The 121,974-nt window shown below is 37.0% G+C and overlaps 1 protein-coding gene across 1 annotated transcript; it reads right to left on the reverse strand.

Moving 5' to 3' along the window:
* Positions 1-19,118: 19,118 nt before the first annotated feature.
* LOC114700263 (meiosis-specific protein MEI4) lies at positions 19,119-120,357 on the reverse strand. The gene is given in 5 exon segments (XM_037201936.1): positions 19,119-19,413; positions 77,069-77,126; positions 77,128-77,198; positions 119,842-120,235; positions 120,237-120,357. Coding segments are annotated over 5 exon segments (870 nt in total). The 5' UTR covers positions 120,314-120,357; the 3' UTR covers positions 19,119-19,143.
* Positions 120,358-121,974: the final 1,617 nt, after the last annotated feature.

Here is a 121,974-nt window from a genome sequence, read left to right on the forward strand (position 1 = left end):
CAGTACTGAAATTCTTCCACTTAAATTCCACCTAAACTCTTCCCCAAAGTAATGTCCCAACATAGAAAAGTCCACACATCAGAGTGGATGTGACCTATTAAATGTATTTTAAAACCTCTCAAACATATCCTGTTTGGTGACTCTGCAAATGTTCCCTTTTCTGAAAATGACTTTCATCACATTTTCTTGTGATCTATTCTCATTAAGTATGTGATCAAATGACATCATTCCTTCCCATAGCCAACCTCTCACTGCCACTTTTCTACATTGATAGTTTCCTATATCTCTTTATCTAGGAGAGGGGCCATGCACAGGAGTCCGATTAGAGCTAACTGTGACCTTCAAGCATCCTCCTGAGGACTAGTGTGGTGGTATTGTGTTCCCCAAAATATTGTGTACCCTAATAAACTTATCTGGGGTCAGAGAACAGAAAAGCCACTAGATACTTAGGATAGGCATTGGTAGTAAGTACATGCCTTTAATCCTAGCATTCCAGAGGCAGAAATCCATCTGTTCAAGGATACAGCCAAGCATGGTGACTCATGCCTATAATACCAGAAAGCGAGCCTTTAATCCCAGGGAGTGGTGGTAGAAAGCAGAAAGGTATATAAGGCGTGAGGACCAGAAACTAGAAGCTTTTAGCTGGTTAAGCTTCAGGCTTTCGAGCAGCAGTTCAACTGAGAGCCATTGGGATGAGGACACAGAAGCTTCCAGTCTGAGGAAAGAAGACCAGCTGAGAAGTTGGCCAGGTGAGGTCAGCTGTGGCTTGTTCTGTCTCTCTGATCTTCCAGTGTTCACCCCAATACCTGGCTCAGGTTGATTTTATTAATAAGAACTTTTAAGATTCCTGCTACAGACTAGCTTCACAATACTCGACTGTGCATGCAAAAAGATAAAGAGGAGAAACAATCAATAGTCCTACCCAGTTATAGTGCCTACAAATTACAACATGACCAGTGTAGCATGACATCCCTAAAAGTGCAATAGTGGCACTTATATCTTGGAGGTAACCAACAGCTCTATAATTGGACTTAAAGTCTGCTCAAGAGGAGGGAAATCTTGCCTTGTACTGGAAACATAGTGGGCCTAGTGATCTCATGTATCTTAGAGAACTTAGTAATGCCACTTTACTAGACCAACCTAATTCCTAACTACAGTCTAAATACTTTCCCTCATACCTACAGATAAATATAGTTTTCACCCCTCATCAAATATGTTTCTCTCTGAAAAGACAGTGAGTTTTTATTTCCAAAATAAAAATTTAAATCATTTCTGATTCATATGTTTGTCCCCAAATGTTATGTGCCTTCTAAAATTCTCCCCTTATTAGGAAAAAGTTCATTGCAGATCATATTTTAATTATACTTAAGCTGCTATTTTAAAAACTTGTCAGAAACCCATACTGCAAATGACATTTTAAACCCTTCTCCTTATTTACCACAAATGCTGTTATTTCTCTGACTGATACCTAGCAGCTTTGAGAGAAAAAAAGTCTATTAATATCTCCAAATTTGCATTTTTATAGCAGTTTTCTCAATCCTTCTGCACAGTATAAGAGTACACATTCTGACAGGTCCCAGGCAACCTATGAGGAAGCTGTTATGAGAGGTAGGAAAGTATGAGTAGAACATTTGACTTCGCTTTAAAACATCATATTTGGGGCCTGACACAGTTACTATCTGCCCCAGACATGGTGCTCATTTAAAAAAAAAAAAAAAAAAAAAAAAAAAACTGGCCAATGATTTACTGTATAGAAACAAATGTCCAGGAAAAGTTAGTCATAAATTACTCTTTGAATGTGTTTTCATCATGTTCTCCTATATCACACCAGTGAATACACTTCAAATACATTTGAACCTGACATAACCTATATGAAAGTTCCTCCTCTCTACTTTTTAGCTCATGACTTGGTTTACTTTATTATGATTCTGTAATTTATTTTTGTTGAGATGTTATCTGACATATTAAATACTATAAATAATGCTCAAAGCAGTCTTATTTGGAGCATAGGTTTTAATATTTATTATTTACCAAAATTCTTTCAATATGTAAAGGTTAGAAAATTTACATGGATCAAGCTATAGACTATTTTATTATAAAAGTTGATTGCTTTAGGTGATAATGACAACTAACACACAGACAACACGCTAGTCAAGGTACACAGAGAAGGAGAGTGTGGAAGTCTTAGCCCTGATGTTATGTCCATATCACAATTTCTCCTTCCAAGGATAGGGATCATGGCAGAAGACTGTGAAAGACTGTAAGAAGCAGAGTTGGTGGAGGACTATAAGGAAATAGTGCTTTGGGTATGTAACAGAGAAGGTGAAATCAAAACAGTTGAGACAACATGAACAGGACCTGCATACACTCATGCCAGTCAAAATCTCAGCATGAATAGGGGAGATAGAAATGAAGTTCCTTCCCTAACTGAAGAGCTATTAGCAACCGATAGCTGCTGGTAGAGGAAAAGAGTCAGATTCTTGCTAGAGGTGGGTTTCCTACTAGATTGACCATGTTCCAATTGATGGCCACACATCCAGAAGTATATGGTCAGCTAAAATTAGACTCCATGGGTTTAAAATTAAAAAAAAATTGGCAAAGTTGGTTTTTTTAAGGAAGAGTATCTAGATCTGAGAGGAGCTGAAGGAAGGGTGAATAAGACTAAAACACATTGTAAAAAATTCTCTAAGAACTAATAATAAAACTACAAAGAAGTAATCTCTAATGTGGAGCAGAAACTTCTGTAATGATGGAGGTATTGTTTTCTCTATAGACATCTTGTGGAGGACGTACCGAATGAAACATCAAGCATCTAGCCTTTATGGCAATTAGTTACTAAAAAGCATAGTCATAGTATCATCTATGGTTTCGATATAGCTTATCCCTTAAAGATTCATAAAGTGGAACCACCCTGTGTTGCTTTATATTTGTGTTTAAAGTGTGATGATATTGAGACTTGATGGATCTCTTTAAAAGATGACCCTACTGTGGTGGTATTGTGTTCCCCAAAATATCGTGTACCTTAATAAACTTATCTGGGGTCAGAGAACAGAAAAGCCACTAGTTAGGCAGTGATAGCACACGCCTTTAATCCTAGCATTCCAGAGACAGAAATCCCTCTGGATCTCTGTGAGTTCAAGGCACATTGGAAACAGCCAAGCATGGTGACACACGCCTTTAATCCCAGAAAGCCAGCCTTTAATCCCAGAGAGTGGTGGTAGAAAGCAGAAAAGATATATAAGGCGTGAGGACCAGAAACTAGCAGCATTTGGCTGGTTAAGCATGTGGCTGGTTAAGTTTCAGGCTTTCGAGCAGCACAGTTCAGCTGAGATTCATTCTGGATGAGGACACAGAAGCTTCCAGTCTGAGGAAAAAAGACCAGCTGAGGATCTGGCCAGGTGAGGTTAGCTATGGCTTGTTCTGTCTCTCTGATCTAACAGCATTGACCCCAATAACTGGCCTCAGGTTTGATTTTATTAATAAGAACTTTGAAGATTCCTGCTACACCCTACTGTAAGGTCAGATCACAGGCACCATCTTCAAGATCCAGGTAATGTAGCCTCTCTGAGAATGGAGTTAGATTCCCAGAGAATGAATTGTTATAAAGTGAGCTTGGCTATCTTAACTCACCCTCTCACATGTTCTACTTCTGCATGTGGCTGGTTCCTCCTCTGCTTCTCCACCATGTCATGGCACAGCTATAGCATCCTTGTCAGGAAGCCACTGCCATTCTGTCTGGAGTTCACAGCTAACATAATTATGAAACCACAAACTTTCAGTTCATAAAGTCTCTAGTAACACTAAAGTAACTAAGACCGTATCTTCCAGGGTGGCACCTGTAGTGTGGTGTGACACCCCTGGTAGTTTAACTTTAGAATCATTTACCCCTGAACTTTTCCTAATTTATATAAATCTAAAGTTATACTTCTAAAAAACAAATTTGGAGAATTTAGGACTACAGGAAAGACTAATCCCAGTTGATGTGGCTTTACTCAAGAGCTTCCTTATCAAAAAAAAAAATGGTATTTACAAAAGTGTGTGATGTTTTAAATTCTTGGCTTACAGCAGTGTAAGAGAATCAGGATCTTATTATGTCAGTGTCAAAAGTACTCTTTGTGAGCCGGGCGGTGGTGGCGCACGCTTTTAATCCCAGCACTTGGGAGCAGAGGCAGGTGGATCTCTGTGAGTTCGAGGCCAGCCTGGGCTACCAAGTGAGTTCCAGGAAAGGCGCAAAGCTATGAAAAACCAAAAAAAAAAAAAAGTACTTTTTGTGGAAATAGCAGGTTTGGGATACCCAAGAATAAGACAGTCTGTCTGATGTTCTGAACTGCTGCATTCAACTTAGATTGAACATGAATCTTTGTCATAGCTCAGTAACAGCATGTTAAATGGAAAAGAATACAACCATACAACCAAAATGGGGACAATGAAGAAAAGACCAAACACTGAGGCTCACAGAGCGTTGCATCAGCAGAACAGTATGTCTTTCCAGGTTTGTTTCAGTTGAGACTGCCTTAATTCGATATTCCTAAGAGAAGCAAATATTCCTTTAGTCAATTCCTGTCATTCTTATGCTCATAGTTCTATAGCTAGAATCAGACAGATGATTTAATTGCTTGCTCAGTTAGTTTACTGAGACCTATAAATAAAGGAGGCAAAAAAAATACAATTTCAGCAAACTATGGAAATTATATTCATGGACTATTCTGATGACTCTAATCCCTATATCAATTTCCTGAGAGGTTTCAAAAGATTAGAATGCAACTATTTAAAAAAGCATTGGAAATCCAGAGTGTTGGTATTATTGAAAAGCATGATGGTAAAATTGCTTTCTTTTGAAATTAGTCATTTGAAGACTTTTAAATATTGCATTTGAAATGAGCTCCCTAAGTCCAATAGACTGAGTTCTTTTTTGTTTTTTCTTATAGATCGCTGGACACTGTACCATTGATAAAGAATGGGGATTACTGATGAGGAATGGAGAGTCCAGGAGCATAATTCCCATATCTAGTATGATTGTGTGTGCTGCATAGTCCCATGGTATATGGTAGAAGAATAAAAATGACAAGTGAGGGAAAGAAATGATCTTTAGAAATAGTTTATGGGTTTATATGAATTAGAAAAGGATGAGATCCATTCTCATGATAACTAAGCACATTTCAAAGAAAATAGTATTAGTCTATCTATGATGACTAATAACAGGTGTCTACTTGACCTTGATCTGTTATCAATTAAAACTCGAGTGACTGGGCACTCCAGTGAGGCACCTTTTTAATCATATTACTTAAAGTAGGGAGATCCAACTTTAACATAGGTGGTACCTTCTGATGGCAGACCAAAGACCATGTAAGAAAGAAACTGATTTTTCATTTTTTTGGCTTGTTTGTCTTCTTTCTCTATGTCAAATTCATCTATCCCATTGCTGCCGTATTCCTCAGCAGGTGTTGAAACCAGTTTCCTTGGGCTTCTCATGTTGAAATAGGATCAACAGTTCTCCAGGAACCCTCAAAGCTTATAGCACTATTTTGGGAAAGCTGAGACATCTAGCCTTGTAAACCGAGTAACCACCAAAGTCACAGACTCTCAAGTGTGAGACAGCGATTGTTGGACATTCTAGACATGTCACCTAGGATCTTAAGGGAGGTGAGAACAGAGGCAGCCTTGGAAAACTGAAAGGGGAACTAAGTAGAGAAAGGAGGGGGATCAGCTGCAATGAAGATGCTGTGACTAAATTCATTTCTTTGTATTTTAACAACAATTTAATACTAAAAAAATTATTCACTACAAGAAAAAGGGTGAGACTAGAGGGTTAGGCAAGCTAGTGAAAGCTCCTGGTTTTTAAGCCTGCTGACTGACTGGGCTCTAACCCTGGAAATGACATTTCCATTCTTGGTGCCCATAAAATGGTGAAGGGAGAGAAAAGACTCCTAAATGTTATCCTCTAACCTCACAGGAGCATCATGAGATGCACAGATCCTTTTAATACACATAATGAGAGCATGTGTGCATGGACACACACACACACACACACACACACACACAATCTGGGGAGGGGGTCTAATTAGGTTTAACACATTACCAATATCTTCCTATGTCTTGCAGTGCCAAGAAATGAAAAGAATCTTGATATAATATTTACCTAGATTACCAGTGCCTCAGATAGATAAGAGATTGTGATCAATTGTATAAACAAAATGATCAAATGACATTTCACCTTAGGTTGTTGCAAACAAAATAAAGCCCAAAGCAAACAAGCACAAAAGCAATGTGTTTCTCAGAACATGCTACAAATTCCAGTTGTAGGTAACTGCTGATCACATCAGTGTTTCCTTTAAGATAGTGTTACTCTTTCTTTTTTTAAAATGGTGTTCTTATCATCTGAAGTCACTACAGTAAAGCCATGTGCTGTCTGGATAAAGTGATCAAGTTAACAGAAGAAATGGAAAATACTCTTCTAAAGATATTAAGTAAAATTTGTTAAAAACAATTAAAGGCCCAAAAGTGCCTGAGAATTTCTATCTATATTTTTATGTATCAATATTTTCACATTTATTTGAACAAGAACAGAACTTTTATTGTTGGTACTCAAGGGATATATGTGAGTGTTTCACGAGAAATTTGAAGTTTATATAGAAAACATTAAAACATTTGCTGGCTTTCCAAACATTATCTCATTGCCTGTTAATATTTATTCTCAGTGAGATGTTATCTAATTAAAATGGAAGCTTTAAGAAAATAGAATTTGCTTATCAAACTTGTCATAGTTAGTTTCAAATATCAACTTGCCTTAACCTAGAATCCTAAGAGTCTCAACTGAGGAACTGTTTAGGCCAAGTTGACCCAGGGACATGATTGGGGGTGTGGTCTTGACTGTTAATTGGTGCTGGAAGGCTCAGTCCACTGTGGGTGGTGCATTTCTTGGGTTGGATTCGAACTATATAGGACAGGGGGAAAGCTGATGAGAGCAGCAGCAGCAGTAAGCAGGCAGCATGGGTGCATTCATTTTCTTTCTGCTCTTAACTGGGGTTACGACTAGATGCTTAAGTTCCTGCCTCAACCTCCACTCAGTGAACTATAATTGGAAGCAAAATAAACTTCATGCTGTGAGTTGCTTTGGTAAGAGTGTCTAATCACAGCAATAGAAATGTGACCAGAATTAAACTACTTCATAGTAAATTGCCCATGCATTCTATGTTAGCTTCAAACAAGTTTATTCCCAGTAAACTCCCACATGAGATTTTTTTCATGGGTTGCATTTATATCTGCCCCAAAGTCCAAACAAATCCTTTGATAAGTTCATGGAAATGTAGAATCAGCAAAGTATGGCTATCTCATAGTCCATCTTGAGGCCTCAAACTGTAGCTCAAGTGTCCGATATGCTTATTTCTGTGTTAGTTGTCAGATCAAGGTCACTGGAAGTTAGGACAAATAGGTTTAGTTGAATATGCAATTTGCATGTAAAGAGAATTGACCAGGGTCCTAACAGAAACAAGCTGTTATTTTTTCACCGTAGTTCTACTATTGCATTTGTATGTTAACCCTTGGATCATGTCATACAAACTCATGGTTGGCTCATTCATCATATTCTTTTCCTCTCCCACTGAAATCCTCTAATCCTTCCTCAACTATTCATGAATGAGAGACAAAGCCTAAGCATCATAGACACAATTTACATCTAATTACTTGTTTTATGTTTGCTAATCTATTCCTGTTCCTTCTATACTACCTCAAAGTCAACATCATTCTCGATTGTATAACATGTGCCAAAATTCTTATTTGAAGTATTGGATAATATTGATTTTTTTTGAATATTGAAGTTTGCTTGAATTTTAGATTTTATTTAGTAAAATGATTACTGTATTATAAGATACTCTTATTTTGCTATGAGTATTTTCCAGGTTTTGGTTGTTAAAATTTAGAAGTAAACTAAGATAAGGAAAGGAAAAAAAAAAAAAAAAAAAAGGAACAAGTTTTTTTCTCCCATGGCCTCTCAGCATGATCTAATTTTGGCTTGAAAATACCCAATAATATATAATGAATGCAGAAAGGTCACTTATAAATGGTCATGCTTATGCTTCAAGATCATTTTGTCATGATGCCCTCCATTTTCTGTACACCCTGGGAAGTAAATAATTTTAATTGTAAATAAAATGTCATGCTGACATAGTTATAATCCAATGTTTGTCAGAAATGCTATGCTCCAAAGACATGGATCAAAGTCACATTTGCCTGGAAATATTTTTAAAAGTTTACTTCATTATAAAGGAAAACTTTAAAAGAAAAATCTCCATAATTATAACTACATTACTTCTTTCCTTAGAAACATTTAACTATTTGGATTTTTCAGTATCCTCTACATTACAACATCCTCCATGCTTTTGTATTTTCTCTACTAGCTTGATAATTTTCACAATTGTTAGAATGCCAGTAATTTTATTTCTAAAAATGGAAGTCACATTATGTTGTGTCTTCCTGCAGGAGGGATGGGCCTAGTTCTTATGTGACTGCCTGTTCAGCAATGCACTCCACTTACAAATATGGACTCTTTGATGTATGCTTTTTGACATTCTAATGGATTTTCCATATTCCTTCTGAGGAGCAGCTTGGCTCCATCATAGTCTTTCAGACTATTAATACATTCCGGCATCATTCTGCCATAATTGATCAAATTTACCGTGATGGTTTCTTTGCCCCATTTTGAAGAGAAAAATATAGTGAAAATATAGTCACATCTAATATCTTGCGATGAAATACCTCCTGTACTTGTAAAAGAATTATCCACAGGCAGAAAGGTCTTATCTGTCTTTTGAATGGGGCAAAATTCGAAGAAGTCTCTGCATACAGAGACAATCAGAAGTGAAGCAAAACTAGAATGTTTCCTTTTTCATTCCCCTTATATTTGTATGTTGATGTTTTCCTGTTGGCGGAATTCATTTATTCATTCTCTTGAGTTGGCAATAGAGGTGTGGTCTTCTGTAGCTCTAACTCTAGAATGATGTAACAGTCAGTATGGTGCTGCACCACTATTGTGCAATACTGGCTGCTTGGCCTTTTCTTTTATATTCAACTGTGTCTTATAGAATATACATACGTAAACTGTTATTGCTCTACAGTCAATGAAAATCACCTCTACACAGCATGGAAATCCTGTGTCCACTGTTTCATTGTCTGAATAATGCCAGAATCTAAGTCCTGTCTTCAGAAAATGATGTTTCCTTTTTAGACACTAAAAGGAAGGGAAATAAATAGGACACTCCTGTCACTGATCTTTATGTAACTCTTGGTGCAGGGCTGTTCTTCAGTAACTTTATTAAAAATAGAACAAGTAAAGATGGAAAGGATTTGGAGTTCCCAACAACAGTTTGCTGAGACAGAAATGATCATTTGTAAAGAGAATAACTAGAAATTAGAATGTTTTAGCTAAACAAGCATTATATATATGATGTTTTTCCTGTGAACAAAAACTCAGCTTAATCCATAGTTAATCTGATATGCTTTTTACTGGTGCTTTATTTATAAGTATCCATAATTTGTAGCATATTTTCTTAAAAAACAAAAACAAAACAAAACAAAAAACACTTTTCAGTTTTCAGCTCAGTCTACCTAGGAACCAGCATCTACAGAGAAGAGAGAGAAAACACATCACCTGTGCATCCTTGCACATCTGTCTTTAGTCATCCACTTCACGAAGTAAAGGAGTTCCCTAGATCCTAATGGCAGTGGCTTTTTCAGATGTGCATTCGCCTACCACACTGTGTACAGCGCATTCACAGTTTAACAGTTCCATCCCATAAATGTTGGGGTATATTACCCTGAAGCATCCTCAGAGGAGTGAAGAAGTCACTAGTGTGCTTAAAAATCAACAAAGTTTGGGTCAGCTGTCCCTGTGTTTTCCCCACCATGATCTTGACCTCACTTGTTCCTGTGATCCCTCCTGTCTCTCTTCAACTGAAGTCTAGGAGCTCAGCCCAGTGCTTGGTTGTGGATCACTGCTTGCTCAGACTTCACACGGGGGAAGGAGGGGTCTTGGTTCTGCCTCAACTTAGTAAGACAGACTTTGTTGACTACCCATGGAGGCCTTACCTCTCTGCAGAGTGGATCAGGGTGGACTTGGGAGAGGCGGGAGAATGGGAGGAGGAGGAATTGGGATTGGTATGTAAAATGAAAAAAAAAAAACTTTAAAAAAAAAGTAAATACATTTTAAAAAATCAACAAAGCTATCTTATCTGCACTTATTGATCACTTACTATGTACCAGAAATGCCTGGTTCCAAGCTTTTCATGGACTGTTCTTGAATATTAGAATTTTAAGCACCAATTAAGAACCGGCTTTCATCATTTTAAAGGCATCATTATGTCAGTCATTCAACTGACAGGCTATTGTTAATAAAATATCCTTAATATTTCTTGTATGTTTGCCATCTATAAACAAACAAGTGCCGTAACAAGTTTCTTACAGTCAATCTTTTGGCATTTTCACAGCTATAACCGGGAATGTCTGACTGATTGATTAATGGGTCCAATGGTACATGTCTGACTTGCCTATGTTCACATGCTCCACATGAGATGCAAGGATAAGTGGTATTTCATCTGATGACTGTTGACAGAAAGATAGACTGTTTATGACCTTGAAATTAACAGTTAGTTACTACCTAACTCAAGGACAAACAGACCAGGTTAAGAGTTGGTTAGTTTCTGGTAGTTTGTGTTTCAACAAGCTCGTGGTGTTTATTCAAGGTGAATCACAATGTTATGGTTCAAAGATGTATTTTGGTTGATGTAGTTGTCAGCTTCTGGCTGTCATGTCATGGAAATTCTGGAAGAACTAGAGGAAGGAAAGAGTTGTTAGCTCTAACTGTGTTATAAGGGGTGTACATGGGACCAAACTGTTTAATGGGCATATTGTTTGGACACCAGTGGTCCTAAGAAAATGTCTCTCACTAGTGGGGCAAGAAAAGAGATATCATCAGTAAATAACATATAATAGTTCATATATTCAACACAAAAATTAGAGGATCAGGTTGACAAAAGGACAAAAAAACACTCTCCTCTAACGGAACAGTGTGGTTTAACAACCCTATGAGTCTAGCATCCCCATAATACATGAGCTGCAACCAGCTTTGCTAATCTTGCACAGAATTCAAATTTCAGAGAAACATTTATCAAGGTTTAAGTTGTATCATGTAATCACATCTCAACTGGGAAAATGCAGTATATCCATTTATTAGTCTGAAAGACTGCAGAAAGAGGAAGGGAATTCACAGAACTTAGAACATGTCTCCAAAAGAAAGCTAACGATTGTGTAATATTCTTGGGGAAAATTGAAGCTAGACTTCAGATCCAACAGGGATCCAGAATGGCAATGACCAGCCAAGGAAGGAAGTCTACCATGGGAGTAGTGCATAGAGGTCATCTCCATGGTGTGGGGATACCTGGAATCTATTCCACTGCACCCTGGATGGTAGAAAAGGGGCTTATTGATGCATCACTATCTTCAGAACTCACTGACTCTGGAGTTACAAAGGATGGTTCATCAGCATGATCAATGAAAATCAAGTACACTGTAAATTATGAAATCTGCAAAAAATATTGCAAATTGAAAGATAACTTATTAATTATCAAATTCATCATAGTCACTATTAAATAGAATTTAAAATCAAGTAGGAACTGGATTTCAGTATGGCTTAGATATGAGTCCATTTTAAGTGCAGGTAGAAGTCGTGGAGAAGAAAATCTGAATAAATAAAATGTAAAAGTCACCTTGATGTGGTGGCACATGCCTTTAATCCCAGCAATATGGAAGCAGAGGCAGGCAGATATCTGTGAGTCAAGGCCAGCCTGGTTTACAATGTGAGTTCTAGGACAGCTGGGGATACATAGCAAAACAAAACAAAACAAAACAAAACAAAACAAAACAAAAACAAAACAAAAAAGGAACAGTCTCTCTGCTCTGACTGTAGACAAGCCACTTAACTTCCCTGCTACTCAGCTATAAAGTGTGGCCAACTGACCTCATAATATTGCTTGGTATTTCAGAAAGGTTGAATGTGGTATACAAGTAGATGATTGGAACACTGGTCTGTAACAAATATTATATAAGGACGTGCTCCTCTTAGTGACATTTTCACTTTAGAGTTCTCAAAGGAATTTCTGCATGTCACTTCACATGAAAAAAAAAATCCTATGGTGAGATTTTACTTTTTAAAATATTAATTATGAACAGAAGAAACATTGCCAAATCCATTTTATGAGGCCACAATTACCCTGATACCCAAACCACATGAAGATTCAATGAAAATAGAGAATTACAGACCAATTTCCCTCATGAACATTGATGCAAAAATGTTTAATAGTGGCAAGCCAAATCAAAGACAACATTAAAAAGACCATCAAACATGATCAAGTAGGCTTCATCCCAGAGATGCACAGATGACTCAACATATGAAAATCTGTCAATATCAAACACCATATAAAAAAACTGAAAGAAAAAAAAACACAAATGGATGAGATCTACATGAGCAAACTGGGGTGATGGGGGTAATGGAACATCTCATTTGATGATGAAAAAGCCTTTGACAAACTCTAACACCCCTTCATGATAAAAGTCTTAGAGAGACTGGAGATACAAGGGACATATCTAACATAATAAAGGCAATTTACATCAAATTAAATGGAAAGAAACTCAAAGCAATTCCACTAAAATCAGGAACAAGACAAGGCTGTCCAGTCTTCCCATATCAATTCAATATAGTACTCAAAGTTCTAGGTAAAGCAACATAACAACTAAAGAAAAAAAGGAGATACAGACTGGAAAGGAAGAACTCAAAGTAATGTTATTTCCAGATGATATGATGTATGCATGAGAAAACCCCAAAAAATCTACTAGGAATTTCTACAACTAATAAACTCTTTCACTAAAGTGGTTGGATATAAGATTAACTATAAAAAAAAAAATCAGCAGCCCTGAAATCAGGGAAACAACACCCTTTACAAGAGCCATAAATAATATAAAATATATTGGGGTAACTCTAGCCAAGCAAGTGAAAGACTTGTATGATAAAATCTTCAAGTCTTTTAAGATGGAAATTGAAAAAGATATCAAAAAATGGAAAGATCTCCCATTCTCATGGATTGGTAGGACTGACATAGTAAACATGTCTATGCGGCTAAGAGCAATCAACAGATTCAATGCACTACCCATCAAAATTCTAACAAAATTCTTTACAGACCTTGAAAAAATAATACTTTTTACTTAATACTAAAAAAAAAACAAGAAAACCTAGGATAGTTAAAACAGTCCTGTACAATAAAGGAACTTCCAGAGCTATCACCAACCATAATTTCAAGTTGTACTACAAGCTATGGTGATAAAAACTGTATGGCACTGGAGTGAAAATAGACACTTTGATCAATGGAATCCAATTTAAGACACAGATGTAAATGCAAACACCCATGGACAACTGATTTTGATAAAGCAGCTAGAAATACACAACTGAAAAAAAGGCATCTTCAATAAATGGTGCTGGTCTAACGAGAGATCAGCATGCAGAAGAATGCAAATAGATCCCTATCTATCATCCTGCACAAAACTCAAGTCCAAGTGGATCAAAAGTTCAAAATAAAACAGAGATAAACTGAAAACAAAAACAAACAGAAAAAAATCCCAGATATACTGAACCAAATAGAAAAGAAAGTGGGGAAGAGGCTTGAACATATTGGCACAGGAGAAAATTTTTCTGAACAGAACACCAGTAGCACAGGTACTAAGATCAACAATTAATAAATGGGACCTCATGAAACTGAAAAGCTTCTGTAAGGCAAAGGACACCATCAATAGGGAAAATGGCAGCCCACAGAATGGGAAAATATTTTCACCAACTCCACATCTGACAGAGGGCTAGTATCCAAAATATATAAACAACTCAAGAAACTTGACACAACTAACTAAATAATCCAATTAAAAATGGGGTACAGATCTACACAGAGAATTTGCAACAGAGGAAACCAAAATGACTGAGAAGCACTTAAAGAAATGTTCAACATCCTTAGCCACCAGGGAAATGCAAATCTAAGGACTCTGAGATTCCATCTTATTCCTGTCAGAATGGCTAAGATAAAAAGCACAAATGACAGCTCATGCTGGCATGGGGAATAATTCTCCACTGCTGGTAGGAGTACAAACTTTTATAGACACTTTGGAAAGCAATATGGCAGTTTCTCAGAAAGTTGGGAATCAATCTATTTCAAGACCTAGCTGTACCCTTCTTGGGCATATACCCAAAGGATGCTCCATCCTATCACAAGGACACTTGCTCAACTATGTTCATAGCAGCTTTACTTATAATAGCCAGAAACAACCTAAATGTCCCTCAACTGAAGAATGGATAAAGAAAATGTGGTAAATTTACCCAATGGAGTATTACTCAGCTGTCAAATTAATGATATCATGAAATTTGCAGGGAAATGGATGGAACTAGAAAAAACTCATCCTGAATGAGGTAACCCAGACCCAGAAAGACAAACATTGTATATACTCATTTATAAGTGGGTATTAGCTTTTAAGAAAAGGATAATGATGCTACAATCCACAGACCCCGAGAGGCGAAATAACAAGGAAGGCTCTAGGGGGGACACAAGGATCTCCCTGGGAAGGAGAAATAGATTTCATGGGTGGACTGGTTGGGATGGGTTTGGTAACAGGAAGGATCATGTGTAGGGAGAGGGAGAAAACACAAGAAGAAATGACTGGAATTGTGGGAAATTTGGGGTGAGGTGGAAACCCAGTACAACGGAAATTCCATTTAGTCTATGAGAGTAACCCTAGAAAAGACTCCTAGTAATGGTCGACATGGAGTCTGAACCGGCCATCATCTGTAACCAGGCAAGGCCTCAAGTGGAGGGACTAGAACACTAACCCATCCACAAAACCTTCAACTTACAGTTTGTCCTGCCTGCAGAGTGTTCTGGGACTGGATCCTAGCCAAATGTTGTGGTGCTATTTTGTGTGTGATCTAACAAATAAAGCTGATCTTCAGATCAGAGGGCAAAGCCAGCCACTAGTTAGCCACAGAGACCAGGCAGTGGTGGCACACACTTTTAATCCCAGCACTTGGCATCTCATGCCTTTGTTTCCAGTAATCGGGTGGCATACAAGCTTTTAATCCCAGCACTAGGGAGGCTGAGATAGGAAGTGATATGGCTGAGAGGACTATAAGATGGGAAGAGACAGGAGCTCAGCTTTTTTTGGCTGTGGAGTTGGTGAAGTGAGAGGAGGTGGCTGTGGCTTGTTCCTTTGTCTCTCTGATCTATCAGCATTTATCCTGAAATCTGGCTCTGGGTTTTTATTAAGACCAATTAGGATTCCTGCAACAAATCATCATCAAAGAGACCAAAGAGATTTGATACAGTGACTGATGGGAGCAGACGCAGAGTCCCACAGCCTAACATTTGGCATAACTTTGGGAGCCTTTTGAAGGAGGGGGAGGAAGGGTCTAAGGGACTGGAGGTGTTAGGGACACCAAAGAGAACATGGACTACAGAATAAATTGACCAAGACTCATGGGGGCTTGGAGAGATCAAGGAGACTGGAAAGGTCTGACCTAGGTCCTCTGCAAGGAGACTGTAAAGGTTTGACCTAGGTCCTCTGCATATGTTATGGTTGAGTAGCTTGGTGTTCTTGTGGGACTCTTAACAGTGGGAGTAGGGGTGTCTCTGAGTCTTTTGCCTGTTTCTGGGACACTTTTCCTCCTCCTGGTTGCCTCATCGAGCCTTGACGAAATGTTATGTGCTTGGTCTTATTGTGGTTTGTTATGTCATGTTAGGTTGATATTCCTAGGAGACCTACTCTCTTCTGAGGGAAGATGGAGGAGGGGAAAGGGAAGATGCAGAGAGAGGAACTGGGGGAAGAGAGAGGAGAAACTGCAGTCAGGATGTAAAGTATGAGAGAAAAATAAAAAAGAAAAGAAAAATATAAAAAATACATTAATGATGAAGTGGGAAATTTATTTATATGATAGAGACAGGGTGATGTCCTCATTTTCAATTCCAAGTGCTATGTTCTTCCACTGAAAGGCTTCCATCAAGTCAGGGAAGATACAGAAGTTCCAATGCCCTCTGGTATTTAATAATAATGAGTAGTTAAATTCACAACGTGGCCTAATCATTTAGGCATGCATTCAAAAGAAACACATTTTCCTAACAGTAACAGATACTGCTTGTTCTGTACACTTTAAAGCCAGAGGACAGATGCCGTTAAGAGAACTATCACAGTATCACTTGTCCTGTGTTGTAAGATGACTTAGTGATGCCCTTGTCTTCTCTTGCCTTCGCTCACTTTTCATTTATACCTTTAACAATGCATTCCCCTTTGAACTCCACTGTTGCTTCAATATGTCAACAAAGGCCCCTTTCAAAAGGACATACATGTAGTGCCATTGACACACAGAGGGCAAGCAAAGGCCTTACATGCATTTTCTACATCCCAGGAAAAGGCGTGAACAAGAGCTGCCTAAAATAACACATCACTGACACATTTTAAATGAATTAATTCTGCCCATCTTTTTCTCCAAGAGGCAGCCTCAAAGACATTTTCTTACTTCAAAAAGTGGTTTAAAAATATCAAACATGGGACCGAGGAGATAGCACAGTTGGTAAAGTGCTTGCCTCCCAATCATGACAACCTGAGTTTGAGTCTCACATGAAAAAGCCATGGTGGGACGTGCCTGTAATGCAAACCCGGGAAAGGCAGAGATAGAAAGTCCCTTGAGCTTGATGACCAACTCATCTAGCCTAATCTGAGGTTTCTAGGCGCTAGTGAGAGGCCCTGACTCAAACTACACAAAGAAACAAAACCAAACCAGAAACAACTAAAGGACTGCTCCCAAGGAACAGCAATCATTGAACTTGGGCATCCACATTCATGCACATCCATGCATGCACACCTACATACACACATCCACATATATATCCACACATCATACTTGGATGATAGCATCACACTACGGAGTCTAGTCCTGAAATAGATATTTTTCCTCTGACAGAATAAAAAAAATGATTTCATTTTGAAGCCAGACCACACTATGCTCAAATGTATTACTTATTTCCATGTCTAAATCTTGGGAGTTAACTCTAATCCATATATGGGTATCTGATCTTGAGCTTTGCATGCTTAAGAACTTAACACATTTTATCCTCAGGAAATATTAGTCATACCGACTTACAAAACAATCAGATACTGGAGTAGAATTTATACCTATGCCACTTAGGTGAATAGCATCAATTGGATATCTCAACTAAACTTCATTTATTCTAGAAATAAATTAAGGAATCCTTAAGTAACCCAATTGTGCTTAGTAGCATATGAGATTCTGAGCCCAGTATTGTCTGCTATGTTTACACTTTATCAAGTAGCAAATTAAAATACCCCATCAGTTGTAGCCAGCTGTTGTTGGTAATGGACCACAGTAGGAGCAGACAGTAAGTCCTCTCAGGGGAGTGGCCTGGCTCTGGAGCTCATGTAGCACAAATGAACATCATAGTTGTCCCAGGGACTGGTCAGTGTCCTGCCTGAAGGTTTGAGGCAAGAAGCCACTGTCACCACCACTTAAAATCTAAGAAAGGAGTTTTTTTTTTAAAGTGTAATTAATTGAAGTATATATTTTAAAAATTGAAATATAATTAAATCACTCCCCACTCCCTTTTCTCCCACAATTCTCTCAGTTACCTTCCCATCAATTCCTCCCATGTGCCCCCTCATGTTGATAGGCTCATTTTCTTTATTATATTACATACATATATAGATACAGTTAAATATGTTCAAAAATATATAAATAGAGCTGCATCTGTTCATTTAGTGTGTGTATGTGTGTGTGTGTATGTGTGCATGCATCCGTGTGGTATGTGTGTGTGTGTGTGTATGTGTGCATGCATCCACGTGGTGTGTGTGTGTGGTTACAGGAATGAGCACTTTGCACTGGATAACAAATAAGGGGGCTCATCACTGTGGCAGGCTAATTCTCTTCTTCCAAACAGTCATTAGTTGTCTCCAGTTCTTTATCTAGGGGTGAGACCCCAGGAAATTTTCTCCCTTCCATGTTAATATGTCCATTGATATTGCCATTTTCTGGTCTTGTTTATGCAGCCATTTCATGCAGAGTTTTTTTTTTTATAACAGATTCTCCAGTAAATAATTCCAAAAATAATCCTAGAAGATGATATAATTTTATATACATTATAGAAGAAAATAGCAAAGTTTATTTTTTAGTACTAATGACATCTGGAAATGATAATTAACTTATAAAACAGAATTGTACATAATTAACAAAGGAAAGAAAATTACATTATATTTTCTTTAAATTGCACAATAGAAAAGTACAAAATGTATGCTCATTAAGCTTGTCTGTTATAATTTTAATAACTGAAATGAAGTAAAGAAAATTGGGTAATGGAAAAATTCAACCCAGTACTTTTAATAAGTATAAAGTGTATTTCTTGGAGGATATTAAAATTTATAAAAGCATCCCTAATGACTTAATAATATGCAACTTTACAACATTTTAACAATCATAGGGGCAATAATGTTTTTAATCAACAGAAAATTTGTTTTAAAAACAGACATTTTAAAGAACTAATTAATACTTCAAAAATACTTAACAAATATGTTGATTATGTGAAATTAAAAACCATTTGTTTCCCAAGCCTTTTCTCCTTTTGTAGAACTATTCTTCAAGAGGAAAATGACATGAGTACAACTGCAGAATAATTTTTATTTTTTATCATTTACTTAAATCTTGTATTTAAATGTGTTAAATGACAGAAGTTTAATCTGTATTTCTTTATAATTTGTACATTTATATCAGATGGGAATTTTCACAATTTACTACATATTACAAAATAGACAATTGTTGGTTCATTTTAGAGAACAGAGCTAGACTATTGAGTGAAGTAAAATACAATGCATGAGTATGAGGGCATTGTTAACTGAAATTGCCTGATTGTAATATAGAACAGCGATTCATCTTCTCCTCTGCAAAAGACTTATCACTAAATTTAGTTAATAATTAGGTTGGTCAATCAGTTTAAATTACTCATTTAAAAACATCTTTGAAAAATTTAAGCACACCATTTTCTGATATATGGTAGACTGCTAAGGAAATGACTCATTCTCAACAGTCTCCATCTCTTCTGAGTTCAAGAGAATGCCCAGTCTCCATAAGTAAAAAGTAAATAAAGGAAACGCATCTGAAAGTTGGAAGATGGTTTCATCATGCTTCTGAAGAAATGTCTGGATTTCTGGGCTGCTGTGATCAATGTGTAAAGTGGGATCTCCCTGGGTTTCTTGTTGAAGAAGTTGCTCCAGAATCCAGAACAGAGAGAAAATATTTTCATAGCGTGTCACATCATAATTGCCTTGAACCTACAAAGAAACAATAAAATCCATAAAACACTGGGTGGACCAGATCAGAAAATGGTCATATAGGATTATATTGTCAGACAAAAGAAAAGTTCCTGATTGGTTTAATGCCTTCTGTCTTCCTGTTCCTTGGTTGTTGGACTAGGGAGACAACTAGATTGGTGGAGTGGGGGAAAGCAACCAAATACTTAAATGACTTTACAACCATAGCAAAAGATTCCTTTCTTATTTATTAATTAAATTTATTCATTTATTTTACATCTTGAGTGTAATTTTCCCTCCTTCTACTTCACCCATCCCTTCCTCCACTTCCCTCCTGTCTCCCCCAAAACATTTCCTTCTATTTCTGTTCAGATTCCATGCATGTCAACCATAGTCTATCAAGTGGAGGTAGGACTAAACTCCTCACCTTGTATTAAGGCTGGGCAAGGCAACCCAGTATGAGGCATGTTCATGGAAGTCAGCCAAAGCCATAGATCCTTATCTAAAGAGCTCAACATAAATCCAGTTACACTGAACTTGACTCTTGGACACATACAACTTTAGTAGCATAGGCACTAAGATCTTGACCTCATGTCCTGTCCATTCCAAGATTTTTATCAACAAAGGAGGAACACTAGATTATTGGTGGGAGGCAGCACTTCAAATTGATCCTCTCGGAAAGAACAGTTACACTGAATGACAACTTCATGACAACTTCCTGAATAGAACACAAGTAGCATAGGCACTAAGATCTAAATGTGACCTCTAACTGAAAAGCTTCTGTCAATGCAGCCCATAAAATAAGATTTTTATCAATCCACATCTGACAAAGGACTTGATTCCAAAATTAAAGAACTGAAGAAACTAGTTGAAAAAGGAGACAGAGAATTGTCAACAAAAGAATATCAAATGGCTGAGATACACTTAAATAATTGTTCAACATCCTTAGCCATCAGGGAAATACAAATCAAAATGACTCTGAGATACCTTCCTACACCTGTCAAAATGGGACAAAAAACACAAATGACAGCTTATGTTGGAGAAGACGTGGAGCTCCTCCACTGCTGGTGGGTGTGCAAACTTGTACAGCCAAGCTGGAAATCAATATGGAGGTTTCTCAGAAAAATTGGGAATCACTCTACCTCAAAGATCCAGCTATACCACTCTTGGGCATATACCCAAAAGATATATACCACAAGGAGACTTGCTCAAGAATGTTCACAGTAGCATTATTCATAATAGCAAGAAACTGGAAATAACCTAGATGTCCATCAACCAAAGAATGATTTTTTTTTCTTGATGGCTTATAAAGCTTGACATCTTTTTCTACCATTGTTCTACACATTATCATTCCTAAAACTCCAATCCAAGCATCTAAAATCAAAAGTGTTTTGGATCAGAATATGATAGTGTAAATGGAAATTTCCATATGTGGTCTCATATAATGTATTATAGTATAATACCAGTAGTACATGTGTAAAATTATTACAGGCTGCATAATAAAAGTGTTCATGACCCATAAAGGAATTTCATGGTAAGAACTGTGTCCCATTTCCAAATGATCTTATCAGTTGCATGCAAAATCCTAAAGGTTTAAAATCTAAGTTACAAAATACTTCTGGCTCCAAGCATTTGAATTAGGAATATTGCTCTTCATTACTTATTTGCATGTAATTACTTACTTACAAGTAAACATCTCAAGTGCTCAGTAAACAGTTTAAACATAATAGTGTAAAGTGTTAAATTCAATCTTGTGTGTACAATTTCCAGTGTATGGCATTCTTTCCAAGAATCACAGAATGATTTTTTTTGTGGGTAGGATTTTAGGGACATGTATGGAGGTACAAATAGTAGACTGAAGATAGTAGGCAACTAGATATCTTCTCATCGTCTACAGAATTCAGAAACTAGTGCTTAATTGTATAGAATCATATACATGGACGGAAGTACAGATACGGCCTTGTAGGAATTCTTGGGCCTGGATGGCTATATATATGAGCAAGGAAAAGGGCCTAAGAAGTGCAATGGCAAACGTAAGAGAATAGAGGTATCAGTGTGGAAGCATAAGCTTGCTTCATTATTTCCTTATTAATTAAGAAGTAAGTCAGAAGTCCTAGGAGGCAAGCTGAATGCTTATCACCATTTTACAGGCAAGAAAAGAGCCACAGAAGTACACTAATTAGAACTCTAAGTCTACAGATCTTAACTAGGGACTTCTCTTACACAGTTTTGCTGAAGTTCATTAAAGAAAGTATTACAATTGGGTTAGGGAGAAAGAATGTGTTGGAAACATTTATCAGTGCAATGCACTGTGATGACACATAAATAGATAAACCTTCTTGCACAGTTAGAGGAATTTACTCTTCAAAAAGGTAGCCTGATAAACCCAATTATAGAGATACAGATTGCTGGAAATAAATAAACACTTCAAAAAGTGCCATGTAATGAGGCCCATCTGCCTCTCTTAGATGTGGCTGAATACCATCAGGCTTCAAGAAGCAGTCACTATTGTCACTCCTTTGCCAAACACAGGCATGCTGCATTCCCAAGCTGAGGCCATTAGAGAGCGCCCATACTCTCGACATGGGTTCTGTGGCTGTAACATATATTTCTACAGCTTACAATGGGCCACTGCCATACTGCAACAGTTTGCATTGGTCTTTAAGACCCTAGAGCCTCCATGTCTCGGTGTGCCTATGATCTGGGTCCTAGCTATTGTAACATGTTTGGGTTCCCTTGCTGTGCATAAGATTACCAATACAGCTGCATGCTATTACCAAAAAGTAGTCAATTATTGTCCAGACCCCAAAGACAGCCCACCCACATGTCCCTGTGCTTCAGGCATCTGCTCTGTAGGTGACTTAACATCTGACTGATGCTGCAAGCACTGTGAAATGTCCTAAAAGACAACCCTGATGCCAAAAGGGACCGTCTCAGACACAATTTCTCTCCCTGGTGAAAAGGGGAAAAGTGACTGGCTAAACCTGATTACCACACTCAACAAATTCACTGCCACAGCAGATTTTGAGAGCCTTGGCTGCTAAGGATCTCTGTAGCATTCTGCCGACCTCCTCTTACTCACTGACCTCTGACAGCAGTGTACAGAGGCTACATGGCTGTAGTTCCCCTACTGACTGCCTGCCCCATTGGGAAGAAGACTGTGAAGTTTTACCACATCAAAATTAGTTTGCAAAATGTAAGAGAAACAATTGCTCTATGGAACACATGGACATCAATGTAAATTATCAAGAATTTAACAAAATCAAGAGGCCTATCAAGACACAATAATCCTCCAGAATCTACACCAAAGATTGAAACACAAACTGTTTGATGAATAATTTAAAATATTTATTTATGGAAACTCAGAGATGTTTAAGAAAATAGAGAAGTCAATAAAATCAAGATATTAAAATTAGCAGACAAATTGAAATTATTAAAAAAATATTAAAGTAAGTGTAAAGTGAAAATTTTAGTTGGCAAATAAAATTAATGAAATAAAAAATCAACAGTAGCATTTATCAGAGTAGAAAAAAATCCATTTTCCAAATAATAAAGAGGGGAGAGGGAGAAAAATAATGAAAATGACTGAGAAAGTATAGATGATTTATAGGGAACCAATGAGGAACAGATGTTCTAATTTTACAAGCAAGAAAGGAAAAAGAGACAGATAATGGACAGAAAGAATATTTAAATCAATAATAGATGAAAATTTCTCAAATTTACAGATGAATTTACATGCCCAGGTATAGAAAGGACAAGCTAGCCAGTATCAATGTGAAGAAGACTGCACCACTACATATTATAATCAAATGGTCAAAAATAAAAGATGATAGAGATTATGAAAGTATCAAGAAAACACACATCATATATATGGGTTATCACTTGACTCAGTCGTAGATTTCGCAGTAGAATGTTCACAATCCATGAGATAGAGGATAATTTATTAAGACAGCAGAAGAGGAAGAAAAACACTCCCATGAAACACAGTTTATATGGCATAGAAGTCCAGAAGTGAGAAATAGATAAAGAATTCCCAGACAAGCAAATCTGAGCATTATTCACCCTTGAGCCCTCTCTTTTAAAAACCAATACATGATGGAGGGAAGCCTTCAAGCTTAAAGAGAAACACCAGGCTACTCAGTAATTTAGCAACATTAAAAACAGATGAAAGAATAAAACACAGTGGATACACACATACACACACACACACACACACACACACAGTTAAATTCAGATTACCCCTCTTTTCTTAAACATTGCATATAAATCAATTATGTATTTAGTATGAAGATTAAAAAATAGCTTCAAAATATTTTACTTGATGAACAAAAATAAAATGAAATAATTTTGACACCAAAAACATAAAATGGGGAAAGTGAATATTGTTTATGAGGTCTAATTTTTTTTTTTTTTTGTTTTTTGTTTTTTTTTTTTTCGAGACAGGGTTTCTCTGTGTAGCTTTGCTCCTTTCCTGGGACTCACTTGGTAGCCCAGGCTGGCCTCGAACTCACAGAGATCCGCCTGGCTCTGCCTGAGGTCTAAATTATTATCAGCTTAAATAGCCTCGTTTAATACAGAACTTCTTCTAACTACAAAATAAAAACATATAAAAGATATTAAAAACATAAAAAAAACATGTAATCAAATCACATCGCTAGATAAAAACATGGAATCATGTAAAAGGATAGCAAGAATGGAGCAGAAGATATATAAAACAACCAGAAAACATCACCTTGACAGTACTCAGTCAGTACCTATAAATGTTGGATATAAATGGGTTAAATTCAAAATACAGAGTGGTATCTCAGTACCAAATCATAACATTTCCAGCACAACTCTTGCATCTAAGACTCAGGGATCATTGCATAGAGGTGGAAAGATTCTAAGAGCCAGAGGAATAGGGAGTTCGTTGTGAGATTGTCTCTTCTAGGAAATGTTAGAGGCTACACCCATATATTTTCACCAACATGATTGTCTAAGCAAGGACTGCACATGGACAATCCCAATAAACACACTAACTCGGATGGGCGAGTGCTTATGAGGTCCTAACCCTACACAAAGACAAGTAAGGAATGCTGAGAGGAGAAATAGCTTCCCCAGAAAAGAAACTAAGAGGGTTTTAATTTGATTTCCACTTCTTCATCAGTAAAACCCTACATCTCCCCATGTATCAAAGGAACAATGAAACATTTCTATTCTCTCTATTCTTTAGCTTTCATTGCATGAATTCTGAGGTAAAAGCTGGCAGTGTAAGTAAGTGATGAAGCTGCTGGGAAAGGTGAGTGCAAACTAAATATCCTGGAAGACACTTTTGTCCTTCCCCTGTCATCACTGCTCCCATGGGACTATGGACACAGTCTTAGAGGTAACACTGTCATCTGTAAGCCACAGGACAATTGACACCATACAGAAAAGTGCCAGACTCTTTCAGGAACTGGGCAGCCAGGCCCATCCCACAGTCAGGGATATGCTAACTGTCGGCAGTAGGTTAGTTCCTCTTGTCCATTTCCATCTTTTAGAACTTGCTTTTACAGAGTTTAATTAGGTAGTGAAGCTTCCCAGTTTCCTTGGCCTTGAAAGTTACTGCTTTCTGCTATATCTTGTACAGAAAAGAGAGATAGCAAAGGGACAAGAAAAAAAAAAAAAAAAAAAGCCAGAATCTCTGGCAACAGAAACTGTAAAAAACAAAATAAAAGGAAAGGAAAGGGGAAAAAAAAGGTACTGTACACTTGAGGTTTAGTTTGTGGTTTGGAATTTTATATTTAACTGCAAAACATGAAAATGCTCCAGCTCATTAACAATGTGATAATTCAGGTGTGTACCATGGGGACACAGTGGTGCAGCCTGGCCTGCTGAGACACAAGCAGCCTGCCATAGACAGTGCTAAGACACACACCACATTCTTGTGTTGCCACAAAAGCAGGAGATGTGGGGGGAAATTAGCATGTTAGAGAGAAGAGGATTAAGTCAGACTATGGCCGTATAATCTAAATGTTAAATTCAATGTTCGCTGAATATAATATATCATTAGCTTGGTATTCTACGTGCCAGATTTTGTTGGACAGAAGAAAAAGCAAGATACCACTAAAATTAGTCTTCTCCCAAGAGAATGAATTCAAACAACACTTTAAGAAAAAGGTCAGTTGTCACCATGATAATTAAGTGGGAAAGTTGCCCCTGACCTTTAGTGAGTTATCCATTTTATTTAGGAGACAGCAAAGACAGCAAAGTAGACTTCATACAAAGATTCCTGGGGAAGGAGTTCATTCTCTGAGCAACTTGCTCGGCTGCTGGCAGCTTCCGAGGCACCAAAGCATACTCCTAGGCAGAACCGAAGCCCAGTGAAGACAGTGCCCGATCACAGGCTTCCAGCCATGCAAAAGCTCAGAGTGGATCCGCCCATCTACATAACCAATGGACAGACTGCAGTGAAGCCCACATGGAGCACACTGTGTCTCCTTTAGAGGTTGCACAATAGGCTTTCTCTCTCCCACACACCCTGTGTTTTGGGCCCATACCAAGGGCATATACAGCTCTAGTCAGAGCAGAGTGTAGTTAATTAAAAAAGATTTTCTACTGCTACATTTCGAGCTGTGGTAAAATATTGGTATAGACTCAGGCATCATCCTTTAATCAAAGGCCCTAGGAAGGAGACTACAAAACAGGCACAGTGGTAAAAATTCATTGCAGCTCCTTTATTTACCAGTACGCTTGCATGACTAAAACATGGATCCTAGAGATTACTTCTAAGAGGATTTTGTTTGTTTGTGGGCTAATTTAGGTGAAAATTTTTATATTATTAAAATTGTTATGTGGGATTTTGGTATTTTACCTCTTTTTCTGTGGCAAAGAGTTCAAGTATTCCAGGTTGTATTTGCATGACGGTATTTGTCAATGGAATATATGTAATAAAAATTAAAAATCTGTTTTTCATTGTGAGATTTACTTAAAATGATATTTACATTAACCAATATTATCTATTTTTCTTAAATCTGTTTCTAGAGGCTGAATTCACATGGTAGAAACAAAACCAGTAATTTTATTTAGAAGGCAATTTGTACAAAAATCCACAAAAATGGAGAATGACAAGTACTTGTCTGACAACAGTATGGATGAAGGCCCACGACAGGAACCCACGTGACAAGGCTCCTTGCTTGTAAAGGTATCTGAGATAAGAGAATGTTGCTAAGCAAGATATGTGTGAAATGAAATTGTCAATTTAACATAATTCATGCCTTATTAAACTCACTAGGAAATGATAACAGTCAGTTGTTAAAAGGATTAAAATATATTAAACATTTAAATAACATTAATGATGCACAAATTTTTAGATAAGCATTATCCATTATGAAATTTTCATAATTATCTTATAAAAAGTGAAAAGAAACAGAGTCAGAACACTAAGGATGTTTTTCACATAGAGAGAAGATGTAATTATTGAAGGATCATACTAATGCCAATCATTGGATGCTTTTCAAGCTTTTGTAAATTGTATGCCCGGAGAGTTGCAAAGCCTTATGACTATACTGTCACCTATTTCCTCTTGTCCAAGAATGTCTTTCTCACACTACAAGGGAACAATAATTCCTCCCTCTTTTCTGTGGAACATTGTAGTACCAAGGACTCTACATGTGAGACACCAGTAGAAGGCCCAAGGAAAGTGTAACTGCAGGATCAACAGTCTAATGGAGTATCAACACAATGTGAAAGGCCCTTTAATCTTCTTCCCTACCTCCAATCCCATAACTAGATATTATGCTTGAAAATCTAACTTCTTTTTAATTAAAAAAATTATTCTCTAGTCATCCAAGACAAAGTGTGGACACTCTAAATCTATTCTAGACCTTTGTCAGAAAAAATCAGGTGTTGGTTATATCACTCAATAACATAACAGATATATGCAAAGTACTTTAAGATTTTGTGTTTTCCTTTCCCCCTCAGAGAATATCTTGTGTGTTGAATTCCACTTAAAACTTTGCTGGTCAGTATATCAGGCAGGTTGGTAAACATGACAGACAGCTGACATCAATGATAATTCTCAGACTCCTTCACTAAAAACAGGAGAGATAGCTCCTGAGAGATGGAAATTACCTTTCTTTATTACCAGCCAACTTCATGTGGTTTAGCCTGTACTCTTACCACTTTCTCAGGATCTGAGATCTATTGGGGCTTTCAACCCTAGCCACAGAGACTTCCTTACCTTATTTACAGCAGATAATGGCTGAACATAGGTTTCAAATATGAGTCATTTTTTTTTTTTTTGCTTTGCATCACAAATCTTGACAGAATAATAAAAATCAAATTGTTGTAGAATATTAAAGATGTATTACATTCATTTATGCTGTGGAATATTTGTTTAATGATGCAAAGATACGTTGCATTCTTTATATTGCATTTGTTTAACTCTGTGAAGCTGTGTTACTTTGCCTGTCTAAAAACCCTGATTGGTCTATAACGGGATGAATGGCTAACAGCTAGGCAAGAGAGAGAAAAAAGCGGTGCTGGTGGAGAGAGAACAGATAGGAGAAATCTAGAAAAGAGGAGAGGAGGAGCGACAAAAGGAGGAGAGGAGGATGACAGGGGCCAGCCACTCAGCCACCCAGCCACCTAGCCACCCAGCCACACAGCCACCCAGCCAGCCACAGAGAAAGAAGGAAAGAAATATATAAGGAATAAAGAAAGGTAAAAAGCTCAGAGGCAAAATGTAGTTAAAGAGAAACAATATAATTTAAGTTAGAAAAAGCTCCCTAAAAACAAGCCAAGCTAAGGTTGGGCATTCATAAGTAGGAATAAGTCTCTGTGTATTTATTTAGGAGCTGGGTAGTGGGTCATCAAAGAGTTAAAAAAAAACAAAACCCAAAACTACACCAGGTGATTAAGCTGCCAGTCAAAAGGCCAGTGAGGAAGAACAGGGCAGAGGACTGGATCAAATGCAGTTAGACTCTCATGACTAATTTGAGTGGTGGTTGGTGCTTGGAACTTTAAAGTTTACATGTTTGGGAGCCTTGTTTTCTCTCCCTTTTATCCTATTGCAAGTACTTGCTAGGTACCCTAGTATTCTTATCCCAAGATGCTAGAGATGCAATGATAAACAGAAGAGGATCTCTGCCTAAGAGTATTTCTAGCATGGGTGGAATATTCCGAAGCTAGCATGTTTGGGACAAGGTGTACTTAAGATTTCAGCTTCTATTTTTCCAGAGTATATGTTTGTAGCATATACAACACTACTTCTAGGGGATGGGACCCAACTCTGAACATGAAATAAATGCTACATGAAGGTCTGGGATTAGTCTTACACTGTATTTTTATTGTTCCTTAAATTTCAGTGAAACCTGTGGATTCAGGTATGGAATTTTCCACTACTGCATCATGCTGGGACTGAGAAGGTTTCAGATTATGGAGGATGTTGGATATTAGTTTTAGAGACATTCATCATATAAATATCCAGGAAGGCAGTGAAGCTGCAAATAGCAGAGTACATGCTATGGGGGTATTTAGGAAATTTTAAGGAGAAAGACAGCATCTTCAACAAATGATGCTGGGAAATGGAACATCCATAGTCAGAAGAATGAAATTTGGCCTGTGTCTATTATCTAGCACAATGATTATATCCAAGTGGATCAAAGGCCTCAATTTGAAACCAAGAATGCTAAAACTGCTAGAAGAAAACAGGCAGAGACCTTCCTATGATAAGGTGCAAGAAAGAACTTTGTGAACAGGACTCTACTTGCCCCATAATTAAACCCAAAAATTAACAACTAGAACTTCATAAAACTAAAAACCCTCATTTCCTGGAATTGTTTGATGAAGATGCTGTTTTTCCTCCTTAGGTGTTCCTGTATAACTCCTATAGCATGCACTCTGATATTTATCAGCTTCACTGACTTCCTGGATATTTATATGATCAACATTTCTAAATCTAATATCTTCCATAATCTGAAAACTGAGTCCCAGCATGCTGTAGTGGAAAATTCCATACCTGGATCCACAGGTTGCAGTGAAAATTGAGACATAGTAAAAATGCAGTGTTAAATTAGTCCCATGGCCAAGGAGTGGGTGAGATTAGATGGGAATAATTCAATACAGGTGATATGAAGTGGGAAACTGAAAAGCAAGATGGAGACTAACTGGGGAGGAGGGGAAAAGATCAGTATAGAAGGAAAAGGAGAAATAAAGGACAAATACACCATGGTTGTTTCGTAAGGCGTCAAAAAATCATATTATTTTATATTTACCTAAAATTATACACATATAAATATATATACACACATATGAATAATTTGAAGATACATACACAAATACACAACACACAGACACTCAGACACACACACACACACACACACACACACACACACACACTCAAACAGTCCTACAGCTGCAATACCCCTGAACAAGGAGAATGACCAGCATGGGAAGACTCTACAAAGGTGCACACATGGCATTCACACATGTGTAATAACCAACAGTTGTCTAGCTTGATTTAACTCAACAGGAAGGAAATTATGCCTGCTACTGAAATTCTATTCAGCTTCCCAGGTCACTAAAGTCAGGGGCAATAGAAAGGAATTTACCTCTATCACTTTGCTAGGCCCACATGATTCCTGACTACCTTTCTCGTATGTGTATAACCAAGATAAGGGGCCCTACAACACATTATCAAAGAAGCCTTTCCTCAGAGCTGATGGAGAACATCACAGAAGCCACAAATGGACACAATGAAGAGATCAACAAATCATGGGGAGCCAGCCCTGATGGATACATCTAAAACACAGCTCCTGCATCTATGGCTCAGGAACATCACAGAAGGGAGGGTGGAAAGACTGTAAGGGTTTCCAGGACTCCAGGAAGTTTGTGGTGAAAGCGTCTTCAAGAATTCGCTGCAAAGAAGGCTAGAGCAATGGCAAGATCAGTAGACATGTTAATGTGAATGGTGGAAAACTTTGTGGGTTCACACTTCTAAACAAAGAATTTCAGGCAACCATTGCATACCAGGAGAAGAGAGAATTAGCCTCTCCCAGAGATGAGTGCCCATGCTGATGGTCCAATGCAGAGTGGCCAGGCTTGAAATCATATACTCTCTCTCTCTCTCTCTCTCTCTCTCTCTCTCTCACACACACACACACACACACACACACACACACACACACACATACACACACACACACACACACACAACCCACAACACTGACTCAGATAGTTGTAGTTACTGATGTGTGCATACACTTTTATACACATATAAGTATGTAACAAAAATAACCAAAGAAAAAGAGGCAGCATGGGAAGGGGTGAAGGGAGGAATGGGAGGGGGAAAGTAACATAATTCCATTTTACTTAACAACATACTAAAAAAAAAAAGAGAGAGAGAAATCAACAAAGAAATGGGCAAAGATTTGATCAAACACAAACTGAAATAATAAAAGAGTAGAGCTTCTGCATAAAAAGAATCTTTATACTTAAGCATGTGATAGCATTTAAAGGCATTTCATGTGCTTTATTATCTTTTATTTACACGATTCTTATTAAATATATGACATTTAGTAATCACATTTGGAACATAATTGCTTGTTTCTTATCTTTAGTCTCAAATTCCAGTAAATTTTACTTTTCTTAGAAACTAAAACATTTTGCTAACATTACAAGGTGACATAGTCTTTATTCAAATACACACCCAAATACAAGCCTGAATTTAATATAACAGTGACATTAAATAAATCAACAACAAAAACCCTTCAGATCCTCCAAGAAAGTTTTTTTTTTCAATGAGGTAAATATTAGTATTTTATCCCCAATCATTTTTCCCCTAGGCTAACTCATTATGTTTCATGTGTACAAAATGACATTGTTTGCTAAACAAACCACTTATTGAGAATAAAATGCTGCACATCTGGATATCTACCTTCCAAATGTTAAGTATCTAGGATCTGCAGATGCAGACAGTGCATGACCCCCAAAGACCATGTCTTGCCTCCTGTGGCTTGCTGCATAGATCTCGAGCTTCTCTCAACCATGTAAGGAACTCATTTTGAGGCAACGGAGTGGAAAAGTAAATGCTGCTCCAAAGAAATTAACAGAGTGAGAATGACAGCAAAGAAGAGGTGGAAGCATTGTAAAGCAGACATGCACATTTCTGGTATTTTAGAATGGAACAGATGTCAGTATACTGAATGTCTTCCACAGACATACATCTAACAGCACACGACTGAAAAACAGGTAGCAATCTAAGAAATGTGTAAACGGTGGAAACCAGTTCAGTCTCGTAGCTAATGAGTCAATCAATCATTACCTAATAAAAGAGCCATTAAAACTCTGACAGCTGAGCTCGCTGGAACTTCATGGTTGGTGAACAATCCATATACTAAGAGCTGAAGCAACAGGAGAAACCATGTAAACACTGCCCTGCACACTGCCAACAGTCACCTTGTGCATCTCTTAAACTGGCTGATTCTGTTATAAATTCTTGTAATACAAATAAAACAAAACAAATCAACCAACAACAAAGGAATGACTGAGCTAGAAGATACTGTGGGACTCCCTCACATTTACATCCATTTAGTCACAAAATGCAGTTCCCTGGAGACCCCAAAATTGCAAATTGCTTCTGGAATGAGAATAGTTTACTAGTATTAACTTTGACCTCTGCACTTATGCAAATTCCAGGTATTTAACATCAGCACTATGGTGAACTAAATGAATTTTATCCCACCTGCATGTTCTTGAAGCGAGATAAATTTTGGTCAATATGCAAATGACCTCATGAAGTCACAGGCTTTAAAATTCACAAAACCTTTCTGTTCATATTTCCTATTTTAATGGCCCTCCAGAATGCTATTTAATTAGGTTACCCCTTTCTGTTTAAAAGCTTTTCATTTCTGGCAGCTCAAAAATCTTCTAACTAGAGAAGTTGGTGTAGTAATTACAAAAAGTAGACACATGCAAGGAAGACAAACATGAGGTAGGAGGGCAGGAACACTGGTCGGGCCGTCAAAACTGCGTTGTGCATTCAGACCTCTGCAGAGGCAGGGCTGTCATCTGGAAAATGCAGCTCGCTATGCGACGGAATTCATAGTTCTTACAGTTTTGATCCAGGCAGTTACTAAGCTATTATGTGAGTCAGACAGAATCATCTAAAAGAAAAGTTCCACGTTCTTTTGCAATGATTTGATGTAATTTTTGAAAGTGCATTTTACTGTGTGTTTCAGTAAACATCAGACCTGGGCGGTTTATTCAGAAAAAGAGCTCTGTCTAAGGAAAGCAGAGAACAGGAAAAATTGAAAGTCTCCCTTGAAGACACATAATTCAACCTGAAACCTGGATCTGCTTTCAGCAAATGAGCGTAAGACATTTTGAACATAGAATGACATTGTGTTATTCATGGAAGAATCAGTATCCTGCAGAACACTTTACTAAGTCTAGTAAGTGATAAACATGATGAACACAAGATTTAAAAGACAATTCAATTGTTACTGTTAGAAAAAAATGTTAAATGTTTTTAACAAGACACATTTATTTGACATCACTAAACAAACATAAACATATACTAAAGAAATAATACAACATTATGGTGACTGCAGTTTTAATCTTAATTAAAATCCATATAAAATCTGTCTGACTTCCTACATATATAACCTAATAGATTTTTTGTTTCAGAACTCATGAACCACTAAATAAGGTGAGCACATTCTAAAGGAAAACGTTGTGCCTAGTTTCTGACATTGTTTTACTTAGAACTACCATGAGGAGGCTCTACCAGCACACTCCCTGTGTTGTTAGGAGATATTCTCATCCCTCCATAGGCTGCCTGCTTCTCGATCATGGAGGATGGGTGGTGTCTTCTTTCATAACTAGTGTCACTGAAGGGTCAAGGATATGCTGCTAAGCTCTTTACAGGAACTTGCAGGGTAAGCAAGAAAGTGACTTGTATGCTTAGCACAAGTCCGTGAAAAACAATGCATCCTCATTTATTCGCTGCCAAATTTTATAATTAAAACTATGCATAATTTTTATGTGCAATGGTACAAATATAAAGTCCCCTAAATGCTTTTGTTTTTAAAGATGCATACAATACAACTGACAGAGTTCTTGCCATCGCAGGCTCATGCTCTAGTAGTGTAAGCATGGAGTGAGCAGCTGTGTAAATAATTTATCTCTCCAATTGTGTGAAGTGGTACGACGGAGGAATCCGGCTTTAGAGAGTGCTCTGCTTCTGTTGCTTCATTGGCTTTTCTGATTTTCATCAATTATAATGTGTGTTCTCATTCTAAGGCACAGTTTCGTAACCAGAACAGCTTATTGGAATGGCTTCCTTATGCTGCCCTAACAGTCACTTTGGTGACAGCTAGCTCCTGGGAACTCAGGGAACAAATACAGGTTCCACAGATGAAAAGCAGAGCCCCTCACCCCACAGCCAGGAGGGGCAATGGCTATCTTACTAGCATATACTTCTCACAAAGATTCAAATGCTTTCCACTGTCAGTAAATGTCTATATGTGGTCATATGATCACATTCTCAAAAGCATAAATTTGAAAATGCACCTCTCCAGGATACAGGATAGTACTGTCCATTTGCCTCACATTGCAGATCCAAATTCAATCTCAAGCACTGAAAACAAAGCAAAACAAAACAAAAGATGCCCAGACCCAGACCTTTGGTAGATCATGTTAGGCATTATCAGATTTGAGTCAATAAAACAGTCATATAGTTCAAAGTTGTGTGTGTGTGTGTGTAAATAAAATTCACTTTAACTGGTCCATACACACACACACACAAAAAAAAGTAAAACAGAAAAAGAGAAAGAACAAAGTCCTGAAAATTACTTGTATAGCATTTAATATTAAAACACTGATCATAAAATAAAGTGGCTATTTATAATTTAGCTTTTAAAAACAGCTTTTAGCCCAGATTAGTAATGGCCAGCTATCAATTTTATGAAACTTTAAAAATAATTACTATTTATATTTTGAAATGTCTCCATAATTTCTGCTTATTTCTGAAATTTCATTAAGAAGTATAAGCTCACTCTTTAATTATAGTCCCTTTTAGTTAAACAAAGACTGAGCATCAAGTTGGTGAGACTTCAATTCTAGACAAAGAACCACAGGAACTGAGGAACACTGAGTCAGTGAAATAGTCTTCCTCAGAGAAGGTGCACCAGTTATTGAAAACCAAAGGGTAGCCCTGAAAACATACATACAGGTAACAGTACACAGACCAAGCAGGTGTTTTGTTGGTTTTTTTTTTTTTTATATTTAGGTGTGTGTGCGCGCGCGCGTGCGCGCGCACACACACGTAACAACAATTAATGAAAAAGAGGCCCTGAATTTGAATGAAAGCAGCAGAGTACATAGAACGGTTGCAGGAAGAAAAGGGAACCCAGGAAATGATATAATTATATTATGATGTCAAAACAATTTTAAATTATATATAAAATTTCAAATCATTTTCGTCAGGAAAACACTTATGACTAATTCATTGTTTAATTCTTCACATATGGGATACTGACAACCATAATATTTACTATATGTTTGCTTTATTTACCAGTTGAATGTAATAATGTCTTCAGATCACAAAAATAAAATTCTTTGAAATGCAGTCAGTGTGAAATCATTGCTAGATGCATTTATAAAATGTGCTGTGTCATTGTTAGACACTCGCCATTTATTTCTATCTTGTTCAATCTGTTACAGCTGGGCCATTTAGTTGTGATGTAGAGCAGTAAGTTTTTAGAATAGCTGTAATAGGAATGATCTCTCCCAAGCAACATTCTGGTTCCCTCGCAGATCTTGTATTGTGACCCCACAAAATAAACATCTTGAGAGGGAGTCATTCCCAAACCACCTAATGTTGTTTTTACAGCTCTCCTCTTGGTGAGTTCTACAGAACATGTTTGTGTTCTACAGCACAGTGTTTCTACCCTCTCCAAAGCCAAGCCCTGAGGGAAAGATGCTTCTACAAGTCATGGAATTAATGATTGTTAGTATTTGTTTTGAAAATTCTGGAGCTGACTTTTTTAAGGATCAATATTTAACATAGTCAATTGAGACTAATCACTAATCTGTTGTATATAAACCCCCAGGGATTGGCAAATGGCATGAAGAAAATTTCCACTTCTAGCAACCAGGAACTGAATAGCCCATGGAAAAGGGCCTGCTTTCACTGTCTTTGGAAAATTGGCAGTTTAACTATTGAAAGATTTTTTTCTGATATACTTGTCCATAAGATTTTGAGCTATTTCATCTGTTAGTGGGCTCAGATCAATAGAAATCGAAGGAATGTAAAGACTAAAAATGAAATTTGAAAACATGGACACTCACATTTGCAATAAGTGACCATAAAGTTGTATGATTGCATTCATTATTTTTTCTTTTGTTGAAAACAGATTGCTTTCTCATACATTATAACCTGATCATAGTTTCCCCTCCTTCTACTATTCCTAGCTCCTTCCACTTCTGCTATTGAGAATTCTGTTTAGATCTGTTCCCATTTTAATTGGATTATTATTATTTTTTTTGTCAGATGTGAGTTGGTGAAAATGTGTCCCATTCTGCAGGTGGCCACTTGATAGATGGTATCCTTTCCCTTAGAGAAGCATTTCGGTTTCATGAGTCCCACTTATTAATTGTTGATCTTTGTGTCTGCGCCTGCACTACAGGTGTTCTGCTCAAGAGCCCTCTGAATAGGTGAGACAGTTGATTGGCTTGATCTGTTTGGGAGGCATCTAGGCAGTGGTACGGGTCCTGTGCTCATTGCTTGAGTTGGATGTTTGAAACCTGGGGCTTATGCAGGGACGCTTGGCTCAGTCTGGGATGAGGGACTGGACCTGCCTGGACTGAGTCTACCAGGTCGATCTCAGTCTTGTGGGGAGGCTTTGCCCTGGAGGAGGTGGGAATAGGAGTGTGCTGGGGGAGGGGAGGGGGCAGGAGTGGGGAGAACAAGGAATCTGTGGCTGATATGTAGAACTGAATGGTATTGTAAAATAAAATAAAAGGAAAAAAAAATAATAAAATAAAAAAAGTTATCTCCTGTGTCAATGTGTTCAAGTTAGCCCCCACTTTCTCTTCTATCAGTTCAATGTATCTGGTTTTATGTTGAAGCCTTTGACTACTTGGACTTGAGTTTTGCATAGGATGATGGATATGGATCTATTTGCAATCATCTATATGCTGACATCCATTTAGACCAGCACATTTGCTGAAGATGCTTTCTTTTTTTCAATTGTATATTATGGCTTCTTTATCAAATATTAGGTGTCCATATGTTTTGGTCTATGTCTCAGTCTTCAAGTAGATTCCATTGATCAACATATCTGCTTTTATGCAATACCATGAAGTTTTTATTAATATAAATATGTAGTGCAACTTGAAATCAGAACTGATGATACTCCAGCAGTTCTTTTATTGTTCAGGATTATTTTAGCTGTCTGCGTTTTTTGTTTTTCCACATGAAGTTGAGAATTGTCCTTTCAAGGTCTGAAAAAAATTGGGATTTTGATCAGATTGCATTGAATCTGTAGATTGTTTTTGGTAGGTTAGCCATTATTACTATGTTAATGCCACTGATCAATTTGAACATGGGAAAGCTTCCATCTTCTGATACTTCTGCAGTTTCTTTCTTAAAGAGGTGAAGTTTTACCATACGAAACTTTCACTTGCTTCGGTAGAGCTACGCCAAGATATTTTATATTATTTGAAACTATAGTGAAGGTGTTGTTTCCCTGATTTCTTAGTCTGTTTGTCTTTTGTATATAGGAGGGCCACCGACTTTTGTGAGTTAATCTTATATCCTGATACTCACTAGAAGTGTTTATCAGCTACAGGAGTTCTCTGGTGGAATTTTTAGAGTCACTTATGTAGACTATCATCTATGAATAATAACACTTTGACTTCTTCTTTTTCAATGTTTATCCTCTTGATTTCTTTCATATGTCTTATTGTTCTAGTCAAAACTTCAAGTACTATATTGAATAGATATGGAGAGAGTGGACAACCTTGTTTTGTTCCTGATTTTAGTGAATTGCTTTGAGTTTTTCTCATTTAGTTTGATAGCAGCTATAGGCTTGCAGTAAATAGCCTTTATTATGTTTAAGTATGCCCTTTATCTCTGGATCACTCCAGAACTTTTATCATGGAGGGTGTTGGATTTTGTCAGAGACCTTTACTTCATCTAATGAGATGATCTTGTGGTTTGTGTCTTTCAGTTTGTTTATATTGTGGATTACATTTACTGATATTTGTATACTGAACCAACCCTGCATCTCTGGTATGAAGCTTACTTAATCATGGTGGATAATTTTTTGATGTGTTCTTGGAGTCTGTTTGCCAATATTTTATTGAATATTTTGTATCATTGTTCATGAGGAGATTGGTCTGTAGTTCTCTTTCTTTGTTGACTCCTTCTGTAGCTTGGGTATCTATCAGGATAACTGTGGCCTCATGAAATGTGTAATGTTCCTTCTGTTTATATTTTGTGGAATATTTGGAGGACTAATAATTGGCTTTAACTCTTCTTTGAAAAGCTGGTATAATTCTGAATTAAAACCATCTATCCTGAGCTTCTTTTGTTTGGGAGACTTTTAATGACTGCTTCTATTTTCACTAGAGTTATAGTCTATTTAAATATTTCATCTGATCTTGATTTCACTTTTGTAAATAGGAACTCTTGAGAAAATTATTCATTTCTTTTAGAATTTCCAATTTGGTGGATTAAGGTTTTAAAGTATGTCCATATGATTCTCTGGATTTCTTGGTGTCTGTTGTTATATCCACTTTTCATTTGTGATTTTGTAATTTGGATAGTCTGTCTGTGTCTTTTAGTTAGTTTGGATAAAGTTTTGTCTGTCATGTTGATATTCTCAAAGAACCAACTCTTTGCCTCATGATTCTGTGTATTGTTGTTTTTGTTTCTATTTTAATGATTTTGGCCTTCAGTTAGATTATTTCTTGCTGTCTTCTCCTTTTAGGTGTGATTACATTCTTTTGTTCTAGAGCTCTTGGGGTTTGCTGTTAAGTTGCTGGCATGAAATCTCCCATTTTTATTTCAAATTTAAAATGTTGACTTAGAATGTTTTCAGAGTAAAAAATATTCCTAAGAGATAAAACCACATTCACAATGGCATATGATTAAATTTAGTTTCAATTTAGTGAAATGTCATTTGCAAGGTAACACAAGCTCAACTTACAGTGTAATATGAAATTACTAATCAGAAGAAAAGAAAGAAAAAAAGATAGTAGTTGCCTCCCATCTTTGTTTTAAATATAGCACTAAGTGCTATGAACTTTCCTTTTAGCACTGCTTTCATTGTTCCTATAAGTTTGGGTATTCTCTATATTCATTTTCATTGAATTCTAGAAAGTCTTCAATTTCTTTATTTCTGTCCTGATCTATTTTTCATTCAGTAGAGAGCTGTTCAATTTCCATAAGTTTGTAAGCTTTCTGTTGTTGTTCATATTCAGCTTTAATCTGTGGAGTTCTGAAAGGATGCAGGAATTATTTCAATTTTGTTATATCTGTGAGACTTGCTTTGTATCTGAGTACATGGTTAATTTGGAGTGGTTCATGAGTACAGAGAAGATGTATTTGTGTGTGTGTGTGTGTGTGTGTGTGTGTGTGTGTTGTGTGTGTTTTGGTAAATATCTGTGTGTGTTTGGTAAATATCTGTTAGGTCGATTTGGTTAGAACACCTGTTAGCTCCAGTATTTCGGGGTTTAGTTTTTTATCTGGATGACCTGTCTATTGGTAAGAGTGGGGTACAGAAGTCTCCCACTAACAGTGTATGAGGATCAATATGTGATTTAAGCTGTAGGAGTATCTTTTTATGAACGTGAGTGCCATTTGTTTGGGGCATAAGAATTAAAATGTCATCTTGGTGATTTTTCCCTTTGATGAGTATGTAGTGTCCTTCCTTATCTCTTTTGATTAGTTTTGGGTTAAAGTCTATTTTGTTAGATATTAAAATGACTATGCCAGCTTGCTTCTTAGGTCCATTTGCTTGGATTATCTTTTTCTAGAGAGGAAAGTGGGAAATTAGTAGAGCTGGTGATGAGACTGGGGGGAGGGGAAGTAATCAGATTTCAGGAGCAGTAAAAGTGTGGGTCTGCCTTCAGACTACTTGTTACCCTGGATTTAGGGCACTTGTATTAGCAAGGCTGCCTACTGGAATTGGGTCTGAGATACAGTGAGTTGGGAGAGGAAATGGTCAGTGGATTCACAGGAGATATGGTGCAAGGAGGCAAGGCTGCAGCTGGTGTTATGTTGTAGCTCTAGGACTAGACTGCTGCAGATGGGATCTGGGGGAAAGAGAGACGAGAAGTCTGCTGCAGCCTACCTGGCTTTCTGATAGTGTCAATTACATTTATTTTTCAAATGACAATAAAGCTTATGTGTATATTAATATATATTTATGTAAAATACATAGTTAAACTGAAAATGGACATTTATGTAATTCTTTGGCATTTAATTTTAAAGCATAATTTTCTTAAATGATTAATACCTATTTTTGGACTTAAATTAGTGGCTCTTTCACAATAATTTACACAAGATAAATTAGGCCCTTATATCAATTGTTATTACCTTGATATTTCTAAATTCAGACCACAGATCTCCCTCTCCTAGATCTACTATTAGGTCTAGACATAAGTAACCTTATTACCATATTAGAAAAAAAATAAACTCACAGAAGAGATTTCAATGTAAATTTTTACTATGGACTGCCCTCAGTAATCAATCAGCTGTGTCTCCTGGTGAATTAGATAAAAGGAACAGGTGCTTTAAAGTTTGTTTATGTACAGATAGGAAAACTGTCTCACTTCTGTTCACTTACTTATCCTTCTCAGATATGATGGTGTTTGATGACCTGGGTACTAACAGATTTGTCAATTAACAGATCTCTCCCCAACCCCAAGGCTACAAGAACCTTGGTAGCATATCAGTAAGTTTCCAGTTAAAAGTACAGACAGGTGTGACTCATTCATACACTACATGGTACAGGATAAACTGTTTCAGATGTAGCTTCAGAGGTTCAGAGTTTTAACATTGATAAATACAGTTTTGATAAACTGGTAGAGCACTGACTACAAACAGTCTTGGGAGCCCTTAAATTTCTGTGGACTTTACTGTCCCCAGCTCTTAGAGACAGGTTAGCATTAGAGAGGTATGGAAGCCTCCCTCCTCCTCCTTCGCTCATTCAACCACTTCCATTCAGAATATTTCTCTAGTTATACATTTAAAGATGTGTTCATTGGGTCGAAACCAGGCCCTAGAAAATGTTCACACATTTTAACTCAAAGCCATAGTTTTTGCTATGAACCAAGATGTAAGTCTGTTCCAGTTGTTTTACAGACGCTTGCCGTTCCTGCACAGATCCACCCTCCTGCCAGACTTGTGCCAAGACCAAACCCTCAGGGCCTCCAGATATACCAACAGCATGAAGACTAGCAGGTGTGTCACTATATTACTATAGAATCCCTTGGAAGGATATGGGGCCCACAGAGGCTCCCTAGTAAGACCTTATTCAAGGTCAGAGAATCCGAGCTTGCTTTACCCAGGACTACATAATAGGATGATTTGCCATGGATATGGTTACCAGGTATTTGAATGGTCTACATTTGACAGTACTTTGTGCTTTGATCTTGAAAAGGGAGATCTTTTGCTTGCTCCTTGTATTGTATAAGCCCTTTGGAATAAACCTCAAGGTGACAAGGTATTGACCTAGAACCCTCCTGAAGCTTTCCTGTGTCTCTGTTTTCTTGTCATCTACTATATTTCTATCTTACACTTACTCATTCCTCTCTCCTCCCGCCAAGAACCCTTCAACAGGTCAGAGCTGGACTCCCACATATGGTGCTAGAATGTGGAACTTGGGTACAGAAGATAAAAGGGAAGAAACACTGCAAGTTAACTAGGCATGCTCAGATAATTAATTGGGTGCAGTGATTTTATTTTCTTTGGGAATCAAATTGTAAATACAGAACAGGGTAATAGTAGGCTGCAGCAAGAATCTCTCTCTCTCTACTAAGTTAGGTCCAAAGTTGCATATTAGTAGATCATAAAAGTTTTTGTGAGATTTGAGAAATGTAGGCTTAGGTATAATAGAAAGCAATTTAGGATAGATTGGATAGGTCTCCAGTGCAGGACCTAGGATGCAGATAGCAGCGTTAGGGGCTGGGTAGCCACTGCAGACTTAGCAGTCCAAGAAAGAGCAGCAGCTTCAGAAGCCCCCACCACAAGCAGCAGCAGCGGAGCAGCGGCTGACCTAGCATGGACATCACTCAGACTCCAGGGCACCATCGCTGGGCAGGCTGAATGGCAGCGGAGATGTGATGAAGCCAGGCCAGCCAGAGCTCCCAGCAACGGGGTGAAGTAGAGGCATGGGGCTGCCCTGAGATTGGCATTTGGCTGTGCAAGTAAGGTAGCACCCAGAGGACACAAAGCACTGGCAGAATAGGCAACAGGGCTCTCTGGGTGGTGAATGGAAACCTCATAGCGGTGGGGAGGTACCTTGAGTCCTTGTGACATAAAGCAACTGAGAGCCTCAGGCCCAGGACACTGTGGCCTCTAGGCTGGTGGGCAGAGACAGGAGGCACAGATGGACTGGACTATAAAAAAGCCAAAATGGGATGGAGCTAGCAGCCAAGGCTGCACAGCTTCTGTTTGCTGGCGCCAAACAAATGAGTGGCTCCTTTAAGAGACATTTTCCTGGTTCACGTGGGCTGCACAGAGCTTTGTCGAAGAGGTCTGCAGCAGCTCAGTTGCAGGTGATGCAACCTTTGCCCTCACAATCATTTCCCAGCAATGCATCCCTTTCCCACATCTCCCCAAATGCAAACTTGTATCTGTCTGTAGTCTGAAACAATTGTATGGCAAAAGTTGCTTTAAGAAGTCATTTTAATCATCTATTACCAGAGCGCAGTTCGGGAGGTGTATTCATAAGGAATTCAAAACACAAGCTTCTTTAGAAACCGCATTTGTGTGCTGTAAAGAACTAATAATGTGACTTCCTGCTTGAAGCCAGCATATCGCAGCTTCACCCAGCCATAATTACATCCATTTTTTGTCAACAGTTTGAATGGCATGTAATTATCTGTTCTCTTCTAATATTGTCCCTGTTCAAATGCCTTAAATAAAAAAGTCATTCTAGAATTAAGGGAAGTCAAATGAAAGACACAACCTTTAGCTTTACAGTTTGGACACAGAGCTTTGTAAATAAGTGGCACTTGTCAGGGGTATCGTCTGGCTTAAGCAAGCTGAACTGAGAGTGGTTGTGTGGAGAGTGGTTGTGTGCACTCTCTTTGGGATTCTCCATGTTAACAACACCAAAATGTTTCCCTTGAGGGACAAGCTCATCTGTGTCCTTCTGCATCTTAGCTCCCATCTGAGCTTGTTCTTCCTACTTAGGAATACACTGTAAACCTTAACCCCCTCCTCTCCCATTTTTGTTTGGACAGTTGGAGAAAAAAACAGTATCATGTCTCTGCTGGCCCTGTCCTCCAAAGCCATCCCAGAAGGAATTTCTGGATTTTGTGTGAGATTCCAAGCACATATTGTTTACTTCAATGTCCCCCAATTCATCACGAGAGTACTGAATATCCCCTTTACCATCCAATCAGCCACTTCATGTATTAACCAGATATTTATCCAAGTACACGGTGTCCTCAGTGCATCAAGACTTTGGTTTGCGCCCTTTCTCCATTATTTTCTCTTCAGACAATACCGGGCTCATTCCCTTATTTCAGGCAGACTAGCATTCAGATGGCACTTTTCAGAAGTCACTCTGACTGCATTGGTTTTGCAGGGATGCTGCGACGAGGTAACATGGCTTGGGTGACCCAAACGACAGATAGCTATGTTCTCACAGCTCCAATGGCTAAGTCCATGATCTAGGTGTCAGCAGCATCAGTTTGCTCTGAGGCCTCTCTCCTTGCTTTCACAGCCTGGGCTTCTTGGTACCTAATTTCCAGTACCTTATCACTGAACTGCTCATGTTGCACTTCATTTGGGCACAGCTACTTCTAGTCTTCTAGATGACAGCAGGAAGATGAGTAAGCATGGAGAATGCATTTACCCATCCCATCCCATGGGCCTAGGTTATCCAGTATCCAGTATCAGATTCATTCTCTGGAGTTTTCTCCACAGATTTGACTATCTTTTGACTGCAAGACTGGGGCAAGTTTAGAGTCTTGCTTTCATTTCCTTTTCATTATTCTCAGCATCTATAATTATTTGAATCCCAAATGCAGAAATCAAACAACATTTTTATGTGAAGAAAGAAGATGGACATATTAAGAACAAAGTTTAATGAACGGTGTTGTGAATTCTCTGTTATTAATGTTACTATTAATTTTTTTTTTTTTTTTTTTTTTGGTTTTTCGAGACAGGTTTCTCTGGGTAGCTTTGTGCCTTTCCTGGATCTCACTCTGTAGACCAGGCTGGCTCAAACTCACAGAGACCCGCCTGGCTCTGCCTCCAAGTGCTGGAATTAAAGGCGTGCATCACCAACGCCCAGCTGTTCCTATTAATTTACAAAGCAAATCTAAGGTATATTAGTTGTATATGTGTATTTCATGGAGGACATTTTTTATGAGTACATAATTAATGTATAATGGTTTAAGATACCCAAGTGTAGCCTTTCACTATTAAGGAGTTGCACTGCTGGTCAGCTTACAGGAGCCCTTAAGTCCAGTTGTCAAAATTACATAAATGCCGAACATGCATAACTAGGGAAAACAAATCAAACTAATATCTGCTCTATATGCTGAGTATTATCAGAATAACAAAGAAAGTGAAACTACAACATGTACCTGCATAAATTGTCCTTAGAACTAAAACTGAAATCAGTACGACAACCAGAAAACAGTTCCCTCTATATACCAAATGCCTTGTCTCATTGCTGCTAGCATCCACAGTGTCCACTGTTCTTGGCTTTTTATCTTCTCCTGTGTATCTACTTAGGTTTCTGATCCTTGCTAGCCATGAGCATGTCTCAGAGTGTTCTTTCCTAAACTGTTTTAGCTAAACTCTTTCTTTAGTTGAGGGATATGTAATAATGACAATCACTCTTATAATATTAACATACAAAAAATCATTGTTTCTACTAGCAAGAAAAAAAATGTAAGAGGTCATACAGTACCTACTATGTACCAGGCAATGGGGAAGTACTTCACACATGCTACATTGTTTTATCCTTATACCTACTGATAGTTCTGTAATAAAACACACTGGGCAAATGAAGAAGTTCAATCATAAAGAAGCTAACTAATTTACAAGTTATTAAGTGCTAAGGAATAATCCTCTTGTACACTGTAAAGATTTATCACTCAAATTGGCTTAATACAATGCTGATTGGCCAGTAGCCAGGCAGGAAGTTAGGTGGACAATCAAACTGAGGACTGGGATGAAGGAGTCAAGAGAGAAGTGAGTGAGCTGCCCAAGAAGCAAGATGCCAGAGAAGAGGTCAAGTCATGGACCATATGGCAATGCACAGATTAATATAAATGAGTCAATTTAAAGTAAGAGTTACTTAATAATAAGCCTGAGCTAATGGCTGAGCATTTTGTAGTTAATATAAGATTTGTGTGTTTATTTGGACCGGCGATCGGGACAGAAAAACTCCCTTTACAACTGAGCTGTCAAGTTCCTGCATAGCTTTTCACCCACAGCTGCTTGACTTCAGAAACTAAACTTAAGACTGCAAACAGCCTCTCAGAATACACCTACACTGATTTTAGAATGAGAAAGGACACGTAAGAATGTTAAAATGTTAAAATTTATAAGAGAAAAACCAGGACATTTTATGGCACAGAGGTTCCTAAAGTATCTATAGCTTCATTTTTCTAAGAAAAAACTTAATGGTGTTGATCTAAGATGTAGTTTGACTCTAAACTCTCATTTTAAAGACAGCAACAGCAACTGTTGAATGAGAATCTAGCCTTCAAAGCTGTATAGGTAAACTGTATGAAGGTTTAGGAGGTAGACAATTCACTTACCATATAAACCTTTGCTATCAAACAAAAGGGCAACTAATGGAGATTGTCTGAGAGAAAAAGCAGAAAATAACATGATCACTAATGGACAGGAAACATGACTCTAAATAAGGCCTATATGGGTAATGGGGTTGAGAGGAATTCCACATCAGAAAAGACTCCTGTGAGAGAAAGTGATGTTGTTATCTGTATAAAGACACTAGAGACCAGAATCAGCTAGGACATCCTGAGATTCAGGTAAACAGACTTCGAAGAACAACAGATTTGAGAAAATCCCTGAGGAGCATATGTAAGGAACATACTCAAGATTCTATCAGGGTTTTGATGCCATGCTCTGAAGCCTAAGAGTTCTTTCAGAAATACTGAGGTTTGGATGAGAAACCTGATTGTTAAATAAGACAATGTTCCTTAAACTAAATAAGGTAACTCTACAGCTTTTCAATGCAGTTTTATCACCCTTTCTAACATTCATCAGAGTGTGAACACAGGCTTTCTAATAAAACACCCTGTCCAGAATGCTTGCTGAATCTTTCTAAACAAGATTATGGCTCCATTTTCTGTGTAGTCATAAGCCAGGTAAATAACAGAATTAGTATACAGGCAAATGTAAGCAGTTCTTCCTCTGATTTCATTCAAATTTCATTCCACAGATTTTGCAGAACTGCTTGTAGGAAGGCATGCATTACATCAGAAAGGGGTGTAAAAACAGTCAGAAAGTGCAGGCAGAAATCCTTCTGACATTAATCAGGTCGGCTGATTCCCACTTAATTTCACCTGCACAGTAGGAATATCCAATGCCTGTTCTACCTGTTCCAACAATACTGCAAAACCAAATCAAGTTATGTGAACAAAATTCTGGAAAATGTAAGATTTAGTTACCTTGTGATTTATAATTCTTAAAAAATAAATGAGTTTAATGAGTCACTAAAATCAAATTGAAAAATCAATACTATTAGCTAGGAATGTGTGTAAGATTTTCATCTGGTGTTTGATCAATGGCAAACATTTGACATAATTCAATTGACATGGATCAAAAGCATATGGCTACCAACACCCAGGAAAGTCCACAGCCTTCATCCTCTTTGTATATGGACGTTGGATTCTTGAATCTGCTGTTCAAATGACTTTGCAAATAAAAGACCAACAGCTTAAAAAGTAATAAATAAAAAGACAGCATTTCCAATTATTTAACATGCATGGTATTCATAATAAAATTCTTTATTCATAATGTTCATTCATTTCCCACTTAGAGTGTTCAAAATGAAAAGAAAACTATATTAAAAGGAATTATAAGAAACTTAAAATTCATTTTTCTGAAATAGTGTAGAATCTCAATGCAAGTAACTTGTGGCCAGAAGTGGTGGCTCATGTCTCTATTCCCTAAGTTTGGAATTCCAGACTAGCCTGGTCTATATATAGTGAATTCCAGGCCAGCCTGGTCTATATATAGTGAATTCCAGGCCACCAGGACTACAAGGTGATATCCTGAATAACAAAACGAAAACAAAAAAATAAACATCACCCAACCCACAAAACCCAAACCCCAAACATAACAAAAACTCCTGCATGGAAATGTAAATAAAGATACGAAAAGGAATTAGCAATTAATGACTAAATTTTACTATCTGTAAGAATGTTGCTTCTTTCTGAGGCCCAGACTGAAGACTCATTCTTCCAAAGAGCAGCCTATATCTGCTTAAATTAATTTATTATTTTGAACAATACACTAGTCAATAAATGTTCATACTATGATTGAGAAATAGTATAATTAAATGAGTAAGAAATGAGTCTTAATTTAATATGTGTATAATTTATTAACTTAGAATAGCTTTAAAGTGGTTACACAATACTGAAGCAGTTAAAAATTATTTGACAAATAAGTTAATGCATCATAATTTTGGTGTAATTAACTTTTAAGAATTCTACTAAAATGCACTCTATCTAAAAGGTTCTCATCAATTTTATAAAACTGACCATTGATGGATTAATTGTGACTACATGTATTTTTTAAATGACACATTTACTCTCAATCTGCATGAGTGGCTATAAAAAATTCCAAATCTTCTTTAAAAAATGAGTGCTGGGCCAGAGAATGTAGTGCAGTCCATAGCGTGGAGGAAGCCTTGGCTTGGATTCTCGGCACTGCATAAACTGGGCACAATGGTGCAAAACCTGTCATTCTAGCAGTTGGGAGGGAGGTAAAGGGAGTATCAGAAATTCTACATCCTCCTCCACTACATAGCGAGGTCAAGGACAACCTGGGGTCCAGGAGAATAAAGCAGAATAAAGCAAAACAAAACAACAGTGTGTCAGTGAACGTTGGTCTCATACCATTTTCTTTATCCAAAGCACTTCTTTGCAGTTTTTAAGTAGATTGCTTTTTATTAGACGACTGAAGCAACCTTATAATTTTAGGTAGAAGCATTAAAGTATACTTGAATGAAACTCCTTTCACACTCTTTTGGGCATTATTTGTTAAGATGAAAATACAGCATGGGTGTTTCAAACCAATTAGTAAAGTGGTTGTGTTTCTTGTGTAACTTAGTTAGTAGCAGCTCTGAGGCAGATGACTTCTCAGCATCATGCCTGGAATGTCTGTCACTGTGTACAAAGCATTCTTTCACACAAAGTTGAAAACAATGGCTCTTCACAGGGAATTATGAATTTCAAGAGTGAACAAATATATCCAAGAACTTTATACGCTGAACGTTATTTGGGGAAAACACTTCATTTAGCAATAGACTTTTATTACTCAAGATTGAATGTACTTGCTGTTCAAAAGGACCTTTATATACCTCAGAAGACCTAACTTCGCAGCAGGCATATATATAATTAAAGTGGTCTGAGCGGCAAAAATTTCATGGAATTCATTGTGGGAAGTATTCCATCACAGCTCATACTGATAGTTTTTGGGTAAAAGACAAGTGAAAAAATTGCCACTTGAGATGCTGAAACTGTCATTTCTATGAAATCATCAGGGATATCTTCAAATTATGAGTTGTGTGATGAGAGAATTTGATTAAAGAAATACCAAATATTCACTGTGGTAAAAGATAATATTACACTGATTAATGATGTTCATTTTCCAACTAAAATTTAATTCTTACAATAATTTACTTAATAGCATGTTTAAATTAGTTGAGATGTATATTTTTAAACATACCATTTTATGTAAATCTTTTACAAAATACTTATGAGTAGTACCAACTATACACTAGAAATTATATGACTGTGAAATAAAACATTCTAGGCAAAGTGAAAATATACAGTCATTCAAAACCACTAAAAGTTAAAATGAAATTTCAACTTTTATGCTGTCTCTGAAATGTGTGGGGAGTACATACTTGAGAAAATGAAAACAAATGGATTCTCAAAAAAATGTGTGACTATGAAGATAACTTATATAACACACTTCTGCATATATTCATACACAGCCAGTCGCTGAAGCCAGTCCTGGTGAGCAAGAAGTTCAGAAGAATGGAGAATTTAATACAAATATGTAAAGTGATATAAAAAGTGACCCGGGCCATCAGGCTGTTCTTTGGCGTTAAGTCTCCAAGACAGATGTTCATTGGATGGAAAACAAAGATGTGAAAGCTGGGTCAAGAGGTCTTGCAGAAACTATATCTTTTGTCAAGCAAGTTTATTGAGAAGTACAGCAACTTATATATAATTTGTAGGAGAAAATGAGAGAAAGTCAGAAGGAAGCTATCATACAGTGATATGAAGTCAGTAGGGAACTAATCAAGTGATCATGCACAAAAAGAGACACGTGATATCTCAAGTGTGTCACAGACTGAACACACAGTGGCCATGGACTGTTAACCATAGTCCTTTGCAGAAGAGTTGAGCCTCAGGGTCAGAAGTTACAGCTCACTCAAGGCCCTGGCTCCAGGCTAGCTAATCCTGGCTTTACCATGCATGTTACTTGTATTCAACATGGAACTACATTCTCTCTCCATACATCAGGGTCTCAGGAAAAGCCTTGGATCATCTTGGCTCCCAATAAAGAATACTAAAATATGGAAAATAAATTTCAAGAGAGCACAGATGTGTGATGTGTTCAGGGAAAAGACAGGTACAAAATGTCAACGTTTTAGTTCTATTGTTATTTGAGGAAAATACTAATTAGTTATAGATATTGACTGAGAAATTATATACTTCAATATGAGTTTAAATAAAGTAAACCATTTTTAACTAATTTAAGATAAACAGACTCTACCAATAAAAGAGATGAGGAAGGGAAATTAAAACAATAGTGAATTATTATGATAATCAGTAGAAAAGATAAGAAGTATGGGATATAAGGCAAGGAAAAATACATTAGTGATTTTACTTAACTTGACTTCAACATATGACTCATTTCCTTCCATCATAAGGAATACAAAAAACCTGAAATTATTTTTCTATTCTTGGTAAGGTTCCCTCTCAGCTCATCCCCAAAGAATGAAAGTACCATGAGGGGTTTATTATTTTCTTATTCACTAGGATGTTTAGGAAGTTTATATAGTGTTATGTGCTGCTTACATCAGACACATATAAAATAATGAAACACAAATTATATGGATGGATCACAGAGTGGGAAAATGCTAACATAATCAAAGTAGCCTGGTGGATAGTAGACAACAACAGTATTCAAGATGAGAATTATTGAATAAGGTTGAGAAGGTTATTTCATGCTGAAAAAACTTATAAAGCACCAGAAATACATACAAGAATACAAATGATATAGCTGCAAACAACAAAGAAACAAATAATGTTCCACAACAGCATATTTTTATCCAAAATCATATTAATTTAATGTTTCTAAGACAAAAAAATTTATGAGGAAATAAAAAAGTAACTAAGCATCCATATAATAAGACAACGTAGTTGATGTACACAGAAACTGTTAACAGAGTTTTATTCTTTTAAAAAATCCTTGTTATATTTAAAAAGAAACAGAAAAAAAGTAGTCATGTGTTAGATCACAAAGAAAATTCAAACCATATGAGAAAGTATAATCATAAAGGCCATATTTGAGCATAATGTAATTAAATTGGACTTAAAGCAAAAAAAAAAGATAGCAATAATGCTCACAATAAAGTCAAGGCACTTGGACATAAATAGACATAAAATGCACCTTGAAGAAAAGACTTGACATTGCACAAATGCAAATTTTCCTTATGGCAAACCACAGACTCTCTGCCACCCAGGGAAAATTCTAATTGGATATTTTAATAGGATCCTAAGTTGACTGTAAAGTTGACTAGGAAGGGAAAATTAATCATCAATAAACAAGTAAAGTATTTCAATATAGGCTATTATTCATACACCAGAGATTATAAAGGCTCACAATGACCATCGGATACATTGCAAATGAATTGTACTCATAGATGCCCTAGTCACGTCTGAAGAGGCATCAAGTGATCACCTAAAACAGCAGCCACAGTGACCCACCAAGCAGTTGTTTAAGATCAGAATATTAAAATCAGATTTTTCCAATATTCTGATGATTAAAGTAATGAATATTACTTTATTGACTTATCATGATTTTTCAGATATCTTCTCCTTCAAGCTAAGGGCATTTAGTTCACATACTTGAGTTTAGTACTCACAAAACATAGGTGCATCAAATGTATCCTACTGCCCTAAATAGTGTTTTTATTGTTAAGATGAAACACTATAACCAAAAGCCCATTGGAGAGGAGAAGGCTTATTTGGCTTTAACTTCCACATCATAATCCATCATTGAAGGGAGTCAGGACAGGGACTCAAGTAGGGCTGGAACCTGGAACAGCAGCTGACATGGAGGCCATGGAGGGGTGCTGCTTACTGGCTTTCTCCTGTGATTTGCTTAATCTGCATTCTTATAGAACCCTGGATGACCAGTCTAGGGATGAGTCCACTCACAATGGGCTGGGCCCTTCTCCATCAATCAAAAATTAAGAAAATATCCTACAGGCTTACCTATACCCCAATCTTATGGAGACATTTTCTCAATTGTGCTTCCCTGATATAAAATTGGCCAGCACACATACTATATAAAGAAATAGCTCCAATCTCAGTTTGCCAAAATATACGCAGTTGCCAATAACTGGGCTAGGAATATATACTAGACCTTAGTCAAACTCTTGCATTCCCTACTCAGTAGTCCTGAGGCAGCCAACATATGGGGCCACTGACATAAAATTGGAGATTAAAGGATTTTCCTCAATTCAGACACTATAGACTCATGACACTACATGGCCAACATTTATCCATTTTCATTAATTATTTATCTATTAACTAATGGTGTTAATACTTTCATAAAGCTTTAGTTCTCGATGAATCTAGGGAACTTTCCATGAGTACAATGGTGTAAACAGGTAGGGGTCTCCTGGAAACAGGGGGTAGAAATAGCCAACAGAGTTTAGTGTTTAGATACAAATCTGAATGAGTTTGAGGGATGGAAGGAGTCAGAAAGGGAGAAGGTTTGCTGGGTGAGGGTGCAGCACTCTGGGCAGAAGATCAATGTGCCAGTTTGAAAAGAAAATGGCCCCCAAAGGGAGTGGCACTATTAGGAGGTGTGGTCTTTTGGAGGAAGTGTGTCACTGTGGGGGCGGGCGGGCTTTTTGGTCTCTTTTGCTCAAGCTTCCCTCAGTGTGACAGTCAGTTGACTTCCTATTGCCTGCAAGGTGTAGGACTCTCAGCTAATTTTTCCAGCACCACATCTGCCTGTATGCCCCCATGTTCCCTGCCATGGTGATAATGGACTGGGCCTCTGAACTGTAAGCAAGGCACTCCATTTAAATAATTTGCTTTATAGGAGTTGCAGCGGTCATGGTGTCTCTTCACAGCAATAAAACACTAAGACAATCAGTGAACAAGCAGAGACAGAATATAAAGTTGAGAATGCTATATATAAGGGTAGACCGTGGGAAATGAGGCTGCAGACAGGAGCATAATCACAGAGCTGATGCACTATGCTGGGAAACTTAGATTTTATACTGTAACTAATGAGGTGCAGGAAGAGATCCAAGTATGAGAGAAATCTATTTACTTTTCTACTCTTGGAATTTACTGTTTTAAAAAGGAAACTTTATTAACAAAAAAAAATCTTGCAAATAAAAAAATTAAATGTTTTCCTAGTTCTAACTCTTCTGTGAGATTTTTGGTTTTGTGTAGGGATTGAGGTACCTGCCCTCAGCCCCTACCCAGGGTCCTCCGAGAAATGCTTCCCAGGAGTGAGGAAAAGTGGATTTCTATAACTTCACACATCTGAGCCAATGTTCTTCATTCTATGTGCTCTTTAGTGTTGTGTTTTTTGTTTCTTACATCTTTATTGTTCTACATCTTTATTCTACTACATCTCTATTCTACTACTCATTACAAATTCCCAGGAGATATCTATCTATCTATCTATCTATCTATCTATCTATCTAAGCAACTTGTTAGTAAAAACTACAAAGTAAACTCTTAGGGACAAGTATTCTGATAAGAGTTATATTTGGCAAAGACTTGGTCAGCTTAATTGGTGAATGACAACGGCTGCAGATTTTAAAAAGTTCTGGCTCATCTCTTAACAGGATAGTTACAAGGGTACAATGAGAACTTTAAGGAAAAGGCAAAGAATATGTTTACTATTTTATATGATTAATAATATCCAGACATGGTTAATCAGTTAATCAGCCTTCTTCTGCTAATCACCTGAATCTCAAGACCTATACATAGTTAGTCTACTGAGCCTAAAATCTTGCATTAAAAACTGGTATAGAAACAAATACAAAATATTGTTTTTTTGAGTCAGAGTGGGAAGGCGCCAGTGGACAAAGCTTAGGACAACATAGGTGCTATTGACCTCTTGAAGGACTAGAATATAACAAGGCCAGACACCTGCACTATCACTACTAGTTTGCTATAATTCTTCTGAAGGGTTTTGATCCAACAAGGCCAGGTACCTGAAATTCTGCTCTGTGAAAGTTCCACAAGGACACTTTGTCAATTTTGCATTGTTAGTGGCTAAGGATAGAGAACAAGATCCCTAAGTGTCTACAGTCCACATGAAACAATAGACTTAATTATGAAGCATATTTTAGTATGTTTCTCTTCATCAAAATTGTACAGTTAAATAAGATACCATCTTCTTGATTATCCACAACTATGTGTGCCCATAAGATTGAGATGCAGTCATGAGATTACATGTACACATTACATGGAAATGCATAGTAAATGGGGAGATATCATAGCTGTTCTTCAGTAAGGAATGCAGTTCTTAGGGAAGAAATGAAATGGCACATGTGAGAAATACAGACAAGAATCAACTAGTCATTTATAGTTAGTAACCTCATGGCCTTGCCAGGTGTGGCTTCCCATCAGAGTCATTCATTTTGTGGGTTGACGTATGAATATCAGTTATTACCTGCTGTATACTCTCATGGCCCTTGATTGTTTTGGTGGTGGATAAATGCATAAAGTCATATCCAATACTAAAAGTATAAAATCCAATGTGAAGCTCCACAGCTCCATTCTAAATGCCTATTTTAACCGTATAGAAGCTCACTGAAATGTATACACTTTGAGTCTGGTTAACTTTGGTGTGTGATGTTACTTTTCTTTCCTATTCAACTTGACACATGGTTAACTACCAGGAGTCACATTGTTAAAATAACCAAAACCAAAACCAAACCAAAACAACCAATCCTAGCAGCTATCAAATGCCAATAGCTGCTCAGCTAGTGGTGTGATTTTTGTGCTCACTTTCTCCCCACTATATTAGGATCGTGTGTGCCTTGGGTCTTGTGCATGCTGTCACAATTACTGTTAGTTCATATGTGCAACTGCCTATGTGTCCAGAAACCATTGCTTCCTTTATATTATTATCTACCATTTCTAGCTCCTAAAATCTACTCCCCGCCTTGGAATATTCTGTCCTATATGTGGCTGAACAATCCACAGTTTCATTTTTTGGACAAATTACTAGAAGAAAACCACATTAGGATAAAAGAAAACAGTGACCTGTTCTATAAAAGCACTCTGCATATTTTTGAGTAGAAACTCACTATTATTACCTTGATTGAAGTTCTAATTAAGCTATCTAAATTACCACCTGTGATGGTTAATCTAGATTGTCAACTTGACAGAATTTCAAATTACTTAAAAGAAAAACCTCTGGGCATGTTAGTGTAGGAATTTAATTGGGTTTTAATTGAGGAGTAAAGACCCTGGCCTGAATAAAAAGGAGAAAGTGATATGGTCATCATATTCATTTTCCTGTGCTTTCTGACTGTGGGTGCAATGTGACCAGCTGCCTCATGCTCCAATGACCGCACCTTTCCAACCCAACCATGATGAATTATATCCTCAACCACGAGCCAAAACACACAAAAGTTGCTTCTTGTTAGGAATTTGTTCACAGAAAAAAGGCAAGCAACTAATAGGTCATTTTAACCTATGGTGGGGGGGCAAACTCACACACCTGCATTTTCTTCATAGTATAATTACTACCCATGGCTTCTGCTTCAGGACCTACTTCCAGGTTACCTTGAGTACCTGTCTTTGCCATCCTTGGATTTTAACCTGTGTGCCAAATCAACTCTTCTCCCCCAGTTGATTTTGGTCAGTGTTTTATGACAGCAACAGAGGTGCAAACCAGGACACTCAGCTTTCCCAAGAGAATCTCTGAAGTTATCTGTTAGTTGGTACTTTCTATGCCTCTAAAGTATCTTACTTTCTATTCTAGCAGAACCTAATTTATGACTCAATACAGAACTCTAAAACATACATGCAAAACTTCAGACCACGCTTTAACTCCTCTGAGAAAGACATTTTTTTTCAGAGAGAATAAGATTTCTCCAGAACTTGATCTATCACAGTTTCAAAGCACCTGGTTACTTATTTTCTCATAGGCTTTTCCACAGCCCTTCAGGTTATGTAAACTACATATTTGTTATCTTTGACTTATAACAGAGGAACTAAGAATTAGAAATATTAAATGTTCTTCTGTTCCCCTAAAACTATGGAGCCTTGATTAAATTGCCAAGACACAACAGCAGTCTTCATTTTACATTGTTAAATGCATTACCATGGACAATTCAGCGAATCTATGTAATTCATCTTTCATTGGTAAAATGAAATGATCATATACATTATCTTTATTTTCTATCAAGGCTCTCTGATACTATAATATACAAAAAATTTATCTAGGTCCTGAAATGGATGTTTTGCTAACATTAACCTGTCTCATTGGCCTTACTGATTATTTATTTTATTGCTATTTCTGAGAATGTGTGTCTTCTTAAAATTTACACATTGAAACAATGAGATGATGTTGGAAGCTGGGGCCTTTTGAAGGATTAGGGCTTGAGAGTGGAGGCATGGAAAATAGGGTTGGTATAAAATATGCCCAAGGAACTAAGCTACCCCTTCATTTTTGTGAGGATATTGCATGAAGATAGCTGTAAGAGCCAGGAAACAGATACTAATGTCTCAGAGTTGGGAATTCCCAGCTTCTAAAATTTTGATATATGTAGCATGACTCTTAGAAGGTCTTATTAATAAAATCAAACCTGAGTCAGGTATTGGGGTGAACACTGGAAGATCAGAGGGACAGAACAAGCCACAGCTAACCTCACCTGGCCACCTTCTCAGCTGGTCTTGTTTCCTCAGACTGGAAGCTTCTGTGTCCTCATCCCTGAAGCTTAACCAGCTAAAAGCTTAACCAGCCAAATGCTTCTAGTTTCTGGTCCTCGCGCCTTATATACCTTTCTGCTTTCTACTACCATTCCTGGGATTAAAGGTGTGTGTCACCATGCCTGGCCATTTCCAATGTGGCCTTGAACCCACAGAGATCCAGAGGGATTTCTACCTCTGGAGTGCTAGGATTAAAGGTGTGAGTGCCACCATTTTCTATCCTTTGTATCTAGTGGCTGTTCTGCCTCTGACCCCAGATAAGTTTATTAGGGTGCACAATATTTTGGGGAACACAATACTACCACAGATATATATTTTATTTTGAAATCTATCCTGTGGGATTTTGTAGCTTAAGTAGAGTAAGAAATATACAAATTCTCAAAATACAATTTTTAAAGTTTCATTGGTCCAATAACACTCAAAGAGAAGAATGTAATTTATAAATTGTCTTTTTGCAGTCATTTTACATAATCATAATGACTATCATTAAGGAATAGTAAAGTTGTGGTGCCTAAGCACCAAGTCAAAGCAATGTCACCAAACTATACAAGTGATCATTGTTTTCAGGTAGCAATACTATAAAGGGAATAGCAAACAAAAGAAGCATGAGCAAACAGCCATAAATAAGACATTTATGTCACAGCTCTTCCCTCAAGCTCAGTAGACACCACAGAAGAGGAGATGAAAAGGTTTTAAGAGCCAGACACTGGAGAGAAATGGAGCTAAATAGTGTCACCTGTGAATGCACAGCATCTGTGGTTCTCTGCACAAGACCTGCACAAGAACAAGCCAACCAACAACTGACCAAGGAGCTACTGATGGCTGACAGCTGCGGGGAAAGGCAGAGTCTGCTTTCTTTAGGACTGTGATTCTTGGTAGGTCAATTATGCTCTGGTGGATAGTCTTACACATATACATATATGGGCAACACAAGTAGGAGGATTATACAAAAATAAAAACAGGCCATTAAGTTGAGAAGGTGTAGGGGATGAGAGACGGATCTGGGGAAATTATGGGAGAAGTGGGAGGAGAATATGATCAATATATTAAATGTAAATATGAAATTCTCAAAAAATTAATAAAACACTATATTAAAATAAATAAAGAAGTGTTGGCTCAAAGAATGTCCTTGATGGATCAATAAGATCATCAATTTGGTTAAATATCAGTCCTTGAGTATAGAAATTTTGAACATTCTTTGTGACTAAACAGAAAGTCCACATAAAATACCTCTTATGTGTGCTGAAAGGTTAGGTTTTTCATCAGAAAAATGACAAGTGACTGAGTTTGCTGCTGAACTAACCAACAGAGCCAACAGACACCTATGAAAGAAGTGAGGATGTCATTTTAAAGAAAACCAATTACATTTGTTGTTGAAGATAAATCCATAATTTCAGGCAAATTAGAAATTGGATAACCTTGTTTCCATTTTAGTAATTTGATAGTTCCCTGATATTTAGAGGCTTTTCTGGTGAGATCAGGAGAAATACTTACAAAGGTAAAATTTTCAATATTGTGTAATGGAATGTATCAGCTGTTAGAAGTATGTGTCAGTTACCCAATATTTTCCAAATGAGCAGTACTGGAAACTTAAATATTAAGGCTGAAGATTAGCTGATCCCAAGGACAAGTTTATGTTCTTGCCATGTCTGTATGTCTCTCCTATTTGATCCATGTTTCCATATTCTATTCAGTGTGTGTATGTGTGTGTGTGTGTGTGTGTGTGTGTGTGTGTGTAATGTAATGCATATGAATGTGTGGGAGCACATGACTGTTTTCAGTCAGAGACCAGAAGAGGACATTCTGCATTGTCCTCTATCTTCTTTATTGCCTTAGGACATGGGCTCTTAGAGAACCAGAAGCTCAATGTTTTGGGTGAGACTTTACTGGCTAATTAGTTCTGGGGTCTCCCTCTAATACTCCAATAACCCCACATTGCTAAGCTTATAAGCAAGCACAGCAATGCCAGGGTTTTGTATGGATTCTGGGGATTTGAATTCAGGTCTTCGTGCTTGCTGAGTAAGCTCTTCTCCTTGGAATCATCTCCCTAGGCCCTCTGATGAACATCTAAGGCTTTCAGATGTCACACATTGGAGGTATTAAATACACACATATGTGCGCGCGCGCGCGCACACACACACACACACACACACACACACACATATACTGAATTATAAAATGAAGATGTTCTAAGCCAAACTTTTGAAATTTCAGCATACTGAAGACCTAAACAAAAAATTATTATTTATTTCTCATAAAGGATTCAGAGGTCTATGACAGGATAGAAATACTTCCAGCACTATATCTACCTGTAAACTTCCATGACAGCGTAACTCTTTGTGAACCTTTGTCGGCCTTATTTGAAATTTATTATCTCTATAATGTCAGTATTTCACAATTAGGGAACACTATAAAGCTGGTGAGCAGAATCTTAGTCTGTTCAGGCTTCTACAGGTAAATATCATAAACTGACTAGACAGAAACAGCAGAACTTATCTCTAGTTCCAGAGGATAGGAAATTCAAGATCAAAGCATGTCAGATTCTTTGACTATGAAGGCCTACTCTTTCTTGAGGGTGCCTGTGTCTTCCTTGGTTTAAAGGACAAACGAATTAACTGGGTTGTCTTCATAAAACAATTAACCTTATTTCTGAGGGATTCAACTACATGACTGGGTCATCATCCAAAGCCCCTGCTTATTAGTACTGCATTTAGTGTGGATCAGGTTTCTACAAGAAAGTTTGATTGACACAAAAATAGGTTGTAGCACACTGAAGAAAAGTCACATCTCTCACCATCTATAGTTTTTGTTTGTTCTTTTGTTTTGTTTTTTGAGACAGGGTTTCTCTGCGTAGTTTTGGTGCCTATCCTGGATCTCGCTCTGTAGACCAGGCTGGCCTTGAACTCACAGAGATCTGCCTAGCTCTGCCTCCCGAGTGCTAGGATTAAAGGCATGTGCCACCACCCAGCACTACCTATAGTTTAAACAGAACTGTTCTAAAATTAGTTAGTTGTCATCTGTCTCTAAAAGCCTTTGCATATATTTATAGCCCATATTAATTAAACAGTAATGGAAGCAAATATGCACACATATAAAAAGTGGTATATCTTATGAATAAGGTGGCTCACTGTATGATGTTTGTTCTTCTATGCATATATGAAAAATGGAAGGAATCTGCATAATTTATAAGCATCTCTGAAACATACTAAGATGATGCTTATTATAAATACAAACATCAGTAAACTTTTAGGCCCTTTGACCACAGAGAAAAGGAAATACTCTGATTTGAGAATCTTAAACATCTAATGAAGAACATTGTATGTAGAAAGCAATTAAAGCATGCTTGTTGGTTCAGAGATATACACTACTGAACACATTTACTCTTGTCTTTAAGCTGGACATAATCACATTAGCTTAATGTGGAAGGGTAAAACCACTTTGCTAGCTTTTCTGAAGTTGTACCTTAAAAGTTTCATCTTATAGTACAAACATGTTAAGTAATAAAGTTGTCCTTAGAGTAATAAAACTCAATATTTTTGTTTATTTTTGACGGGTTTTGTTTCAGTGTTTCACGATGCTAGAGAGTTTCTGAGAGGGCAGCTGACACAGTTTCTTGACAGAGAATCATTTAGGTTCATTTAGGTTGTAGAGCAAAACTATCATGCTCAGAAGGGATATTTTATTTCTACAGAAAAAAAATGTAACATTCAAGTTAAAGCAGATAATGTGACTGAAATCCAAATAAAAATTTAATGCATGCTTGAATCCTAACCCAGTATACTTAATGAATAGAAGGCTGATATGCAAATCAATTTAAAGTGATTTCTTAGAACCTTTTGTAAATGAGCTAAATCCGATTTGGTATGTGTGTCTAGGCCACTACAGGACTAACCAGAAACCCTGTAGTTAGGATGAAGTTCCCACATGCAGAAGCCATCCCGGCTTTACTTTTCAAATCTCTGCCATCAGCTTTCTGAGTATTTTTAAACAAACTATCTTCTACAGACGAAGTGAAATAGAATGCTTAATATATTCTCTCACATATTTAACCATTTTCTACATGTCTAAGATGAAAGTGTAGAAAAACTACTATCATTTTTTACCAAATCCTGCTGTTGCTTTTACACGTCAATATCACATGTGTTTATAACCAAGCACTTAAGCTCAGTGTGCCACAGGGAGTGAGCATTCATTGGAAACAATGCCTCAAACGTTAACATAGTATTGTATGAAACAGCAGTTCCACCCAAACCGGTCATATTTTTCAGGAACAAATATTCACTGACTGAGTTGAGGAGGTTTTATTGTAGTGCTACAGAGAATGGCATGAAATGATCACTTTGGCATTCCAAGCACCGCTCAACAGCTCCTGCAGCCTACAGTGCACGGCAGCTCTGTATTAACCATGGTTGTGGAAAGAAGGGGAGCTTTCTTCACAAGTCTCTTGAAGTTCTCACTTTTCCTTATTCATATTCTTTGTCTATCTAAGACCTCTGAAGAAAATATACCAAGAAAAAAAACTAATGTATACATAGGAGATAATAAAGCACAGGTTATATTAAAAACTGTAATCTCCAGGTGAGCATTAGCGAAAATACGGATAAAATCTTTCACAGTGAAGGAATGGAACATTCGACCTTCTCACATGGGCCAGAGTTGCTGGTTGTCATTCACTGAGCTGGCCTGAGGTGCCTTCTGTGCTCAGCTTCACTCTGAAAACTAAGTCCTTTCTTTTCAGTGATGCAACTGCAGAATACCAGCCGCCAGAAAACATACTTTTCTCCCTCCCACCAATGGCTCCTTCTAGTGTGAGGAGGGGGAAAGAGGAATCTGAATGGAGGGAGGATACTAGAACACAGGGAAAAGGAAGGGGAAAGGGAAAAAAAGGGGGTAGGTGCAGAGAGTAATGGGAGGGTAAAGTTGGGAGGGTGGGAACAAGAAGGTAATAATCTCCCAGATACCATAAACTGCCAAATAAAAGCCCGTTATGGTGATATTTTATTTGTACTGAAATGTGATTTTATTTGTATGTTAATAAATAAAGTTGCCTGGGGTCAGAGCTAATAGGAAGCCATAGCAGAAGCTGGGTGTGGTAGTGCATGCCTTTAATCCCAGCACTTGGGGAGGCAGAGCTAGGCAGATCTCTGTGTGTTCAAGGATACAGCCAGCATGGAGACACATGCCTTTAATCTTAATACCAACCATAGAAGACCTGGAGGTCTGTATAGATGCGCAGTGATGAGGGTCATGTGGTTGGATTTATAACCAATGAGAGGGCAGAATAGAAAGTCAATAAAAAGGACAAACACACAGGATGTAGGTCTCTTGCGGGGAGGACAGCAGCAACAGTGAAGAGTAAGGTTTTTAGCTCTTAGCTATATCTTGGGCTTTCATCTCTGCATTGGCTCTGTGTTTCTTATTTAACAAGACGGTTACATCTACACCCTGTGTCCAGTATGGGATACCTTCCCTCAAAGTTATTGAAGAAAAATCACCAAATAATACAAGCTAACACCACTGCCTTTGGCTGCTCATCAGAACTTGATGGCAAGACTGTACTACTGAGAATACCACACACAAGGGCCACCAGGCATGGAGCATTCAAGTTAGTACTGATGACTAAGTGTCCTCCCTTGAAAGCCTTCATATTATCCAATGGTACCATACAAGTGGCCGCTTAAGAACAGTGTCAGGAACAGGTTCTTACCACCACTAAGATCAATGGCCATAACCTTTATTGTTTGGGAGTTCTCTCGGAACCCCCTAATCAATCACATGGATGTATCCCATACTTAGCACTGGGCTGTGGATTCTGGGACCATCGTTACCACTCCTTGAAGAGTAACTTGATTATTTTCTGTTAAAATAACTGATGATGTATTTTCATAATTAAATCTCTCAAATTAAATTGCTAATCTCCCATGTATATATATATCTCAGAGAACCCAAAACATATTCAGGACACAGTAGCTCAAACACTATCATTAGATTAATAAGGTATAACAGTACAGTTTTAAAAGAAGTTGCAGTTCAGATTCAGAGTATCAGGGTTAAAAAGAGGGAACTCACATTCTAATAAACTAAGAGTCAATTAGAGAGATAGCCTCTTGCCTTCCTGGCCTCATGAAAGTAACCTCTTCAATTCCTCTGGCAACTCTAGTTTCCTTGAGAGAAGAGCTTGCATGAAGACCTGGTTATGAGGATGCATAGTAGATCTGGATGTGCCACGTCACAGGCACCAAGCCAGCCTTTCAGAGGTCTCAGGAGAAGTAAGTCCGTGGCCCATAGAAGGGCTTAATCATGCTTCCTATACTGCTCTTTCTGCTTTTTCACTCACTCATGAGATCCAAGGCAGCCTTCACTCCTAAGCACTGAATTACCTGGCACCTTTCTCTCAGGTTCCCCTCTCCTTCTGCTTCACATGCTGCTATCATCTTCAAGAATCCCCATGCCTGTGATGAACTGTCTAAACTCCAACCTCCACGAACAAATGAGTCCTGTTCTCTTTCTCCCCACAATTGATCTCAAATGTGTGATTCTGAGTCCAGGCTGGCCTTGAACTTGTGATCCACCTGCATCTACATTCTGGGTGCTGTTAGCAGGTGTCATGCGAATTGCAGCTGACTGGAACCAGAGAAAAGGTTCATTGGGTAGGTCTGGTAGTACATGCTGATGAACTTTTCATCTACTGTGCACTGACAACTGGAAGTGTTATGGTTCAAAGCTCTAAACTGCAGATGAAAACTCCACTCTCAGAATGCAACTTTCCTTCTTCCTGTTTCTTTCTTTCATTCATTGGACTTGCATGCCACACCCCAGGACCACTCAGAAACTCTCTCTAACAGCATATCTTTTAGTTGCTTTTGACTCCTTCAATAAATACATTTTAAAGCATCAAATATGTGGCCTGGATATATCCTATAGTCTACAAAAAGAAGAGACCCTCAAATTCAACTTTTATCTGAAATCCATCTTTTCAGGGATCAAAGGCTCTCTGCATAAAGTGAAAGGGAGACAGTAATCCCACTGTTTCTTTCTTGTTTCCTTTTTAATTTTGAATCACAGCTTAGAAAACAAGTGGTGGGAAGTTTTAAGTAAAAATTTATCATATAAATTTCTACTTTTTATTTAAGGTGAAATACTCTTATTAGTAATATCACTATTTTTGATAGGTGAGATATGAAACAAAGAACAAGATTTTTGCTAATCTCAGTGCATTCAAAGAAGCAAATGTAAACGATATTGGATTATAACTATATTTGTATTCAATAAAATGTGTTAATATGAGTGCTAAAAAGTGGGACTAAAAGGAGACAATTGTTCTTGGTAATAGTTGTTAGAGAAAAACGTCATAGAGAGCACTGATTTGGTTTTAATTTCATCAGAAAATTATTCAGAACAAACATTATTATTCACTACCAATAACAAGACACAAAGACAGAAAAAGGTAGGCTGAGATACATTAGAATTTCTTTCATTACCCTGACCCTGGTGATTCCTTTTTAATTAATGATAAAGCTCAACACAACAGCCTTTAAAACTGTGGAAATATATTCCCATATATGGAAAAGGAAAGAATTAATCACATTTAATTTGCATTATATTGCTAAGGTAGCCAAATACAGAGGAAATAATTAGCATTATTTTTTGTAGTTACTCAAAGCATCTCTTGAATTAATTATCTTCTAAAGCATAGAATTATTCAGACAGTGACTGTGCACCTGGTTTCCCCCAACCAGTGTTCTGTGCATAATGATTCATGCTCCACTTCAGAAAGTTAACAGCAAGCTTTCCTCATTATTTTATTTAAGTACATTTTCCATTTTTCATTAACTCACCAAAATAAATAATAAACTTATGTTCCCTTACTCTTTTCAATTCTTAACCAAGTTAAGACACCCTTATGGATGATAAGGAGTCTTCTTGAAAATGATTTCTGCAAAACTCAGTCCTCCAGTTTCTCACTGAAGAAGCAAAAAGGAAAAGCGAGCTCTATGCCAGTGGCTGATGAAGCTTGGTAGAGAACCACAATCCACAGCTTAAAAACTTTCCTGGATTCCACAAACAGTGAGGGTGGGGTCCTAGGTGCATGGATGCTGTATATACTGCAACATGTAGCAAAACTCTGGAAACTGCCAAGCTCATCCTATTAGTCTGAGTGTCTCAGGCATCCATTGAAACATTATAGTCTATGGTACAGGATTCCACATGGGTGTAAGTCAAAAAGGACTGAACATGGGAATAGAAAAGGCCTTTATCTAATACCTGAGTGCACAATCATTAGGGATAGGAACAACTCACATGACCATCCACTGGGAAAACCATAATTAGCTCCAACAGTGATGACCCTTAAGAGTGTAACTGAACAGAAAAAAGAAAGTAACTTAAACTTAAGTAAATAAATTAATAAGAACTGACTCTTTGAGAAACACCAAGTGGCTAAGGAAAGGAATAGTAACTTAAGTATTAGGCAGAAATACAAGACTGGAAATGACTTATTAAAGCTAAGCCATGGGGATCAACAGAGAAGAGAATCCAACCCACATGATCAGTGGCGCAAAAGAACATGGACCCATCAGAAAAAGTGATTAAAATGTAAAAAAACAAGCAGACATTGACTTGCAAAAAAGCATATGCATAATTAAAGAAAATTAGAATGTAGTGAAATGAGGAAATAATATACAAAATTCCAAGATGAAAATTCAAATGTACACCATCATTAGAAAATGCTAAGAATAAATGTTAAAGAAATTGAGTTAAGTAATGAAGAGATAACTTGAGACAGAACAAATAAAGTGGTGAGGAACTAGGACAAATATAAATAATGGTAACTATAAGCCATAAAGGCTTTTCAATTAAAAAAGATAAGAGTTGTAGGAATTATACTCTCCAATGTAAAAGTAAGTAAGAATGCTGAATTAAGAATTAGAGTCAAAAAATTCTCAATACAAAATGGTAATCTCTAAAATCATATACACACATAAACAACAAAGTCAGACCCAGCAGGATGTATTTATATTTGTATACCCACGCACCATACATATATATCAGTTAGGTAGTAGGGGGCGGGTGGAAGATGTTGGAGTTGGGGGCATGGAAGGAGTTGGAAAAATGTACTTGAAAAAAGCTGAAGGGAGGAAAGGAAAGGGGGAAAATTATGTAAAATTCTATTTTAATTAAAAGCGTCTTATTTTTTTACATAGCAAAGTATATTTTATTTGTTTTCTAATTGAAATAGCTTTTTTATTTTTTAAAATATTAACAGATGGTCAGACCCACATATAGCAGTTTGCTTATTACTGCTATATAGCATTGATAATTTTAAAAAGTTACTAGCAATGTCTTGAAAATAATTTTTAATAATTAACAAAGTATTCTGCTTATTTTTATATTTATTATATATTGCAGGAACTGAGGGACAGAGTATACCATGATATTTGTGCAGACAGAGGTCAGAGGACAACTTGTAAAGGTTGGTTCTCTCTTTCCACCATATGGGGTTTGGGACATGAACTCAGTTCATCAAGCCTGATGACATGTTCCTCTCTGGGCCATCTTGCAAAGTAATCTGCATTTCTCAAGGACTAAGAATATGTATTTCATTTGTAATTTTTATTTTAGAATTGAACTAAGAATCTTAAAATGCAGATAATTTATTTCATTTCTAATTTTTAAAGGAAGTTGCTTAGAAGCACAATAAAATATTAACTGTAACTACAAAACAAATCTATACAATTCTACTCCAACTTTAAAATAGTAATCTCAAGGTCATTTACTAGAATCAAGGAGGTTTTCCACTTGAATGCTGGCACAAGTGTGGACTATTCCTTTACACTGTGTGAATATTTGTTGCTGTGATTGTGAAGTTGACTGGTCAATAGCTAGATAGAATAAAGTTAGGTGGAGTGCCAAGAAGAGAATGCTTGGAAGAAGGACAAAGTCTGAGGAGTCATGAGGGAGGCACAGGAGGAAACAGGAGATAAACATGTCATGCTGAAAGAAGGTACCGCCACATGGCAGAGGATAGATAAGAAATATGGGTTAATTTAAAATGTAAGAGTTAGCTAGTAACCAGCTTGAGCTATCAGCTGAGCATTTATAATTAATATTGAGTCTCTGTGTTGGTTATTTTGAAACTGGCAGGTAGGAATGAAAAGTCCACCTACACATAAGATTTAGGCATTAACATATAATGGAGGTGATATCACTAAATTGGTGTCATAGCAGTGTAAGAACTGATGGAGATATCAGGGAGTAAACCGTGCCTATGTATAAACTGAGTGTATAATGGGGAAAGCCTTACAAGCCAGGAAAAGAAGTGAGTGCTGCTAACCAATGCACACTGCATTCTGCATACCAGCACACTTCTGAGATACACCAAATGACTGAGCATATAACAGACCCAGAACAGATCCCTAGCAATATAAAAAACTGAGTGAACAAATTAACCTCCCAAATAGAATACTGAAGTATTAGGCACCTACTTTTTCTTTACAAACTCATGAAGACACAGTCCTAACATCGTTTTAAAAAAAAAGAACCACCTGGAAAACAAGGTCACCTTGGAGGGCCCACAATACTAAGAAAGACCAAATGACAATCTGTGTGAGACAGCATTCCAGCAGAGGACCACCTCTCTCATTCTTGACTTTCTCTTCACAGCCATCCTCACCTCTAGACACAAGGCAGACTGTTGACTGCAAGAGGAAGTTTTGTGTGTATTGAGGTGTCTACACAAGCTGAGCCATCAAACAGAATTATTAATACACAAAGAAAAACTCAAGACTCAAAGAGCAAGTGACTGACTTCTTGCATGGTTTCACTTGGCTTCTCACGGTTGGGAAAAAATACATTTCTGATAATTTAGCAAAGTCACTAACTTGTCCTTAAAGCTTGGAAAGGTAGTTCATATATAAATTAAAGTTTAAACAGATTGTTTTACTCCTTGAGGATCATTAGTCACACTTCCTAGTACCATCTCTACCTCATGCTTTTTCTGAGAAGTGGGGGAGGACTGTTAAAGATATTGAATACCTTTTCCATTTTACAATATCACCAATACAATCTTTGCTTTATATTTTTCTCAAGATATCACAAAACTTGTGGCATATCATCACATATAGAAATTTTAAGAAATAATTATACTTTGATAAGTTCATCACATGGTTTAGAATGTGAACTAAATCCTTTCCAATTTACCGAGTTCTATACATTTATTTGTTTCTTGCTTGTAACCTCATCATCCTTTAATATAAGATTTCCATTTGTAACACAAACTTCTTTACTGATATCCAGAAATTGTGAGAACCTCAAGGTTATTTGAAAATGACTAAAAGGGTCTCAGACATTTCTCTGGAAAGCTCCTGCTACTTTTCCAAAGCTTTGACAAATATTTTAATGTGTGAGCCTTCAACGTAGACACAGACTGTCTTGCTTGAGGCAAAAAATATTTATGAATTACAAGTACAAATTTTAGCACATTCGTTGCGATCATGAACTCTAAAGAATTATCATCAATATGAATAAGAAGAAAAAGACAAATATAAACAGATTAATGTGTTCTTCTAAGAAGCAGTAGTTATTGGCATCTGCCCACCATAACCCTGGAGGCATTCTCCAAACAAAATGGTCACGAATACAGAGTTTTCAGAGAACCTATACTTGATGCTGGATGAGCCGTCCCTGTGAAAGTTTGTTTTAAATCCATGGGTATCTCATTGCCAAACTTACTTATCAGAGAGCTACTGCACAAGTCAGATTTGCTGGGTTCTACTGTATGTCATGAACGGTTTTCCTAAACTGAACCTTTCCATGGATTTCCTGGGGCTCAGCAACAGCAGTCTGGAGAATACCTTTTATTCTAACCACTAGAGTCCTGTCCTCTACAGTATCATGATACCACCAGCTATTCAAATTAGTTTCCAACATCTCTCTGTTTCTAGGAAGACACTACAAAAGAGGTAAAGCTTCTTTAAATGGTTAGCAGATTGCTTTCTGAATCCTAGCATTTGCTGTTGCTGTTATTAGAAGATTTTGAAATTCAATTTGATTAATGGATGTGGTAAACTCTCGAGCTATCTATTTCTTCCTGCAAAATATTTAGTAGACTGTATGTAAGAATTAGTCCACATATTCACTGAATGGCATTCAAAATTGACACTGGTAACTTTTAATTTGTTTTATCTTTCCCCAGAAAGCAGCTTTTGGTTACTACTTTCTACTGTATTCACTTTTTTTTTTTTTTTAATTTTTTTTTTTTTTTTGAGACAGTGTTTCTCTGTGTAGACTTGGCTGTCCTGAAACTAGCTGTATAGACCAGGCTGGCCTCAAACTCACCAGCCTCTGCCTCCCAGGTGCTGGGATTAAAGGTGTGCACCACTGGCATTTTTCACTCATTTTAATATCAGTGATATTTAGAAGGTCATTCCTTTTGTATATTTGAACTTAATTGCTCTCTTGCTTTTCTCATTTCCCACATTATGGATAGGATCTCTTCAGCATTATCAGAAGCCCCCAATGCTCTAATCTCCCATATGCTTTATGTGAACCTTGATAATTCTGAGTGTTTTATAATTTAGCTCATTTTTTTTTCTGACGAGCAACAAAACTTTAAATTTGTCCTGTGTGGTATGTAAATTCTCTCTCTCTCTCTCATGTGTGCATGCGTGCATGTGTGGGTGTGTGCATGGGTGCGTGGGTGCATGCGTGGGTACATGTGTGTGTGTGTGTTTTAAATTTCCAAAGGGTTACGGGTGAGTGTCTATATACTCTTCTGTCACTAATTACTTGTTAAATCCTGTAGTGATTAGAAAATAATCAAATACATAATTTCAGCTCTTTATATCTTGTTAAGGTCTGTTTGTGGTCCAGAAAAAATCTACCTCAGTACCTGTTTTTCACTCTTGAAAACAACTATTAATTCCCACTGCTGATTGATGAACTACTCCAGAAATGACACTAAGGTCGAGCTGGTAATAGCTTCATTAAGCTCCTCCATAGTATTTATTGATTTTCCATCTACTGTATTATTAATAACTAAGAAATAAATACCAAAATACTCAAGAACACCTAGAGACATATCCAATTTTACTGTAGTTTTACCAATTTTTGTTTTATGTGTTTTGCTTTATCATTAGTTTGCCAGGTGCTTATACTTTTAAGAATATGTCTTCTTGGTAAATATAATCATGTGTTGCTAGGAGTTAGGAAGAAAGCAACCTTCTTGAGGTAGCTGGCCAGGTCACAGCCCAAGGATGTCAGTGTGTGCTCACAAAATCAGTAGCCAGGAGAAGTATGTCTGAGTCTTATAGAAATTCTGCTTTTAGTTTTCTGAGTAATCTCCATATTTATTTCAATAGGGGTTGTATCAGTGTTAAAGTTAATGTGTCTTTTGCAATTAGGCACCTTACAACCATAGCCCCAGGTATCCTGAACACATTTTAGTTGACATTACATTATCTCCATAGACCAAATATTATCGTATTCTAGATTTTATAGAACATTAGAAAAACAGTTTTATTCTATTAGATTTATAATACTGTGGGGAAAATACCTGAGAAATCAATGCTAAGGAGATAGATTTATTTTACCACATGATTTCTGATATTTCTGCCCATGGTCAGCATGGCTTCTGCAGCAAGAAAGAAAGTTATGGAAGGAAGTACTTGGTGGAGTGAACTTGCTCATCTCATGGTCTGGAGAAGCAAAATGAAAGCCGACTTCTCTAACATGGTCCCTGTCCCATGCCCATTAAATTTGTCTTTGCGTGCTTTCGGTTGCTGTGACAAATTATGACCAAACAGCTTGGGGAGGAGAGGGTTTATTTGACTTGCACATCCTGATCTCAGACCATCATGGAAGGGAATCAGGGAAAGCACTCCAGAAAGAAACTAGGAGGCCAGAACTCATTCAGGAACCATAGAGGAAGGCTCCTGCTGGCTTCTCTGTGGCTTACTCAGCCACACATTCCCAGGGTCATGACTCAAGAGTTGCTTGGTTCATAGTGGGTTGGGCCCTCCACATCAATCAGAAAATGCCCTACAGACCTGTCCAATTGAAACTCTCTCTTTCCTGGGGTCTCTAGCTTGTAAGTTTAGATGATAAAAACTACCAGCACAAAACTATAAATACACAAATAGTTAACGTATTTATCAGGACAGAACCTAAAGAGTCAATTGCCCCTCAAGGCTCATTGTTTCAATAGCATCACAATTAGGAGCAAACTGTCAGTTTTGTGAGAGACACTGAAGAAGCAAACCATAACCTAGCCTACCATTTACCAGATACCAAGCACTTCCTTAGCTCTTCCTTCAAAACCCCCCAGGTTGAAAAAGCTTCATTCTGTAGTAGTAGCTGGTTATCATCAGAGAAATCCAGAAATCCATTGCTGCTTCACACACGCACGCACGCACGCACCGCACGCACGCATGCACGCACGCACGCACTCACTCACTCACTCACACATGCACACAAATAATAATAATGATGATAATATACTAAAAATTTAAAATGTAGAGGTGGTCATGGATTAGAGACACAGCAGTGTGACACGGAGGAGTTAGAATAAGATGCAGTAGCATGAAAATTATGTAATACAGTACTCACATATAAAATTCTGGAAAAAAAAATAGAAAAATAAAGTAAAATCTAGTCTGTAAGCACTGAACAATCCAGAGAACTTTCAACTCCTTTGATCATTGAACTGACAGATGAACCTTTTTGTCAATGAAAAAGAGTTTTAAAAAGTCTTTCAGGAAATGGAGAGGTTTTTATGTTAATTCTGAATTTTGAGAAATCTTGAACCTTGTTCTCTACCCATACACAAGGAATACTGGAAAGGGAAAAATGCACATGTGTGATAAATCAGGACTTGTTATCAGGAATTTCTCACAGGTCCTTTTAAATAAAACAAATGAAAACAGAAAAGCTCATGCCAAGTCCCTCTAATCCTTATTTTGTCTACTTGAGCACATTGATACAAATTCTGCTCTACATGATAGATTGACTGATGGCTGACTAAACCAAGGCTCTTCGATCTGCAATATCATTTAAAGAGTAATAATTTTGGAAGAGTACAGTTTCTCTCTCATATGAAATAGGCCAGCTGTTCCTTGCTCAGATTTATAGCTATGATTATTTTTTCTCAGTGTCTCATATTAAAAATACTTATTTTGTTGATATAGTTTACCCTGATGTAGAAAATTAGTTAGTTTTATATTTGGTATACCTATGTATATATGAAACATGCATATTCAGAATACTGCATGACTGCTTTTATTAATGAATTGCTTAGCCTTTATTTAAATTAACAAGAAAACAGATATCTAAAAGGAATAAACAGCACATAGCTTTTGAGATTGTTTCCTACTATGTTTTTATTCTGAAATTTTAAATCTGTCATCGTGTAAAAATTTTATGTACTTTGTAAACACTAGGTCTCTGAACTATTTAATATGAATATGAATATGCTATTCAGATTCAGATCTCATCCATCCTTATCAATGTTCCAAATGTACTTTTCATTTTAATAGTTTGGCTACTGTTCCCAAAAACATGCTGAGTAGAAGGCAGTGTGAACTGGATCTAAGAAGAAAAACATTTCTGGAAAAACGCAATTAAATTTGGATTTTCATCTTCAATCAATATACTTCTGATATGCAAGGAGAATTTTTCTCTTCAGTATCAAATATTTATAAGGCAAAGTCATGGGTGTTCACTCATAAACATGCAAATTTAAACAGTAATATTTCTCGTGTATTCAGATTCTACAAAATTTTAAAAGACAGTTTTTTAATCATGTGTACACTGGAAGAGTATGAGACATGTACAATGGTTTTGTATCTATAATTTTGCAGCTGACACATGTAAGTATTTTTCTTCCTTGGATATTTCCTCCTCCCTTTTCACTCAATATAATTCTTTCATAATCTATGAACAAAGGGATAGGGCCCATCATTGTAAAGAGGCATGGCAACAAGCAGCAAGATCACGTAGCTGAGAGCTCACATCTTCAAATGTAAGCACAAAAGAAGATCAAACTAGAGGTGTGAGGCTTTAAACTCTCAAGACTGCCCAGGTGACATACTTCCTCCAGCAAGGGCACACTACCCAAACCTACCCCACAGCACACCAATTGGTGACTAAATTGTTCATCATACTGGAGCCTATGGGGGATGTTTACCATCTAAACTATTACAAAGATACAATTAACATTCACGTATAAGATTTTTAAATGTAAACATAATTATTGAATTGTGAGGCCAAATGGTGGTTTAAGAGAATGCTTAACTTTCTGAGAGACTGTGTGCCTTTGTTACATTCCAATAACAATTTATAAATTCAGGTTGATAACCACATTTCAATATATAATATTGTTAGTCTTTTTAGATTTAAAAATTCTATCCAGTGTATCTTCCTGTTCGTGTGAATTATTCATGTTCTTTCTGATCACTAATATAGCAACTTTTATAAATGATCTATTCAAATATTTTCCCCATTATCATACTGAGCACTTTCAATCTTTCCAATGAAATTGTCTCAAAGTATAAAATCAATTGGCTGCATGTATGAGGAATTATTAACAGACTGTTAGCCATAGAAAACGATTTTTGGATTTTTTATCTTCATGGCCATGTTGACTATAAATGATATTGTAGCCATATTATTCAGAAGTACAAGCAGCCCAATTGCTAAATGGAAATGATAAAAAAAATATTCTATATTTTCAGGGCTAATTATAACCATAGAAGCAGCATACTAAAAGAACAGGTTATGTTTATAATATATACATATGTATACATGTAAGCATATGAATGCATATACATGCAATAAGAATTAGTGAAAAAAGAGGCCATTAATATGAAGGAGAGCAAGGGTATATGAGAGGGTTTGGAGGGAGGATATGAAAAGAAGAAATGTTGCAATTACATTAATCTCACAAAAACTAAAAAAAAAAAGTTCCATGTTTCCAGCCTGGGAAAATATCATTCACTTTTTACCATGGGGAATGGTAACTGTAATTTTTTCACAAGACAAATCTTAACATATACAGACAATATTCTTCAACTTTTTTTATCATGCATGAAGGATAAATTTTGCAATAGTCTTTTCCACATACTCAGAAATAGAATTTGTTATAACTTTTTAAAATATGGTGATTACATTGTTTTATTCCTGGGGTCGATTCTGCTTGGTTACTTAGTATTATTATTTTCATACATTGCTTGATTCCATTTCCTAATATTTAGTGTAGCTTCTCATTCTATGAGAATATCATGAGAGGTATCAACATAAGGCTTTGGTATTTGTTGTTAGTGGTTTTTTTTTTTTCTAGTTTTGATAGGTTAACAGTGGGCTTCTAATTGAGTTCAGACAAGTTTTTTATCCTCTAGAGCAGTAGTTCTCAACCTTCTTGTGCTATGACTCTTTAATACAGTTCCTCATGTTGTGGTGAACCCTAATTATAAAATTATTTCATTGCTACTTCAAAATCATAATTTTTCTAGTTATAAACAGTAATGTAAATATCTAATATGCAGAATATCTGATATGCAATCCCAATGGGGTCATGACCCACAGGTTGAGTAACAATGTTCTAGAGTTTGTGCAAGCATAGTATCATTTGATCCTGAACTTTTACTTGAGAAATTGATTACAATTGTAAATGTAACTTCTCTAGTTAACAGAAGATAACTTTACTTCTACTTCTTCTTCAGTTCATTTAGGAAATTAGCAACTAAGGAATATGTACTTATATAACTTATGGAGCTTACTTAATATAACTTATGGAGCTTACTGGTAAGGATTCCTTTCATTTTATATTTACTTAGGCTTTGATTACTTTATTCATAGATATACTGCTATCAATATTTTTTTGAAATCTCCCATTTTCTTATTGCTATTCTCATATTCTTCAAGATATTTAATAGATTTGAAATAGAAGTTGTTAAACTATCGTAACACATTTATAATAACTACCAATGTCATTATCTTCATCACTTTTTTTCATTTTGTTTTATGTGTATGGACATTTAGCATGTTATGCTTTTACATCATGTATGTACAGTGCCCTAAAACAGCAGAAGAGGATGTTGCATAACTTCAGATTTTCTGCCTGATGTGAGCTGCTTATAGGTACTAGGAACTGAACCAGGGTCCCTGGAAGAGCACATGGTGCTTTTAGCCACTAAGCCCTCTTTCCAGCCCATTTTGGGTTTTATTTCTTCTAACTCATTTTTCTTTCGTAAAGGTTAAAGGTTATACATCCTTTTTTTTAACATGTCTGGAGAGAAGACATTAATAAATGTTACTTTATTTTTCCAGTGTTGTCTAGCAGACAGGTATCCAACTGCAAATCAGTTAAGACCTTTGGAAAGATTGTCTCCTACATTTATGTTACTTCAATGCTTCCTCAAGTTCAGCACATCCAAACACAATTTCTCTGTCCACACAAAAGCATTTTCCACAGTAGCCTATTTCAGTGACATTTCTACATCTCTTAATTGGGCATTTATTGTTTTTGTTTTTTGTTAGTTTTAATCTCTCCACATTAACTTTCCTTTAGAATCTGTTGGTATATACAATGAATTCAGGGCTGGGAACAAGTGACTTCGTGTATCTGAGATCTTCAATGTCCCTTTGCATTCCAACTGGCTTCCCATATGTAAGCTTTTCAACTGTGTATTATTACTGTTCATTCTCTAAGAGTATGGCACTGACTCTCTGAGCCCTAGATGTGATGGACCCCATGATCTAAAGTTATCAATTCATTGCTTTATCTCCTTTTCACAGTTTAAAATAAGTGAAGAATGCACATAACAATATCTTTTATCTTTTTTGTTTATTTTACTTGTATTAAAAGAAACTGTTCAATTGAAAGTAAGTTATATAGTGAGCTAGATCTTACATAAGGCTCACATGGTCTGCTTCTGTATACTATGCTGACACATAACATTCTGAACCCAAAGAAGATCCAGCACTGATGGATTCAGTACACAGTTTCCTGGTCATGACAGCAAAAATAGTCACCCATGCCCTTGATAGTCTAATTCTGCAGTATGGTAAAGGTTTAATTCATGAAAGTACAGCCCAGAGTCTCATACTTCAGCCCACTTCCAAAATATCCATAGCTGCTCATTAATTCCTTTGTTTAAATTGGCTGCACTGCATTCTGCTATTTGCCATTAGAAATGCTGACTTTAGTTTCTTTGTCTTTGATCAATACTAATATTTGGAAGGGTTGTCAAAAGGATTGATTAGGACAGCACAAGTGAAGCATTTACCACAAATGCCTGCAAACAATTCATTATTGTTTGCAGTCTTATTTTGTTTTTTCTTCTTCTATTATTTAATTCACTTTCTTCCCTTCAGCTTCTTTCCCTCCCTCCTTCATATGTGTTTTAACAACATGAGTTTATGTGTACCAAGTTGCAATCCAATACCCTCGAGGCCAGAAGAGGCCACTGAAATTGCTGGAACTGGCAGCTATGAGATGCCAGATATGGATGCTTGAACTTGGACCTGGTCCTCTGCAAGAACAGTACGTGGTCTTAACTATTAACCCATCTCTCCAACCCCTTTTTGTTTTCTTAAAGTAGCATAATAGAACACTTAAGTGTAAATTATGGCTTTTTGCAGATGTCCTTCTGAAGTCATGGTCAAGTGTCTTACTGCTTAAGGCTGGGTACTTAAGGTTTGGTTCCATATCTATGATGCTACTTCAAAATTAAACTAAACTACAAAGATGAAATTTTGACTTCTCAACTTGTTATTATGCTCCAGATAAATAATTCAATTCAATTAAACTTATTTCCCACAGTGTTCCTGTTAAATGCCAAACCCATCTTGTTTCCTCAGAAACCCTGGGAAACCTCTTCTTACAAGTAACAGTCTAGTTCCTTTGCATTCTGCTACTCTCTGCTGATTCCACTCAAATCTGTTTTTTTTGTTTTTTTTTTTTTTTTTAAGTTGTTCCTTTTACAAGAAGTGCTTTGGGAGCTTGTAAACTCTGTGACTAGTTCTTTGACCTTGAACTTCTACAAAGAGCACATGCATTTATTTCAACATTTTGTTATTTTTACAGTAATCAGCTTGACTTATTTATTTCTCTTTTAGATTTGTGACAGTAACTTTATAAATTTATCTCTCAGAATCACCTAAACAATGCTTACTAGATGATATGCTGTGTCATCCACTGAACAAGACTAGAAGAATAGTTTTAAGATCATCCATTAAACATAGAGAAGTCAGAGGAAAATAGGTAACCCAAAAGCACTTTAAACTCCAAGGTATATTTGAATTATTAAATTTACATTACTTTTACAATAAATTGCCAACTTCCTTCTGATTTCTTTTTAACTGTGTTCCTGATTTCTACAATAGAGATGGTAAATAACATAGGGTAAACACATGCAATATCAATGATCAACATCAGAATCTGGAATGGCTTCTATTCCTTCACATGTTTGACAGAGGGTAACATGTAACACTTTGTACAAATGAAAGGGCTGGAGGCACTGGCGTTAAGTCTAGGCTGCACTGTGGAAATACCAGGCATGCTTTGCAATATTGGTGCCAACTATCCTCCTTCAGAGACCTCTGTTTAATTGAATTGTGTGTGACTTGGCAACAGGATATTTAAAATTCAACTGGAAAATTCTCTCAGGCAATACGGTAGAAGAACATTCTCTATTCAGTATCCTCAGGTCCACCTTATTTTCCCCTAACTATTTCACTTTATTTTACCACTGGGAATATTTAAGTCTGTTCATCTAAACATTCCTCTGCTAGAACAATAGAACATTGGTACATGTGTGTCAGTAAGGAGGACAAAATGGATTTATTAAACAACAACAATAACAAAACCTCTACTGGCTGAAGTACCCTTGTGTATTTCAGTAGGCAGGAATATTCACATGTATTAGAGATAATGCAACAAGTGAAATAGTACCAAGTCAATAATCATACAGGGAGAAGAAGAGAGAGAGAACAAAGCCAAAAGCTGATAGTTGTGTTGAACTCAAGTTAATGAGTTACAGCTTCAAGTTACATGTACCTGATTGATGGCTCCCAGGTCATCCACAAAGCTGTTCACTTCAGAGAGTAGTAGCATATAATAGACTCCTCAACAAGCTGCAACTTCCTAGGGTCACGAGACTCTGAGAGACATAATGCTGCACCTGGAACTACAAAAGAAAATGAGTGAGATTCTATTTCCATCATATTGGCATATTTAGTGCACAGCTTCTAAGGCTTATTATTTCTAAGGTAGATGCTGAACAGTGTAGGGAGCCACCATTCAAAGATGGCGCTGGCTCCTGGTAGCCTAGTTGTAAACAACTCCATATGGCTATGCTTTCGGGACTCCGTGTCCTGTGACCTGTGCATGCACGGGTATGGTAATCAACCTTATATCCTCAGCCTATCCCGTGGCTCCTCGTGCTTGCATTCTGGCGGGACCCCAATCACAGTACGGCACGTTTGCCTGATTCCTATATAAGCAGCTGCAGTTTAGTCCTCGGGCCCTCACCTCCCGCTCTCCCTTAACCAAGAGGTGCTCCAATAAAGTGTGATCTGAGAAAATCCTCGAGTGGTGGTCGTTCTTCTCGCTGGCCGAGGAGCTCGCCACAGAACAGAGTACAAGATGTTAGTCCTGAGAAAAACTGTGAAAATAATTTTTTTGTTGTTTTTTTTTTGTTGTTGCTTGTTTTTTTTTTGTTTGTTTTTGTTTTTTGTTTTTGTTTTTTTGAGACAGGGTTCCCTGTGTAGCTTTGCGCCTTTCCTGGGACTCACTTGTAGCCCAGGCTGGCCTCGAACTCACAGAAGATCCGCCTGGCTCTGCCTCCCGAGTGCTGGATTAAAGGCGTGCGCCGCCACACCGCCCGGCGAAAATAATTTTTATAAAATAGGTACTGTGACTTTCTGTAGCAGTCAGAAGTTTTAAATGCATGACAGGGTGCTAAAATGGAAGAAGTTGAACTGTCAGAAAGAATGAATGTACAATAGGGGAGTAAGGAAAGTAATAAAATGGTTTTGTAAGTCCTGACATGATAGAAGACAGGTAGACAGACATACAAAGTAGATTTAAAAGGTGATGAGCGAACTTTGAAGTAGATGAGAACTTAGGGTCTTCTATGTGTCCCACTTCCACAGTGGAAGAGGACAGGGTAGAGCATTTCTCTGTTTTCGAGGAGTCAGGCTTATAGGTTGGGAGGAAAAAGCACATTGACAATCTGAGTTCCTCTTTGTTAGTTATTTTAATTATTTATTTCAATTTTATTTATTTATTCATTCATTTATTTATTGCACATGTACATGTTTGCATGTCTATGTGTATGTGTGTGTAAGAGTATCAAATGTACAAGCATAGGTCCAGTGGAAAACTTGTGAGAGTTGGTTTCCTCTTTGCATGTGTGTATCCCAAGGATTAAACTTAGGTCATTTGGCTCACTGGCAAGCTTTTATCCACTCAACTATCCCGCCAAACCATCATCATTAAGAAAAGTTTAAATGCAAGAGGATACAACACATCACATATTATTAAGAATAAAGTCATGTGATAAAAAATCAGACTATGATATGTAAAACTCATGAGAAGGGTTTCATGTATATGACCTTTAAAGTAGCCAAAAGAAAAGAGACTTAAGATAGAAATCATCGTGTACATTCACTGTTCTCCACAAGCTTCAATTACACCAGAGACATCAATTTCAGTGCTATGTATGCAAGGTGAAATGGTTGAAATGTTACACTGTATCTTTTTGGATGAATATTTATCTACAGATATATTTCTGATTGATAATTTAATAGTAAATATTCTTTTAGGACATTCACAGTGGCAATAATAATGAGCTCTGTAAAGATTACAGAGCTAATGAAAATATTTACTATAACTCTAGAATATATAATTTATATTTCACAGTAGCCTAAGCTAACCTAATTATGGAACTACGCTATCCCAGGGACACTTAGATATTTCCTTATCATTGTTTATTACAATAGAATTGGTTTAGATTCAGATTGCTCATTAAAATGTAGTACTATTGGTAAGCTTAAAATGTTTACAGCATTTTCATTTTTGTAGTAAAGAAAAGCATGACCTTATCTGAACGCTATGAGATTTCAGATGGTTATTTAATTTTAACTGGTGCTTCAATTTTGTGTGGACCTTTCTCTACATTTTAATTCTTTAGTCAGTAAGTTCAAAAGGAAAAAAAATGACATAAATGAAGGGGACTTTGGAGTCGTAGTAAAATGGTGATGCCAGGAATGAGGCTACGTTAGAGAGTCTCCCACCTGAAACCAAATCTTAGCTTGGCTGTTTCCGATCTTAAACTAGCACTCACTATATAGACTTTGTGTCACAGTTTCCCCACATGCAAACCAACTGTGAAGGTAACTACATACTACAAGTGTTAAGCACATTAAGTTAAGACAGTAAAAATGCTGAGCTTAGTGTCAGATACTAATAAGTACTCAATAAGCATCACAATGCTATATTCATAATGAAATATAAAAGCATTGATGGGTATATGCTATAAATTTAATTTACTAGCCACTGAAAAGTTAAATGCTACAAATAAACTTTATTATGGAATGAATGTAATCCAGGTAGAGAATGATGCTGAGAATTTCAAAATAAAGACTCGTCGATAGTATAGAAAAGAACTACTATCCTGACTAAATTTCACAAGGTAAAAAAGGTTATATAACTCTTAGTTCAGTTTACAATTCTGTAAATGTTATTTTTAAATGACCTCTATGTATCCAAAGTTATAATCGAAGCTTCTCTTTCTTTGATATATAATGGAACCTCTTAGGAAGACTGATTAGAGGTCGGAATTATCAACAATATATTTTAGCTAACTATGAAACAAAGAAAACCCTAGCTCAACACTCAAATCAAACCTTTCTTTTCCTATTGAAACTTCTTTATTCAGGAACCTAAAGAGCTAGAAACAATCTTTTCCCAAATGCCTATGAAGTGAGGATGAGCTGAGGTCTGCTGATGCGATGAGCTCACTGAGCCCCTGAATTAAAAGTGTATTACAGAAGAACAGACCAGAAGTCGGTGCTGAGTGTGCATTTTGTTGACAAGGATCTGTCTCAGCGGCCACTGAGAATCTAGCTAATTGTGCAGGTTTTTAATCATCGCAGAAGCAGCAATGTCCTTTGTGATCCTATGGGCATACCAGGCTTTTTATTTTGGGCCACCAACAAGCTCCAAATTATGACATGATGATTTCTTATTAGTTATGAATGCTCAGCCTAGCTTGGGCTCATTTCTGACTAGCTCTTTTAACTTAAATTCACCTGCTTCTCTTTACCTATCTATTGCTTCAGGGATTTTTACCTTTCTTTCCTTCTGTGTATCATACTTTCACTGCCTCTCATGTCTGGCTGCCTGGTGGCTGCTGCTTCTTGGCCCTGGTGTGTCCCTTCTATCTCCCTTGTTCTCCCCTCTTTCCTTTTTCTCTCATTCCTCTTGCTTTTCCTAGATTCCTCCTATTTATCCTCCTGTCTTCCAGCCTGCCTAGCTTTTGTCTGCTAGCTATTGGCCGTTCAGTTTTTACTAGACCAATCAGGTGCCATAGGCAGGCAAGGTGAAACAAATGTAACACGTTTTCATAATTAAACAAATGCAGCACAAACAAATGTAACACATCTTGACATAGTTAAATATTCCACAACACTATGGGTTAGAGAGTTCTTCCTTAAAACTCACTCTTCACAAAGTGCTTCATGATGCATGTTCATCTGGGGGATTCATGGGGCACATTGACACAGTAAAAGGCTTGGAATATGGAGGGCAAGAAAGTCCTACACATGCCAAATTACTTGTCTACGTGAGCTACATAAAAGATGGAAAGTTCTTAGAGCAGCAGTGGATGCTTAACTTAATCTAGGTGCATTGGGTTACATAGTGTTATTGTGCAGAGGTAGCCTTTCCTGGAAGGGGCAACACTAATTACACTTTGTAGGCACATGGTGATTCTAATACACAGGGAAAGTGAAGCAGTTAGTTAACAAGAGCATACTTTTTTCTCTACTGTTTAAATCTCTGTCAGTCTGTTGTCTCTTAGCCACTAGTTTACAAGAATTGCAATCTTCAAATAATTCCACAGGACACCATAGTGATGTATTATACTGATGGTATTCTGATGGTAAAAAGCATGTATTCTGAAGGCTCTAGAAAAACATGAGTGTTCCAGAAAGTAGGAAATAAGTCTCAGAGTTTGAGTACATGAGAAGAACACATGCTTGTTTTTAGGATAAAACATGTTGCTCCACTATGCATTTCTTATAATTAAAGATGAAATGTTTGAAAGGCCTTTTTGAGTAACTAAGGCAAAATATACCCATTTGGTTTATAACCTAGACACATATATTGAGTAAATTCCAAGGCTTTAAATTTTGAGAAACAAGTGAAAAAATGAGAAAAACAAGTAGGTCTGATACTTGGATCTGTGAGCTATCTGTAAGACCCAATGTGTTTGTATTACATGGACCCTGTAGCCATCCTAAAAATATCACATCCTAAAAATAAGGGACCTGGCATCGAGGACAACATTATACTGTGACAAGTAATTATGACTCTATAGAAAGTAAAACAAAGCTCTTTGCTCATGCTATCTGGCCCTGCTTGATCCTAGACATTACCTGATTATATTCTGCTCAGTATGAACCTGAGTATTAACTAAAATCAAGTATCCCCATCATTAAATAACCATCAAGCAGACAAACTATACACAAAACTGGAAACTCTAGAATTTACTGTGTAGCCCATATTGGTCTCGAACTCATGGAGAGCCTCTTGCTTTAGCTTCTGAAGTATTAAACATTAAAAGCATGAGCCAATTACAACCAGCTCCAACCCTACTTTTAAATGAAACTCTGATTTGTCATGCCAGAACTGACAATAGAGTAGGAAAAAAAAGTCCAGAGAATGAATGGCTGAGACTATCTCCCACTTGTAGTAAACCAGAATGAACAAGGCGCCTCGCAGCCTCTGGTGCTTTCAAAAGAACAAGTAGTCTGAATCTATGAAGTAGAACTGATACATTTCTCAAAGATACTAAAACATGAGCAATAAAGTGAAGGTAAATGTTCCCTAATCAATTGTATCATACCAATTATGTCCAAAGGTACTCGTATAAAAATATAAAAATATAGAAAAATACATATACTGCAATATGTTATTTTGCTTTGGAAAAAGTCATTTTCATATTTTAGTGTAAAAGTTTCTGCCACAATTAATTGCACAAACCAATGTGAGATAATTATTTACATTAACATTTTCTATAAGGGAGGAAGCTACTCAGGAAAACCCCATGTTTCTAAAGAATAGGAAAAATATTAAAGATTAATAGCAAAAATTAAATAGTCATATGATTTCAAGGTGATTTAATGATAAATACTGAAAGAATGTGGTCTGTGCGCCAGGATGACTAAGTTAGTCCTACTACTTATGGAAGACAAGATGCTTACAAAAGCTATCAAATTCAATCCACTTTCATCCTGATATGAAAAGTGTACAAATTTAGAAGACATGAATGTTATGTTTATCTAATTAACCAGAGTAAACAGAATTTAAGAACTGAGTACTGGATTTAAATAGAACTACTGAAGTCAGACTGATAGTTAACAAACATTTAAAAATATTTTTTATTAAATTCATTTATGTGTACGCATACATGTGTATGTGAATGAATACAATATTTGTATAGGTGCCTGCAGAGGCCAGAAGACAGTATCAGATCCCCTGGAGCTGGATGGAGTTCCTGAAGTTGTGAGCCATCTGACATGGGCTCTGGGCATTCAATTTCAGTCCTCTGGAACAGAAAGAGCTCTTTTCTTTACCGCTGAACACCTTCTGGTCCCAAAGTGCTAGTTTAGATGTTATACTGATTAACATCATGCAAAGTAAACTCTTTAACTATTGTACATACTTATCTACTGAATAGAACATCTACATCAGAGAAGAATCTAGAGATTATTATAGAACCTCAGGGACCTGGGATATATATTAAAGTACATCCCCCACAAATGTGTAAGCCTTGCATTGGCTAGTCAGAAGCTGCATCTCTATGTTAGCTAAGAGGACGACCATTCTGTTGCAGTATTTCCAGACTTCTGTAATCTATATTTTCTTGGAAGGTTTGATTTTTGTTTTTAAAATGGTGTGTGTGTGTGTGTGTGTGTGTGTGTGTGTGTGTGTGTGTGCATTGCCTGCAGAGGTTAGAAGGGAAGGCCACACTTAATGAAACCAGAGCTACAAGGAGTTGTGAACTGCCTGATGTGGGCCCATGGGTGGAGGGAACTAAACTCTGATTCTCTGCAAAGGCAGTATGCACTTCTAACTGCTGAGTCGTCTCTCTAGGCCCTGATGTAATGTATTTTAACAGCAAGATTTCTTAGATCCAGCATTGTGCATATTACCTGTGAACGATGGACAGCGATGCCACATACTCACATGCACCTGTGGCTCATGCTGCAGGACAGCTAGAACACAACCCAACACAAACGCACAAACTTCTTGAAATAGATTGTAGGACTAATTTTAAATTATGTTATGTGTATGCTTTGTGTCCCTGTACATCCGTGTACTATACATTTTTAGTACACCACAGAGGTCAGAAGAAGCATTATATCCCCTGTAGCTGGAATTACTGATGGTTTTTTGGCTGTCACGTGGGTGCTAGAAACCAACCTTTCCTCTGGGAAAGTAGTAAGTGAGCTTAACGACTGAGCCATACCCAGCCCTATGAGATTATTTTAGAATTTGGAGGATTTTTTTTTTGGTTGTTATTGCTTTGTTGTGTGTCTTTCAACTTAACTGTTTGGTCTCTGAACATGAAATTAACAACTGCATTATGCTTCAATCTCAACAGTGGAACAATCCTGGAAGGGAACCTTCAGGAGCTAGTATTATCAATGCTCTTAACAGTGTAGCAATAGATACTTCTAAGAATCTGCCAAGTAGCTATGTCTATATTTGGTTTGTAGATCAGATTTATACTACTAAGTATTTCAGGAAAACCACAATTTGAGAAAAAAAATTAATTACTTCTGACATTTGGAACATGAAAATACAAAAACAACTTTGGGGAAAAGCAATATCAATTTAGTTTTTAGATTTCCTATAGATTAAAATTCAGATAAACATAAGCTTATAATAAAAGCTGCACAAATAAAATTCAAAAATAAGCTATCATCAAATAAGCAATAATAAAAATTACAAATACAATTTCCAAAGACATGATGCATTAGTCAGACATCAAGTATAGAAGAGAAAATAATTATGAATAAAATTACCCAGAGTACTAGAAAAGCAAAAACAACTGTAAATGAGAAAAGGAAGATTAAAAGTTTAAACTAAGACAATGAGATAAATATGAGATGAAAGAGGAAGGTAGTAAACTGGGAAAACGAAGGGAAGGAAATCAGCTAGAGATGGGAAAAATATGAGTGGAGTAGAGAGAGAGGCTAAGAGTCAGAACAGAACCCAAAGGTACACCTTATTCAGAGAGAAAAGGGGAGGAAAGAAGAGATTAATCGGGGGATGAAAGAAGAGCGGAAGGTGAAGCTCGACTGCTCAATGGTGTGTCCACAGCAGACTGGCCTAGAATACAGACATCTCTGGGGTTGACCCTTGGTAAATAAAGAAAGTCAGTGGGGCAGGGAGGACAGCAGGAGAGGAAAAACGTGAAAGGATAAAGGAAGACATTTTTCTAGGTATAATGAACAATAAAGGGAATGGATACAGAACTATAATGCATATTAAAAGAACATGATAATGTGATTGACAACATATATATTCAACAGAACAGTCAAAGCTTCAATGCTCTATCACCACCATAATGCCTTAACAAAGTATTTATTAACCTATAATTCTGTGTATTCAGCAGACATATTCTTCAAAAAGGAGAATCGATGTATGAAATATGAGTCAGTTTATCAATGACGGAATCACAATAAAGGGACAAACACTTTGTCCAACAGGCTCTGTTCCCTTTACTTATGCTCACCTATTTTAAAACATTTTTGAAACAGGACCTCACTATGCAGCCCTGGCTGGCCTGGAACTTGCTGCACAGATCAGTCTAGTCTTGAACTTGCAGAGATCCTCCTGCCTCTGCTACCCTGGGGCTAAAATTAAAGGCGTGCACCACCACGCTTGGCCTATTTTAAAATGTTTTTATATTTAGTTTTATATTTCATTTTAGTTTACATCAAAGCACAGCATACCCTAAAATTAATGTTTGTTAGATGGGTTGGTAACACAATAAGATGAATGATGAGAAAAAGAAAACATGGGAAAAGTAAGGTTCACAATAAAAAGCAAATTGAACTTTATTGGGACACAGAACAGGTAAAGAATAGATGTGAAATAAACAGCAAAGAACAATAAATAAATACATATTATGAAAATAAAAATTCTTTTAGAAAACAAGTTTGAGGAACCAAACAACTAAGTTGTAAGTACAGGAATCCTGTAATTAATGAGACATCAGATGATGGTAATGGAAGGACTTATAAAATCTCAAAACAGAAAGAAAGAGAGAGAGAGAGAGAGAGAGAGAGAGGGAGGGAGGGAGGGAGGGAGGGAGGGAGGGAGGAAGGAAGGAAGGAAGGAAGGAAGGAAGGAAGGAAGGAAGGAAGGAAGGAAGGAAGGAAGGAAGGAAAGGTATTCTCAAGTCAAATCCCAAGACATAGCTAGAAACTGCTTCCATATGAAAAGAATGACTCTTACCACATCTTTAGGCTTTTGTGCATCTGGCAGAGGAAAGGACCAGCCACATTATAAATTTCTTTCATGTATGAGCTCAACATGTTTTATCATTTAGGAAATTTTTTCTATCCCTATCTTCAGAGAGCAACATCATTCAAAAGAATCCAGGGTACTGTCAAAAGTTAAGAATTCTAACATTTAAGTTTATGGAGATTTCCCTAAACCATATCCATAAAGTATGAAAAAAACTAGCTTCTATTGTCTATAATTATTGTTTACATTAAGAATATCAAATATATAATAGAAATGAATAAAATATAGATGTAGATTCTACATAAAACAGAATAGAAATGAGCTATGATAAAATGCTGGTTATACAAGTATTCAAGTAACTACAAAGGAAAATTTCAAAGGTTCCCACCCTAGACAAAAAACTATAGGCAACTAATGACTGATGGGGGAGGAACTATGCACTGTCAGGGATGAGGGACTTTAGTGGTTGTACAATGCAGAGTGGTCAGCCCTGAAACCATAGACACAACACCAATGAAAACAGATTCAACAACACAAACATACGCATGTGTTGTACATTATACATACGTGCATACATATACATATAGATGTTCATATACATATATATGTAACAGTAATAATCCAATAAAATAAGCTATCAACTTGAGATTCTAGGGTAACTGGAGGTGTTTCAGAGAGGGAGGCAGGGATAGGATAGAGGGAGAAAAATGAAAGGGAAAGTGATGTACTTCCATTTCAATTAAAAACATTTTGAAAAAAGTAAAGACAGACCATAAGCCCAAAGCAATAACTCCATGCACGTTTGCATCCATACACGTGTGCCTGTTCACACACACACACAAACACACACAACACACACACACACACACACACACACACACACACACACCACTAGAAACACTAAGCAACAGAATTTTAGCAGATACATACCTCAACAGATAAAACATTCAATGCAAAGAAAGTTGTTAGAAATTATTTTAATTTGGAAAATATACAAAAACAAAGCTAAACTACATTCTTAGTGACATAAGGAGATGTATCTATTTTTAGAAAGAAGAGTCAGAGAATAAAAGTCAAAATCGTATTTAGATATATAGACCATAGGCAGCATAGAGTCCAGGTGTTGCTATTTGCCTTCTTTTTTGTTGTTGTTTTTTGTTTTTGTTTTTTTTTCGAGACAGGGTTTCTCTGTGTAGTTTTGCGCCTTTCCTGGAACTCACTCTGTAATCCAAGCCAGCTTTGAACTCACAGAGATCCGCCTGCCTCTACCTCCTGAGTGCTGGGATTAAAGGCATGCGCCACCACCCCCCCAGCTGGCTATTTACCTTCTTGACCTAAGGCTGCCAGTTACATATACATGTATACACATATACATATATTAATAATACACAATATATATTACATAGATAATATAATATATATTCATAATATATAGTATGAATTCTAAAAAAATTAGTAATATAAATATGATGTTTTTTTTGAAGGAAAGAAGACATAACAGAAATTGAACGGTTAGGACAAACAGGGCAGCCAAGAGTCTTGGCATAAGACAAAAGGTTTTAGTATGCTAAACAATAGATTCCCCTACATGAATCTATTAAGTCTACCAATTTATTAAGCAAAACAAAAAGGGGGAGGTGGAGAGATAGCTAAATGGCTAAGAACACTGGTTGCTCTTCCAGAGGACCTAGGTTCAATTCCCAGCACCTACATGGCAGCTCACAACTACCTGTAACCATGGTTCTAGGGGATCCATTGCCCTCTTCTGGCTCTGAAGGCCCTTACAGTGCAATGGCATGCATGCAGGCAAAAATACTCATACACATGGAATAATAATAAAGATTTAAAAATAGGAATCCTATCTAGGTATCAATAAAATAGGAAAACATGGAGATGACATGAATGGGAGGAAAGACCAGGTCTGACCTTTGGGAGTATATTCTTTTCTATAGAGCTAGAACATTGTTACCCTTGCTTTGAAAGGAAGACTTAATGGGAATCATGTTATCTCATTTAGATTCTCCATTGTGCTAATGATAGTGATTATAGGAAGGGATAATGATGTTTGCTTGTCTAAAGGGGAAAATGACAGTGATTATATGAAGGGACAGTGAGATTTGCTTGTCTAAATATCAATAGCTACTTCCCGATATCAAGGATACAGTAAAGTCAGACTTTGGAGTCGAGAGCTCACATGGTACATAAAGATGCCTGGCAGAAGAGCGTGGCCCCAGAGCCTGTGTCAGGAGGGTGACATGGAAATGCCTAGTGCTGATTTCCTTAACCCCAAGACTTTATTTGATTTTGTTTCACATCATCTGGGTCTTCCCTTTGCTTTCGTTCATGAGTTGATTTCTATTGAGCTCAGGCAGATTTATTGTTCACTAGAGGCTAAAACTAATTTCTGAATGTGCCCTCACTATATACACCACTGGCAGAGGGCCCTTCAGGGCATCTCTCGAATACCTTTCATGTCACTTCTGTTGAACACTTGAAGTATGGGGCTAATATTTTATGACCAAGACGTTTTTATTAACACAAACAGGTTACTACTTCTTTTCTCCTTGACATTATGGAGTAGGCAAACCTTTCTTTTCTGCAGTTACAAAAAAGGTTGCTTTGTTTTGCCCTTGATGTCTGTGTTCTAGAGTAACTCCCCATCAGTCACTTCTTGTTCTTAACATGTCCACCAGCAATCCAGTCTTTCCAACTGTGATTTCTGCTTATTTTCCCCTCCTCCTGCCTACACAGCAGTGAATGTTTTTTTCCTATGCTACAGAAATATAAACATGATGTCTCAACAATAGAACTAGCTGAATTAAGCTAAACACTAGCTTTCCTAGATATCCTAAACACATAGTCATCCAATTTTTGCTTTTATTTCCTCTCCTTAAGTAAATATTTTAAAACCATTGTTATTAGTAGATATTTAAATCATTATGGCCATTCAAACTTGAACTTTATCATTTCAGTGTGGCTTGACACACACTCAGTCCAGTGCAATTCATTTGACTTTGCCAAGCTTACATATTCTTATTTGGAACAAATAAGAGTAGAGCTGTACTGCCAATATAAATTATGTAACCTGATTCCAAGAATCCTTTAAAAACACTTCATAAATGATGAAGAGTTGGTAATGCTGCAATTGTTAAATACTCCTGACTCATGCAGCCAGAGTTAGCTTTCGATTTCAACTTGTCCTCACTAAACTGTTGTCAGTATTTGCACATGCTTTATCTTCAATATTATTATCTATCCCACATTCAGGGTATGCATTATGCTTTTTACACACACTTAAGACCTCCTCTTGTTACTTGATCAGAGACTACAGACCCCAAACATTAACTGCAAATCCCAAGGCACCACTGCAGTTCTATATAGTAATTATATCAATTCAAAGATGTATAGTAATATCATATTATAAAGATATCAATAATATCTTGGGAATATTTTGACTCATTCGAACTTAAGCTTGTTTGGAAAGCACAGTTGACAATAGATCAAGGTTTTATTACATTACTTCCAGGCCAGTCCTGGCCCAGTACACACTCCCAAATGTTCGCCCTCTTATAATCTCTTTTGGTGGGACACAGAGAATTCAGCAGATTCAAGGTGATGCAAAGAATCCAGCAGAGGACTAGGAACTTAGGCAACTCTGATGCTACAGCTCATTTTCTTCCTTGTAATAGATCTTGTAATGTAAAAATCTAGTTTCTCCTCGGGAGACAAAACCTGGTATTTGTCTTTGAGATTTTAGCTTATGTTGCTTAACATGATGGTCTCCATTCAGTTTCCTGAGAATAGGATGATTTCATTCTCCTTAAAGGCTAAATAATATTTAACTAAAATATGCATGCACATCTACTCTGATTCCATAAGATGGTGTTGTGAGTTGTGCTATGATGAAGACGTGTAGCAGGAATCTTCCAAGTTCTTATTAATAAAGTCAAACCTGAGGCCAGTTATTGGGGTGAAGCTGGAAGATCAGAGAGACAGAACAAGCTACAGCTACCTCACCTCGCCGGATCCTCAGCTGGTCTTGTTTCCTCAGACTGGAGGCCTCTGAGTCCTCATCCAGAATGGGTCTCAGCTGAACTGTGCTAGAAGCCTGAATGCTTAACCAGCCAAATGCTTAACCAGGTCAAAATGCTTCTAGTTTCTGGTCCTCACGCCTTATATATCTTTCTGCTTTCTGCCTCACTCCCTGGGATTAAAGGCTTGCTTTCTTGGATTAAAGGCGTGAGTCACCATGCTTGGCTGTATCCTTGAACACATGGATTTCTGCCTCTGGAATACTAGGATTAAAGGCATGTGCTACCACTGCCTATCCTCTATGTTTAATATTGTGGCTGCTCTGTCTCTGACCCCAGATAAATTTATTAGGGTGCACAATATTTTGGGGAACACAATACCACCACAAAAACGAGTGTGCAGATAACTGTTTTATACTGACTTTCCTTTCTTTGACTGGTAAACTTAAGGGTGGTATAAATGAATTATGTGATAATTGTAACTGTAGTATGTTGGGCCCTGACCCTGTTCCTTGAGTAGCTGTTGCCTTGCTTGCTGACCTTGATCAGATGTCCTCCCTATGCTAATTCCCTACAGGTTTCCTTCCTCCTAAACAGCTTACCTGAGTTCCTTGCTTGTGTATCTGGCATGTTGGTGTAAACACTTAGGATGCAAGAATGTAAAACATCTGTAGTGAACTTCTGCCCTCCGGGTTTTTCTCACTGTGCTGTATTTGTATTTAAGGCCTCTTCCCTCCTTCTATAAAGGGCATTCTATGGAGAAAAATGACCCGCTGTCTTCTCTCTGTTTTAATCCTCAGCCCTCGCTCAGACATGGTGAACGGGTAGTAGTGCGGGTGCTACAGTAGTATTTTAAGGAACCTCCATTTCAGACTTCCATAGGGTCTAGTCTAATATACATTCCTACCCAGTGTATATGGGGGGCTCCTTCTTGCTCACTCTTGTCAATATGTGAATATTCTTCTGATGCCAACCACTTTGACTGGGTTGAAATTACTGTTTCGAGGGACAAAGTGTTAGAGTGATTCATCACGCAGCAGCAGTGAAAGCCGTCAGAACCATTCCACAGCATAAAGAAGAATGACTACCAGTCTCCACTCAGGGTCAGATTAAGCCAGCAGGATTCCCTTTCATTTCAATTCATTCGTTTTGAAACAGGGTTTTAGGCTGTGAGTATAAGAACACTCAAGAAGGTCCAGCAAGTTTTAAATACATGTGCTCTACTCATGAAAATAAGGCAGGGCTTCTAATCTCATCAGGGAAACAGAAAAACAACAACTAGTGGTACATCATTTCCCATGATTCTACATGCAGATGTTACGTAAGGGTCAAGGTGACGGCATTAGAGTAGTTTTGTAATCCAGAGCACTGCTAGTAAAATTAAAATATTAATTTATTTAAAATTAAAGCTAAATTTTTAAATCGCTTGAAATATGACTGAATCCTATTATTCTTTTTCATTTATATTGACAGACTTAACATTTTAAGAATTGGTTACGATCCATCTGAGAATAAATTAAGTCCTCCTCTTGTAAGAAGTATATTTTGATAAAAATACAGTTTTAAAAACAACAAAGGTCATTGTTCATTAATATATATATATACAAAATAATATATTAAGTTAAATATATATATATATATATATATATATATATATATATATATATATGAAAGAGGAAGTTAGTGCCCAAATCCTGTAGCTGCTCTAACCAAGAACACGATCGCTCCATCCATACAAGATGTGGCACACAGAACACTCCCTTTTATCTAGAATCCATAGCAGTAGGGTCTTTTGTGCCATGTTTAGAAACCAGAGCCACCTGCTCAGCATATATATATATATATATATATATATATATATATATATATATATATATTTTTTTTTTCTTCAAGACAGAGTTTCTCTGTGTATACCTGGTATCCCTCTTTAGACCAGGATAGTCTGAAACCCTGCCTCTACCTCCAGACTTCTGAGATTAAAGTATGTGCTATCACACCCAGTTCTGGTTAGTTATGTTATAAAGAGGAAATGGGGATAGTTCAAACTGTGAAGTGATTAGATATCATTTAGCATACAAAAAGACCATCCTGGATTCTTTGAGGAGAGAAATCTGATTGAGTAAGGCAGAGATAACTTTTACAGTGTGTTCCTTCTGAAGACCAAATGAGGACTGATATTTTCTCAAAATTAAATGTTCTTGGATAAAATACATAATGATTTTTTATGGATGCCTGGCTACCTGTTCTGAAAAGTTGAAACTCTTCATACACAATTACTTCTGCTTCATAAGAAATCACATAACTTTCATCTGCATTGCAAAGATAAGATCATTTTTGGGGGTGGAATACATGAAAACTAAAATCATGTCATCAATTTCACAAGTGCCAATTTTTCTTCTTAGTCTCCAGATGGTCAGAGTATGTGAGTTTCAGCTAAGACTGCATAACACAAAATCACAGCATTAACCAGGGATTGCAGAACTGCCTAAGGCTGTCCCCCCACAATGACATCCTCACATATGCCACATGCCAGCAGGATAGCGCTCTCATCCTCCATGGTGCTTTGTCTGCATTGACAGTCACCAGGAATTGATGGACCTTAATTCAGTGGTTCTCACACTTAGCCAGATCAAGATACATGAGATGTGGTACACAAACAAGTGAATTCACACCATCACAAGGCTGAGATAAGCTATACCTAACAACAACAAAAAAGAACAAATAAGCCAACATTAGTCTGACTTCTCAATTTTGAGCCAAATATCACCTTAAGTCACTTCTAAGCAGTGTGTGTGACCTATATTAGCTAGCCTGTCTTCAAAGGTGATCTGTCAAACTATGATTAAATAGTACATCATTGTCTGACTAGGAACCAATAGAACAAATGAAGACCATAACCAGTTTTGACAAGCCATGGCTGTAGAATTTTTGTTAAGAGTTGGCTTTACAATAGAGGTATTGCTTAGTCCTCCTCTGTTCAGAGCCATTGGCAATGAAAGCTCTAGAATTCAGAGTCTGCTTGTGTGACTGTCAAGACTGGGAATGAACGTGTAACTACTTAGACAGTGAAGCCACTATTGTCAGTGTTAAATGTGTTGCAAACGTTCCTATAATGATTTAAAAATGACCTATCTAAGGGCCAGTCAGGCATAAGCAGGAGTCACCGAATGCTTAAAATGAAGAAACAAACTACTGATAAATGATAGAATGGGCATTAAGAGTCTTTACAACACATATACATAGAGACAAGATTATACTCTAAGTAAGTAAAAACAAAAAACAAACAAACAAACAACAACAACAAGACAGGTGCTAATTGGCCCATGGTGTCTCTACCAGAGCATGAATGTATTTCTAACTGGATGCAGCCAGTCCATGGCACAGCTGTAAGAATAAACAGCAAGGCCTCCCTTTGCAGGGTTCAGCTTTTTTTACTGATGACTATTGAGCCCTACTTTGTTCTTCTAATCTCCTGGTCAAAGATTACAGAAATATTCACTTAATAACCTGGCCTGTGCCCCTGACACTAACAAGTTCTGAAACTAATTTCCTTTTCTTAATCTTAATCTTTCCTCTGAGTTTCACAGCATAAGCTCAAACTCTGGTAAAGAGCTATTCCCAATTCACTTTTGCTGTGATGTTCCTGATTCTACAGGATCTGTCTTCAGGAAGCTAACTGCACTAACTTTCACTGGGCACCGTCTCTAATGTTTTCTACGTAGTGAGAACCAATAATTTAAACAGAAAGTCTTTGTGAAAGATCTTTCCATTTTAAAAGTATACACAAAGAAGAAACAAAAAAAAAGAAAATCTCTAGATCTACATTTTAATACACTCAAAATACAACCTCATTAAAATTACAGATTTTATACACATTAAAAATAAAAATATGTAAGTAGGTGCCACAAGTAATTTTTAGACAATAACATACCTAATCAAAGAAGAGAGGTTTCTGTAGGATTAAAAAGTGAAATAGTTTAATGCCAACTGCATTTAAAAAGAATGGAGGAAAGAGATTAGTGAGCCTTAGATAGAGAATACTCTAAAAACCATACACACACACACACACACACACACAGAGAGAGAGAGAGAGAGAGAGAGAGAGAGAGAGAGAGAGAGAGAGAGAGAGAGAGAGAGGCACACTATACTTTTTTTTTTTTTTTTGGTTTTGGTTTTTCGAAACAGGGTTTCTCTGGTTTACAGCCTTGGCTGTTTTGGAACTCACTTTGTAGACCAGGTTGGCCTTGAACTCACAGAGATCTACCTGCCTCTGCCTCCCAAGTGCTGGGATTAAAGGCATGCTCGATTTTATGAATTATAAAGTTTTTATGATATGAAATATTCTTACAAAAGTACTTAAGTGTTTCTAAACACCATCAACAAACTGTATGAAAAACAAATTTAGAAAATAATCCCATTTTTAATAACATGGAAAAAATACTTCAGTGGAAATTTAACCAAAAATATTGAAGACCTATATACTGAGAGCTATAGAAATAAGAGATGACACAAACAAATAGAAAGATATCTCATGTTCATGAGTTGGAAGAATATTGTTAAAAATGTTAATGCTATCCAAAGCAATACAAAAATTCAGTGCAATTCCTATCAAAATCCCAACATCGTTCTCTACTGAATTAAAAAAAAAGTCAATCTTAAAATTTATATGAAGCTACAAAAGATAACCCATAAAGCAATTCTGACAAAGCAGAGTAGGGTCTATCGGATGTTTAAGTTTATGGTGGGGCCAATGTGATGGCCCAGTGGGTACAAAGGCTTGCTGCCAAGTTTGATGATCTGAGTTCAGTCTCCAAAGCACACACAATGGCTTTCTCCAAAGCACACACAATGGAGAACCCACTCCTGAAAGGTCCTCTCTGCCCTCCACACTCATGCTGTAGCACTTTCAAGGAGTCACAAACTACATAAATAGATAAGTGGGGTTTTATTTTAAAAGCAAGGCTACAGTAATCCAAACAGCATATTATTTTGAAGAAAATGAGACATATTGATCACTGGAATAGAATAGAGAAGCAAAAAATAAACTCACACACTTATGGTAAGTGATTACTCACTGCCCTAGTTTCATTGTTGTTGTTGTGATAAAATAACCTACAAAAAAACAACACAGGAGACATGCTAGCTAGTTTTATGTCAACTTGACATAGTGGGAGTTATCTGAGAGAAAGGATCTTCAACTGAGACCATAAGATGGGGATGAAGGCAAGCCTAGAGAGCATTTTCTTAATCAATGATTAATGTGGGAATGCCCAGCCCTTTGTGAATGGTGCTACCCCTGGGTGCTAAAGAAAGCAGGCTGAGCAAGCCATGAGAAGTAAGCTAGCAAGAAGCACCCCTCCTGGAACTCTGTACAAGCCACTGCCTTCAGGTTCCTGCCCAGACTGAGTTTCTGTCCTGACTTGATTCCATGATAAACTTTGATGTAGAAGTATAAGCAAAATAAACCCTTTCCTCCCCCAAGTTACTTTTGGGCATGGCGTTTCATCATAGCAATAGAAACCCTAACTAGACAGGAAGAAAGGGTTTAGTTTGCTTAAAATTTCATGTTACAGTCCCTCATTTGGAGAAATCAAGGCAGGGTGGGACTTGAAGTGGCATGGGCAAAAACAGACCAGAAAAAAATGCACGATGCAAGCTATGTTTTTTTCCTTTTTCATTTTCAAACAGTACATTTTGACCATATTCTTTGTCCTCCTCCAAATCTTCCCAGATCCCCTCCCCTTTCTACCTACCCAATTTCATGTTCTTTCCCTTAAAAACAAAACATCACACACACACACACACACACCCTGAAGTCTGTTTTGTGTTGGCCAACTGCTCCTGAGAATGAATCCTGCCCTGGACAGTGTTTGATGTTTGATATACTGGTCAGATTTTTGTCAACTGGACACACTCTAGGGTCATCTGAGAAGAGGGAACCTCAACTGAGAAAATGCCCCCTTCAGGTAGGCCTGCAGGCAAATCCATAGGGCCTGTTCTTCATTAATGATTGATGCTGGAGGGTTCATGCCACTGGGAGCTGTATTACCCATGAGAAAGTAGTCCTGGGTTGCATAAAAAATAAGCAAAGTGACTCACAGGTGAACTAATAAGTAGAGTTCCCTCATGGTTCTGCTATTCCAAGTTCCTGCCTTGGGTTCCTGCCCTTCATGATAGGCTATAATCTACAATAAGAAATAAATACTTGGCTCCCCAGACTGCTTTTGGTCATGGTGCTTATCACAGTAACAGAAAGCCAACCACGACATATACTTGCATGGGCCCATGAATTTCACTGCTCTGACAGAGTTACCTGGCTAGAGAAGTGGTGTCACCCACAGTGGGTTTCCTACACCATTTAACAATCCCCACAAATATACCTACAGGACAACTCAAACGTAGACAGTCCTTCACTGAGAATCTCCTTCCCAGTGATTATAGCTTGTGTCAAGTTGACAATCAAAGCTAACCAACACATACAATAGTATAAAAAACAGTCTTTAACAGATAGTGTTGAGGAAAAGAGATACCATAGAAAAGAATGGAAAAAATGTAAGAATTAACTAAAAATGGATTGAATACTCATAAATTAATACCTGAAACTATAAAAGAAGTAAGCAGAGAAAAATTTCATGGCCTTAGCTTATGTATATTTCTTGAAATTAACTTAAAACATGGGTAATGAAAACAAAACAGGCAGATAGAATTTAAAAATAAACAAACAAATAACTAAAAAGCTTCTAATTCCACAATAAATAAGTAAAGATACAATTCACTTACTGAGAAAACATTTGTAAGTAACACATGAGATAGGGAACTAATAATCACAATACAGGGAACTCAATATTAATGGTATAAAATAAATAACTGTTAAAATATGGAAAGAACTAGAATAAACATTTCTCAAAGACATTCCAATTACAAAACAGTATTATATGAATATTACCCAATATCACCAACATTCACCATTTCCATATGCAATATCACCAACATTCACTATTTCTAATCGTCTGACAACCTAAAATTAAAGCCACAATGAGCTGACATATTATAACAGTTAAGCACTTATAAGCACTTATCAAATTCTCACCACAAAGAATTGGTAAACAATTCAAATACAGACTACCTCACAACCTGATTCTAGAATTGTATTTCTTAAGGAAATACAAAACTACTAAATACATGTGTTTACTTAAAGAAATTTGTTTTCCAATAACTGAGATACATCTATAAACAATGGAATGATGTGTGTAGTGTCTATTTACACAGCCTTCATCAATTTTAAAAGAAAATTATAGTACAACTAAGTTTTAATTAAATATCTTGAATACTCAATCATGAAATCAATTCCAAGCAGGCAGTTCTGATTTCAAGTGTTTTTCTACCTTCTCTTCTTACAGAAAGAGATCTAAACAAGAAGATATATTGCAATCCATCAATTTGGAGACAGAGCATAGATACTTACAAAAGAAAAAGGAAACATGTACAGCCATAAGACATGAACAAAGACAGAGATCCCTGATAGACATTTGAAAAAAAAAAGCAACTTATTTGTAGCTATTTTCTGTTTATGTACCAGCCTTTGATTTTTTTAATTTAATTTTTCTTTATTTTTTATTAAGAAAGTTTTTTATTTATTTTGCATACCAATCAAATATCCCCCTCTTCCCTCCTCTCCAGCCTCCCCTCCAAAGTCTTTGATTATTAAAAATTATATAGATAGATAGATAGATAGATAGATAGATATAGATATGGATATAGATATCTCCATTACATGTATTTCCCCTTTCACAGAAATAACTATGGACAAATACTAAAAAGCCTACCATGGTCTGCATTCTACTAATTTCTCATGTCAATGAAATAACAGCTTAGTTGGAAATTTTCACTCTGATGCCTAAACAAATACTCTGACATTTATGGACTGGACTGCCTTCCCCTGTTCTTCTCCAGCAGTGAGCAGATGCTTTGTCCTTCTCCTGTAGGGTTAATAGACATTTTCACTTGTGAAATCAAACTCTTTGCAATATCTTCTCTGGATCCCAGCCAGTCTAGAGATAGGTCTCGTCATAAGTAACTGAGATAAACTACTCCACAGCATTTACCATCCTAACTCCAGAGCCAGGCTTCCACAGTTGTTAACAGGTGGCCTGGAGGAAAATTTGGAGATTCAGTCAAGTGTTAACTGCAACTTTTTGCAGTTTGGCATCAAAAAATGCTGAACCATCTGCCAAGTACACCTCTATACTCATTAAAACTATCTTTTCATGTCTGTTCTCACCTGGGAAGATGTGGTGGACAGTAATGAGATTCCACATCTGAGAGTGGGCAACATATCCCAGCCAGACTTGCTCAGCATGCATTGATTTAGCTCACTTTAATTCACATTCAGTCGCATCCATCAACATAAGTCATACATTTGGCAAACCTTATATTTCCACTGTTGTCAATTCACATGCTATTAGTAATTTCTTTACTTTTTTTTTTTTAATTTGTGTAGCTGATTCTGAAAAGAAATCTGAAAATTCTTATTGAATTATACAAAGGGAGCTGCAAGACTTAGGAGATTAAAATACAAGAAACCTAATTAATTTTAATTTCAAATAATAAATGTTTGTTTTGAACAAGTAAGTTATACTCACTGATCTGATAATCCATGTGATATATCTGAATCTGACAACTGATATCTAAGCAATTCATAACACCAATCACACACCAATCAGGCACCAATCAGGCACCAATCATGCAGAAAGTCAGTTTTTACTTGATTGAAAAAGGTGTGGTTGATGTAGTCAAAGACGTGGAGCACAGGCACCTCACACAGCCCTTGTGATAGCACAGATCCTAGCCTATAAAGCCTAGTATCGTGATTTATTACATGGAGATCATATGTTTTCTCTGAATGTACAGGGTTGATAATCAACTATGTGTGTGAAAGTGAACAATACAAAAATGTGAACTGAAGATATCGCTATATATGAGTCACTGGAAGTTTTTTAATAAAAGAACTTAACTATCTGGTTTTCAAAAAGACCATAACCTGTTAATGTTTTGAAATAGTACTACTTCATTCATTGCTATTTGTGTCTATACTCATGCCACACTATTAATTATTACTGTCAAGATCTCAATGACACCCTTAAATAAGCTGGGGTAAATTCCAACACTGTGTCTGCCATAATAAAACTCTGTTCATCATTCTCTGCACTTTTACAATACGTGATAGTAGCTTTACACATTTTTCTACCTGAATTTAGTTTACTGCCAGGCATAACACAGACAGTCAATAAATCTCTTGAGTAAGAAGATAAACAGAGATGATATAATTTGTCTTCTCTGGAAGACACTGATGTACCACCTAGATACCCATGCACTGAATCACTGTCACCCAGGCTACAAAGACAGCTGTTGACAGCCTCCAGCTTCCAGATCCTTCAGCTAGCTGCTCATCTGCCATAGACATCTTGTCCTAAGTTTTACCCCTCCCAAGATGGTCCAGTATCAAGCCCTGACCCACACATAAGCATAATGGCCTGGACCCTGTACAAAGCAAGCCTAGACAATGGCTGTGTGCATTGCAACCAGAAAAGCCACAGGTACATAGCTGACAAAGTGTTTGAGAGCTCATATCCTATTAATAGTTACACAGACACTAAAAATAGAGCTATGGAAATTCATGTTTGTTCTCTTAGATTCTAGGTTTGCTTTAGTCTGATTATCCTTCCTACTTTCTCATTCCTTCATTTGACATATAAATGTTTACTCTGTGTCATATAAGTATGTAACTTTCTTGGCTTTTGTACAGGAGCTCATGACAAAATAGTTTGTCTTGAATCTCACAGGAGGTTTTAGAGTTGGACTTATAAACAGTCTTGGAGGTTAAGACTTGGAAATTTGGGGATATATATGTTCAATGCATTCAGCATTACAAGATAGACATGATCATCCTGGAGCCAGGGTTAGACTGCTAGAGTTAGGATAATAAATGTTCTCTAAAGACCCATATGTTAAGACATTTGCTATACTCCATGATGCTCTTGGTAGGTGATGGGACCTTTATGAAGGATCATTTACTGGAGGTTTTAGGTTTTGGGGTATGCCCTTGGACAGAATTATGGTACCCTATTTTTCCTTTCTCTTGTTTCCTTGTCATGAGGTGGACCCCATGCCTCTGAGACAAGATGCTGTAAAGATATACAACAAGGTTAGTGATGGACTGGGATGTAAATCTAAACAAGCCTTTCTCTCACATGGCACAGAGGACCACTAGCACATCCACTCACATGTAAATATATGTGTGCATACTAATCTTATTTGCCATACTGTATATTTTCACAAGCACTGCTTCTGTTATCCTGCAGTAGAAGGATCAATCATGGGCAGGAGGTTTCAAAGCACAGCAAGTACAGGAACACAGAAACTAACATTTCAGCATCTTAGAGTGATATTATACTCTATGAAAAAGACAGCTGAATGGCACTAATCAAAAGGAATCATTTCCTTCTCTTAAAACCCAAAGCAACAAACACACAGGCATAAGACTACACATAAGTCAACAGCATGTCCCAAGTGCATTTTATGTGTATGCCTTGTGTGCTATTCCTTTTGTCCTATATTCATGAACTATTTATTTTGCCAGAACAATTATAAAGGTTGGGATCCATTACATACAGAAACCTGAGGGCAGGCCACATGAACGAACAATGAGAGGTCAGGACATTTCCACTTAATTGGAGAAAGTTTACCTTCCGAAGAAATGGAAAACTGATTTCATATTCAGGACCTTAGGAAATTGTTTAATAATCTGCTCTCATAATCTTCTCTAATGCTCTAAGAAGTTGTTTTGCCAAAAAGAACCCTTTAAGTCTGTAGAATGGAATAATATTTTTCTTATCTTGTTCTCAGCAAAGATGGAAAAGAGGACCTAATTACTGGAATAAGATTTTCTTATACTCAGAACTGCTGCAAAATGATCCCTTGGATATCTGCCCTTATCCTGTGGAAATCCATTCCTTACATGGGCGATCCTGGTTCTCAAACTCTTTATTATGAGCAACTATATTTAAAAGATGTAGTTTTTCTTATATAAACCACTATTAATAAGCAAATAACTGTTTTTACTGGTCTTATTTCCTCACTTTTCATAAAAATGTAAAGTTCTAATTAATATTCAAATGGAATAAAATATAATTTAAAAATCAACTCAAGTTCTTTTCTTTGCCCTCTAAGGAATGATGTCCCCCAAATGAAGTATATCTTAACGTTTGTTACATAGAAGATTCTTCAAGCATACAGTTTTATATCGCAATATCTAGCTGAAAACAAATGAATACAATATTATCTAAATTGGGAGGTTGGAAAGCTCATGAAAACTTTAATGAGTCACCTTGAATAAGAAACATATGGTAAAACATGGTGATCACTCCAGGAATACTATTTCATCCATATTCAAATGGGGGCACAACAGAGTTCTGTTTTGTGTCTGGGTTGTGCCAAGTCTCACTCCTTACCTTCCCAACTAAAGGTATCTTCTATTGAATAACAAAATATTATTGTTATTCTATTGAATAACATGATATATTAATAACTCTTTGTAAAGTTGACATAAATTTTTTACCATCTTCTCATTTGTTATATTTGGTACATGTAAAGACTCAGAATAAAATATAAATATTGTTTAGAATCTTAATTTCCATAATGTTAAATCAATTTGATTCCTAAGTATCAAATAAATATGACCATTCTAACTATAGCTGAAATCCAAATTCTATAGCTCCCCAGAAAATTCTAAAATATAAAAAAACCCACATAAATGATACATTTAACACACTAAAAAGAAAGCTGAAAGAAATGTGAATTTCATTATCTTATGCTAAAGTAATTCCTTCCATATGTAAGAAGTATGATTTGAGCTATCATATATTTTTGTCATGCCTCCTTTCCAAATCTGAAACATCATTAGATATGATGAAATGAAAACAATAACAAACCATTTACATTTAAAGTAATTATTAATACATAAGAATTTACTATTGACATTTGTTGTTTTAAATTTGAGTTTCTTTCTAAGTGTCTTCATCTTTTAATTGTGTTCTCCTTTGCTTTATTAAGTTTTTTGTGGTAATGTGATTTGATTTAAGGTACAATTTGTCTTTAACCTTTATGTTATGTTTGCAAACCACCATCACGGTGAATAGGGTATTCTCAATTTGTTCAAATATTTACCTTTCCTTAGGAGCTTTGTACCTTTACTTTGATATTTAATGTCCTTCTACTTCAGTTAAAGAATTCAGCTTGGTATTTCTTAAGAAGGCAATATTTTAAAATGATAAACTCCCCTGACTTTGTATTGTCTGGAAATGTCATCTTTCTTTGACTTCTGTAGGACAGTTTTGGGGAGATAAAATATTACTGGTTTCTTTTGTCTGTTTAATTGGTCTGTCTTTGTTTTTGCATTCTAAATAGCCGTAAATCACAACATTCTGGTTGGAAAATTTGCCATATATAATTTCTATTATATACAACAATTTAGTTTTGTTTCTTGAGATATCTGATGTTTTCTCTCTAGTAGAAATCTCAAGAAAAAAAAAATTAGTCCGATGAGGTTTTGTTCAATGAATTTCTGACAAAAACAAGAAGAAAGAATAGTCTCTTTAATAGATGTTAAGGAAACTAAATGTTCAAACACAGAATATGGAACTTACAACATTGCTCAAGACAACACGTAAATAACTCATTGAACACAGGGGTAGTCAAGATGGTGCCTACGTACAGCCTTCACCTCTAAGGAATAAAACCCATGGTACTGTAGGTACTCTGCAATGCTACCAAAGGAAAATCAAAGGTAAATCAAAAGGAGAAAATGAAAGTTAAACATCAGGTGTGCTACAAAATCATTTTATCTACAATGGTGACCTGCCTGCAAGATATGTAGGTACAATACTGGAACAAAATTTGTGGGAGTAACCAACAAATATCTAATTTGAGTTAAGAACCACTCTTGGTTCAATTTCCTATCTAATTTCTTCTTTCACCATTTTTCCTAACTGTTGTTGTTTGTTTCTGCTCTTTCGGAAGGCCTGCCACCCAGCTCCCAAATAAATCACACACGGAAGTTTTTCTTAATTATAAATGCCCGGCCTTAGCTTGGCTGTTTCTTGCCTGCCTTCCTTAACTTAAATTATCCCATCTACCTTTGCCTCTGGGTTTTTCTCGTTCTGTTACTTCTGGAAATCTTATTCTTACGCATGGCTTGCTGTGTAGCTGTGTGGCTAGCCCCTGGAGTCTTCCTCCTTCTCTGGCTATCTCTTTCTTTTTCTCCAGATGTCTCCTATATATTCTCTCTGCTTGCCAGCCCTGCCTACCCTTTCTACTGCTGCTATTGGCCATTCAGTCTTTATTAGACCATCAGGTTTTAGACAGCACAGTAACACAGCTTCACAGAGTTTAAACAAATCAACATAAACAAAAGTAACACACTTGAAAAATAATATTCTACAACACCTAACTCTATTCATCTAAGCTGTATTCAATAGATGATTCTTATCTGAGACCCAAAGTTTCATATGAGGAAGAGTAATTGAAATGAATACTTGTGTTGTCCCACCCTAAAGTCAACACTAACAATTTCTCTCTATTGCAAAAAACAAATGAACAAAGGCCCAGTGCACACACAAATACAATCTTCCATATACTTTGCTTTCACTTTGTTTCAGTTTGTTTAATTCTATGTAACTCTTCTATACAATCACATGACAAACTCAAAACAATGAAGGAAGGAAAAAATGTCTATTTTTGTCCTTTCATTATCTTCTATTCTCTTCTCCATTCCCAAACTTTATTATTATAAAGTGTGGAACATATTATACCTCTGACTACTGAATTGTTTCAACCTAGGCAGGCATGCATAGTTGGGGATTTCTTTGGAACATGACTTCACAATTGTTTTAATGATTGATTTGACATTTACATATCATCTCTCACTCCAGAAAGACATCTACATTTAATAATAAAATAAAAGTATTTACACAAAGTTCTACAAATTTACAAAGTACTTCCACAAATATCATTTTATCCTCGTCTAATTCATTTTCAAATGATAAAATGGAGTCTGAGAGATTTTACGTGACTTTCTAGTGAGTGAAAAGCTTTCTCATTTCCTAATACAAAGCCTTCCTAATTTCCTGAACTCTACACTATCCTTACTCCAAATGTTTATCTGATAGAGAAATTCTTGTATGAGTGTCTGATGTCACAAAAACAAGCAGGATGGCAGGAATCGCTATCAGTAGATTCTCTTGAGCCTTAATCCTTAAGGATGCTATTTTGCTTTATAACTGACTTCAGAGTTGCTCATTAGAAAAAGAAGGAGAAAACAATAGGGGATACCTAGGACAGCAACTGAACAGCATCCATGTGGCCAATTATATCCTCTTTACTATATATCTTGGGGTAGAATAACAGAACATTTGCCAGCCAATACGGTATTCTGAGAAGGCAACGCATGGCAAGTCAATTTATTTTGGCCTTTACATTTAACAGTGCTCAGCACCAGGTAACTTGCTCATACTGAGCAGACTGCAGGTTTTTAAAAGAGCTTCGTAATAACCTCTGTTACTGAGCTGCTGTTCTGCCAGCTTTAATTGACACTGGCACTATGAAGGTACAGGTTTCCTAGCATTAATTCTCTTGTATTTATTAATTGATGGAAAACGAAACCTCAGGCTCATAGATTTGAAGTCATCTAGGTAATAATTAACCTGTTTTTAGATAGACTCTATCTACGATACAGCCTTTCTAAAAATGATGTCCCAGTTGTTGAGTCAGGCTGCGACTGTAACAGACATAGAATAACAACACAGTCAGCAAATAATAGGTGTCTCTTGAACAGCTTCAAACAGAAGGTAAGCAAACACCATATTAAGATACCAGTGTTCATTCCAACACAAGAGATGCTAAGTCGTTCACACTAAATGCTAATGGAAACGGCAGCTTGCTCTGTCAGTTACCAAGCAGGGTATGTGTTTGAACACCTTTGTGTGTACTGATTTTTAAATACCCTGCCTCTTAGCAAAGCGATGACTGCTCTGATCAGCCCGAACCCCGAAAATCAGCAGTGAAACCTTTGGAAATGTCACAAACATGAGATCCAGTATATCTGTCTGGTGGGGACATATGTATCATTAATCAAAGATCAAATCAAGAGCACTGCTGATTCTACACCAGTTAACACATACAATGTGAGGAACCCTACACTAAAGCTTTCTAAGTTTTTTTCTTAATTTAGCTATGGGAGGTAAAATTTAGGCGTTTCAGATTCATTTTCAAGAGAACACATCTTTAAATTTAATTTTTCTGAGAATTTCATATTAGTACTGTATTTACATCATTCACACTCTCATTTTCCCCCTACAATTTCTCCAGTGTCCCCCAAACCTGCTCCTCAAATTCCTATCCTCATTTTCTTTAATTACAACTTGTGTGTGGGTGTGTGTGTGTGTGTGTGTGTGTGTGTGTGTGTGTGTACAGTCTACTGCATCCACTTACTGTTTGTCTCATATGAGTATTTATGTGGGGATAATGACCACTTGGGATTAGATAACCTATTAAGAAGCTCATCCCAGGAGAAGACTAAATATCCCCCTCTCTCATCAGCCATTAATTACCTTTGTTCTTTTATCTAGGTGTTGGGACATATGAGATTTCCTCATCCACTCCAGCAGGCAAACTGGTGGTACTGTGTAGTGCAGGTTTTGTTTTAGGTGATCATATTTTGAGATTTCATGGTACAGCTTCTCTACCATTTATAGAAACATTATCTCACAGCTGATGCCCTGGTCCTCTGGCTCTTAACACCTTTTTCATGTAAGTAAGAGCAAAACTAAGAACCCATCTTTTGTTTAATAACTATATTCACATATTAGTTGACATGTTATCAGTGATTAAATATTACAATTTACTTTTGTTAAAAATTATGACAAGATCAGCTGGAAGCAACCTAATATCTAGCATTTTGTTCAACTTGCTCTTTTTTCACGAAAAAAAAAAAAAACAAGATTATATCTGAAGGAACTAATTTTAGAAAGTCTCTCTTTTTTGGTTAAAAAAAAATCTTTATTCCAAAAAGCTCATTTTCAGCACTCAGAGGAAAACTCACAGTGAATAGAAATTAGTGAACTGCTGAATAAGGGGTTGGGGTTCTATGGCTGCAACTAGATATGATGATTTGGGAAGCACCAACTTTCTTGTTCAAGGGAAGCAATGATAACTCATAAACTAAAGTTAGATCAGAGTTTACACAGTGGCAATCTTGAAATAGTATGTCACATCTTTAACACCTCAGTTTTCCCATCTGTAAGGCAGGAATAACCACCTTTCCAGATGTTACTACAATTACGTTTACTGATCATTTCAAAGTAGTTAGCAAGAATCTCAGGAATGGTAGGTCTAAACAAATTAGAAGTGGGAATCAAAATCTTTTAACGAGGTGTTTCTAAAATTTAATGTCTGTATGAAATACCCAGGGACCTTATTAACAGATAGGTTTAAATTCCATTGTTCTGACACAGCAGCTCAAGAGTCTGTATTCTAACAAGGCTTCAGGTGATGCTCACATGGCTGATACCTGAACCACGTTCTGAGCAATAAGGTTTAATAAACATTAAAAGAGGAACCCACATCTGCATGCTGTAGAAAAAATAGCAGCCTTTGTGAAATCAAACTGCAATGACGTGGGCTTTTGCAATTTCAGAATTTTTTGTTTGTTTGTTTGTTTGTTTGTTTGTTTTTTCAAGACAGGGTTTCTCTGTGTAACTTTTGTGCCTCTCCTGGAACTCACTTGGTAGCCCAGGCTGGCCTCGAACTCACAGAGGTCCACCTGGCTCTGCCACCCAAGTGCTGGGATTAAAAGCATGCGCCCACCACCGCCTGGCTAAGAAATTTTTAAAAAGGGAAATTGAGTATCTCTGTTTAGACCTCACATGACCTTAGGATCTATTACTGAAAGACTGGTATTCGTATCACTAATAATACTTTACCTTATGAAGTTACTTAGTATTTTAAAAAAACTATGACATAACTTTTTATCTTCATATGTATGGCTCATGGATTGAATTTGGTAATTTGGGCATGACCCTGACATGTATTTTTGTTTATATTTTTGTGTTGTTTTTAGTTTGTTTTGATTTGTTTTACGGTTCTGGGGGTGGAATCTGAGAACTTCTGTGGCAAGCCTTCGTGCTGAGTAATATCCAGCCTTTGAGACCTCCTTTCCTTTTCTTCTCTCCCCTCTCTTCTTTCCTTTCTCTTTTTGTCTTAAGCCCACCCAAAAAAAATATATAAATAAGATAATGAAATATTCTAAAATGTACAATGTTACTAATTTGATCACCTATATAGTCCCCCAGCATTAACTCAAAGATGAACCCACTTAACTTTAAATTTAATTAGTGTGTGTGTGTGTGTGTGTGTGTGTGATATGTGTGAGTGCAGTATGCCTGTTCCATGGCACACATACAGCTTCAGAGGATAACTTTCAAAATTCAGTTCGCTCCCTTTATGCTGTGTTCCAATGACTGACCTCGGGTCATCAGAGCAAGCACTGTACCCACTGGGCCATCCAGCCCATCTTTCACCTGTTTTTGCAGGAGTAACATTATGAACAGCAACACATTGGGATTTGAACCAGCTAAAGCAGATTCATGAAAGTGGCACTAAATGATCTAGTTATACATCACCATTGAAATGACTGTAACTTAGAACATCATTCAGTTCTGACCTTAGGAAAACTGAGTAGCAGGCAGCCAATTTGACTAGTCCCTTCTAGAGAAGCCTTCCTTTGTTGGCTTCTAGGACTGTTCTTTCCCAGCTTTCCCCCTAAAGGCTCAGCTTCTAATTCATTCATTTATTTACAATAATTTTCATCTGTGCTCGACGCTTACAGTTGTTTCCCCAGGCCTCTGTCCTAGACATGGCTCTCTTTCTGTTGCAATTTGTTTTCTCACAGTTTAAGCAAATAAACAAAAGCACTCATCTCCACTACCTCCATAAATTTATCTCATAGCAAGTGATCTCTTTTGAGCTCCACACTAAGAACGCTGACTGTTGGCTTTGGTATCTGACTTACAGTTATCTTGCAGTTATTCTTAAACGCTGGGTCAGAAAGTGAATTGGACTGTGCTTCCTCTCTGCTAAGGATACCTCTTCATTCAGTAGTAACCAGAACCTAGAAATAATGCTCATGTATGTTTCTCCTTCCTCTCCACCTCAAACCCACAGTTAAACACTGTAGATTCCCTGCACTAATACTTACATTTTTTGATATTTTCAGTAGTACTCAAGTTGTTCAAACATATGCTATTGTGCAGGTCTATGTTTACTTCCAGGATGGAAGTTCTTCATGACTTGCCCCATCATTCTAACTGAAGTGCTCTCAGCTGATCATTTTGCTATCTGCCTACATTAGTGTAATTAGCCCACCAGGTTTTACACTTTGCATGCTTTAGATTTGACTGTCTTTGGCACTTACTCCTCTCATTTCACTCTTCCCTTTCTCTCCTCCTCATATGTGCTGGTTATTCTTAATTTTTGGCTAAATCATTAATCAGTATTATTTACATCATCATAAGTACTTACAGCTACACACCCATAGAATATTTATATTTTCGTGGTCCAGAGGGTACCTGGACCAGTCTACTCTAGTGACCAGCCTAGCAAATAACCTAGCTGTCATCTTAGAGCCTTTGTCCAGTGACTGATGGAGGCAGATACAGAGATCCACAGGCCAGGCAGCGGGCTGAGCTCTGGGAATCCAATTGATGAGAGAGAGGAGAGATACTGTAGGCTGGGGACATCGAGATCATTGATGGGAGGAACATTGCAGAGATGACTGGCCACACTAGTGGAAGCCCATGAACTGTGAACTGGTGGCTGTGGAGCCCCCATTGGGACTGGACTAGGCCCTCTGGATACGGAAGATGGTTTGTTTGGCTCAAACTGTTTGAGGGGCACCCAGGCAGGGGGATCAGGAATCTGTCCCCTGGTCTATGGGCAGGCTTCTCGAACCCGGTGCTTCTGGTGTGACACCTTGCACAGACCTTTGGTGCAGTGGGAAGGGCTTGGACCTGCCTAGGCTCAGAGCACTGGGCTCTGCTGACTCCCCATGGGAGACCTCGATTCGGGGGATGTGGATATGCAGGGTGGCTTAAGAAATAGGGGTGGGGAGTAGGAGGAGGGAAGAGGGAAGATCTGTGGATAGTATGTGGAGTAGTAGAAATTTCTTAAAGAAAAATGAAAAAATAATATTATATTTTCCTATTTAATAACTGTTTTATTTATTCACAGAGTTAATTTTTTAAGCATTTAATAAAAACTCACCCCTAGCTACTCTCAAGATGTTCACACATATTACATATATTCCAGCAACATACTTACCTTAATTTCTACTAAATCTAATTGAACCCAAACCTGAATGATGGCTCTCTCAGTTTAGACACAGCTGCCACTTCAAAGTCTCTGGTCTGCAACTCTCTCTCTCTCTCTCTCTCTCTCTCTCTCTCTCTCTCTCGTCATTTCTTCTAGTTATTTGCTTCTAATACTTTATTTTGTTTCGTTTGCTAGCTCATTTAATCACAGAATAATCTCCAGTGGGATCCAAGAAGTGTTGCCTAGGAGGTATATTTTGTTGTTTTCTTTTCAATATTTCCTGACTACAGTTTCCCTTCCCTCCATCCCCCACCAACTTCCTCTCTCCCCAGATCCATTCCTCCACTTCCTTTCAGAAATGAGCAGTGCCTACCAGGAATATCCAACAAACATGGCATAGCAAGATCCGGTAAGACTAGGCACAGCCTTCCTGTCAAGGCTGTGTGAGGCGATCCAGGAGGAGGGAAAGATTCTCAGAGCAGAGAAAATAGCCAGAGACACCCCTACTCCACGGTTTGGGGCCTAGGAGTATCCTTTAAGACAATGTGATAAAATATGTCAGAAAAAACTATTCAAATCATCCCTAACATGGCAGGAATGAAGTAAGATGGAAACAAACAGGCGACGCTGCGGATGCTTCCACGGTTCTAAATTCTTCCACTACAGTGTTTGGAATTACAGTGTTTTCACTTACATTCCTGACATTCTGTTTGAACACTCTGGTGGGATTTTGTTTTGTTTTAACTTTTTTTTTCCTCTTCTGTCTGGAAGTGTACAGGAATTTGATTTTATTTTTGTCCTAGTATTCGAGAGTTTCACAATGATGACCTTATAAAATCTATTTCTGTGCAAGTACTGGATACTTGGGAGGTTTTTTCCATTTTGAATTACAGGGTTTAATTTTTAGGAAGCATTTGAAATATTATAGACAATTCTTTCCCTGCCCCTCTAGTTTTCCCAGCTCCCTCACCCTGGAAATCCTAATCATTCAAACACTGCTCTACAGGCCGTCTCTCGTTTTTTTGCTTGTTTGCATAGATTCTATTTTTCCTCTCTTGTACTTCCTGGGAGTTTTTCCTACCTGACTTCTAAGTTTTCAATTGATATATTTTATCACCATGTTCTTACCTTTCAAAAGGTCTTTTTCATTTTCCTGAAAAACTTTAAATTGCCTTATTCTTTTTTTTTTTTTGCGATTGCAAAGCATGTTTTTATCTCTCTGAGAGTATTAAAGTGCATACATGTCTGTACAGTTTAATTTTTTTAAGTTCTTATTTCCTGCTTTCTCTCTGGTTCCCTCGTGCTAATGACAAGGTCAGTTTTTTCCTATTAGAGTGCTACCTCCGAAATTTCAAATACTGAATTATATGCTCATATTTAAGATCAAAAGGGTGATTAGGAAGTCTTGTTTTTGTTAAAGGGGACCGATGTGATATAAGTTTCAGGGTGTGGCAATATTGCTCCTTCTTTTTGTGGATCATTTGTAGTAGAACACACACGTTTTTTTTCCTCTTGGGACAGTCATTTTTATTCCAGAAAAATATTCCCATATGCTGTCTGAACAGGTAAACTAAACTACCTCTCTGTTTCTAACCAATAATACCGATGTTACTCAAAGTGAGATATCTGAAACTCAAAACAATCAGTAAATTACTATCACCTATTGACTGAACTCCAAAATTTGAAAGGCTTATCTGGTTAAGTCACGCTGTACTTGAATTTAAAGGGGAGAAAAAAAGAGCTTAGATCACCTTAAGTGCTAACAAAATGTACTGACACCTATGAGTGGAAATCTATAAATTTTGTAGGCCTCAGGGTTGCCTTTAACCTAGTTCTTGTTAAAATTTATTTTATTCCCTGAGCTTTACCTTCCTTCACAAGGCTGCTTAACCCTTCTGATATAGGAAGATGGCTGGAAGATCCCAGCATTACATCATCACAAGAGAGAGCAACATGAAGAGATCAAGCCCTGCTTCTCAGTATACCCCAAAGAAGGAGATCAAACCACCAGAAAGGCAGAGGAAGCCCCTCCTGGGCCTCAGCCTGAGATGTACTTTATTTCTATAACCTGACAGAGAGGATGAGGTCAGGACTAACCTGAGAACACAGAACTATGAGAGGGATACATGGAGAAATAAGTACATATTTTAATAATTCTAAAGAGCCATAGACAGAAAAAAAGTCTTCCAAAAAGATATCCACATTAAGCCCCAGGCAATTATGATTAGTACTACCTTCTGTGGTAAAAGACTCTTTACAGAAGTGATTAACTTAGTGAGCTAGAGATGAAGGAATAACCATGAGCTATGCAGAAGCCATTTTTTTCATTTTTTTTTTCATTTATGAAGCTTCTAGAGATGTCAAAGTACATTTCACAAAAATTGGTGAAACAGGAGGAAGATACATTTAACATATATATAACCATAACCATATAATTTATATTCAATTAGAAAGTATGTTATAAGGCTGGACATGCAATTATAAAGTTTCCAAGATATGGTTACTTAACAGCCAATAAAGAAAAGAAGGTGATTCTACATTGTGCCACAGAGCAGGACTTTTGCTTTTTTCTTTCAGCTATCTATAAGTATGAATCTCTGCAACACCTTTCAAAGCAAACTGCAAATATTCTTATTATGAATTTGAGTGAAATATTACTAAGGTGTTGGTTTCCCAGTGAATATATCTTAGCCCATAAATATAAAGTCAGTTTGTTTCTTCTGCATTTAGGGAAAAAATGCAGAACGATTTTTTTAAAGTAAAATAGAAATATGATATAGTAGAAAGAAGACTTTGTCACTTTATAGTTAGACTTGAGACCCAGTCTTTTTCATTACCAGTTCATTAAGTATTTTGAATGAATCTTTTAACTTGCCTGACTTCAGTGTGTTCATCTAGAAACTGAAGATAGCAGTAATAGCTATTACATGGTTCTGAGCTGTGGTCAGAACAGATAATAGACTCTCAGGGTGAGTGCTTTTGAAGCTAAAAGGTAGATTATGGAGTCAGACCGCTATTAATTATCTCAGAAAGAGATACTGGAATGTATGGTAGCTTTGAAATTAAGCTGGACAAAGTGCTGCTCTGGATGTTCCTTCTTCCTCAACCTGAACACAGAAAGCTAAAAACTGCTGTGAAAATCTACTAACCGTTTGTTTATATACTGATGCAGTTATCAAAAATGAGCTTGAGGACTGTACCTTATGACACAAATGTTTTAATAAATATTTACTATATTAAATGAAAACTGCAAGAAAATTATCCTATATTTAAAAATTAGCTCCATGTATAGGTGCAAATGAGTCACAGAACTTGTAGTGTTTTGAAAGAAAATGGTCCCCACAGTCTCAATAATTTGAAAGCTTAGTCAGGAATTGGTAGACTGTTTGGGTAAGATTAGGTATGGCCTTGTTGGAGGTGGTGTATCTGTCACTGGGAGTGACTTTGAAGTTTCAAAAATCCACACAAGGCCCCATCTCTCATTCTCTGCCTTCTACAGGTGGATTGGAAAGTAGCTACCTGCTTGCCGCCATGCTCCTGACATGATAATAATGGATTAACCCTCTGAAACTGTAAGCCTTAATTAAATGCTTTACTTTATAAGAGTTGCCTTGGTCATGGTGTCTCTTCAGAGTAATAGAACAGTGACTAATTCAAAACCTTAATCTTGAAGTCCACTTATTTTTTTCTCCCTAAGAAATAATGTAAAATAAAGCCAACTTAGTCTAGCTTTAAAAAAAAAATCCTTCTGGCACACTCTAAATAAACTGATAAATGCCTATGATAAAAACAAAATGACAGAGGATAGCAAAGGTTTTGAGAAAGAACAAAGGCATAAGATCAAAAACTGGTAGCATTACTGCAATGACACTCTATCTCCAGTAACGAAATGTGCAGCCAATGCTACTGAGTGAAATTCGGAAGGTAATAAATACGCTTCACTGGGAAAACATGATCATAACAAGAAGAAGGAATTCTTAGATATAACCAAGGAACACACATTGATGGGGAAAAGATCTAATTTCATGAGCCATATATCTTCAGATTTATCCATGAATTGCTGATGTTAGTCCACACAAAATATCACTTTGATTCTGGCAAAACAAACCAACAAAGAACAACAAAAACAAACAAACAGCCATCTGTGAGGAAATCAACTATAAATTTCTAGATCAGAGTCACAACAGGACGGAGCTTTATGGAATGAACCAGCAATGAATCTGACACTCAAATAGTTAATTTATAGTAGAGTTCCATTTAAAGTGGAAGGAAAACATTCCAGGAAACCCTAGCAGTCACTGCAAGCTGCAGCTGTGGAAGGCTAGTATGTGTTCCAACGCCTAATGTCTCATTATCTGACAAATCAAGCACGCCAGGAATGCATCACCCATGTCAGTAAGTCGTTGTTGCTAGGGAAGGAACTCAAGGTGCTCAAATGTGTGAGGGAGCAGGAGACATAAATAGCCACTGTTTTCAAACCCTATTTTTAGTTAAAAAGAGCCCTCATCAGGGTCTGGAGATACAGCTCAGCAATTAAGAGCACATGCTTCTTTGCAGGGAACCCAATCCAGTCCCCTCATCCACCATCCACGTGGAGGTCTAACAACTGTCAGAACTCCCACTCCAGAGGATTCAAGACCTTCTCACCTCTCACGCACCACACGCATGTTGTGCACATTTATATACACAGCAAAAACAGCCATACACATAAAATAAAAATAAACATTTCTTAAACAGAGAGACCTCACTGAGATACTGGAGTGACCTCAGGCAGAATGCAGAAAACAGAATTGGTTTATTTTTCAAGAAAAAAAGGAGAGACAATATATATCTAGTGTTTGCACAATGTTAAATAGCAAGCTACATACTTTGTGTACTTGTTTTTTTCAGTAAAACTTTCCAACAATCCTATGATGCAGTCACATTTCTTAGCTCTGCCTTACAGACATGCAAATTAGGTAACTTACTCAAGGTCACAACTAGTAAATTAAGACTTTCATCATACTAATCTATGCTGTAAATCTGTGTTTAAAACACCAGTTTTTGTTTGTTTCTTTTCTTGGTTTTTTTTTTTTTTTTTTTTTTGAGATTTCACTCCTTTCTATAGGCATTCACCTCTATATTTTCTTTTTATAAAAACTTTTTTGTGAAATCCAAACATTTTGGTAAATTTTTCATTTGTCTTGAGAAACTTTTGAAATTTATTTTGATTTCCTATTTATTTCTTCACGATTGCTAAATGGTTGTTTAGTTTTCTACATTCTTTTAAGTTCTCCCATTTTATTTATTTTTCTTCAGTTCTATCTTTATTGCATAGTTGTCAGAAAAAATGCACTGAATAATTTTATGTCTGTTACACACACAAGCACCAAGGCTTGTTTCTATGACTTAGATATGATTTATCCTGGAGGACATTGTATAGTGTGCTTGAGAAGAAACACATTCTTGTGTTGAGTGGAGAGCTTTGCCAATGCCAGCTAAAACCATTTGGCCTACACTGTTCCTTTAGTGACCTTCTCTCCAGATGTGCTACCCATTGCTGTAAATGAAGTATTTAAATCTATTAAGAAGAGCAAACAAAGTCCAAAATTAGGAATTCCTTCCAATAGAAGGAATGCAATAGTAAAGATTAGAACAGAAAAAAGAAAGAATATGGACAGTTTAAAAATCAAATTGAAATTAATTTTATATAAAGGAAAAATGAAATCTTAAAGCAAAGACACACACAAAAAAAGTTAAGTAAAATTAAGAACACAAGGAGACACATTACAGTGGATGTCTCAGGCACAAAATAAATATTAAGAACTGTGACATGAACAATCTTAGCAATGAAGTAACAGAATGAATGGATAAACTCCTAGAAAATCAAAACTTAAACAATACTGAATGAAGATGGACAGAAGAATGGACAGACTGATTTGAAACGTAATAATGAAGAAAAAATGTGGCTAACAGTCACCCTATTTCACAGATGAATTCCATAAAAAAAACAAAACAAAACAAAAAACAAGACTCACAACTAATTCTTCTTAAACCCTTTATAAATATAGAAAGAATTTCAAATATATCTGACTATTATCAAAGTTGACCAAAAACAAGAGAGATAATAAGACAGTTAATAAGACAATTTCTCTGAAGTTAGTGAGAAAGTCTTTAATGAATGCAAACCAAAGTCAAACAAAACATTAAAAGGATCAAACATCATTTTCACTTCAAATGCATGTCAAGGATGCAAGGCCAGTCAATCAACATGACACAACATGTTAGCCAAAGTAAGAGAGAGAGAAAAAATGGATAATCTCAACATGTTAAAAAGCATTTACAACTAAGACTAAAGCAAAATAATATTGTAGGGTCTCATCCCAATACAATAAAGGCATGTGTAAAAAGCCTACAGCTAAAATAATAATCAATAAACTTTCAAATAATTTCCTCTAAGTTTTGGAAAAGGCACAGGTGTTCACCCTAAACATTTGTTCACCAGGTTCTTCTCGATCTAGTCAGAGTAGCCAGAGAGAGAAGTGGAGGGAAGGAAGAAGGCGGAACTATGCTCCTCTTGGTCTGTTTTGTCTCCACCCCATCATGTCCTAGGTCCCCCACTTTTGTTTTTACTTTCCAGTTGCTATGACATAAACACACTGAAGGAAAAAAGCATCCCATATTTGTATGTAGTTAATAGTTCACTCTAAGTATGAATTGGTTTTGCTTATCGACTATAAATTTGAGAAAAAAAAACATGAAAGGGAACATCTACTCCAGAGTTTTTCTGAATCTTAGACCTTATATGAATAGAAATTCCTAAAGTATTAAAAGATACTAAAGAGTCATACAGATCAAATACTCTGAATAGGCCCTGCCTTCTTTCATGATTGCTAATAAGGAAGGGCATATGGGTACCTATCCCCATGTCTGTATTATATTCCAAGGATGCTCTGGAGAAGGAGACAAAGACGATCTGGAAGATGTCCTATACATCCTCTTTATGAGGTAGTTGTTAACAAAAGCTCCTCTAGATTGTGTCCTTGCCATTGGGATATCTTTGATCCATGGGTTCTATTTATTTATTTATTTGTTCATTTGTTTAGTGCACAGGGGGGGGACTCTATTTATTTATTTATCTATCTATCATTTATTTATTTAGTGCACAGGCCTGGCCTATAATGGTATCCTCTACTGAGAAACACAAAGTGAGTAACCAACAGGGTAGAAAGTTTCCACAGCCGGAAGCTGACCTGGCATGAATGAGAGTCAAATTGCTTTTTAGTAGATGAGACCCATGTTATAAGTTCCAGTATTTCCTACATACTTCACAATCCCTGCCAAGTGCTGTCAGTAAAAGAATCACCTTCAGGATTCAGAAAAGTCTCCATTGACAGCTGAGGGGCAGACTGGGTGAAGCAGAAAGCACTCATTTCTAGGGCCAGGAGAACAGAAGGTGTCAGATCTGGGGCTCTGCAGTCAAACTGCCATATTCTGAGTACCTGGAATTAACATGCGAGGTGCTGGCTTCCTCTGGTTAAAACGGAGTATGTAGCATCTAATTTTACTTTCTCTGATCCTGCTTTTCCATCTCCAACATCATGCAATTGGCCTGACACTGCCTGGCCTCTGTGGCCAGGGATCTCCAAGAGAGTAGAGTATTCTCTTGGTGGCTGAGTGTCTTTGCAGATGTCTGCTTTCCTCCTAATTAGAATACTTTCTACTCTGCCAGGGATGGCTTTATATCTCTCCCCTTATACAGCTACCCTCTCTGTGACTGTTTTCAAGTATAAGTGCTACTTGTGGCAACCTTGAACCCTTGGCATGATGGCCATGTAGTGAGATCTAATAGAAAAGGTGGCTATACATAGCCAGTTTTTGTAATGGTTGATAAATATCAGTGCCTGAATGCAGGCTGAGTATGTCTGAAACTCTGCTTGCCAAATCTAAAAGTACCCATGACTTGAATGTAACTTCTTTTAGTTGGGTGACATCAGACTCTGGGCCAAGTCACAGTGTAAACCTCTCATAACCAATTATCTCCTGAAAGGTCTCCAGGCTGTTTGTCTGGAATCAGATAGGAAAGAGATGGGCACGAGAGGCAAATCTGTGAGAGAGGGCCAAGCCTGCTTGTCAGCTATGGCAGCTGTGACTAATGTGAGACCAGTATCACTGAGTAAATCTGATATAAAGTATTTCCTAGGATTCAGCAGAGACTATGATCCATGGGGCCCAAGGCTGCATCTTTTCTGTCAGCCAAACTTGGTAATGTCTAAGAGTCTCCCACATGATACTGGTTTTGGTGGCATAAAAGCCAAAGGAAATGCCATGATGCGTGATGACCAGATGTGCTGTGTGTGCTCTGGCAGGGAGAGCCAGAGAAATAGAGCTGCCCAAGTCCTTTAGAGCCCAAAAGTACATGAGTGAATCCTAGATATTGGATGGACACAGAGCTGTTTACAGTGTCGGACTTCAGTTTTCTTGTGAAGTGTTCTGAGTGTGCCCTAGTTCTTCCCTCTTAGATTTAGAATAATAGTCAGACAATTTCTGCAAGTGACTAGAATTTCTGAATTGGTAGTGGATGGGGCTGAGAATGAGGAAGATCAATCTTGACTCTTGGGCTCCCTTAGTAGATGAATGGGCTAATGAGCCTGAGCCTATCTTCCTCCTTTCTGCATCAGACTGTCTTTAATACTGTGACTGATCATTAGATCATGTGAGGCTAGTGCAGAGCAGGACTCAGAACACAGTAAATGGGCTTCTGGTTTCCCTCAGAGCTTATTGTGGTTCATGAAAAGAGGAAACTGGAGATGGCAGTGGATCAGGCCATGGGTAAGGTGTGGAAAATGCATACTTAGTCTGATTTGCCTATGGAGAGACTAGAGCACACAAACATTCTCTGCTGACAGACAGGACATGCCCATCTAGGTGAACTGGGGAATGAAGGGAGAGAGAAACAACTCTGACCCAAGGCTTCTCTCTTTGCTTATTTCTCTGTCTCCACCTTTTTGCAGATGGGACAAACTAATTCTAATAAAGTGACCACTCAGCTAACTTTTCAAACACTGGCAGAATTAGAATTGCATCCTTAGACATTCAAACAAACAAAAACCCTGACTTATTATGGTGATATTTTATTTGTACTAAAATGTGATTTTATTTGTATATTAATAAATAAAGTGCCTGGGGGTCAGAGCTAATAGCAAGCCATTGTAGAAGCCAGGCAGTGGTGGCGCACACCTTTAACCCAGATCACATGACAGACAGATCTCTGTGTGTTCAAGGATACAGCCAGCATGGAGACACACACCTTTAAACTCAATACCAACCATAGAAGACCTGGAGGTCTGTATAGACAGGCAGTGAGGAGGAGGTCATGTGGTTGGGTTTACAACCAATGAGAAGGCAGAACAGAAAGTCAATAAAAAGGACAAACACACAGGATGTAGGTCTTTTGCTGAGAAGGACAGCAGCGGCAGTGAAGGGTAAGGTTTTTAGCTCTTAGCTATTGCTCTGACCTCTTGGGCTATTAACTCTGCATTTGGCTCTGTGTTTCTTATTTAATAAGACTGTTCATCTACAACTTATTTCTTTTTACAAGTCATAAAGAATATAACTCTTTATTATGATAGTGTAACTATATTTTCCATTATATTATTTTAAATCAGAATTTAAACAGATCATATGAAAGATAAGTATGCACCTTCTCTGACTACTTAATCCTATAACAATACACCTGTTACCTATATCAACTTGGTTCTGTCATTTGTTTATTGCTATTATAGAAATAGAAAATATTATGAAATTAAGACTTCATAGTAACTGTTAACTCCTATATAACTTTAAAAAATAATTTTACCAATTACAATCCCTTTGATTGACACCAGGGAATGAACTCTCTGTGGGGCTAGTCCTTGGGCGAGATGAGCAGAGGAGAGTTCATTTCACCTCACTAATATGTTCGGATCAATAAAGCAATTCCTAAATCCATCCTTCATAGGCTTTACTGATATTATCTCTGAAAGAATGAAGAACAATAAATACCATTTTGAGGTGCTCAATAAATATGGATATGTAAGTGGAGGCCAGCCATGACTATGAAAGACAGAAAGGAGGGCTGTAAGAGAAAGACTGGAGAGGGAGAAGAAAGAGGGAAATGCTGCAATTATATTACAATCACAAAAAAAAATCAATGACAAAATAAGTAAAAATTTTAAATACTAAAAAGTGTGGATGTAATTTTTTACTAGTATCACACAACACATTTAAATTTTCTGCAAGTATAACTAAAGCTTTTTAAATATACATAAAACTTAGAAATAGGTTTTTACCTATTTGTTTATATTCTGTATTCATATATCTCCTTTGCTATACGCCTCCACTTACTTCCCTTTGAAAGAAGCATGGTCCTGATATGCCCGGGGCATTTCCTTTTAGGCATTCAGACTCACCAATATTCATTCACATAACCTTCTTGTTAGCAGAGTTGAAAGAAAACAGGTACAGAGGCCCAGTTACAGACTCTCAGCCACAAATGCAAAAGAACCACCAAATATCTCCACCAAAAGGCATGTTCACTGAAATTACTTAGATTATAAATCATAAATAGATAATATATTATATATTACTTACCCGGTTTATACTGCTGTTCCCTAAAATAGCCTGAAGTAGAGTTTTCTCAAATTCTTCCAACTTCTTTGAACATTTTTTAAGAATATGATTAGATAAATTAAAATCACTCGCCAGTCTAGCTAATGTAGCAACAGCTTCCGTCCAAAAGCTTGAGAAAGGGAGTTTCGGGTTACGGTAAAACGTGATCAGGCCATCTAACAACTGTGAAACAGAATCAGAAACTGTGGAGGAGTCTTTTTCAAAGTGGGTTAGGTACACTTTCAGACTACTGGATTCTCTCAGTTTCTTCAGTTCGAGCAGATGTTGCAAGAACTGCAAGTGACAAGATGGAGGATTCTCCAGGGTGGTGCACGGCTTTTTCTCAAGAGCAGTGGTAGAAGGGATGGGGACTACAGCTCTCCACAACATGCTGGGACAACTCTGCAGATTCGCTTCTTTGCTCATTTGATAAAACACATCCAGAGTCATCCATCAAAGCCAATGTATTTTCAGAACTTGTAGGCTCCTGATCTGGCAACGGGGGAACACATCGTGTCCTGAAACAGCAAGATGCAAAAGCATTATCTTCCTACGGCTAGGTGTCTTAAAAAAAACGATACAAGCCGGGCGGTGGTGGCGCACGCCTTTAATCCCAGCACTCGGGAGGCAGAGCCAGGCGGATCTCTGTGAGTTCGAGGCCAGCCTGGGCTACCAAGTGAGTTCCAGGAAAGGCGCAAAGCTACACAGAGAAACCCTGTCTCGAAAAACCAAAAAAAAAAAAAAAAAAAAAAAAACGATACAATGATTCTATTCTAAATGAAAATACTACATAAAACATACAAATGTACATAACCATTTAGCAAAACAGAAATTGTTTAGTTTGACTAAAGAAATGGTTTTACGCATTTTCAGTTAGGTCTCTCATTCAACTACAAGCATGTTCCTCCCTGCAGAACTGAAACCGTTTTTTAAAGGATTTGTTTTAGTTTTGATTGTACGTATGTGTCTTACATGGCTATGTATACCTCAGTACAGTGTGCAGAGGTATCAGATCCCTCTGGAGCTGGAGTTACAGGTGGTTGTGAACCACAAAATGTGGTTCCGAGACACTCTGCAAGAGTAGCAAGTGCTCCTAATCACTGAGCACTTCTTCATCCTCAATTGGCACAATTTTGAAACAAGTATTTCCATCCATGTGTATCTTAAAAGAGAGCAATACTCAAACTGACCATTAACTATCTATCCTGGTTGCTTTATTTTAACACCCTCAGCAAAGTGTCATGGAAGTGCATGTTGGAGATGAGAACATGAAAAATCAGACAGGTTTTTCATGTTCTCATCTCCAACATGCACTTCACCTTGGTCCTCTTTTTTAAGGAACGCATCCACTCTGCAAAAGAGGACCAAGGTAAAGTTTTATATGGTACATATTACAGTATCAAAGTTAAATTATCGAACTGAATAAAAGAATAATTACATTTTATTTTGAAAATAGTTTTAAACAATTTCTGTTTTGCCTCCACTCAGTTTTTATGCTGTTGCTAAATGTTTATATACAACTTGTAGGAGAAATGGTCAGTGCTGTAACCTGCTACTGGCTATGAGAAATCCCTCACAGTTAACAGAGACAATGAGGAAGGATCAACACTTAGATAACTTAGATCAAACGATAAAAATTTCCCAGGTAAGTTACAGAGATATGATAGAAACATAGGTAGGTACTTATCACAATAACCAGTTTAAACAAAACCTAGCTCACAATAAGTTACGCTTTCTCCCAGCACAGGATCACCAATTTGCAGTCAACATACAATGTACTTTCCCTCCTCCCTTTTCTTACTGTTGAGGATGGTACCCATAACTAACATTACATTATCATCCAAGGCTTTCTTTAGGAAAATATTTGTGGCTTAACTCACTGAATAAGCATGGGCAAGTGAAACTGTAGTGAATGTCCTTATACAATGGAAGAAGAAACACATTTTTTTCCTTAGAGAGGATTAAACAACTGGAGTGTCACTATTAATACATTATAATCTGTGGCAGTAGTCATAAGCAAGGCATCTATTGATAAAGGCAAGTAAGCCATCATACTTGTTTGAGAAAAATACAACATGAAAACAGCAATATATCCCCAACCTATTAAGAGAGCAT

This window comes from Peromyscus leucopus, unplaced genomic scaffold, assembly GCF_004664715.2.
Source record: "Peromyscus leucopus breed LL Stock unplaced genomic scaffold, UCI_PerLeu_2.1 scaffold_463, whole genome shotgun sequence".
Taxonomy (NCBI): domain Eukaryota; kingdom Metazoa; phylum Chordata; class Mammalia; order Rodentia; family Cricetidae; genus Peromyscus; species Peromyscus leucopus.